At 40.4% G+C, this 144,179-nt stretch overlaps 1 long non-coding RNA gene across 1 annotated transcript; it reads right to left on the bottom strand.

Moving 5' to 3' along the window:
• Window positions 1-43,721: 43,721 nt before the first annotated feature.
• On the bottom strand, window positions 43,722-129,873 carry LOC112624925. The gene is made up of 9 exons (XR_003119488.1): window positions 129,591-129,873; window positions 96,967-97,128; window positions 93,505-93,671; window positions 93,172-93,369; window positions 82,236-82,313; window positions 80,501-80,656; window positions 51,752-51,986; window positions 47,209-47,350; window positions 43,722-44,430 (listed from the first exon to the last, which is right to left on the bottom strand). It is a non-coding gene; the product is annotated as an uncharacterized LOC112624925 (long non-coding RNA).
• Window positions 129,874-144,179: the final 14,306 nt, after the last annotated feature.

Below are 144,179 nucleotides of genomic sequence, written 5' to 3'. Positions count from 1 at the left end.
TTAAAAAAAAAACAGGAGGGTTCTTTGTCTTAGTCAAAGCTATCTTGGTTTTAAATAAGAGACATCAACTTGAGCTATCTTTACATAAAAGGGAAATTCATTAGAAAGATGCCAAGAGCTATGTAGTGCTCTGGAGACTGGAAAACCCTCAGGGGACAAGAAAGCATCTGTCTTTTCTTCTCTCTCTTTTTTTTTTTTTTTGTTTCCTCCATGCAAAGTTCCTGAGTTTGTATCAAGTTTCAACCACAAGCGCAAACTATTCCCAGTGCCAATTCAAAATTCTTGAAATAAAGATCGGGCCTAGAAGTCAAGTTGTCCACCCCAAGCTAATCACTTATGGCTAGAGAACTGCATTGCACAAAAATACAGCTGTGGAGTAGAAGTGAGTACTCAGAAAATTAGGATAAGATGACAGACACTCCAAACTGTTACCCCTTAGATATCTGTGTTTAGAAATCTTATCAGAACTCAAACATTTCTAGAGCTTAATAATGCTTGAGTGGTAATCAGGTAGTTACAATATAGCTCAATGTACTTTGAAGCTGCTGAAGCCTCCCCAAGGTTTCCCTAACACTTTTGGGAAACCTCTGGACGGGGAATTTTGTGAAACCACTAGAGACCAGTGGCTTTGCCCTTAATGGCTATGGTGGTCATTATCCTGACTTCCCGGGAGCTTGTCTCATTCACACCACCTTCCTTAATAGTTTACTACTAAGTCCATGTGACACACAGCTTGCCTGGGAGGAAGTCCAAGCCCAAGGTGAAGACACTGTAAGATGTATTGCTCTGATTTTCCTTTTCCAAAATTTTAATGAAGATCCCAAACATGCCATGGTGGTGTATTCTAAATCCTTAGATCTTGTAAAGAGGGCACCAGAAATCTCAAGTCAAACATATAACCAGTTTTACCCAACTATAGTTCTCACCAGACACTCTATAATGGTAGAATTCAGGTCCTCAGTAGGACTGGGATTGACTGGCTTAAGTGATGTTTAGAGTTCCTCAAAGAGGCTAAGAACTATGATCTAAAAACACAAGGTCTCAACCATGCACAGAACAAGATGGGATGTTCCCTACTATCTCAGAATTTTGACTAAAAGCCCCAAAGCTGGGGACAATAAGTACTAAGTACTCACACAAAATCTAAAAGACTTAATAACACATGGCAATAGCAGTCCGACCATTATCATTCTGTCTCGACTATGTAAGACTAGAAATTTCAAAATAAGATTATTTGAAGAAACTATGTAGGTACAGAGAAGTCTTTGATACTTTATCTCAAGAGACACATTCATAGGGACAGGCAAACATGCAATAAAAAATGTTGGTTATCTTACTCCTTATCTCGGTTTTTGCAAAGCTTCCCACACTCATAGGTCTAACCTCTACTTGCCAGTAGAACAGACTTGGTACTCCAGGGGACCCTACTACTATAAAATAATTAGATCCTGAATAAAATAAAATTTAAATTACATGGCTAGACTCAAATGAAATAGGAGAAAGCACCTAGGGTGAAAAACAAAGCCTAACTAAAACAAATCTCTTGATTTGAAACCACAGCAAGTGAATGTGCACAGGTGAAAGATAGAATGTCTCTGAAGCTAAAGATGGTCCAGGCATTGATTTGGGGCTGGTGAGTAGATTAGATTCCAAGATAGAGCAGGGTAAAAGGAGCCCAGGCTGTAGGTATACTACCAAGGGTCACAGTAAATAGCCACAGCCTAGAGCCCTGGGAGAACTCCAAGGATACAGAGATGGAGATTAGAACAACACTGACAGATAAGAGGCATTTCCTAATCCCTCCTCCCTGGTGCCACATAGAGAATGAAGAGAGAACCAGGGGCAACAAATGAGGAACAAGGAAAGAAAAAACAAAAACAAGAAAGGAAAGACTATGCTGCCCTTCCCTAATGAGATTACTGAAGCTCCCATATCAGGGTGAGGCCTGATATGGGAGCAGGGAGATTTAACTCCAGCAGACCTTAATACCGCACTTCAAAGCAACTGCAAAGCCATGAACGAGGAAGAGAGATCCAAGAGCATGATTGCAGGCATTGACAGGAGAATAAACTTCATTGAGTTCTGGCCAATCAGTAAATAAGTTACTTCAGATATAATTGTTTCACATGATTGTGTGTAAAGTTTGATGAGATTCCATGAAGATGCCCTAAAAATTAGCCTGGGACAAGGAACTCAGGAAATCTCTTCTCCAAACAAAGTGAAAGCAAATCTCATGGTCTGTGTTTACGTATGCTTGTAGATATCACAATCCAAATCAGACGCACAGGAAACATGCTTTAAAAGTTGTCTAATGTAACCCATTTAAAGCAAAAGATGATTCCTTTTTTTTTTTTTTTTTCCTTTGGTCCTAAAGAAAATGGCTCTGCTATATTTCCTCCATTTCTGGTAGATTTTTGTTTTTATTGATAAGATAATGCATATTTGAACCTCAATAATTTGGAAGCACTGAAAGAAGGGGTAAGGGGCAAGTGAGGGGTTTAATGGAACACTACAATTGTGTGAGAGCTAGTCATAGAATTAGGGGAGCAAATCCTTTATGTTGTTACTTCTGTGTGATCACAATATCAAACAATCCAGCCCATATTTAAAGGAAGGATAAAAACTAAGATTAATGTGAATGAAATGAATAAAAGCAATCACAAGTCAGTGGGCCTCAGGATGTTACATAGTAATATGTCATAAGCACAGTATTTTCTTTTCTTTATAGAATTAGATGCTAAACCTAGAAGATGAAGCTATTTTCATGAAATCATTTCTGAACTACTGATTTTAGACATAACTCCTCTTATAAGTACTTACTATTCTGAAAATAAATGCTTAGTTTGAAGTTATTCTGTAAGAATATGTTCTCATATCTAAATTACCACAAACTTTACATTTTTTTAAAAAAAAGATGGGGTTTCACTCTGTTGCCGAGGCTGGAGTGCAGTGGCATAATCATGGCTCACTGCAGCCTAGAGCTCTTGGGCTCAAGCAATCCTCCTGCCTCAGCCTCCCGAGTGGCTGGAACTACAGGTATGTGCTGCCAGGTCTGGCTAATTTATTTTTTAATTTTTTAGAGATAGGGTCTTGCTATGTTGCTCAGGCTGGTCTTGAATAGGGCTCAAGCGATCCTCCTTCCTTGGCCTCTGGAGTAGCTCAGACTGGATTACAGGCATGAGCCACTGTGTCCAGCTCACAAACTTTATATTCTTAAGGCTTCACATAATGAGGCTAAAAGGTTCTTGTATTTTCTCAGTCATTTTAGAAGAGACAGAGGGAGTTGGCTGAAGGCAAGAGCTCTTCTTAACCTGAAACCTTCATTACAACAGACAAACTTCTGGCAGCTTCAGCCTTCCACAGATACCTTACATTTACATAGTATCTGGCAGTGTTCAAAGGGCTTCAGTAATGGTGCAGGAGATACAGCCTTGAATCAACTGAGGAGGCAGAATCGGCCGGCTCCGAGACTATTACAGACAAGCTTGTGGCCTCCAGCAAGCTATGCAGTCTCTCTGAGCTTTAAGCTCCTCATTTATAAAACAAGGACATTACATATACCATCTCAACATCTTTTCTAGGCCTAGGATTCAGCTGTCTTGCCCTCCTAGCAACGGAGTGATACAATGCCGCCACTCTGGCAACTGAGCAGAGGCTGGGGAGTTTGGCAAGCTGAAGAACATGTTTATGAGCTCAGAGCATGGTTAAGGCTGACGTGTGAGTCGTTCAGACAAAGCAGAAAGAAAACCACTTTCAGAATACTCTTTGTGATGTGTATGCAATTTACTTCCTAAAAAAAGACAGAGTATTTTCACGGCTGGTGTGAGTCCAAACTTGCCATAGTCTCAGGCAACGCGTCTGGCTATTTTAAACTGCTAAGAAGTTTAGTGACAAGTGCCCTTCCATTTCATCTTTTTAAGAATTATTAGGCTTTGGGGATGAGGAGAAGATGCGGGGGAGGGAAGCTTGAGTAATCCTTTCAGGAGCTTCTTACTTTGGCACACGGATAGTTCTCAAGAGGAAAGAAGATTTTTTTTTTCAACCATATAGTTTTCCAGAACAGGAAATTCATAGCAAAACATTTCCCTTTGTTTTGAGGTAGTCACCACACCACAACACCCAAGGGCCCACCCTGAGAGAGTCATCTGTAGATCTTTGTATTTCAGCCAGCATTCCTTGCCATATTGTTTATATAAAACACACACACACCCCTAAACCCATCTATCTAAATTCACACACGGAGGAAATTTAAATGCAAATATTTTTTCATATACCCATATATGTACACTAAAAGCAAGTTTATATAACAAGATTAGTCACAATTATGTAATATAAAAATTCTGACCTTGTTCAAGTTACCCTAAGAATGTAGTACTATGATTGTCAAATAAGGTCCTGGGCACTTTGGTGTGTCTGAGAAAGCTCTGTAAGTGTGCTAACAAATTTTGAACGACATGCAAAATTTATTTTGGTGACATCTAGGTAGGAAGCTGTTCTTATGATGTCCATCAGATGGACCACAAAGCTCAATGAGCAGAGGCAACATGATGTAGAACAAAGGGGCACCTTCTGGGAATGGGACATAGGCGGTGACCACATCAAACCTAACAAAAAGGTATTTACTGGAACAAGGAGGAATGTTGCCTTTAGAGGTCTGGAGAAAATAAGTCAGATCAACACATTGTTTTATTCAAAAGTAGCAAAGTGATAAGCAAAGTGATAAGCTTTGCTACTGTTGAATAGAACAATGTATTGATAAAATTGATAAAATTTATTGATAAAAGTGGCAAAGCTTTTATATTATAGAAATGATTGTTTTATCTAAATTTTTTTTTTTTTTTAGACAGAGTTTCACTCTATCACCCAGCCTAGAGTGCAGTGGTGCAATCTTGGCTCACTGCAACCTCCGCCTCTCAGGGTCAATCAATTCTCGTGCCTCAGCCTCCCAAGTAGCTGGGACTACAGGTGTGTATCACCACATCTGGCTAATTTTTGTATTTTTAGTAGAGACGGGGTTGTGCCATGTTGCCCAGGCTGGTCTTAAACTCCTGGCCTCAAGTGATCCTCCCGCCTCAGACTCCCAAAGTGCTGGGATTACAGGCCTGAGCCCTGGTACCCAGCCAAAATGATTGTTTTATAATTGTTGTTGGCTTATTCATTTTTAATTTCTTCAAATGTACTGATAAGAGTCCTAATATTTGCAAATGTGTTATAAACACAAAGAAGGGTAAGAAGCATCATTATAAGAAAGCACTTTTGGTTTGGTCCTGACTTTCCTACAGTGTCCCAAACATCAACATCCCTTATCCTCTGGTGTGTCTCCGGGGGCTGCTGAGCAATCCAGGTGCCTCCTGAGCTTGTAGAGGTCATAGAATAAGGCTCTGCCAAGGAGGGCTTGAATGTCTGCTGAAGGGGTAGACATTCCCCATATCTCTTATCCAGGGAAAAGGGGTCCCTGGATGGAAAAAGAGAACCTTAGATAGAAAGGGAAGACTCATCACTCTCTGGGACCTGGCCTATGGCCACTTCCAAGTGGTAGAGGTTGACGATTTCCTCCAGTGGAGGCAGAAACACGGTTAAGAGCTGAGTCTTGCAAACCAGATAGTCTGTTTTTATGTTCCCCTTAGTATATAGTTTTCTTTTGTTATCCCAAACTTTTTGGTGCCTAAAAATTTTGCTTAAAAGTTCCAGTTTGCAAGGCACAGTGGCTCATGGCTGGAATCCCAGGCTTTGGGAGGCCAAGTTGGGGGGATTGCTTGAGGCCAGAGGTTCAAGGCCAGCCTGGCCAACTGAGTGAGAACCCTTCTCCACAAAAAATTAGCTGAATGCGGCGGCACATGCCTGTAGTCCCAGCCACTCGGGAGGCTGAGGTGGGAGGATTACTTGCGCCTAGGAGTTCAAAGCTGTAGTGAGTTATAATTGTGCCACTGTACTCCAGCCTGGGCAACAGAGCAAGACCCTGCCTCAAAAAAAAAAAAAAAAAAAAGTTCCAGTTTGGTCACAGCCATGCTGTGTGTTTTGGAAAATTAAGGAGACAGTTGAGTTTACCTTTGGGCTAAACATTATTGGAGGAGTGTTCTGCAGAGATTAGTGTGGAGACAACAGCACCATAAGCAAGAAACCCTCAAGGGAAAAAGGAACTCCGAGAACAAGTGTTGGCCGTGATACTTGCTGTCCCTCCCAAGGTGCAGATTCTTTCCTCATTGCTAAGCCTTAATGGATTAGTCTTCAATTTTACCAGCAGGTCTTGCAAGCTCCTTTACACATGTAAGGAACAATAGGGCGTGAGTCGGTAACTTTGGCATCATAAGAAAGTTTGGACCAAACCTAAAATGTTATCACAACAACAATTAACAAACTCTCATGAGACCCTGATAGAGGTTAAATTGCTAAAGGAATAGTAATTTATTCATGTTGCTCTTTGGTAATTATTTGTAGATCTTGAATGTAGTACATCATCTGGAAATACCATTTATCATTTTGTTGGTGCTTAAATAGGATGTTTAATAGGGACAAATCCTCAATTTCCAAAATCAAGAGTATTAAATTCCACAGCTTAAATTATTTGATTAAAGTGTCTGCAGTGTTGCTTGTGAAAAAAAAAATGGCCACAATTCCTAAAACTGAGCTGGGAGCTTGAGTCCAGTAGGATTTTTGTTTATGGGACAAGAAGGGAAGCCAAAATGAAAGAGGGGAATGAGAAGAGAATCCACATTCAGAATTCACTTTCTTAAAAACCAGCAAGAGTGACCCCCAAAGCCATCACAACTGTTTTGTCTATCAAGACTGTGTCATTGAATCATGTAGACATACAGGCCAGGCGAGAACTCAAACTTCTCTGAAAATCACTGATTCTTTTGTTCTTAACAAGTCTAGAACAACAATCCTCCCAATAGCAAACAACAGTATCACTGTATTTTAATCCCAGTCATCTTCACTGATGCCTATAGTGTAACATCAAGAAGTATAACTTCCATGTAGTGAAGAGCTTGATAACAAAAATCTACAAAATGCATTTATGTATACTAGCTCCCAAGTTATAAGAAATTTGAGAAATAATGATATTTATTCTAAAATAAGAGGTGGAACCTTTCCTTCCCCTCCTCTACCCTGAAGATATAAAAAAACTTACAATTTGAGAAACCAAAGAAAATCTTAAAGAAATGTTATAATGTATAAATTATAGCTACCAATACTCAAAATGAGTCAAGAAACGAAAAACATTCCAAATACGTACCATTAATAATGTAATGTCACCTTAATTTTGAAGTTTATGTAATTGATGTTTACATGTTGAGATTATTTCCCCTAATAATAATAATGGATTTGCACTGACCTGTTATTATTAATAGGGAAAATAACCTACTTTTCAGGGGCCCTTTATAAGCCACAACATGCTTTTTAAAGATGGCTAAAATTATCTTTAAGTGAGTAGGAATTGAATCAATGGTCATGGCCCCATTAGTGTGATGCTCCATCAGCCAAGTGCAGCCGGAGAGCTCACATGTGTTTACTGATGTGGTAACAGGAGGGGTCAAGCCAGCTTCATCCTGTGCATGTCAGTGCCCTTGTTCAGACTGCATTGGACAGTTGGCACCATTCTTACCTTAACTTTTGTTCAAAACATTATTTGCTAGCAGATGATATCTTTCTTTTTGAAGCATTACTGGCATATCCATTGACAGGGTGGGTGAATAGGCTATTAAACATAAATTTAAGGACTCAAAATTATTTGTTGTTACAGCTGGAAGGAATTGAGTCAAACATCAATACTCTACAGATGAGAAAACTGCAGCTTGAGGAGGTTAAGTCCCTTGCCCAAGGACATGGAGGTATTAAGTGCTGGAGCTGGGACTAGAATTACATCTTCTGTTTCTGCACTGGTCTCCACAGTGAAGGCTGCTGGATTCCGCACTGGTTTGTGGAGGAGATGACTTGCAAGTGTAGAAAGAAAGAAGCGTTGATCTCCCAATGGCTCAGAACTTCTTTTAAAAAGTGATTTAAAAAAAAAAAAAGTGATTTTTGTTGGCATGACTGGGAACACTGCCCAGGCAAGTCTCTGTTGTCTGACCTCCTCTATATAAACCCAAGCCATGGCCAAGGGAGCTAGGAGCTCTGGCTGCCCAGAGGGTCCACATCTGGGCAGGCACCAGAAGAACTGCACTGAGGCTCAGGCTCCCGACAATTGCTCATATACCCAGGGCCTACATTCAGAATTCTTGTCCGCCTGTGAGGTTTGATGGCCAGCTGTAGTACTAAATCAGGCCTGGAGGTCCCCAAAGTGCTGGCCATTAAGTCTTTAGTTCCTGGATTTCGAGGAGGCCAGGGAGGAGGTCCTAGAAGTGCAGGCCAGGGTACACTTGGGGTGGTGTGTTCAGCAGGTCTCATGCAGTGATTTACCAACTAATAGATATTTCAATAATTAACAACTAGTACATTTTTACTAGCTTATATAGCAGTCCTGAAATCAAACCTGTATATGCCCATTTCAGATGAAATACTCTTAATGAGATACTCAGTTTAGAAGTATCCCAAGGAGTAAACTCAGTTCTATATGCTGGTGCAAGAAATGTTACCCAAAGTATGGAATGTGCCCCAGGAACCTGGGGCCCATAGTCAGTCAGTGTGTAGGCCCCCAATCCACCTGCCCCATTCTCTCATTTATAGGCCCAATACCCCCTACCCCTGCCAACTCATCCATCCCTTCAACCCACACACACACACACACACACACACATGCATGCATACACAAGGCAAACATCACAAGCAATTCTGAAAAGGAAATTACAGAAGAACATGAGCCTAAGGGTATATGTGTATAAGGGTCCTTGGCTTACATATGAGTGTCTTTCTCTCAGCTACCTCCCTCACCTAAACATGTGTTAGGAGCTTTGAGATTTTTTAAACCTGCATGAGTGACACCAGGAAAATTACCCCATCCTCAAACGGGTTTGGGCTCTAGGAATGGTTCTGCCCAGCAGCCCATCTTCCATCTAGTTGAGACCGAGCAATGAAGTCAAAGAACATTCTTTGGTCAAATATGTTTTGGCCTGGATTTGCTAGAAGAGCTCTTTGGACTTGCTGAGAACTCACTCAATTACTGAATCTTCTTTCATTTAACTTTTGTGTTTCTTGGACAGAACTCAAGAGGAAGATATGATTGTAGTGGGGTTCAACAAGGTCACTCTGGTCTGAGTGACAGACAATAATAACGAGCCCCAGAAAGGTACCTGTTTTTCAGGGTGGTGTGATCAGTATTACACAAGAATCTTGCAAGCCATCTTTTACGAGGCCAGCAAGATCACAGAAGGCAATACCCAGTTTGCCCAGAGACAAGCTGTTTCCTAATCAAGTTTTCTTATACTCGGAACTATGGAAACATTTTCAAAGGTATTATTCTCGGCAGGTTTCCAATAATTCAACATTTCCAGACTTATCCAAATGGCTTCTGAAATATTTGCTGTTTCTTGAGAGCAGCTTTCAGGATGAGGTAATTAAAAGAAACCTATCAATTTGAGATTTCTTTTTCCATGAGTAAATAATGTTGACATACTGTTCAAATAAACCCACAATTTACTGCAATCTGTTTTTAGACAAACCCTCCACTTTAACCTCCAAATGGGAAAAAACGAAGAGACTTTCCTCTTCTCATTTAATCAAGAACATATGTTCAAAGATAATACCGGAGGCTTATTCTGGGAAGCGTTCTGCTCTTCCTCCGACAGCCACGCAGCGAGCTCACGAGGCAGCCTCCACACATAATGAAAGCAAACGCCACCATAAATCTCCCGCTCGGCGGAGGTCACTTCAGAAAAATCGCCCGCTGCTCAAATAAGCACCGGCTCTGCTGAGGCACATGGATGGGGGTAACGCCGACTGTGATAAACACCAGCAGGTAGGCTCCAAACGGAGGCCAACCCAGGCAACTCAGAGAGAAGGGAGCCGCGATGAAGCAGGTGTGTGTGCGTGTGTGTGTTTACACACAACAGCCCTGGCCCACTGTGTTCTGGCTGCGAGAACGAGCAACCGCACCGCGAGAGGAGCTGCTCTCCCCACTGGGAGCAGAGCTCCGGAGGCACCAATTTTCATTAAACCTAAGAGTACACACAGGGGCAGGAGGCCAAAACAGTCCTCAAAAGTGAGGCTTTTAAAAACATCTGTTGGGAGCTTTGAGATCGTAGGACAGAGAGAGAGAGAGAGAGCGAGCGAGAGAGAAAGAGAGAGAGAGAGAGAGCACTCAGAGTCCAGCAGTTTCATTTCCAGACTGTGAGTCATAAAAGGAGTACGTAAATCCCTATCGCCAGAATACACTGACCCAAGTCTGGGTTTACGAACACCTGAAGTACATTTCACGGGAATTAGCTTTAAATATCAACCTGATCACAAAGTTTGAAAGGCTTTTCTCCCACATCAGGATGCTTGGAGTCCTCTGGAACCTGGAATGGAGTTTTCTGACAGCAAAGGTTTACAGGAGCATAACATAAATTATGGAGATTTCCCCGCCAGGCATAAGGATGTGATCACTATAGGCACCTGTGGGCCCAAGCAGGTTACCCACCAATATCCCTTTAAACACCAAATTATGGACTATTAGGCCACTGCTTCAAGGCTTCTACAAATGTGAAACCTTGACAAATTCCCAAATAGAAGCCATAAAACCAATCATTTTTTAAACCTGTATGAGTGACACCAGGAAAATTACAGCAGTGTGGCAGGTCACTGTGAAATAAAGCTGCCAGAGAGAAGCTTATGATGCTGTCATGGAAAAGGCAATTAGAAGGTTACTTTCTCTCAGGTCTAAGATTGGTTCTTGTTCTTCCTACAGCTCCCTGCCTTCCACCTCCCTGCTGCAAAATGGATCAATCTATAATAAGTAGTAGTTATATATCATAAGGCAGCAATTCCTTTTAGTTGTTCCACTATAAAAAAGCATCCAGATTTAGAACTTGACAGGAACCAGTATCGCCTGCCCCCCAGAGCCGGCAGAAAGTCTGTGTGTGTCATTCAGCCAGCATGGAGTCTGGGTGTTTTAAAAGCTTTAATTTGAAGGGGATAAAAACCTGGGCGTTAAGCAATTTGGCTGTGGATATTTAATGCATCAGCCACGCTATAGAATTGGAGCCCTCTATTTAAAATGAGAAATTGAAAACTTACATGCTCTGTAGGCAAGGTGTAAGTAAATGTAGGATGGTAAGCAGAAATCAGCTGAGAACCTGCAGAAACACCATTAGAAGGACTAATGGCATGGTTCAGAAGTGGCCTTAAATAAATGCTAGGGTGTTGTTTGTAAGTGTGTAAAACAGGTCTGGCTTTTAATTAGCAGGAGCCATATCTCCCTCTGTTTAGGTAAAGGCATTACTTCTCAAAGAGAATATCCTAACAGGGTCTACATAGGGACTAGGAGGAAACAATGGCCTGGGAGTTGAGATTTACCTCAAGGCACGTTCCTCCTCAATGGCAGCATGGAAATTGGAACTCAGTCTCCTTATCTCTAATTTCCACTCTAACACACTTATTGTAGGTAGAAAAATGCATCCCAAAGATGTCTACATCTTAATCCCCAGAACCTGTACATACAGCACCTCACATGGCAAAAGCGACTTTGCACATATGATTGAGTTAAGGGTTTTGAGATAGGGAGATTACCAGGTGGCCCAGTGGAATCACAAGGGGCCTGATAAGTATGAGAGGGAGCAGGAGAGTGAGGGTCAGAGTCAGAGAGAGACTGGAAGATGCTATACCACTGGCTTTGAACATGAAGGAAGGGGCCACAAGCCAAGGAATGCAGGCAGCTTCTAAATGCAGGAAAAGGTAAGGAAATTGGTCTTAGAGCCTCCATAAATATGTAATCCTGCCAATGCCTTGATTTCAGCCTTATGAGACCCTTTCAGACTTCTGATCTCTAGAACTGTAAGAGAATACATTGCATTGTTTTAAGCCACTAAGTTTGTGATGGTTTATTACAGTACCAAGAGGAAATCACTACAGTATACTAGCTGGGGATCACATTTCCCCACCTCATTTTGATCTACTCAAAGTAGTCCATTACCTCAGTGCTGGTTAGTCTTCATAAAAGCAAAAACAACAGAATTCAGACGCTTCTGCAGTTCTCTCTGGTATGGAGAGCAGGTACAATCCTGAGAACCATACCCTGGAGTTGGAACAGCGTGTACCAAGGTGGGGCTTGGCAGGAGTGGTCCACCCTTTTGGGAAGGAGTGTTTTATCACTGATGTTGTTAAGGGTCACCACAGCAGATTTTTAGTGACTTTTGTTGTTTTTAAATTCTCATAGGCAGTGCACCTCTGATTATCCGTTCCAGCATGATCTGCTCCCACTGTCCACACCCACCACTAACCTCCACCATTGGTCTTTAGTGTCTTCTACTTTTCTTTTTTGATTTTGTTTTTGTTTTATTTTAAAAAAATTTTTAACTTTTCTTTACGCCACTCTCTCGTGGCACCTTGTTGGCTCTCTGCTCTGTGTCTCTTTCCCATATGAATGATTCCTAAAGGAAAGATTTTTTTCTAATTGTCACCTCTGTGTTAAGAAATTAGTTGGAAAGAACTTAAAGTATGAGGGTTCACCAACTATTTCTGGTGTATTAGAATACTCTATTTCATTTGGGTGTGTTTCATTAATGACTTCTACCCTCTTATCCCTGCTTCTTCTTCAAGCCTTCAAGACCCCTCAAAGTTAATCTTTTCAGGTGAAATTTCAGGTTCCTTGTTTGGGTGGGCCTTTTCCAGAGTGTCTCATGTACATTGTGTAGATACAGCTTTGGAGTCAGACAGACCAGGGTTTGACTCCCTGACACACCATTTACTAGTGATGTCACCTTGAAAAAATTATTTATTGTCTCACTTTGTTTCTCTGTAAAATGGAGAACATAACAATGATCTTGCTCCATGGTGAGAAATTAATGAGATTTTGTATTTCAAGTGTTTAGCAGAGTGTGACCCACACAAGCCACAGAAATCGTGGTGGTGGAGAAGTCACAAAGCGCTTAGTGCCCGTATTTCTCGGATTCTGAAACTTCTGGTCGCGTAGGATTTGAACACCCATTTACATCCTATGGGACCAGAAGTTTCAGAATCTGAGTGTTGAAAAAGAAATATCCACCAAATGTGTAACAGCAGCAAGAATTTACACATGGCTAGCTGTGAACCTTCTTCTTGGATAGCGGACTCCAATAGGAACAAGCAATGGTAAGAGATGATCTACAGCCCTGTCCAAAAGAATACAAAAGGTTTAGTAGGGAGAAGATATAAAGACATAATTACTGAATTACTGGCATTTATCACTCTATACTGAAGTGTTATTACAACTGAGGATGATGAGAAGACCCAGGAGACAAAATCTTCCAAGGGATTCAGGAACAAGGGCACAGAGGTAATGAATTTTGAGTTGGGTCCTGGCACGTGAGTAGGAGTTTGCAAAGCAGAAAATAGGAGAAAAATTATACCAGGCAGAGAAAAGTGTATAAGAAAACCAAAGTAAAAGAATAGCAAGATCTCCTGAGCATAACAATAATATTGAAACCATGGGTACAAATTAAATCCAGTTCAATGAGTTAAAGCCATGGCCCCTTGCTCTGAATCATCAACAACCTAACTTTCTCTGGATCTGCTGCAAAGCGATTTCAGGGTCACACCAAACATTATTCCTTAACTAAAAACGATGCCTTGAGAATTCACTGATGGCCACAGTGCAATCAATACTAATCAGTTAATATTCACTGGCCCTGAGATAACAGAGCACCTAGAATCCCAATGTATGAATTCATACCTAATCAATATACTGCCTTATATGAGTTGAGGATTTGTTCACATTCCAAAGCATTTTAGTAAGATGCTAAGAAAAATCAGTAACTTATTAAATACCAGTTACTGCATTAAAACAAACAATTAATCATCTTTGTTGCTATTATATTGGGACCACAGATCTGACTTTATATGTTTTTCATTGGTGTGCATGCTCACAGGTTTACTCCCTTCATTAGAGGAAATGACAGAACTCATGACAGCAATGCTATCAAGAAGGAAGCTTCAGTTTAAGAACCCCTCTGGGCTTGCAGAATAACACGCTACAGCCGAGATGGTGCTACTATAAGAAATGGACTCCCCAGCACATTATTGAAGACAAAAAAACCCCTGCAGCAATAAAAAAAAAAAAAAAAAAAGCAGGGGGATGGGGGGCAAAGCGATAACTTCAGCTGGAAGTGATGAAAATCAATTGTTAGAAGTAGAAGAGACCTTATGCTACTAAAACAATAATCATCACTTCAAATATTTCCTGTTCTTGAAATATTTTGTCAGTGCCCTGTGATACCAGGAAATAAAGTTACGTTCATTTCCCGTTTTAAGATGGAAATGGGAGTTCACATTAGCGTACATATATATTTTGTGAAATGGACAAATGAGACCCACTGTCAGCCACAATAATAAGTACCTTTCTCAAAAAATAAAGACTTCTGGTCCTGTTTCATTGACCTGTTAGGAACAGTTAACTTTTTAATTTTTTTTTTTTTGAATACAGATTTCAAGTTGCCTCTTCCACGGCCATGATGTCATCAATTTCTTAGGAATATAGAGAAAAGGTTGAACTATATGCCTATGAACCTGTGAATAAGTCACTCTTCTTATCTATGGAAATGTCCCCTACACTTAAAAAGTATGATCAGTATTATGTAAGCTAAACTGAGAAGTGCTGAGTTAAACAAAATTATCTCACTAAATTATGTCTGATAGGGTTTTTTTTCCCCCTATGAATCTTTGAATAGCATTTCTTAAGAAATTGTGATTATTAGGTCCAAATAATTTAAAGTTGCCATTTCATTTGGAGTTGGTTGATTTTTGTGTGAATGTTTTTGCAAAGAGCATTCATATGTGAGTCTTCCCTGCAGGCTGCATGGTGCAGTGGAAAGAAAACAGATACTGCATTTATTAGTCTGGATTTGAATCCTAACCACCCTCAGACTGTCTTTAGTCAGTAACTTTACTTTTCTAAGTCAGTATTTTCAGATATTAAAGAGAGGCAAATAACATTTCCCCTACGTACCTCGCTGGAGTATCATTATGACGAGCTAAAGTCGTGTGTATAAAAGAGTATTATAAAATCTGGGACCCTAACTGGTTAGTCATCCTGTTTTGTTGCACTAAAAGAAACACAACAAAAAGAAACCCAGCAACTGAAATTTATTTGCATCTTTAAAGAGTACTAAAAGAGATCGAATTTATAATTCACAGCACTTTTTTTTCTTTTTTCTTTCTTTTTTTTTTTTTTTTTTTTTGAGACTGAGTTTCGCTCTTGTCACCCAGGCTGGAGTGCAATGGCGTGACCTTCAGCTCACTGCAACCTCTACGTCCTGGGTTCAAGCAATTCTCCAGCCTCAGCCTCCCAAGTAGCTGGGATTATAGGTGCCCACCACCATGCCCAGCTAATTTTTGTATTTTTAGTAGAGACAGGGTCTCACCATGTTGGCCAGGCTGCTATTGAACTACTGACCTCAGGTGATCTGCCTGCCTCAGCCTCCCAAAGTGCTGGGATTACAGGTGTGAGCCACCGCGCTTGGCCAATTCACAGCACATTTCTGATAGTCCCCCTTACTGTACCTCTCAAGTTCTCTCACACTCGCACATTCTCACATATGGTTGTTTTGGAGTCTCTTTCTTTATCAACTCCTCCCTCTCAACTCTCCACCCAACCCCTCTCCAACACTCAGGACTCAAAACTTGTCTATACTGTCTTCTCCCCCATCCCCTGTGTACCACCTCTTCTCCTCAAGCTCTTTATTGCATATATCATTTTGGCTTTCTGCCTTCCTTCCATACAGCTATGCTCCAGATTCTCCACCAGAAAAGCCTAGGGGGGAATCCAGCAGGCAAGAATCTTCCATGCAACACTCCTATCCCCAAGCAAGTGGTGTGGAATGAAGAGACGGAGAATACGCGTACATTCATATTTTTCACTTTGGGAGGCTGAGCAGGCAGATCACCTGAGGTCAAGGGTTTGAGACCAGCCTGGCCAACATAGTGAAACCCCATCTCTACCCAAAATAGAAAAATTAGCCAGGCATGGTAGCACATGCTTGTAATCCCAGCTACTTGGGAGGCTGAGGCACAAGAATCGATTAAGCCCAGGAGGCAGAGGTTGCAGTGAGCTGAGATCATCCCATTGCACTTTAGCCTGGGCAACAGAGTGAGACCTGTCTGAAAAAAAAAACAAAACACACACACATACACACACACATAATTTTAATCCTTTTTGCACATTAATATTTTCACCCTAGCTGTTGTTCTCTATGCATGTTAATAATTATATTGTCTTTTAGTTTTTAGTTTAGGTAATAAGGTCTTTATTTTCAAAATAAGTAAAACAAATAGCAAGGAATTGACCCAGCAATTGATTCAGGATCCCAGAATTAGTCAAGAATGTAGGTAGAAAGTGAGTTTTAATTTTTTTCTACTCTACAGAACAGTAGTTCCTAGAGTATGTTCTAAGATATCCCTAGAAATGCCTCTGAGAAAGAAATCCAAGGCCAAATACAACAGAAAAGTGCTGTACTCTGTCTTCCTTCAAGGGGCCGGGGTCCACAATGCATACTGGCAACTGAGGGAAGTCCTGAGTTTGTAAAGAAATCTATTCACAAAAACAGAGATTAGAGACTTAGTGGGAAAAGCAAGATTATAAAACATTTAGGACAATATCTTTAATCTCTTGTAGCGAAACTTTCTTAAATTGGACCCCAAAAGCACAACCATAACATAAAAGATTGATACATTCATCTATATTAAAATGTAAAACTTCTCTTCATGAGAGAACATCATTAAGTAATGAAAACATGAATCACAAATTGAGAGAAGAAATTTTGCAAATACGTAACTTAAGAATTACAATGAAGAAAGCATAAAGAACTCCTAAAAGCCAATAAGGAAAAGATAACCCAGTTAGAAATTGGGCAAGAACATGGATAGTAGCATTTACGGAAGAGGAAGCTTAAACAACCAACAAATATATGAAAAGATGCTCAAATTCACTAGTAATAAAGGAGATGAGAACCAAAATCACAATGAGATGGCAAAAAAATCAAGTCTGACAATACCAGGTGTTGGTGGGGATACAGGGCAATGACATTTAAAGCCTGTTAGACTGAATGAAAATTAGAATTGTCACTTTGGATCACAATTTGGTTAATCCTATAAAGGTGAAGATGTACCTACCCTCACACCCACTGATATATACCTAGAGAAATTCTTGCACATGTGCTCTAAAAAACATGTACCAGGAAGTTTCTAACACCATTGTTTGTGATGGTAAAACACCAAAGCCAAACTAATATTAATGAGACAAGAAAATGGCAAATGAATTGTTCATAAACAAAATAAATGACAGCAAAGAAAATGAACCACAGCTATGTGTATCGACACATATGAAGTCCAGAAACACAGAATGGAATAAAGGACAAGTCTCAGAAGAATATCCACTGCATGATTTCATATAAAGCTAATTCAAAAGCTTTTTAAAAAAAATTTTTTTTGAGACAAGGTTTGCTCTGTCACCCAGGCTAGAGTACAGTGGTATCATCTTGGCTCACTGCAGCCTTGACCTCCTGGGCTCAACTGATCTTCCTTCCTCAGCCTCCTGAGTAGCTGGGACTACAGGCATGTGCCACCATGCCTGGCTAATATTTTTTCAAAAATTTTTTATAGACATATGGTCTCACTAAGTTGCTCAGGCTGGTCTTGAACTCCTGGCCTCAAGCAATCCTCCCACCTTGCTGCGATTACAGGTGTGAGGCACCAGGCCCAGCCCAAAAGCATATATAAATTTAAAAGATATCATTTCAGGATATGTATATTTATATACCTATAGTAGAACCATTATGAAAAACAAAACTCAAATACAAAATTCAGAATACTGATTACTCTGGGGAAAGGAGGAGGCTACAATCAGAAAGGGGCAACCAGGGGACTCTCCGGGATTGGCAGTGTATTTGTTAAGCTGGGTTTTTATTGTTCTTTATAGTGTGTGTGTGTGTGTGTGTGTGTGTGTGTGTAAATTTCTTGTATGCATTAATATTACATGCATTCATTTTAATTTTTAATTTAACTTATTTAGCTCAGTATCTCACAGACATTGCCCATGTAATCCTTTTATCTCCTTACACATACTAACACCCAGTCAAGTTCAGTTTGGGAAACACTGCTCTAGGCCTTAAAACCTCTCTTTTGGCAAAGAGACTCGCCCCAGCCAAAACTTGGGGCTATTATTCCAGCAGGGCCAGGATGCCAGGACAGATGCCTAGCTCTTCCTGGGGCCACGCTTCTCCAGGCTATGCTGGTGCATGTCTTCATAAGCACACATAAACTGTACATACCAGCCTCACTTCATGTTGTAAAAGTCCTTGTTGTGGAAGTAGAAGGTGGTCTGTTGATGTATACAAAACTAACTGATATTCAACTCCCCCACGTCCTTGAAGTCCACTTTCTCTCCCCAGCATGTCCAGGTACACATGGCAGGAGAGACAACACTCCAAGCAGAGGTGCACGTTCCTGTAAGAATGAAAATTATTCTGGAGAGCTCAGTGTTTTCTGGGTTTTACCATGGAAGTATCTAGTCAGGCGCAGCATTTTCTGAGGCAATTCCCCTGTGCAGCTAATGCCTAATAATCTTCAAATATAAATAGCTCCTGCTGGGCTTTTGATGTTCACACCTTGGTGGACTCGTTGAGAGATACTTTACAGCTGGTTGCATTGCTGAGAAGCCAACATATTTTTCGCCATACCTTTGCTGATAAAGGACTTTTGAATCGCTGTGATTGTAGCAATATTAAACTCCCATGCATGGCCATTGGCTTTAGTCGTTCATTAGTATCAGGTTTAATGAGGTCAGGCTAAAAGAAGATTGTATGGTCTTCAACTGAGTTGATATTGATTGTCACTACCGTGGAGTGGCCTACTATACTTTAGACCCCTGGTTCAGAGGGAATATTTCATTTTCGTGAACACTGTCTTCCATTGTGAAGATTGATTTCAGCATAATGATCCATCACCTGAGGAGATTCACTCTGCTGCTTCGAAACTCATATCTTGTAACCAGACATTTTATATTCTCTGAGTCTCCCATTCCCAGCTCCCCAGCTTACTGCACCTGCTTTTTCATAGCTCACAGTCCTCTCTCCTTACAGGGGATGCCACAAAGATGTTCGCCCCTCACTTTTTTCCCCATTTTCTTTTTCTAGAAACCTTGTCACTTACACACAGTTTCTAGCTCAGGAGCAAGCCATCTATCATCGCATGAGGTGAAGGTGGCACGGAGCAGTGTGTGCTGAAGCAGAACCAACATGGAAATGGTGAATTTGTTTTCACAAAGTGTCAAATGGACTGAGGTGTCCTTAACACACTGGCTTTACCCCGGAATGGCATTTGGAGGGCAAGGAGCTGACATTTTCCTCAACCCAAGGCTGGGAGGTCAGATGAGCAGCAAGAAGATACTGGAAATCCATCCCCACTGTCTCCCTGGGTCTCACGTCACACTTTCTCTTTGCACATCTGCTCGGTCTCCTCTCTTTCTCTGCTCACTAGCCTTCTCTGGTCCCAGCCCATAGAGCAGAGTTCATGACTGCCCCAGGTCTCCTGAGGACACATAGTCCAACCATACTTCTCTCCAGTCCCAAATCCAAATTACCGGAGTTGCAATTTCAGTTGACTCCGTCTGGATCAGCTGCCAATCCACTGGAGCCAGAGGTCAGGGGCACAAGCACCCAAATGTTCCTAGGGGCCATTTCCTCTGACTCTGGGAGCCCAATTAAGAGTGTTATTACAAGCTGGACAGACATACCAAAGTGCATCCAATATATGCACCTGTCCTTAAGAACATAATAATACTTTAAAAAATCATGATGATGCATTCTATCATTTATTTTACAAATAATCAATGAACACCTAATTTGTCATGCACTGTGCTAGGTGCTGAGGATTCAGACAGATGAAGTCCAGCCCTCTAGTGCGAGAGGTAAACAAAAGAATAAACCAACTTACAAACAAAATAATAACAGATTGCAATAACTGCCACATAAAAAATGGAAGGGGTTATGTGACAGAGTATTACAGGGATGCACGTGGAGGCATGCTTATCTGAGCCCTCTTGAAGAGCTAATGTTAAATACCTAAGGAAGAAGGTGATTTCAGCAGAGGGGATGGGGGCCCTGAGGTGGAAAAGAACCTAGAGGATATAATATGAGTTTAGAGACATGGACAGGATCCAGTTCACTCGGGGCCTGTGCACCATGCTAGGAGGCTGGGATTTTATTCTAAGGGCACAAGGAAGATGTCGATGAAGATCAAGCAGAGGAGAGCTTGATCTGACTTATGTTTTTAAAAGATGACTTTGGGGTGGGATAGTGTGGAAGCAGGGAGGCTGTTTAGGAAACTGTTGTGGTAGTTCAGGAGAGAGAGCAGATGAACCTTTGGGAGGGTGGCAGTCATTAGGATGGACAGATGCTACAGTCCAAATGTTTGTGGCCCCCAAAATTCATACATTGAAATCCAATCCCCAATGTGATCATATTAAGAGGTGAGGCCTTTAGGAGGTGATTAGGTCATGAGTGGGGAGCTCTCATAAATGGGATTAGTGCTGTTATAAAAGAGCCTGAGGGGGCTCATTTGCCCATTCCACCAGGTGAGGAAGCAGCGAGAACGTGCCATCCATGAATCAGAAAATGGGCCCTAACCAAATCTACTGGCACCTTGATGCAGGACTTCCAGCCTCCAGAACCATGAGAAATAAACGTCTGTTGTTTGTAAGTTGCTCAAACTGTAGTCTTTTGTTGTAGTCACACAAACTAAGACAACTGAAGAACCAGATTCTAGATGTATTTTGTAGTAAGACAGCCCAGAACTTGCTGATGCATAGGATTTGAGGAGGAAAAAAAAGAAGAATTTCAGATGACTCTTAGCTTAGGTTTCAGTGGCTGCATGGATGGTGAGCCATTTTCTGGAATAGGGCAGATTAGAATGACTGACCAGGTCTTTATCACAGAAGACGTCAAAGCAAGAACTCTGCAGCCCCAGACATCAAGGTTCTTGGAACCTGATCTGCTGAGGAACTCTTGGTTCTCTCTGTAGTCCATGGGCTCTAATTCTTATAGACCATCACTGTAATTCCATTTCAGTCACCCCAACCGTACCTCCTCCCTCAAAACCTACCTATCTATCCCTAGGATGCTTAGAGGAAGAAAGGCTTGGGGTTGATGCAGTGAATTAACCCAAATACCAATTCTCTCCTTTCTAACTCTGTACATTGTTAGGACGACATTGCTCCAAGTGCCATATCAGCCTCCACCTCTACAATAAGGGCAGGGAGAACATATTTACTTCACAGAGCTTTCATTTTTAAAACTGAAACAAAGCTATATATCTAAAGTACTTACCATAGTGCCTACATTATGTTGAGTGTTTGGTATATATTGGATGTCATTATCCTTAGCATTTCTTTTTTTTTTTTCAAAGTAAATTTATTACCAGGTTCAAATCTGCTGCTTATACAGAGAGACTGGAAATAAGTTTTGTTTGTCTTTAGCTCTACAGATGAGGGATGTTTTGTAGCAGTATAATTATCCAGGCAAAAAATTTCACCACCAGGAAAATAGATGTTCAATTGCATTTGCCCAAAATAAAAATTAAGATGGATTAAGACATAAAATCTTTTCCTGATTTGTGAAAGTATTTGTACGAAATGTCTTACCAAGATATAAAATTAAATTACATTTAGTTATACATTTAATTAATTCCTTATTGAAAAGAATAAAATACATGAAATGAGAACTATTCCAGAAATTCAGTATATATGGTCATTGTCCAATGGAGATCAATATAATGGGATTTCACTTGCATTTCCTGCCAAAGAATTGCTTTTCTGGCATGTAGACATCACTTAGAGGTTGAAGACAACAAAAGAATGTCTCACTAAAGAGCATTCTGGTATCTCTTTTCCTATAAATTCTCAAGTGTGGAGCAGACAGAGTATGTCTACTAATTAAATGTAATAATCTCTTTCAAGAGGTTAGCACTTATGTTATCTAATGTGATTCCCTCTATTCCCTCTATTCAGCCACACATTTTGTCTTGGAGGCCATCTCTTCAGACAGGAAGATAATATATTCTCAAGACTCGGGGGGACCTTAAAGGCCAACTCATCCAACTCTCCATCAGGATAGAAAATAAATGAGATAAAGAAATATTCTCTGCTGTTTGAGTTCTACCCAAAGCATAGAATAGCCAATAGCCTTGGAGAGAATATACAAGGGAATAGCTACTGCTATTCCCACCATCCCGCATTCAGCTGCCCTTGCAGGAAAAGCAAGCAATCCTGCCTCATTGATGGACAGAGCTTTACCATGTTCACAAAGTTAAAGCAATCTCCTACTGAGATTCCATGATAGGCCTCCTCTTAGTCTTAGTAGTGACCTTTCCTTTTGAAGGAAGTCCCCATGAGCCACAAATATCTGATAAAACCCAATACATCAAAGAAGCAGGGTGTGCTAGGTAGAATAATGAACCCCTATAGATGCCCACATCCCAATCCTCAGAACCTGTGAATACATTCTATTTGCACATGAGCTATGATATTTATATGGTAATATAACATAGAAATGTGTATGTATGTACATTTCTGTTCATATGTATGAAGTATATTGTTACTAATCAGTGGTTAACCTTGAGACAGGGAGATTTTCCTGTCCTGGAGTATCCAGATGCCCCAATGTGATCACAAGTGTCCTTATAAGTGAAGGTGGGAAGCAAGAGAGTGCGGGTCAAAGTCAGAGAGAGATTGGAAGAGGCTGCCCTGCTGGCTGTAAAGATGCGGGAAGGGGCCACGGCTAAGAAATGCAGGCAGCCTCTAGAGCTGGGAAAGGTAAGGAACCAGATCCTCCCACAGAGCCTACTGAAAGAAGCACAGCCCTGAGGACATTGTTTCTAAGCCTAATAAGGCCCATTTCAGACATGTGTCCCCAGAACCGTAAGGGAATAAATCCATGCTGTTTTAAGCCACGAAGTTTGTAGTCATTTGTTACAGGAGTAATTGAAAACCAGTATGTAGGGTGGGTAAACATGAGAGGGTAACAAGAGATTTCATTTCCTCCCAAAGCCTCTTGGAAACTTCACAGGAGCCCCAGTTGAAGAGCCGTGTATGTGTGTTCCTAACCCCCCAAGGGCCAACCTACAGCTTCCAGCTACTGATGGCTTTTTATCGTGGCATAGTGAAGGCAAACCAGGTACTCATATGCAAAATAATTTCAAGGAGAGAGTTAAGGTGGGGAGAAATTAACGGACATTTTAACAGGCCAGGCGTGAAGTGGTGAGCATGGAAACAGAGTAGCAGCGATTAAAGAAAAGCCATGACTTTAGGGTCACTTCCCCACCACCAAGCCTTGGCCATCCTGGCTTTCCCTCTGTTCCTACAACTCTCTGTGCTCATGGAGAGCTTGGGCCCTTCTGCTTGAAAAGATCTCTCCCCTGATAGTACATGGACTCAGAGCTCACATTGAATGGCACCACCTCCAAAAGCTTTTCTGTGCCCACCCCGTCTATGGCAGCCACCCAGGCAGCATTATATGTCTTTGCTTCAATTCTTTACTGAGCACTTAACAAACTCCCATGAGTTTCTTGTTTATATGTTTACATATTTATTTATCATCTATTTTCTCCACCTGGAATATAAGCTCCATAACAACCAGCACTCTGTCTTCTGCCCACTTACATCCTCAGGGCCTAGATGAGTACCTGGCACACAGGAGGTGCTCAATAAATATATGTAGAAGGAACAAATAAAAGTGGAAAGTCCTCAGTTATTCACTGGCTAGAGAAGGAAACAGAAGGATGAATCAGGAGTGCTGGGAAGGGAAGAGTGTGGTCCCTTTAAACAATATGGAAGAGGGACAGGGAAGTGCTAGGTAGAGGAGGGCGGGTCCCTGGCTAGGACTTCACCCCCACAGACCTAGGTGAGGACAGGCACTTCTGCCTATGTGTCCAAATGTTACATTTCCCAAGATCACCCTGGCCCACCACACCCCCATCCTGGGCCTATAGAAACCTGACACCCTAGCAAGGCAGAGAGAAGTGGCTGGACATGGAGAGGAGCAGGTCAGTGGAAGCAGACACAAGCGGCTGGATGGCGAGAGGATGTTGAGGGGAGCATGCTGGCAGAAGAGTACACCGACAGACTCCACAGGCCATCGACTTGCGGGTCCAGGCGGAGTTTGGCCGGGGCACTCTGAGGAGAGCAAGGGCACTCAGCAGCCCAACTCCAGGGGAAACTATCTCCCTTCTGGCTCATCCATCGGCGAAGAGCTACTTCCACACAATAAAACTTTGCACTCATTCTCCAAACCCATGTGTGATCTGATTCTTCCGGTACATCAAGGCAAGAAACCCTGGGATACAGAAATCCCTCTGTTCTTGCAACAAGGTTCATTGAGCTGGTTAATACAAGCCATCTATAGATGACAAACTAAGAGAGCACCCTTTAACACATGCCCACTGGGGCTTGAGGAGCTGTAAACATTTACCCCTAGACACTGCCATGGGGTTGGAGCCCTACAGCCTGCCCGTCTGTATGCTCCCCTAGAGGTCTGAGCAGCAGGGCACTGAAGAAGCGAGCCACACCCAAATTGCACGCCCTGCAAGGGGGACAAGGGAACCTTTCACGTTTTAATATATGGCTCCAACGTGTTTACCCTTAAGCACCTAGAGAGGGTGGTGCCATGGACAGAGATAGGAGAACAGAGACAAAACGTAAATTCAGGATATAAAGCCAAGGATGAGTTTGATTTTCAGTATGTCAGGCATGGAGTAACAGCAGGAAGTCCTGTGGGCACTCAAACTCATCAACTACCAATTCAGCTTGTTTTTTCATCGTCTTCCTAAACTGGCTCCTGTCTTCTTCCTCTCTCTACTCCATTTGGTGATACCACCATTCAAGCAGTTGTCCAAGCTAGAAAGCTAGGAATTTATCCTGGACTCCCTTTTCTCACTTGTTCCAAAATCCGATCAGGCCAATTTTCAAATTGCCAAATTTAAGTAAGAGGCATATTTTTTCTTCCACATATGCTGCCCTTTTCTTTGATGAATCCTATCAGTATGCTATCTTGCAGTTGTTTTTTTAAAAATAAATACACTTACTCAGTTTCTTCAAGGTAAAGATAACATTTTAACAATGAATGAAAAAATAGCTACTTCTCAAAAGAAACCCCTATCGAAGAGAACTTTAAAAATAGACATTTAAAAATGTTTCCATATCATGTGATTTTATTGCCAAAAATAACATAAGGGGGTCATGCGTACACACATGGGTATCAGAACACTTTAGAAGCTTGGCATACAGACTTTACTAAACTATTTTACGTTTTTTAGAAAAGAGGTTCAGCAGATAACGGAAACTATTTGTTAACACGACGAAAAGTACATATCTCTTCCAGTTAGCCTGCAAGAACAACTGATTGATATCAGGGATAAAACATATTTACTAACTTGAATTTCATCAAAGACATGTGCGTCATTACTAATAGAATTGAGCACAGAGTCTCATGATTAGTAAGTGCGCTTCCATTTGGAGCTCCATATCTTTATGAAGCCTTTTCCAGCTACATCAGCCACTACAAGCAAGAACTGAAATACACTGAGAACAAGACCTGCAAATCACAGTATCACAAGAATTAAACCAAAACTTAAACAAAATAATTAGGTGTATTCAATCATTAGGTTTGTCTATTATAAATAAATAAAAATTATTTTAAATGCTTTAATCCCTTTTCTATTTTATCCTTTTACTGTTTATATTTTGGACTATGTTTTTAAATGGATATAATATATTAGTGGAGCAATAAACATATAATTGATTTGAAATGTAAGCACACTGTGAGTGTGTAGCGGAGATTTCCATACCCACAGGATGTTCGATCGCTGGAGCCAGAGGAGCCACCACAAAATGCACACGGCCCACAGCATGGAAACACTTCCATGGCTCCCCATTTTATGCAGCTGCCATCCTCTGTGACCATCAAGACGGGCGATGTACATGCACAGAGGTGTACTGTCCTCTGGGTATACTTATATTTCGTGAAACCTGAAAGCCCTAGTAAGGAAGTAAAGCACAGCAGCAGTTTGTTAATACTGTAGCCACCAGCTTGCTGCTTGGATAAGGTGAACAGAGAATTATGCTCAAGCCCTGGCTTCCAGCCCTCGCTCCATCCCTTTCTCTCTCTCAAGAAAGCATATGGAATGCCAGTGGGGGAGAGTCACCATATTCTAGGGATAACCTTGAATCTGCTCAAATTTAGGTTTCTAAAGGAATAAAGCCATTACAAACCTAACACTTTATTATTAGTAACACATTGTTTGGCTGCACCCCAGTGAGTTAGGACTCCCAGGCTGAAAGCCTCTTCCTTACAAAATCACATCTTATCTTCCCCATCCCTGCTTTCCTCTCACGCCTCACTTTCTACCACCTTTGGTCTCACACTTTACCCTCTGGTGCCTGCACATATCATGCTGTTTCTTACTGCGTTCATAGTCTCCTTTGCCCAACATTTCTTCTACTTGCCATCCCCACCTGACTAACTTCTATTTTTCCAGTAGACTAAGCTCATCCCAAAGCTCACCCCAAAGGTAGATGCCATCCTTGGCATCTACCCAAAGGAAAAGAGGTCATCATATTAAAAAGATACCTGCACTCGCATGTTTATCACAGCACTATTCACAATAGCAAAGTCATGGAACCTACCTAAGAGTCCATCAACAAATGAGTGGATAAAGAAAATGTGGGGTGGGGGTGGGGGGTGTGTGTATAAAATATATATGAGTGCGTGTGTATATATACACACCATGAAATACTATGCAGCCATAAAAAAGAATGAGATCATTGCTGGCAAGATGGCCAAATAGGAACAGCTCTGGTCTGTAGCTCCCAGCGAGATCCACGCAGAAGGCGGGTGATTTCTGCATTTCCAACTGAGGTACCCAGTTCATCTCATTGGGACCGGTTGGACAGTGGGTGCAGCCCATGGAGGGCGAACCAAAGCAGGGTGGGGCGTTGTCTGACCCAGGAAGCGCAAAGGTCGGGGAATTTTCTCCCCTACCCAAGGGAAGCTGTGAGGGACTGAGCCTGAGGACCATGCACACTCCAGCCCAGATACTGTGCTTGTCCCATGGTCTTCGCAACCCACAGACCAGGAGATTCCCTCTGGTGCCTACCCCACCAGGGCACTGGGTTTCAAGCACAAAACTTGGTGGCCGTTTGGGCAGACACTAAACTAGCTGCAAGAGCTTTTTTTTTTTTTTTCCATACCCCAGTGGCACCTGAAATGCTAGCGAGACAGAACCGTTCACTCCCCTGGAAAGGGGTGCTAAAGCCAGGGAGCCAAGTGGTCTGGCTCGGTAGGTCCCACCCCCACAGAGCCCAGCAAACTAAGATCCACTGGCTTGAAATCCTCGCTGCCAGCACAGCAGCAATCTGAGATCCACCTGGAATGCTTGAGCTTGGTTGGGAGAGGGACGTCTGCCATTGCTGATGCTTGAGTAGGCAGTTTTCTGCTCACAGTGTAAACAAAGCAGCCAGGAAGTTTGAACTGGGCAGAGCCCACTGTAGCTCAGCAAGGCTGCTGCGGCCAGACTGCCAGATTTCTCCGTTCTGGGCAGGGCATCTCTGAAAAAAAGGCAGCAGCTCCAGTCAGGGACTTACAGATAAAACCCCCATCTCCTGGGACTGAGCTCCTGAGGGAAGGGGCAGCTATGGGTGCAGCTTCAGCAGACTTAAACATCCCTGCCTGATGGCTCTGAAGAGAGCAGCAGATCTCCCAGCACAGCGTTCAAGCTCTGCGAAGAGTCAGACTGCCTCCTCAAGTGAGTCCCTGACCCCTATGTATCCTGACTGGAAGACACCTCCCAGTAGGGGCCAACAGACACCTCATATAGAGCTCTGGCTGGCATCTGGCAGGTGCCCCTCTGGGATAAAGCTTCCAAAGGAAAGAACAGGCAGCAATCTTTGCCGTTCTGCCGCCTCCACTGGTGATACCCAGGCAAACAGGGTCAGGAGTGGACCTCCAGCAAACTCCAGCAGACCCGCAGTAGACGAGCCTGTTAAAAGGAAAACTAACAAACAGAAAGGAATAGTACATCCACTCAAAGACCCCATTCGAAGGTCACCAATATCAGAGACCAAAGGAGGATAAATTCACAAAGGTAGGGAGAAACCAGTGCAAAAAGGCTGAAAATTCCAAAAACCAGAATGTCTCTTCTCCTCCAAAGGATCACCGCTCCTTGCTAGCAAGCGAAAAAATCTGGACAAAGAATGAATTTGACGAATTCACAGAAGTAGGCCTCAGAAGGCGGGTAATAACAAACTCCCCTGAGCTAAAGGAGCATGTTCTAACCCAATGCAAGGAAGCTAAGAACCTTGAAAAAAGGTTAGATGAATTGCTAACTAGAATAACCAGTTTAGAGAAGAACATAAATGACCTGATGGAGCTGAAACTCCCAACACAAGAACTTCGTGAAGCATACAGAAGTATCAATAGCTGAATCCATCAAGCAGAAGAAAGGATATCAGTGATTGAAGATCAACTTAATGAAATAAAACAAGAGGACAAGATTAGAGAAAGAAGAGTAAAAAGGAACAAACAAAGCCTCCAAGAAATATGGGACTACGTGAAAAGACAAAACCTACGTTTGATTGGTGTACCTGAAAGTGACAGGGAGAATGAAACCAAGTTGGAAAACACTCGTCAGGATCTTATCCAGGAGAACTTCCCCAACCTAGTAAGACAGGCCAACATTCAAATTCAGGAAATACAGAGAAAACCACATAGATACTACTCGAGAAGAGCAACCCCAAGACACATAATCGTCAGATTCACCAAGGTTGAATTGATGAAAAAATGTTAAGGGCAGCCAGAGTGAAAGGTCGGGTTACAGACCAAGGGAAGCCCATCAGACTAACAGCAGATCTCTCGGCAGAAACCCTACAAGTCAGAAGAGAGTGGGGGCCAATATTCAACATTCTTAAAGAAAAGCATTTTCAACCTAGAATTTCATATCCAACCAAACCAAGCTTCATAAGTGAAGGAGAAATAAAATCCTTTACAGACAAGCAAATGCCAAGAGATTCTGTCACCACCAGGCCTGCCTTACAAGAGCTCCTGAAGGAAGCACTAAACATGGAAAGGAACAACCAGTACCAGCCACTGCAAAAACATGCCAAATTATAAAGACCATTGACACTATGAAGAAACTGCATCAACTAATGGGCAAAATAACTAGCTAGCATCATAATGACAGGATCAAATTCACACATAACAATATTAATCTTAAATGTAAATGGGTTAAATGCCCCAATTAAAAGACACAGACTGTGAAATTGGATAAAGAGTCAAGACTCATCAGTCTGCTGTATTCAGGAGACCCATCTCATGTGCAAAGACACACATAGGCTCAAACTAAAGGGATGGAGGAATATTTACCAAGCAAATGGAAAGGAAAACAAAGCAGGAGTTGCAATCCTACTCTCTGATAAAACAGACTTTAAACCAACAAAGATCAAAAGAGACAAAGAAGGGCATTACATAATGGTAAAGGGATCAATGCAACAAGAAGAGCTAACTATCCTAAATACATATGCACCCAATACAGGAGCACCCAGATTCATAAAGCAAGTCCTTAGAGACCTACAAAGAGACTTAGACTCCCACACAATAATAGTGTGAGACTTTAACACCCCACTGTCAATATTAGACAGATCAGCAAGACAGAAAATTAACAAGGATATTCAGGACTTGAACTCAGCTCTGGACCAAGTGGACCTAATAGACATCTACAGAACTCTCCACCCCAAATCAACAGAATATACATTCTTCTCAGCATCTCATTGCACTTATTCTAAAATTGACCACATAATTGGAAGTACAATACTCTTCAGCAAATGCAAAGGAATGGAAATCATAACAAACAGTCTCTCAGACCACAGTGCAATCAAACTAGAACTCAGGATTAAGAAACTCACTCAAAACCGCACAACTACATGGAAACTGAACAACCTACTCCTGAATCACTACTGGGTAAATAACGAAATGAAGGCAGAAATAAAGATGTTCTTTGAAACCAATGAGAACGAAGACACAATGTACCAGAATCTCTGGGACACATTTAAAGCAGTGTGTAGAGGGAAACTTATAGCACTAAATGCCCACAAGAGAAAGCAGGAAAGATCTAAAATTGACACCCTAACATCAAAATTAAAAGAACTAGAGAAGCAACAGCAAACAAATTCAAAAGCTAACAGAATACAAGAAATAACTAAGAACAGAGCAGAACTGACGGAGATAGAGACAGGAAAATCCCTTCAAAAAATCACTGCATCCAGGAGCTGTTTTTTTTAAAAGATCAACAAAATAGATAGACTACTAGCCAGACTAATAAGAAAAGAGAGAAGAATCAAATAGACATAATAAAAAATGATACAGGGTATATCACCATTGATCCCACAGAAATACAAACTACCATCAGAGAATACTATAAACATCTCTATGCAAATAAACTAGAAAACCTTGAGGAAATGGATAAATTCCTGGACACATACAGCATCCCAAGTCCAAACCAGGAAGAAGTTGAATCCCTGAATAGGCCAATAACAGGTTCTGAAATTCAGGCAGTAATTAATAGCCTACCAAAAAAGTCCAGGACCAGATGGATTCACAGCCGAATTCTACCAGAGGTACAAAGAGGAGCTGGTACCATTCCTTCTGAAACTATTCCAAACAGTAGAAAAAGAGGGAATCCTCCCTAACTCATTCTATGAGGCTAGTGTCATCCTGATACCAAAACCTGGCAGAGACACAACAAAAAAAGAATATTTCAGGCCAATATCCCAGATGAACATCAATGTGAAAATCCTCAATAAAACACTGGCAAACTGAATCCAGCAGAACATCGAAAAGCTTATCCACCATGATCAAGTTGGCTTCATACCTGGGATGCAAGGCTGGTTCAACATACACAAATTAATAAACGTAATCCATCACATAAACAGAACCAATGACAAAAACCACATGATTATCTCAAAGATGCAAAAAAGGCCTTCAACACCCCTTCATGCTAAAAACTCTCAATAAACTAGGTATCTATGGAACATATATCAAAATAATAAGAGCTGTTTATGACAAACCCACAACCAATATCATACTGACTGGGCCAAAACTGGAAACACTCCCTTTGAAAGCCAGCACAAGAAAAGGATGCCCTCTCTCACCACTCCTATTCAACACAGTATTGGAAGTTCTGGTCAGGGCAATCAGGCAAGAGAAAGAAATAAAGGATATTCAAAATTCAAATAGGAACAGAAGAAGTCAAATTGTCTCTGTTTGCAGATGACATGATTGTATATTTAGAAAACTCCATCATCTCAACCCAAAATCTCCTTAAGCTGATAAGCAACTTCAGCAAAGTCTCAGGATACAAAATCAATGTACAAAAATCACAAGAATCCCAATATACCAATAACAGACAAACAGCCAAATCACGAGTGAACTCCCATTCACAATTGCTACAAAGAGAATAAAATAGGAATCAAACTTACAAGGGATGTGAAGGACCTCCTCAAGGAGAACTACAAACCACTGCTCAAGGAAATAAGAGAGGATGCAAACAAATGGAAAAACATTCCATGCTCATGGATAGGAAGAATTAATTTTGTGAAAATGGCCATAATGCCCAAAGTAATTTATAGATTTGATGCTATCCCCATCAAGCTACCACTAACTTTCTTCACAGAACTAGAAAAAACTACTTTAAATTTCATATGGAACCAAAAAAGAGCCTGCATAGTCAAGACAATCCTAAGCAAAAAGAACAAAGCTGGAGGCATCACGCTACCTGACTTCAAACTATACTACAAGGCTACAGTAACCAAAACAGCATGGTACTGGTACCAAAACAGATATATAGACCAATGGAACAGAACAGAGGCCTCAGAAATAACACCACACATCTAAAACCATCTGATTTTTGACAAACCTGAAACAAACAAGCAATGGGGGAAAGATTCCCTATTTAATAAATTGTGTGGGGATAACTGGCTAGCCATATGCAGAAAACTGAAACTGGATCCCTTCCTTACACCTTATACAAAAACCAACTCAAGATGGATTAAAGACTTAAATGTAAGACCTAAAACCATAAAAATGCTAGAAGAAAACCTGAGCAATACCATTCAGGACACAGGCATGGGCAAAGACTTCATATCTAAAACACCAAAAGCAATGGCAACAAAAACCAAAACTGATAAATGAGATCTAATTAAACTAAAGAGCTTCTGCACAGCAAAATAAACTATCATCAGAGTGAACAGGCAACCTACAGAATGGGAGAAAATTTTTGCAATCTACCCAACTGACAAACGGCTAATATCCAGAATCTACAAAGAACTCAAACAAATTTACAAGAAAGAAACAAACAACCCCATGAAAAAGTGGACAAAAGATATGAACAGACATTTTTCAAAAGAAGACATTTATGCAGCCAAGAAACATATGAAAAAATGCTCATCATCACTGGTCATTAGAGAAATGCAAATCAAAACCACAATAAGACACTATCTCACACCTGTTAGAATGGTGATCATTAAAAAGTCAGGAAACAGGTACTGGAGAGGATGTGGAGAAATAGGAACGCTTGTACACTGCTGGTGGGAATGTAAATTAGTTCAACAATTGTGGAAGACAGTGTGGTGATTCATCAAGGATCTAAAACTAGAAATATCATTTGACCCAGCAATCCCATTACTGGGTATATACCCAAAGGATTATAAATCATTCTACTATATAGACACATGCACACATATGTTTATTGTGGCACTATTCACAATAGCAAAGACTTGGAACCAACCCAAATGCCCATCAATGATAGACTGGATAAAGAAAATGTGGAATATTTTGCAGCCATAAAAAAGGATGAGTTCATGTCCTTTGCAGGAACACGGATGAAGCTCGAAACTATCATTCTCAGCAAACTATCACAAGAACAGAAAACCAAACATGACATGTTCTCACTCATAAGTGGGAGTTGAACAAGGAGAACACATGGACACAGGGAGGGGAACATCACACACCAGGGCCTGTCGGGGGTGGGGGGCTAGGGGAGGGATCACATTAGGAGAAATACCTAATGTAGGTGACGGGTGATGGGTGCAGCAAACCACTATGGCACGTGTATACCTATGTAACAAAACTGCACGTTCTGCACATGTACCCCAGAACTTAAAGTATAATTTAAAAAAAATTTTTTTAAAGAAAAGAAAAACAAACAAAAAAGAATGAGATCATGTCTTTTGCAGCAACATGGATAGAGCTAGAGGCCATTATTCTAAGTGTAATAACTCAGAAAATCAAATACCACATGTTCTCACTTATAATTGAGAGCTAAACAATGGATACACATGAACACAGAGAGGGAAATAACAGACAATGGGTGCTCCAAAAAAGGAGAGATAAAAAGCGGGGGTGGTGAAAGCTGAAAATTTACCTGTTGGGTACATTGTTCACTCTTTGGGTGATGGGGACACTAAAAGCCCAGACTTCACCACTACACAATATATCCCTGTAACAAAACTGCACTTGTACTCTCTAAATCTATAAAAGGAAAAAAGAAAGAAAAAAGGCTAGGCTCAAACCACTTCCTCCAGGAAGTCTTCCCTGACTCACCATGATCTACCTTTGCCAGCCTTTATGTTCCCATTATACTCTTCAGTAGCTCCATGATTGCACCAGAATTGTCTATTTACAGGTTGGTCATTCCCACCAGACTGTGATCTCTCATTTACGCTGAGGGGGATGGAGTCTTACCAGTAAGCACAGTGATGGCATGTAGCGGGCATTCCAGAGATGTTTGCTGAATGACAGAGTGAAGGAGCCGATGAATCAGAGAGCCTCTGGAAGCCCTTGGATGTTTAGGAGTGACAGACTAGAAGGTTAATCTAATGACAAAACATCTACATTTAATTAGTGATCTTTCATTGCTTTGAATGAGAAATTACCAAAGAATGAGAAATTACAAGAGAAGTAGAATTGGGGCACTCTTGGGGGAGGGTAGTGAAAAGCTGTCGAGTAAGAGAAGAACATGAATAGGGTTCCGCAGCTGACCCAAAAAAGCCACTTCTCCCCTTCACAGGTATCACCACAGAGCAACGACCTCTAAGACAGCTTGTGGCTGGACAGGGTTGGAGGTCTCTCAATTGCTGGACATTAACCCTTTAGTTGCTGTACTGTCGGGAGTTCCAAGGAATCCCAGAGGAGGGTCAAGCAATGTGGACAATGAATGGGGGACTCTCAAAGAGCCCTGGACTGGGACTATTTTCCAACAAATACAAAATTATTTTAGATTTTTTAATCATTGGTGTAGACATACCAGGGAAATCAAGACTAGCCTGCCTATAGGTAAATCACGTACATACCTATTGTGTCTTCAAGGAGAATAACTGATCCTTTAAAAGCCAACAGTTTTTTATCGAGTAAGAACTCTTTCCCTCTTGACTTTTGAGAACACTTTCTTTCTCAGCACTTGGGCAGATAGAGCAAGCTCTAAACAAGCATTGAGTGATTTTTTTTTCACTGTTTTTGTTCCCTTAAAAACTTGCCTGTATAACTGTGCCAGGTAGCTCTGTCCTTTCCCATAGCAATAAAATGAAAGCTGATTTAGGCCTTACTATGTGGAGGACTTTTAGTCACAACAAGCAATAGTTTTACAGTTATTTGCATTCTTAGCTTCCTCCTTCATGTAATTGGAAGAGATTTTGATTCATTCCTTAACCTAGTTTTTACAGAGCCTCCACCAAATGCCTCAGACCCAGACACACTCTGTCACTCATAGCTAAGTAAATGAAATGAGCTTTCATCAGAAAAGATCAGTTCTCCTCCCAGAAAGGGTTTCTATGATTCCCACACATTTGGGGTTTTTCCCCACCTAATGGATTTGTTTCTCACTTGATTGTCCTTTCCTCACTGAGTATAAGCCGTGGATTTTTCCAACGTGGGGCTCACTTGGGGTTTTCATTTCCCAGGATTGATTCACTCTCGGAAGGTGAAAGTGGGATGGGGGTGGGATGAATGAAACCAGCTCTGAAATGACCGAAAATAGCTGCAGTATACAAAGCAGCTGATTAAATTATTTTGAAGAGCTGATGAATGCTTTTAAAATCTCTGCACTGAATGTAATTACCAATGTTTCTCAAAGTGCACTTTAAGGCCACCTACATCCCAATCACCTGAGTGCTTGTCAAACATGTAAAGTCCCAGGTCCCATCAAAGGACCACATCTCACAGTAAAGGCCTAGAAATCTGTACTCTAAAAAAATTCTTTAAATAAAGAATAATATACATACTGAAAAGTGCACGTAGCATAAAGTGGACAGCTTGCTGGAGTTTCACAACTAAACTCATCTGCAAAGCCAGCGCTCAGATCAAGAACAAGAATATCACTGATATCCCAGAAGCCCCTCTGCTCTCTCCAGGCACAGTCTACTCACTCTCCCCAAGGCAAACCCGTACCTTAATTGCTAATGCCATAGATTACTTTCACCTGGATTTTTTGGTACTGTCTATAAATGGACTCGTGCAGTCTACATTATTTTGTGTCTGACTTTTTTCACAGATTGTGAGACTCATCCACATTGTTGTATGTCACTCTCTTTGGCTTAATGGTATTCCATTGTATGATTATACCAAAATGTATCCATTCAATTTAAATCTAAATTATAATGAAATACAGTCATGCATCACTTAACGATAGGGATATATTCTGAGAAATGCATCGTTAGGCAATATTGTCATTGTGTGAACATCACAGAGTGTATTTACACAAATCTAGATGGTATAATCTCCTACACACCTAGATATATGGTATGGCCTATTGCTCCTAGGCTACAAACCTGTACAGCACGTTATTGTCTTAAATATTGTAGGTAGTTGTAACACAATGGAAAGTATTTGTGTATATAAATATACTTAAATATAGAAAAGATACAGTAAAAATACATCATAATCTTATGGGACCACTATTGTCTGCATGGTTCATTGTTGACCAAAACATCATTTGATGACACATGACTGTACCTCTGTATAACCAATAGAATGGCTAAAATAAAAACAGAAAACACCAAGTGTTGGTGAGAATGTGGATCCACAGAAACTCTTAAACACTAACAGTGCAGTGGGACTATAAGTTGATAAAATAATCTTGGAACACTTTTGGCAGTATTTACCAGTGCTGAATATATGGCTACCTTAAATGCAGAAATTCTACTCCTAGATGCCCAACAGAAACACATATGTTCACCAAAAAGACACAAAATAGCCCAAAACCTGGTACTACCTAAAAGTCTATCAACAATTGATCCAAATCTGCCTTTTTAACAAATTTACTGGTTGTCTCTTATGCACATGAAATTTTCAGAATCTTTGCATTTATATTCTGAAGGTCTACCTTGAGAACAACCCTAGGAGTTTTAGCAGCTATCAAAATACATATAGGATCAATATATTTGAATTAGTCAAAGAAAAGATATTTTTCATCATTAAACCACCAACAGGACTCCAAGTAGGAGTTTACACATAAGCACCGTATACATTCCCTCATGACTTTGAAAGCTGAGCTGTATAGAAAAGTCTTTCACAAAGTGTGTTGAAATTTTAATTGTTGTCTCACCGCCATGTGCTCAGGGCAGCTGCTGCTATTACTCAATTGCACTATCACTGCTGTGAATGAATATTTTCTGCACTGCTGTTTTCCCACACAGTTCCTTTGATTAAATAAAACTGGAATGTGTAAACTCAAGAAATAACTGAAAAAACTCAGTTCTTAGAAACTTTGATAAGAAGCAGTTGAGCAAACCCCTACTCTGAAGTCAGTGTGAGAATTTACTTTTGTTCTAGTACAGATGACGGATGTGGAATAATGACCTATTTAAGGGAGTACCCTCAAGGTGAGCAGCCTTAAATAACATAGAGATAACCCAATTTTCCCTCCTCAGGAGGCGAACAGGCACCCAGGAGGCAAATCACCTTAAAGGTAAACAAAGAAACAGCCATTCTTGTTCCTCAGGATTTCCACAGATTGAAGATAGTCCAAACAAACCCCAAATGCAAACTATTTGGAAACTCCAAATGTTTAGAACTGAAAGAGGCCTTAAAAGACATCTACAAAGGGAAAAGGAGACTTTTACATGGATATGATGTAACCAAAATTATACATTGCTATGATTTAAAAATAAGGCATAAAGCCAAATTTTTAGGCACTCAGTAATATAGTGACTGAATTTAGCCTCCATGTGAGACATTTCAGCAATTACTAAAAAGCACAACCAACTTAAGGAAATCTAGCATCTCCAAGTGTAAGCCATGAATCTGCCCTCCTTCTAAAACTAGAGCCACCACAGGTAGTGTTCCTTTTGTTATATTTATAATGGACTATTCAGAGGTAACCTACCAAAGTAAAGGTGAAAAAGCCTACAGTAGACACCAGTATCTCAAACCTAAGGTTGAGAAGGGCACAGTGGTATTCAAGACAACTGGGGCTTCTATGTGCAAGTGGCTGTGACATGGCAAATACAGAGGAAGGGCTCTGACCGTAGCTGCAGGAAGTAGAGAGAAAAAAATCCCTTTTCCATTATTAATCTGCTCTGTCTCAAGGGAGATGACAAATACTTAATTTTTTTTTTTTTTTTTTTTTTTTTGAGACAAAGTCTCACTGTGTCACCCAGGCTGGAGTACAGTGTGGCAAGCTCGGCTGACCTTTGCCTCCAGTTCAAGTGATTCTCCTGCCTCAATCTCCTGAGTAGCTGGAATTATAGGCATGTGCCACCACACCCAGCTAATTTTTTGTATTTTCAGTAGAGATGGGGTTTTACTATGTTGGCCAGGCTGGTCTCGAACTCCTGACCTCAAGTGATCCTCCCATCTTGGCTTCCCAAAATGTTGGGATTACAGGCTTGAGCCACCGTGCCTGGCAAATACTTAAAATATTAGGAAGCTTGATCACTTACAAGGAGCAGCTCATCTGGGAATACACTTCTCATTCACCCTAAATTCCAGAACTTCCCTCAGCCCTTAGGATCACACTTAACTTGCCAGACAGTGAAGTTACAAGGAGGGGGTGGTCATGGGGTAGGGCCCATGGAACAGTCAGCCTGTGCAGGTGAAAAGGGGGTGACTTCCGAGGACTCTGCCACTCTATCACTCAGGTTCCCTAGACTGGTGGTCTCAAAGGATATTGTCAAGTGAATGTCTTGTTTTGTAGGAAAAAGTTGACTCTTTCAGACAATGAAGTTATACTAAATATAGTGAATGTACTTTTTTTTTCTTTTTTTTTTTTAAGTTGGAAGCCAACCTAACAATTAGTTGTTCTTTGAGATGGAAACTTTATCCTCATAATTTAATTTAGTTGGACTGCCCAGGAGTTTTTGAATTAAAAATTGTCTCTAACAGTGTTACTAGTGAATTTACCATTATTTCCAGTTTAAAATGTAGCTTTGCCCACAGACAGCCAAGACAAACCCAGGACAGCCAGCTTTAACCAGCCTGGGCCAGCCAAGGCCCTCCTTCTCCAGTCAGGAAGTAGATGCTGGAATGCCTATGCCTGGGTCACTGCATTAGGTCCACCCATAACTCTTAAACAGGACTGACTCAGCTGCTAGCAGGGCGAGGCCCTGAGTGGGTGCCAAGCAGACCTTGTTGTTCTCCTGCTTGTGCCCCATTCTTTCTTTTTTAAAAAAATTTTCAACTTTTATTATAGATTAAGGGGTATATTACATGGGTATATTGCATGATGCTGAGGTTTAGGGTACAAATGAGCCATCATCCATGTAGTCAGCATAGTACCCAACACAATACTTTTCAGCCCATGTCCTCTTCCCTCCCGCCTCATCTAGCAGTCTCCAGTGTCTACTGTTCCCATCTTTATGTCTATATGTATTCAATGTCTAGCTTCCTCGTATAAATGAGAACACATTATTTGGTTTTCTATTCTTGCACTAATTGGCTTAGAATAATGGCTTCCAGTTCCATCCATGTTGCTGCAAAGAACATGATTTCATTCTTTTTTATGGCTGTGCAGTATTCTATGACACGTATATATACCACATTTTCTTTATCTAATTCACTGTTGATGGGCACCTAGGTTGATTCCATTTCTTTGCTATTTGTACTCCATTCTTAAGGCCATCCTGGCATTATCTTAGGCCAGTCTCTGATTCACTTTTCTTTTATGGGACAACCTAGCAATCCAGTTGAGGAATTCCTTACATTTTTGACAAATAGGAGAAACTGGTAAACTGTCTGAACCAATTCCCATCAAGGCCACCCTGATGAGGAGCTGATTCTATCATGTTTGTGTGGCACAAAGGTAGCATTGGGCCGAAACATAGAATATAAGCTCTGTGAAAGCAGATGCTTGTGTGCATTTTATTCAGTTCTGTCTCCTGAGGCTCAGAACAATGCCTGTCATATAATAGGGGCTGGACAAGTATTTGGTGGAGGTAGTGCTGACCCAGAGGAGATGATGAGAGTACAGACCAGAAGGAACCAGGGCTCGGCAACATGCGCCTGGGCCTCATGAGCTAGAAATGGAAGAAGGGTAGCTGAACCTGGTGGAATTCAACACTTATTGCAGGCTTTTAAAAAACCAGATCATCAAGGTAAATCCTACCTTATCAGTGTTTTTTCATTAATTCAGCAAACATTTATTGAGTACCTGTGTTGTACTAAGCACTGTCTAGCTGCGAGGCACACCACAATGAACAGGACAAAAATCCATGTCTGCAAGAAGTTTACATTCTAGTAGGGAAGACAGACAATAAACACGCAGGTATTTTGAAGAATTTTTAGCGTGAAGAAGAAAATAATCATTAAAACAGACAGACGCCAGGTGCGGTGGCTCACACCCATAATCCCAGCACATTGGGAGGCCGAGGTGGGCAGATCACCTGAGGTCAGGAGTTTGAGACCAGCCTGGCCAACATGGTGAAACCCTGTCTCTACTAAAAATACAAAAATTAGCCAGGAGCAGTGGTGTGCACCTGTAATCCCAGCTACTCAGGAGGCTGAGGCAGGAGAATCACTTGAATCCTGGAGGCAGAGGTTGCGGTGAGCCAAGATCACCCCACTGCAGTCCAGTCTGGGTGACAGAGAGAGACTCCATCTCAAAAACAAAACCAAAACCAAAAAACAAAACAAAACAAACAAGAAACAGAGAGTGGAGGAGGGACAATATTATTGCTCCTGCTAGGATAATCTGAGAAGGACTCTCTGAGGATCTGATATTTGAGCTGGCACCTGAATACTGAGAAAAAAGGCAGGGACCTTCTCAAAGAACATTTCAAGCAGCAAGAGCAAAATCCCTGAGACAGGGTACATTTGGAAGGTCAAGGAACAGAGAGTGTTAGTAGAGATAGAGGCTGAGCGGGGAACGGGAGGAAGATTGAGTTGTGTGTCCTTGTAGCCTTGGGTAAGAAGCTTACATTCTAAGTGAGAAAAAGAAAACATAAAAGGAGCTGAAGCAGGGGAGTAGGTTGATCTTCACTCATTGAAAAAAATGTGTCCAGCTGTGGTCCAAAGATTGGCTATGGGGGAAGCAGAGAGGCCAGTGAGAATGATGCTACATGCCTCGGCTGGGCTGCAGCCAGAAGGTGCTGAGAAGTCATCAGCTTGGGATACCGTGTGCAGCTGCAGGACCTGCTGATGGATTGCAGGTGAGGTATGAAATGAAGGGATGAAGGGATGCAGGTGAATCCAAGGATTTCCAGCAAGTAGCTGAGTGGATGGTGGTGCTATTTACTAATCTGCGGAGGGTAGAGATGGGGTCAGGTGAGTACAGAACCTCTTTTAGCCACAGAGTTTGAGGTTGACTGTTAGACATGCAGTCTCATGATGTCAGGCAATGGTTGGAATATACAGATCTAAGGCATAAAAAGAAATAGCAACTGAGGAGTCAGCAGCATATTTGTGGCATGGAAAGCTCTGGATGAGACCACCTAGGCAGACGCACTCAGCATCAATAGCATCTTCCACAGAATTGACCGCCTCTAGAGTTAATGTATCACTCCCCAGTATCCTGTTAGCTCATAACCTGACTTCTTTCACACCTATTCTCGACTCTCTCATTGATGTAATGTGAAGAAAGAGGAAATAATAGGGACAAAATGTCTGATCAACATAGAAGTTCAAGGATGATGAAAGTTCCTTTTTAAACTAGATAATCTAGAGGGGAAGACAGCAAACTATAAAAACAAAATGCAGATCATTATTCTTCTTGAACCTGGTTTCAAGTCTGTTTTCCTAGTGATGCTAATGACATCTGAAATGCTGGGGGTGAGCTAGGACAGTGCCTCCAAACATTCCCTTTGAATGACATCATTGATTCTAGGCAAAGAATCAAGGGATCTTGGACAGCAGGACTTAGGAGATAAGGAAAAGGGAAACCCATTAACAGTTAGGTAATACACACATTGAACTTCTTGTTTTTTGCGTTTTTAAAATATTCTATTCTTAAACCTATGATGCTTCATTCTAAAAATATTTTATTTTCATTTTAAACTGTAAGGTCTCATTGAATTTGCTGCAGTGAGCTTCAAAGGCACACCTGTAATTATGAGGGAAAACCGAAGCGTAAAGTTCTGTAACAAATAGATCTAGTTTTCTGCTTTGCCACTGGGAAACTAAGCAGATTGCACATTTTGTTTCATAAGCAAAATCCCCCAGAGTCCTAATGCAAAACCTATGTCATATACATGACTCCACTTTGAAACAATGGAATCTCAGGGTGCAGCCAACCTTTGTAAAACAAGTTGAGGAATTTTCCATGATGCCAAGGACTCTAGTTGGAGTTTGTAGTATATCAGGCCCCATTTTCGCCTCTTACTCAGCTCAAAACGTAAACAAAAAAGAGGAGGTGGAGAGGAAGAGAGGAAGGAGGAAAAGAGGGAGGGAGAAAGAAAAACTTTACCCTAGAGGTCAAAGGTTAAAGCTTAGCTCTTCCCTGGAATTGTCTGATCTTGATTCAAGGGCATAGGAAGTATATGGCTGCTCTCATTTTATACCAGAAAATAGCAGAGTCCCTGATTCTTTGCTCTAAAACCACTATAACAGGAAACTGGATCTAAAATCCTGTTTCACCCTGAATTGAGAATCCATCTGTGCACTCTGAGTGCTCTTCCTCACCCCTTCCTTCACCGTACAGACAAAGGAGGCGGACAGCCCAGTGCCTTGCACATCTCCACCACAGGGCCACTACTGCTAAGGTGTTTAAACCAGGATCATTTTTGCTCACTCTCAAATGGCTGCTTCTTTGGACACTACCTAGCCCACTGCATCCAAAATATTACTGAGTTTTATCAGATCCACTCTGAGGTCTGCCCGCTTTTCCCTACTCTCCTCTCCAATCATTATACTCACTCCACCTAGCACTGTCTCACCAAAGAGCTCTTTCTTGCCTCTGTGCCTTTGCACACACACCTCCCTCTCTCTGATCACACTTATTTGTTTCACCATGTCTGTGTTCCCCACTTACATGTTTCACAATCATACCGCAGCCAGTCTAGCATCACACCATGAGAAAGAATCACAAGTAGAATATTTTTTAAATTTTCGGCTGGGCAAGGTGGCTAACATCTGTAATCCTAGCACTGTGGGAGGTTGAGGTGGGAGGATCACTGGAGCCCAGGAATTTGAGATCAGCCTGGGCAAACAGTGAGACCCCCAACTCTACAAAACACTTAAAAACTGAGCTGGTGTGGTAGCACATACCTGTAGTCCCAGCTACTGAGGAGGGTGAGGCAGGAGGATCACTTCAGTGCTGAATTTTGAGGCTGCAGTGAGCTAATATGGTGCTGCTACACTCCTGTCCAAGTGACAGAGTAAAGACCTTATCTCTAAGAAAACAAAAAGTAAAATATAAAATAACTGGCTGGGTGTGGTGGCTCATGCTGATAATCCCAGCACTTTGGGAGGCTGAAGCAGGAGGATCACTTGAACCTGGGAGGTTGAGGCTGCAGTGAGTCATGTTTATACCACTGCACTCCATCCTGGGTGACAGAGTAAAACCCTATCTCAAACAAACAAACAAACAAAAATTATCCCCAATTTAGGTCGTTTGGTGGGTTGAGTGTCTTAATGGCTCCAGAACATCCATCACTTTTGCCATGTACCTTGGCAGTGCCCTCTCACTCTGGGAGGGGCATTCTGCCCCAAATCACCCAACTGTGACTTTAGTCTGGTGACCGATTTTGTCTCGTGGGATGTTGGCAAACATAATTCAGGCAATTCTGAAAGTGCTTGCACATTTCCACTTAGACTCACGTGTCTCCACCACTAAGAGAGCATCCTCAAGCTGACCTGCTGGCTACTCACACGGCAGAGCCGACGTGCCACAGCCATCCCAGCCAAGGCTACTGTGGATCAGCCAATGGCAAACAATCTCCATACATGTGAATGAGCCCTGGCACCACCAGCAGAGCTGCCTAGCCAACTCACAGCTGACTGCAGATGAGTGCAGCGTAGAGCAGCCGAGCCCAACCCAGAACAGATTCATGAGCTAAATCAAGGTTCAGCCAACTATGACCATGGGCCAAGTCTGGCCCACCATCTGTTTTTGTATGACTTGTGAAAAAAACTCACAGACCATTCAACTTCGTGGTTGAAAAAAATCAAAGAGTAATATTTCTTAACATATAAAAATTCCATGAAATTCCAATTTTAGTGTCCATAAATAAAGTTTTATTGGAACACAGTCATGCTCCTCCATTTGCATAGCATCTAAGGCTACTATTGTGCTACAAGGCCAGAGTTCAGAGACTGTATGGCCTGAAACATCTAAAATATTCACTATTTGGCCCTTTTCAAAAAAAAAGATTGTCAATCACTGAGCTAAATAAATGTTTATTGCTATGTGCCACTGAAAGTCACTGATGGTTTGTTTTGCAGCATCACTGTAGCAAAAGTTTACTGATACATCTTCTCCTCTGAACAGCCATTTCCTTACCTATTTCCCCCACAGAAAGTACTGGTGGAGCAGCAGAAGCCCAAGGTCAGAACAAAGCCAGCTTCCTCCTCCTCCTTCCCACCATGGACATGGACCCCATGGCCTGGATTGATGGCTGGGATGGTGACGGGTTGTAACAATGAATGCCAGCATATCAAAAAATGTCAGATTCTTCAGTGGGTTCCTGTCTAGGGAGCAGACAACACCAGCCACTCTGCCACAGTGACCAGTGAGGATCCAGAAGTCCCCTCATTCCTGCCAACAGTGCCACAAAGTTTATGAACAAGGGTTTCCATCTATCACCAGCTGCATACTCAGAGGTCAAATTGCATAGGAGTAGAGGCATGGAGAGGAAACCTGAAAGATGAAAAGAAACTTTTAGCTCAACCTGAATAATTACATTGGAACTAAGTTTACGAGATTGGGCTAAAATTTAATTCCCACTCTGGGGTCCAGTGGTGGAAATTTGAGAGAAATATTCCACCAGTTAATAAAAAGAATTAAGTTACATTTTTTATCATCTCTGAGTGTATTGTGAGTGAATTTTGCAAATCTGATATGAATTTTTATAAAATGAATACACAGATGAATAAATGAATGACTTAATGTGAAACTCCTTATCATCCTGCCATGTACTCTTTCCACCACCCACTGGCATTTCTAGCCAGTGAAGGCATCAATCCAGAAACAACTCATTCCTTATCTTGAAATGCCTTCCAACTTCTAGGAGCAAGCAGCAACTTCTAGGTCTAGCTCCCTGCTTCAGAAATGCGTAAACATTCACCTACATCCTCTGGTCCCTTGGCTCAGGAATTTTGTAGGTGGTCTCAAAGTCTTGGATAAATTTACATGAAACAGGCTGGCATCCTCTATGTTAGAGGAGTTTGGATCTTTCAGTAGACTCTAGCCTTAAACCTGTACAAAAATCTTTTCAGATTATAACGAGGCAATGTTTTCCCCAAGAGGAGGAAAGGTCAGATTCCCACATCTGGAGTTTGACCTTTGTGCATGTTGTCATTTCACCCACCACAGGAAACCTTTCTAGGCTGGGCTAAAATGTGTAACTTCTCAACAGTGTGGCTGGTAGCAATCCCACCCAGCTGTGTGGAACGGGAAGTGAAAAGGCAATTAATATTCTGTTAAAACTTCAGGGGGTTGCACTGAAGCTGGCCAGATAGCAAGGCTGACTCATCATGTTAAAACTCAATGCAGTATTGTCTGCTCACTTCTGCTGACTCACTGGTCAGCCCTAAGCTATATGTACACAGGCAGAGCTGCCAGGTCTCACATCCGCCTTTGCAGAGTGTTACCCTTCCGCACCAGCCATGACCGTTCACTCTCTGGAGAAGCATTTATGATCAGCCATGGATGATTTTAAATGTGTGAAGAACTGTTTCATGGAGGGAGATTATCAGCCTCTTTCTTACGTTGTTTTACATGAAAACAGCATGAACAGCTACACAACTGACATTGCAGAAGAACCATAGTTCTTCCAAGCTGGAATGGAGACTTAGAGATCAAGCTAGATCTCATAAGAAACATATAGATTTTTCCTATGAGAGAGTGAGAAGGAGGCTAGCATGTTGACTAAGAGCTTTGAGTCGGGCGACCTGAATTTATGTAGCCTTGGACACAGGTAGTCGAATTATAAGTAGTAGGCTAATATAGCTGTTAAGTAACTTTAAGCAAATTGCTCAGACTTTCTGAGCTTTGGTTTCCTTATCTGTAAAATAAGAAATAATTATACCACCCACCTCATGGGGCTATTGTGAAGAAAGGATGAAAAGACATCAAGTATGAAAGGAATCGAGTGCTGGGCACAAAGTCCTCCATATATTGTAGCTATTAGTAAGGCTGATGAGGCAATTCATGGAAACCTCTTTCCTGGAAACAGGATAGAACCTACATGTGTTTGGCATTAGATTAGTAAAGGGTAAAAGAATATCACTGCAAGCTGGGCATTGACGGCGGTGGGGAGGACAGAGATGGAGGAAGAATTGCCCGGGGAATGCTGGACCTTCAGTATTTTGAAGGGCCCTGCTTTGGGGCCCAGGTGAGGAAGTACCCACCTTTCCATCCTGATTTTAGGTCTGCTGAAGATAGTTATTCATTTTAAAAAAAAAAAAAAAGACCCCTCTGATTATAAGTCTTTGTTTGAAGACATTGCTCAGATTTCCCTTTAAGGGCCTCATTTAAATGTACACACAAGGCAGCACAGTCCAGTTTTTTAAAAAAAACCCTGGCTAGTAATGACATACAGAATCTGATACTTACATGATACTGTTAAGTACACTCTTTTTAAACCACTAATTCTTATTTCACAGAAAGTGGTCCTTATGTCAAAGTCCTTAAGAGGTCCAACAGCTTGTATAACCAGCGGACCTCATGGTTAGTTAGCAGCTTTCAGGACTTGAATTCCCAGTGATAAACAAAAGAATTCCAAAGGCCACAATCCATAAACTCTCCATAAAAGCATATGGAACTACTTAAGAAGGTTGGCTCAGGGCTGTTGTTTTGAAAACAAGTATCCTCAGCCAGAATTTCTACTGAGTGCTATTTACTGAATGGTTGAAGAAGGGCAAGACCCCATGGATGCTGTAGGGCTGCATTTCAGCAATTGCCAACATTTTGCAGATATTGCTCTAAGCCTCCTGATATCCTGTGAAGGATGCAAAAAGTCCGTACCTTTGTATCCATTCTACCCAAGGCATTGGGGCTACTCATGGAGGAGCCTGCACACCTTAAATATCCTTCTACAAATCTGATGGCAAGATCTTAGGCCTCCAGAATTCTCATTTACTACTCTTGGAACTTTCTGATTATAGTACCCCCTGCAAGATTCAACTGACCGCTCCATCCTTTGTACCTCAACAAAAATCCATCAAAATTTCACTTGTAGGATAGATGATTTCAAGCCAGTCTCCTATTACTGAACTGTGTTCTTTGAGAGCAGCAACTTTTATCTGCTTCTCCATATCACTAGGATTTGGCTTAGTAGGTGCTGAACAATTCTTTTATTCTCATATTAATAAAATCTAATTAATTATGATTATAAGTTAACGAGTAAATTGATTAGGCCCTGACCTTTTGAATCAGTCTAGAGCCACGACTAGAACTCAAAGTTCTGACACTCACTCTGACTCCACAAGGACTTCACTTGTACTTCACAAAGATTTCCAGTGAACCCAATCATTACTCTTGCTGTCAGATGTCAGATTAATGTGGCTACCAAGATGTAGATATAGGGTAGGTTTTGGATCCATTGGCCATCATACGCCTAAACATGAACATAGTCAACTTACCTGGTTTTTCTATGCTGTTTAAGGATCAAGAGAGAATCTTCTGGAACTTTGTCTTGGTGCCAGAACAACACAGATTGTCTCGCTTTTTCTAAAACTAATAATGAGACTTTTTTTCTCAGTTTTAAAATGTTACTCAAGACTTTCTGTTTTAATAAAATGAGAGAGTAAGATAAATCTCACTATTAAAAAACTAGAAATACTGGATAAAATATAAAATTTGAAATGTTTTATATTCATGCTTAAGCTCTCAAGAAAGAAAAAGAAATGCCCAGGCATCAGAAACCAAGAGATAATTGAAAACAGAACAAAGTTTCAAGGTGTCAGTTCATGACGTAGCTGTGCTGTGGAGGTGGAGGGGTAATTATTATTATTTATTGTTATTTTTTTGAGATGGAGTCTCGCTTTGTCACCCAGGTTGGAGTGCAGTGGGGCGATCTCAGCTCACTGCAACCTCCACCTGCTGGGTTCAAGCGATTCTCTTGCCTCAGCCTCGCAAGTAGTTGGGATTACAGGCGCATGCCACCACTCTGGGCTAATTTTATTTATTTACTTTTTTTTTTTTTTTTTGATTTTTAGTAGAGACAAGATTTCACCATGTTGGCCAGGCTGGTCTCAGCCTCCCAAAGTGCTGAGATTACAGGCGTGAGTCACCGTGCCGGACCGGTGATTATTGATTCTGTTCACCCAAGGGCTTGGGATTTCATGCTCATGTAGAAACATAAAGTAAGCATTTGGCCCAAGTGGGCAGGAAATTGGAATTGAGAACCTTGCATAGAAGCTATGTTCTACATGAAAAGGTAGTCAACATATTCTACATGAAAAGGTAGTCTAAGTAAAAACCCACCCATTCACATAGGTATATGTCAAGGAAATTAAAAACTTAAATGAGTAGATACAGCAAGAGAATTTATAAACTGGAAAACAGATTTTAGGACATTACTCAATAGACACAGAGATATAAAGATCTGGAAAACATGGAAGCTTAAGGGACATGGAAGACGCAATGAGGAGGACCAACAGATTTAATTCCAAGAATGCGAAATAGAGGAAAATAAGACGGGGGCAATACTTGAAGAGATAATGGTTGAAATGTTTTCATCCATGATTAAAACACTTGAATCGTGAAGTTCAAAAATTGTAATGAATTCCAGGAAGGATAAATAAAGCTTAAACGAAACAAATCCAAAGCAAGCCACAATATAATGCAACTGCAGAACTTCGAAGACACACATCTCAAAATACTATAAAAATACTATAAAAGGAAAATCATCAACCTAGAATTCTATACCCAGCTGTATTTAGTTTTCTAGGGCTGCCATAACAAAATACCTCAAACTAGGTGGCTTAAACAACAGAAGCTTATTTTTCACAGTTATGGAGCCCAGAAGTCAAAGATCAAAGTGTTAGGTTTGGTTTCTCCTTGACTTGCAGAGCACCCTCTTCTTGCAGTATCTTCCTGTGGCCTTTTCTCTGTGCAAACGCATCCCGGGGTTCTCTTTTTTTTTTTTTTTAAGACGGAGTCTCTCTCTGTCGCCCAGACTGGAGTGCAGTGGAGCGATCTTGGCTCACTGCAAGCTCCGCCTCCCGTGCCCACGCCATTCTCCCGCCTCAGCCTCCCCAGCAGCTGGGACTACAGGTGCCCACCAGCACGCCCGTCCAATTTTTTGTATTTTTAGTAGAGACGGGGTTTCACTGTGCTAGCCAGTACGTTCTCGATCTCCTGACCTCGTGATCCGCCCGCCTCGGCCTCCCAAAGCGCTGGGATTACAGGCGTGAGCCACGGTGCCAGCCAGGTTTCTCTTCTTATAAGGACAGTGACATTGGGTTAGTCTCTATCCTTATGACCTTAGTTAACCTTAATTACCTCTTTAAAGGCCCTGTCTCCAAATACTGTAACATTTGCCATTAGAGCTTCAACATACAAATTCTGGAGGAACACAATTCAGTCCATTGCATCAGCTAAATCTCATTCAAAAGTGAAAGTAAAATAAATACACTTCCCAAATAAAAAACCAAGGAAGCTTACTGCTCATTGACAATGACGAAATCTGCCCCTCCATAATTGGCCAAACTCTATGCTATCATTTTTAAAAATTAAGATTGAACAGACAAAAATGTTTTAATGTTCTACTCCCTTAAACTACTATCATAACCTCTTCAGAGACTTTCAACGTCACATTCCCCTGCTTCTTCAAAGTATCTCCTCTTCCTTTTAAGATGTACATTTGAATCTCTTTTTGTGTGTTTATTTCAACTCTTCAATACTCTTGTTTTGAAAATGGACATTTGACTCTCCTTTGAAGTTTGTTGGCTTATGAGTACTGGACCACTTCAACTTCTTTGTGGATACCAAGGCAACTTCTAGAAGAGGTAGATGTGTGAGTACACGGAGGGAGGAACCTTGTATTCATATAGAAAAGAGAATTTATGGAATTAATTAAATCATAAAATTAATATCGACCTGAGTTGTGGTAGGTAGTCCTTGCCTCTACCTGTTCATCTTTTTCATTCCTTCTTGCATACAGATCTTAAGTAAATGACAAAAACTCATATTTTAAAATTTTGAATCTGTAAGTTATCTAAAACACACACCCTTACAGAAGTAAATACTAAGGATATGTTGCAAAAAGAAGAAAACTTTAACCAAAAGCAAAGAAGTGGAATGCAAAATGCAAGGTGATCAAAGTAATTTGAAAACACATGGGTAAATTTAAACAGACATTGACAGTATAAAATAATAGAAACAATAACAACGATAATAGTTACAATAATAATAACATTATCAGTCAGCATCCAGTCATGAAACAGGAACCTAAGTCTTTCTGACAGAGGGAATTTAATGACTTACATGGGTCATGGAAGCACAGATAAGTCAAACAGGAATAGAGTGACAACCCAGACACTGAAACAGCAGGCTGCTGCTACTCTCCCTGGGCTGCAGAAGCAGGGCTCAGAAGCCAGGCCATTGGGCAAGCACTAAAACCACGAAGTGAGTGACACCCAGTGGGAGCTGAAATCATGGAGGAGACACAGACACCACCAGAGATGCTAGAAGAAGCATCCAACCTTCCACCAATGTCTTCCACTGACAAAACTCACCTAGATAGCAGAGGACAAGGGAGCCTGGAAATGTGGTTGGCTGTAATACAGAGTAGAGTAAGACAAGGGCAGGAAATGGATCTGAAAGCAAAGGCAGCTGATTAGTACAACAATAATGACTAAGTTAGGATTTCAAAAAAAGGATAGGATTAAATAGATAATAAAAGACAAGACAGAAAGGGGGTGATCTAGCAAATAAAAAATTAGTAAGAATTTTAAAAATTTGAGCTGGCCGGGCGCAGTGGCTCATGCCTGTAATCCCAGCACTTTGGGAGGCCGAGGCAGGCGGATCACGAGGTCAGGCAATTGAGACCACAGTGAAACCCCATCTCTACTAAAAATACAAAAAATGAGCCAGTCGTGGTGGCGGGCGCCTGTAGTTCCAGCTACTCGGGAGACTGAGGCAGGAGAATGGGGTGAACCCAGGAGGCGGAGCTTGCAGTGAGCCAAGATCATGCCACTGCCCTCCAGCCTGGGCGACAGACCGAGACTCCGTCTCAAAAATACAAAAAAAAAAAAAAAATTGAGCTGCACAAATTAAGAAGCTTGATTTAATTCAGAGCTGCTCACAGTTGTGCCAGACTCCCTGGAATGCCAAGAATCACTTACAGATGTGCTGTGAGATATTAATCCCTTTGGCCCTCAGGGCAGTCTGGCAGGGCCTGGCTGCCTGGAGCCTCCGGGATGTTAGAAGCCTTATCCAAGGCTCCTTGTAGAGAGGATGGAGCAGAGCAAGGTCTGACAGGGGACCCCACAGTCCCTGGAGATCTTGAGTGCAATGAGCAAAATGGAGCCCTCACTGCTCTGCCAGATGCACTGTGCATGGCCAAGGTGCTCTACTTCCTGGAGATGTACTTCAGCAGGCACTGCAGGGCAAATCCCTGCTCTCTGAGTCCAAAGGGTTCGTGGAGCTCCAGGGGAATGGATGCTCCAGGTGACTGAGCAAGGAATACAACCCAAACTGCAGCATGGGGTGGAGAGATGCGGAAAGGGGACTCCTGGTAAGTGCTAATCCAGGCATTGGTCCCAAATACCTGTCTTTACGTATGTATATATTAAATAATGTTCTGTTATCCATTGCTGTGTAATAAACTACCTCAAAACACAGTGGCTTAAAACAACAATGATTTCATTATCTCTCATTATCTTCTGAGTCAGGACATTGGGCAGGACTTAGCTGAGCAGTTCTTTTGCTCCATTTGAGGTACATATACTTGGTATTATTCAGTTGGTGGCTGGGCTGGGCTGGAGGAATCAAGACAGCTGTTCCCACATACCTGCTATTTTGACAGCATGGCTAGATGGCTGGACTAACCAAGGCTCCTCTACCTCTGCATATAAGGTCAAGTCTTCTCCACAAGGTCTCTCCAGCAAGGTAGTCAGATTCTTATACAGCAACTCAGGTACCAAGAGGCCAAGGCAGAAGCTTCCAAGTCCTTTTAAAGAACAGGCCTGGAAACAGCACAGCATCACTCTTCCCTATTCAATTGGCCAAAGCAGTCACAGGCCAGCCTAGATTCAAGAAAAGGGAAAGTAGATCCCACCTCTAAATGGGAGAAATATCAAAGAATTTGCAGTTGTCTTTAATCCACCATTGATGCTTTTGTCTGTTTGTGACTAATATGCACTTGAATGGCCTGCAAGCTAGAGGTAACTGTTCTAATAGTAGAATTTCAGTAGAATTTTAAAATACCTGGTATGTGAAATTTTATTTTGATTTGAAATTTATTTGTCCTACGTATAAGTCAGGGTTCAGACAGAGAAGAAGAACTTTTTGGGGATAAAATGGCCAGACATCCAAATAGACAGCTAGATAGAGAAAAAGATAGATGATTAATAGATGATAGATAGATAGATAGATAGACAGACAAGGATTTTACCTTATGCAACTATGGAAGCTGATTAAATAGTCTCTCTCTTTTTTTTTTTTCTTTTTTTTTTTTGAGACGGAGTTTTGCCCTTCTTCCCCAGGCTAAATAGAGTGCAATGGTGCAATCTCTGCTCACTGCAACCTCTGCCTCCGAGGTTTAAGCGATTATCTTGCCTCAGCCTCCTGAGTAGCTGGGACTATAGGCGCCCACCACCAGGCCCAGCTAATTTTTTGTATTTTTAGTAAAGAGACAGGGTTTCGCCATGTTAGCCAGGCTGGTCTCGAACTCTTGACCACCTCGGTCAATATCCACCTACCTCGGCCTCCAAAAGCGCTGAGATTACAGGTGTGAGCCACCGCACTTTGCCGTGGTTGAACAGTTTCTATTAAGCTATTATTATTATTTTTTTTTTTTGTAGGAAAAAATGGTTTTGTACATGGGATGAAACAATATAAATTCAAAACTTACAGATAAGGGTTAGCTCTATCACTCAACTCTTTAAAAAGTTTATATGAATATCCAGTCAAAACCAATAAGGTATTGCCCTTGAAATGTTAACTAGACGGATTTCCAAGGAGACCACAGGACTGTACACTGTCTTGGAATGTCCTCAGAAGGCTCTGTCATTGATCAGGTAACAGTAAAAACCCCAGAGTCCTTTCTTTCAAATGGAAAAGGGAAAGCAGAGGGACAGAAGCTATTCAAACTTCGTCTTCTTTCCTTGTGGCTTGTGGTCACCTCCTCCTCCTCTGCCTCCTCGGAAGCCGCCTCGCCCTCCAAAGCCTCCCCGGCCTCTGCCACCAATAAGCTATTATTTTTGTGTCTAGTGCTGGATTTGAAACCCAAGAGCAAGCAAGGTGCATATAAATAGGAGAGATTAAGGTCAAGATGTAACCTACAAGGATGGCCTGCAACCAGTGTCAGTTCTTGCTGTCTCCAGCCTTGATGAAGTGAGTGTCCTGCAGGAGATGCTAATGCCCTTTGTCCCAGAGCTAAACACATAAACACACACTTGGCTCAGGAATTGGAGAAGGCAAAGGAAGATTCAGGGGAAGGTGCAGCAGTTCCAGGTCCAGATGCTACCCTAAGCAAATGAGATGAGCCGAAAGATAAAGCAACACATGTGAGCCTTAAAACACCCCTGCTCCAACCTTCCCAGCATACAAAACAGAATGGCTTCTGCTTCACTTCTACCCTCCAAATCTCATGCAAAAATGCCTGCTGAAGCCCATCCTGACTGAAAATACACAGGGAAAGGGCTTCTGGGAGACACAGTCCAACTAGCCAAGTGGGCACGTTACAGAGCTACCATGCTCTATCACAAGAAATTTCAAATTACATTTTCTTAGTGAAATTAAGGAAGAGCTTTAGATGCTTCCTATATAATATCAACAGTTTGAATTGTTTTTAAAACATTGTAAAATTATTTTGGTAATTTATCTGGACAAATATTTTCATTGGGTTTTCAACACCATGAATTTGAAGAGATTAGAAAAGGTCATTATTAAAACATCTTAATCAGGAATGATCTATAGCTACTTCAAACATAAAATCTGATTAAAATAGTTATGTTCTCAAGTAAAATTCTGAAAATGTTTTATTTAGGCTTATAAAAATTTAACAATATCTTATCTAATACTTATTTTTCCTTATAAGTTTCTCAAGTAAAATTCTGAAAATGTTTTATTTAGGCTTATAAAAATTTAACAATATCTTATCTAATACTTATTTTTCCTTATAATTATATAACATTTTTAAAAGTACAATAAATATTTTAGTAAGCCCTGCAAGACATTTTCAAATAAACTCCAACTTATGCTACTGTGCTGTACAAATATTAGAATTTTCTATATATGTTATGGCATTAAAGGATTGGAACCACTTATATAAATTGACATATATGGATTTCCGTACCTAACAAAAAAAGAATGTATGTTCTGTTTAAGTGCACATTGTACATTTGCAGAAACTGACCACATTTTAGGCCACAAAGCACATCTCAACATATAGCAAAGAACTGATATCATATATACCAAGTCATCAACCATAATGCTATTAAGTTATAAATCAATAATCTTTTAAAAAGCAAAAAGAACTCCATAAATTTGGGGATTTAAAAACATGCTTTTTCTCTAGGCAAGATCTTATTCAACTTTGTTTCAAGCTATTAGCCAAATAAAAAGACTGAATACATTTACGGCAATAAGTTTTTGAAAATGCTTTTAGGTAAATCATTAATCAAACAGGAAATAAATGATAACAGACATTAAAAAATATTTAGTACTGAGTTATAACTAAAACTATTTGTAAAAATGTGTGAGGTGCAGCTATCATTACAGTTAAAGGAAAATTCATCATCTTAAATACATGCATTTGACATAAATGAGTTGAAAATTAATGAACCAAACATACAACCCAAGAAATTAGAAGGAAAAAAAACCTATCTACGATAGGCAAGTTGAATAGAGGGAAGAAAATGATAAAGATATGACTGAAAATTAATAAACTAAAGACAATGAAACAATAGAAAGTATCACAATCCTAAATTTGTTTTGTGGAAAATTGACAAACTTTTAGCAAGATTTTTAATGAAGAGTAAGAATAAAAGGCTCTGTGAACAGCTACTCAGGAGGCTGAGGCAAGAGAATCACTTGAACCCAGGAGGTGGAGTTTGCAGTGAGCCAAGATCACACCACTGCTCTCCAGCATGGGCGACAGAGTGGGACTCAGACAAAAAAAAAAAAAAAAAAAAAGGTGCTGTGAACAAAAGAAGACATAGTTACAAATATGGTGGATATTTAACATTCATGAAATAACGCTTTGAACAACTATATTATAAATTAATTAGAAAATACGTAAAACAGGCAATTTCTTCAAAACAAATGTAGAAGCAAAACTAACTCAAAAAAGAAACAGAAAATCTGAATAAACTATTGAACAACCGAAGAAACTGAATCAGTAATTAAAATCTACCCATTAAAAACACCAGCCCAAAAGTTTTTTAGGATTGTTCTACCATATGCTAAAGGAATAGATAATCCAAAAATCTTTCAGAGAATAGAAAGGAAAAACAAACACATACCTTTCATGAGGCAGATATACCTTGATTCTAATAAACAGACAAAATTAAAAGGTCAATCACATTCCCAAGCAAAGACAAAAAACTTTAAATAAAATATTAGTAAATGGATTCTAGCATTGTATTTAATTACATTAATATTTATTAATATATTTAAAATTATTAATAACACACAATTATATTGTTAATTATTTAAAAACACAACTTTATATAAAGAGAGAAATATATACACACTTCAATACATGCAGAACAAATATTTTGTAGACTTCAATAACCTTTTCATGATTAAACTGATAGCTAACAAAAAAAGAAGGGAACTTTCTTAAACTAATAAAGGTTATCAACCAAAACTGTACAGCAAATATTATACTCCATGATGAAATTCAGAAATACTCTTGTTTAAGTTCTGAGCAAAGGATGAATACCCATTATAATCACCTCTGGTTAATTTTGTTGTAGAGGATATTAAACAGTACAATAAGACAAGGCATAAAACGAGTAAAGGATTGGGAAGAAAGAAACAGGACTGTAATTATTCGTAGATGATGTGAGTTCAGCAATGCTGATGGATTAAAATATCAACATGCATATATAAATAACATTCTTACACATCAGCCACAAACAATTAGGAAAATGCAATTTTAAAATAGATTCCATTTACAACAGCAACAACAAAAAACAAATGCAAATAAGGACCTAGGAATAATCTAACAATAGATATACACGACTCTATGAAGGAAAATTATAAAAATATATTGTAAGACTAAAAGAAAAGTGAAATAAATGAAGATATATATTTATTCATTAATTAGAAAGTTTAAAATCATAAAGATCTTAGTTATCATCAAGTTAATCTATACATTTAATGCAATTTCAATCAACAAGTTTTTAACAGAACTTGCCAAGTTAATTCTAATGCATATGGAAAAGTAAAGAGTCAAGAATAGACAAGAAGCATTTTTGAAAGACATGAAGTATCAAGAATAGACAGGTAGACTTGAACAAATGGAAAGACATCTTCTGTTCTTGGACAATGCAACTCAACATTATAAATATGTCAGCTCTCCCTAAATTAATTTATATATTTAGGACAATCTCAATGAAAATACCAACAAGCTTCTTCATGAAGTTAGATAAGCTAATATTATAGTTTATATAGAAAAACAAACATGTAACAATAGCCAAGACACACTCAAAAGAAAAATCAATTTGAGGGATGAGTCATATATCAGTCATTAAAACATACTATAAGTTCTCTATAATTAAAAGCTTGGTGCTAGTACAAGAATAGACAAATAGACCAGTGGAATAGAATAGAAAGCTTAGAAATAGACACAAATTCATCTGGAAATGTAATATGTGATAAAGGTGGGATCTCAAATGACTGGTACAAAAATGGACTTTATCTTATTCTATTTTATTTATTTATTTATTTATTTATTTATTTATTTATTTATTTTTATTTTTTGAGACGGAGTCTCACTCTGTCGCCCAGGCTGGAGTGCAGTGGCCGGATCTCAGCTCACTGCAAACTCTGCCTCCCGGGTTTACGCCATTCTCCTGCCTCAGCCTCCCGAGTAGCTGGGACTACAGGCGCCCGCCACCTCGCCCGGCTAGTTTTTTGTATTTTTTAGTAGAGACGGGGTTTCACCGTGTTAGCCAGGCTGGTCTCGATCTCCTGACCTCGTGATCCTCCCGTCTCGGCCTCCCAAAGTGCTGGGATTACAGGCTTGAGCCACCGCGCCCGGCCTATTTTATTTATTTTTAATTTTTTTATTTTGAGACAGAGTATCACTCTGTTGCCCAGGCTGGAGTGCAGTGGCACCATCTCAGCTCACTGCAACCTCTGCCTCCCAAGTTCAAGCGATTCTTGTAGCTCCACCTCCTGAGTAGCTAGGATTACAGGCCTGCACCATGACACCCACCTAATTTTTTTATTTTTAGTAGAGACGGGGTTTCACCATGTTGCCCAGGCTGGTCTTGAACTCCTGGACTCAGGCAATCCTTAAACCTTGGCCTCCCAAAATGCTGAGATTACACGTGTGAGCCACTGCGCCTGACCTCAAAGATGGACTTTATGATAAATGGTGCTCAATTGGGCATCCACTGGGGAAAAAAGATAAAATTAGATCTGTAACTTACACCATAAACAAAAATGTGCTCCAAGAGGATTAGGAATCTAAATAGAGAAAAAGGAAAGGAGCCATAAAAATCCTAGAAAAAAGCATGGGGGTATTCCTTTTCAACCTAGGTATGAGAAAGGCTTTCTAACTATAATTCAAAATCCAGAAGCAATAAAATTTTAAAAAATAAAAATTTGACTACAAAAAATGTTCTTAAGATTACATATCAAGAATAAACAGAGTCAAACGACAACAGACAAACTGGGAGAAAAGATATCAGTGTTATGGGACAAAGGACAAAAACCTCTTAGCAAGACGGCAAAATACATGAACAGAAATTTTTTTCAAAGGTTAAAACGTCCAAATTCACTCATAGTTACAGAAATAAAATCAAAACAATACTGTGATACCATGTTGTACTTCTTATATCAGAAAAAATAAAAAAGCATGAGGACGTATTCTGTCGGGAGACTATAAGGAAACAGATAATTTCACACAATGCAAACTGGTAGAAGCTTTCCGGAGGGAATTTTGGCAAAACCTAACAGAACTACATACACACTTATCTTTTGGGCCTGCAATCTCACTTCTAGGAACCTATCCCGCAGATACACCCCCAATCATATACACACACACACACACACACACACACATATATCCAAGGTTAGTCATTGCAGCATTGTTTGTAATTGCAAAAAAACTGGAAGCAACCAAAATTATTATAGAAAGGACAGTTGTTGGATAAATGAAGTTACCTTCATACAATGGAGCACTATGCAGCAGTAAAAAGGAATGTGGAAAATGTCTGTGATTTCCAGCATATACTGTTATTATTATTATTTTTTTTTACAAAAAAGCAAAGTAAAAAAGAGTATCTATAGTGCTAACCTTTGTGCATAAAAGGAGTGTAAGAAATTGTACACATATCTGCTCATTTGTACAAATACAAAAGAAATACAGGAAAGATAAACCAGAAGTTAATGAGATTGGTTACCTAGAGAGGGTGAGTGAGAATAGGGTGGAAAGAATAATAGGACAAGGCTGAATGAGGAAGCAATGCTTCTCTGAGAATACTTTTTTTTTTTTTCCCACAGTTCTGATTCTTAGAACCATGGTAATGGTTCACACACACACACACACACAATAAATAATTAAAAATAAACCAGGATGTGATGGGAACCTCAAATGGAAGATAAATAGTGACAAATGAACCTAACTATATCACAAATAACTAACATAATCAAAGTGAAGAGACTGGTGAAGAAAGAGCTAATCTAAATATCTTTGGAAAACAGTATTTTGCATGAATACTGTAAGACTTATGACAAAAAAAAAAAAAAAATTGTACCCAAATTCTGTATTCTAGGCTAATGTAGGCTGATTATTCCAAAACTAGTTTGTGTATATACTAGGATCAAAACTTAAGTAAATATAATGAGCTAGTTTCTCACTATCAGCAAAAGAAGCAACAAAGAAGAGAAAGGCTAGAATGAAACCAGCAGTGTAGGGTTGGAATCAGAGGTATAAATGCATACTTTTTAATATGCATACTTACGGATAGATGTACAAATAAATATGGACGTATATATATCCTACTTCTGTTGACTGAGCAGGACTAGAGACAATAATGGTATGGACAGGAGGCAGGGGAAATACTGCATAGAAGAGGGTGGGGTCCCTGGCAAAGCCCCACCCTCAAGCCTGGACCCTCAGCCCAAAGTGAGAACATGCATTCCTGTTTTCCCTCTTAAATGTTGCCTTTTCCAAAATCACCCTGGCCTGCCCCACCCCCTATCATGTAACCATAAAAACCCCAGGCTCCACTGGCAGCGGGGCAGCAGCAAAGGAAAGAAGAGAAAAAGCAGCTTGATGTCAAGGAGAAGCAGCTTGATTTCAGAGGGATGGCTTGATGGTGGGACCTCGGAGAAGAGTTTGGCCCAGGATGACTGAACTCCAAGGAAAACCACCTTCCCAGTTCATCCCCTTTCCAGCTCTCCATTATACTGACAGCCACTTTCATTGGCAACGAAATCCCCTGCATTTACCATCCTCAGTTCGTTCATGCCACCTGATTCTTCCTGGATGCCGAACAAGAGCTGAGGATACAGAGGGTTGTCACACTGAGCTGTTAAACACTTAAGCCATCAGCAGAGGGCAAAGCTAAAAGAGCACAACTGTAACACACACCTTCTGAGGCTCCATGGGTCTCAAAACAGGTGCCCCCCGCAGACGCTGCTGTGGGGCCACAGGAAGTTCTGTTCCTGCCAGTGCCCAGAAGCACTCATGCCAGCCCCTGTACCCACTCACCTGCGTGCTCCCCGTCCCATGAGGGATTGAGAGCTGCGGGCTCAGTAAATGAGCTACCCCCCTTCACAAGTCCTGTGAAGGGGTCAGGGAAGATTTCCTGTTTCAATAACACCCTATAGCAATAGTATATCTGCCCAGATCTTGGCTGTAAATACCATTCCTGAATAAAAGAAATCAAGGCTACAGAATTAACTCCAGGGAAATGGTGATTCCAGAGCTAGGGTAAGGGAAATAAAAGACAATTCAGGAAAAACTTGTGTTGCCAAGTGAGAATGTGCTCAGAAAAATCTGGGGACATGTTGAAAAGACAGAGAAGCAATATGAAGGATCTCCCAAAGACCAGAGCTAGACAAATTTGAGCAACAAAGTAAGTTATGATAGTATCAAATGATGACCCATGAGTTCATGCTAATATAAATAAATAATTGAATAAAAAAGTAAATGAGGAAGAAGGAGCAACTTCTGACAATGGATTGCCATTGAATAAATTTAGAATAAATTAGGAAAAATAAAAAATAGCCATTAGGCAGCAGCACAGTAATAAATGTTGCAGGCAAGAACAATCAATGGCTGCTCAAATTAGTGTGCAAAAGTATGGCAAGAAATGAAATATTTGCATAGTCTTCAAGTATCTCCCCAGAAGATATTCAGTGATTGTCAAGGGAAAAATAGTGACTTCATAATTGAGAAACCTGGCAGACATCACCTTAACTGAGTGATCCAGGCTAACATCACCAGTAATCAGGCATATCGACATCATGTGCCCACTCATATGATGTGCTAAGATGGGCACATCACTTCAGTGACATTCTTGCCAAAATGGCCAACCTCAATGTACTAATGTACTACTAATAAAAAAAGACCATTCCAAATTAAGGAATATTCTATAAATAATTGACCAGTTCTCTTTAAGTGTGTTGGCCATGAAATTTAAAAAAAAAGAAAGAAAGAAAGGAAAGACTCAAGGTAGGTCACATATTGGACAAAACTAAGGAGACAATACAACCAAATGCAAAGTAGGAGCCTAATTGGATCCTGGACAAGAAAAACACTTTAATAGGAAATCTGGCGAAACTGGATAAAGATTCATAAATAAGGTGACAGTTTTATATCACTGTTAATTTCCTGGTTTTCATACTCTTACTATGGTAATGTAAAATATTAACACTGGGGGAAGCTGTTAAAGGGTATGCAGGAACTCTGATTTCTGCAACTTTCCTTTGAGTCTAAAATTATTTCTAAATAGAAAAGTTTTAAAAAATAGATTTGGAAAAAAGTAAAAAAAAGAAAAGAAATTTCTCTTTTCACGAAGGCTGCCTTTCAAGACTATTATCTCACTAGAGAGGTCAAGAAAGTGAACTCTGATTCAGAGTCTATCATTTTGTTTGTGGTAATTCTCATTTTCTCCTTCCCAGTACATAGTCGTGTGGCACAGATTTGAAAATGGACAACTGCAAGGAAACATGAGTTATATTAAGTGAAGTGAAAACTACTGGTTTAATATATGCAAAAAATACCCTATTTACAAAATAAGTGATCATCTGAATATTAATGTGTCTTTATGACACTTTTTTAGGGTGAAAATGCCATCAGTTTTAAAAGTCAAAAATCATCATGCAGTGTGATATTAGAAATGGAAAAATGTAGTGACAAAAGTGGAAATTGGAGGGTCAGAAAAGGCATAAAAAATGTAGCCAGTGGCTGCATGACAAGCAGTCAAATGGCATTTTTGGTCAGAAGGACCACTCTCCCACTTCCTTTATGCTAGCAATTTTAACATTTAACATGTTAAAAGTATTTTTGTAATTATTTTTCATGTTTCTAAAAATACATCAATTTACCTTGGCTTTTTGAAAATCACATTTGTCAATATGAGCAGAAGACTATTCTTACTATTCTTTATGCATAGCTTTGTAACCTGCAGATAAAAATGAAAACACCACTCCTATGTTCTTTCCTATCTGTAACATCCCACAACTCATTGTCAGTTTAACCTCCCTCTGCCCAGTGTCTAAGTCTTATTTCCCTATAGCTATACAAGCTCTTCGGAGGCAAACATTATATCTGGTCCATGATGTTATCATGCACCAACACCATATACACATTAAATGTTAAATAAGTAGAATGATGATGGCTTACTGGCACTCAAACCTCTTACAGGAGGGGGAGTGTGCATATGGGCAGGTGCAGAAGCTGGTGCGAGCGCTTTTGGGCTCTGGCCCCACAATAGCGTCTGGGGTGGATGTCTGTGACTCCTGAAGTTCCAGTGAGCATGTGTTATAGTGCACTCTTTTAGCTTTACTGTCCATGGACAACTTAAGTGTTAAACAGCTCAGTGAACCCTCTGCTTTTTTGCAAGTGCTTTCTGTATCCTGAGCTCTTGTCCAGCATCCAGGAAAAATCAGGTCACACACGGACTTGAAGGATGGTGAATGCCAGGGTTTTACTGACTGGTGGAGGTGGCTCTCAACAGGATGGGTGGGGAGCTGGAAAGGGGATGGAGTGGGAAGATGATCTTCCCCTGGAGTTTGGCCATCCAGTGGCTGATCTCATCTCCAACCATCCCCAGCTGAACTCCTCTCAATGTTCAGGTGCTCCTTCTCTCCTTCTCTGCTGCTCTTCTGCTCTTCCATTCATGTGCTCATGGAGCCTGGGATTTGGGGTTTATATGGGTTCAGTATGCAGAGTGTGGTGGGCCAAAAGGGAACTTTTGGGTGCAAAAACAGGAATGCCTGTTCCCATTTATGGCCATAGGTTTCCAGGCTTGAGGGTGGGGCCTTTGCCAGGGAACCACACTCTTCTACCCAGTATTTTGCTGCCTCCTGTCCATATTGTTAGGGCCATTGGGCAGACCAGGGGTGTGTCTGCTGGGAGCAGCGGCATTGCTACATTGTTTCTCAGGTTCTGAGTATGGCCCATGGTCATTCCACTGACCCAGGGATATATCAGCTACATGGAAGCTTGAAAGCTTCCTGTTTGAAGGATGGCATGTAGTGTTTTGGCCAGCTTAAGGGGGGGTTCACCATGGATGAGACAATCAGACTGTTCCTTCAGCTGGAGGTAAGACAGCAGGAGTTGGTTTCCCCGTAGTGCAGGAGTCGTAATCTGATCTTGGGCCCAGGCTCTGCACAGATGAGTTTGTGGGGTTCAATGACCTATGGGCTTGGTGGGATGAAGATGGAGTCCCAGTGCTTGTGAGGCACAGTGGCTAGTGGCTCCCAGAGCAGGGTGCACACCAGAGGTGACTCTGGTCTCAAGATGGCACCATGCTGCAGCAGCCTGGCTCATAGAGAGTGGGCAGGGGGTGGAGAGTGTACACCTTGTACTGCTAATTTAGTATAATCCCCACAGTTCTCCCAGTTGGACTCATGGCTTGACAGGACTGTGGAACTCTCTTGTTATAAGGACTGTAGGTATTGGCACTGGCAATGGAAGCTGGCAGGGGTCTTCTACTTAGATTTTTGCCAGAACAGGAAGCGTCTCCTGACTTCAGACATATCCAATCTGGGTGGGGCAGACGTGCTTCAGAGGCTGGGTGCCTGTATGCTGCCCCCCTGGACTTCCATTTACCACAAGTGCATCTCCACTCCTTTGCTGCCTTCCAATGTGCTCCTTCCCACACTCCAGTCAAATCTTAGCTGTGTATTCATTGCCTTGGTCTTTTCTTATAAGGAGAATGAACACTAGGCACCTCTAACATTATGCTGATGTTACTCCCCAAACTTTTAAACAAGAACTAACACCAATTCATCTCAAACTATTCCAAAAAATGGAGGTGGGGAGTGGAATTCTTCCAAACCTAATCTATGAGGCCAGAATTATTCTCACACCAAAACCAGAAAAGAACACAACAAAGAAAGAAAACTACAGACCAGTATATTTGATGAACATAGATGCAAAAGTCTACAACAAAATACTAGCAAAAGAAATTCAATAGCACATCAAAAGAATTATGCCCCATGATCAAGTGGGGTTTATCTCAAGGATGCAAGGATGGTTCAAATAAGCAAATCAATATACATCATACATCACATCAACAGAATGAAGAATAAAAACTAATATAATCCTCTCAGTATTCACAGAATAAGCATGTGCTACAATTCAAAATCTTTTCATGACAAGAACTCTCAATAAATTAGGTACAGAAATAATATAACTCAACACAATAGAGGCCATATATGGCAAACCCACAGCTAACATCATACTGAATGGTGGTTGGGGGGAGTTCTTCTAAGAACTGGAATAAGACACGATGCCCACTTTCACCACTCTTATTCAACATAATACTAAAAGCCTTAGCCAGAGCAAAATTAGGCAAGAGAATGAAATAAAGGGCATCCAAATTGGAAAGATGGAAGTAAAATTGTCCCTGTTTGCTGAGGACATATTCTTATATACGGAAAAACCTCCATCGAAAGATTCCATCAAAAAACTCTTAGAAAAGAAACAAATTCTGTGAAATTGTATTATAAGATCAACATACCAAAATCCATAGTGTTTCTATACTCCAATTAACTAGCTGAAAAAGAAATCAAAAAGTGGTATGGTTTGGCTCTGTGTCCTCTCCCAAATTTCATCTTGAATTGTAATCCCCAACTGTTGAAGGAGGGACCTAGTGGGGGGTGATTGGATCATGGGGGAGGTTTCCCACGTGCTATTTTCATGATAGTGAGGGAGTTCTCACGAGATCCATTGGTTTAAAAGTGGTAGTTTCCCCTACACACTCTCTCCTGCCACCATGTAAGACGCGCCTTGCTCTTCCTTCACCTTCTGCCATGATTATATTCCTGAGGCCTCCCTAGCCATGCGGAACTGTGAGTCAGTTAAACTTCTTTTCTTTATAAATTACCCAGTCTCAGGCAGTTATTTATAGCCGAGTGAAAACAAACTAATACAAGAAGGCAATCCCATTTATAATAACTATAAAAAATTGAACAAATTTAACCAAGAAGGTGAAATATCTCTGCAATGAAAACTATAAAACTATAAAACACTTCAGAAAGAAATTGAAGAAGACACAAAGAAATGGGAAGACATCCCACGATTATGGATTGGAAAAACTAATGCTGTTAAAATGATCATACTACTTAAAGCAATCTATTTATTCAATGCAATTCCTATCAAAATACCTTTAACATTCTTCACTGAAGTAGGAAAAAAAAGTCCTAAAATGTGTATGAAACTACAAAATACCTCAACTAGTGAAAGTAATCCTGAGGAAAAAGAATGAAGGTGGAAGTATCACACTACCTGACTTCAAAATACACTACAAAGCTATAGTAACCAAAACAACAGGATACTGGCATAAAAACAGACACACAGACCAACTGCACCGGAAATAAATTCATGTATTTACAGCCAATTGATTTTTGACACAGGCACTGAAAACATACACTGAAGAAAAAACACCCTTTTCAGTAAATGGTGATGGGAAAATTGGATATTCATACTCAGAAGAATAAAACTAGACCCCTATCTCTCATCATATATAAAATCAACCCAAAATTTATTAAAGATGTAAAAGTAAGGGCAAAACCCTCAAAGAAAACATAGGGGAACCACTTTAGGACATTGTTCTGGGCAAAGATTTTATGGATAAGGCCTCAAAAGCACAGGCAACAAAAGCAAAAATAGACAAATGGGATTATATCAAACTATAAAGCCTCTGCACAGCAAAGAAAACAATCAACAGAGTGAAGAGACAACCTGCAGAACAGGAGAAAATCATTCCAAACCATTCATCTGACAAGGAATTAAGATCCAGAATACACAAAGAACTCAAACAGCAAACAGCAAAAAAACCATATAACCCAATTTTAAAATGGGCAAATGATCTGAATAGACGTTTCGTAAAGGAAGACATACAAACAACCAACAAATGTGTGAAAAATGCTCAATATTGCTAACCATTAGGGAAATTCAGATCAAAACTACAGTGAGATACCATCTCACCTCAGTTAGAATGGTTATTATAAAAAGACAAAAAATAACAAATGCTGGTGAAGATGTGGAGAAAAGGGAATTCTTATATCCTGTTGGTGGAAATGTAAATTAGTACAGCCATTATGGGAAGCAGTATGGAGATTCTTAAAAAAAAACTAAAAATAGAACTACCATATGATCCAGTAATCCCACTAGTGGTTATATATCGAAAGGAAAGGAAATCAGTATGTTGGAGAGATATCTACACTCCCATGTTTATTGCAGCACTATTCACACTAGACAAAATATGGAATCAGCCTTAGTGTCCATCAACAGATGAATGGATAAAGAAAATGTGGTATATGTACACAATGAAATACTAATCGGCCATAAAAAAGAACAAAATCTTGTCATTCGCAGCAACATGGATGAGCTGGGAGACATTATGTTAAGTGAAATAAGCCAGGCACAGAAAGAAAAATACCACATGTTCTTACTCATTTGTGAGAGCTGAAAAAGTTGATCTTATATAAATAGAGAGTAGAATAGTAGTTACTAGAGCCTGGGAAGTGTAGGGGGAAGTAGGGAAGAGGGAGAGGTTAGTTAACAGATACAAAATTACAGCTAAATGGGAGGAAAAAGTTTTAGTGTTCTATTAGTACTGTAGGATGACTATAGTTAATGTTAATTTATCATATATTTTCAAGTAGCTAGAATAGAGGTTTTGAATGTTCCCAATACAAAGAAATTGTAAATGTTGGAAGTGATGGATATGCTAATTACCCTGATTTGATTATTACACATGTATATATAAATTGGAATATCACATTGCACCCCATAAAGATGTACAATTATTAGGTATTAATTAAAATTTTTTAAAAAATCACTAGTGGCCATGATTTAATCAATCATGCTTATATAATGAAGCCTCCATAACTGGGATGCCAAACAGGAGGAGGTACCTGGAGAGTGGTGGTCCCAGAGAGGGCACAGAAGTTCACACCCCATCCTACATACCTTCACCTGTGCATCTCTTCTTTCTGACAGTTCCTGGCTTATATCATCTTATAATCAATGGCTAAGAATAAGTAAAGCACTTTCCTCATTCTGTGAGCTGTTCTAACAAGTGATCAAACCAGAGAAGGGGGCTTTGGGACCCCAAGTCTGACACAAGTCATGGGTAACATGGGAAACTACCACTGGTGACTGACATCTGAAGCCAGGGACAGTCTTGTGGGGCTGAACCCTTAACATGTGGAGTCTGTGCCAACTCCAGTTAGCACAGAATTGAACTGAATTGTAGGATATCCAGCTGGTGTCAGAGAATTGCTTTGTGTGGGAGAAACCCACACATTTTGGTGACCAGAAGTGTTTTGTGCTGAGTGTGAGGAAAACAGTTAATCTTTTTCCATATAAGAGGGTAGGCAGCATGTAGAGTAGGAAGAGGACCTACCACCAGAGCCTGACACCAGCTCACAAAGGAAGAGGTTCTATAACTCAGTTAAAGTACTTATATACAAGGAAATCTACAAGGACTGGAGAGTTAAGGACTAAAGACACATGAACCCAGGCTTTCCAATACAGTCAAATTTATATCTAAAGAATCTGGTGTCTCACTAAGAAAGTGAAGCCTTCAAGTTTATGCATAAAATTAAGTAAAGAAATATTTGGAAACATAATGGAGACCATAACAAAAATAGAAAGTTAAACTTTCAGCAGTGATGAGTACTTTCTCTACAAGAGGCATATAAATCTCAGAAGTTAAGCCATGAATAGTATAGCAGTTTTAGCTATCCAACCCAGTGTGGTGAGGTTTTAGATGTATGGTAGTTTATTTTACAACAGTCAACAAGGTCAGCATAAATATTAATTAGGTCCTTGTTCCACTTCCAGTTCATGATTGATACAGAGACTTCCTACCACACAGCAGTTCATGCTGAGCCAAGTGATACATGTTTTCACTTCATATCAGCTATGATAAAAGAAAAAAGTTTGTGAGTAAAATAGATATTCAGATAAACAGAAATAAAATACCTTCCCATCAAAACCCACCAGCAGGGAGAAAAGCAAAACCCAGGAAGTGCCAGGAAAGGAAAGCAAGTCTAAGGCTTGTTCTCAGTTTTAAGTTCTGCAGGCCTTCCTAGAAGATTATCCATTTTTTTCACTTTTCATGTATTCACACTACTCAGAAACCCTCAATTCTCCTATTTTAAGGATTAAAAAAATTAATTAGAGGTATTTCAACAACAACCTTGAGACATGACATCTTCTGTTAATAGAAAAAAGACTTCTACTATGACATGACTTATGCTTAGTATAAAACTTAAAACTATGACATGTTTTCCTACTACCTCCTTCAAAAACATATAAAATTGTGATATATGTGACTATAGAACTGATATTAGTAAGTTAGGAGGTTATAAACAAGGTTCTGTGTCGTAAAATTTGAGTCAACAGGAACCCAATTACTGAGAAACATTTTAGAAAGATGAGGGACTAGTCTTTCGAATGAAAAGAAGATAATAAGAACTAAAAGATAACAATAAAATATTAAGGACTTTTACAAAAACAAATATATCATGATATATATGCCTTCTTTAACAGCGATAATAGACGTAGCTGTCACATTGCTTTTTTTCCTAGACTTCCCTGTAGCTTTGCTAAGTGGGCAGCACCAAAGCAGGACACCTGATGCAAAGGCAGGCAATCCATGAGCTTGTAGCAGTCAGTGACCTGGGATCTGACTAGAATAGATGAGCTGGGTCAATAAGAGTCCTCCTTCAGGAATCTGAACCACAAGACCTAGAGAATTTCCAATAAGCAACAAGGCAAAAGCTAAATGGACAGATCAAGAGATACTATGCTATAGGGAGGTGTAGAGTCCCTACTATAGTCTGTATTAGTCTGTTCTCACATTGCTATAGAGAAATACCTGAGACTGGGTAATTTATAAGGAAAAGAGGTTTAATTGGCTCATGGTTCTGCAGGCTATACAGGAGTCATGGAGCCATCAGCTTCTGGGGAGGTCTCAAGGAACTTCCAGTCATGGCAGAAGGCAAAAGGGAAGCAAGGCACTTCCCATGGCTGGAGCAGGAGGAAGAGAGAGACAGGGGAGGTGCCACATACTTTAAAACAACCAGATCTCATGATAACTCCCTCACTATCACAAGAACAGAACTAAGGGAATGGTACTAAACCATTCATGAAGGACCATCCCCATGATCCAATCACCTCCCACCAGCCTCATCCTCCAACACTGGGGATTACAATTGAACATGATATTTGGGTGGGGACACAGACCCAAACCATATGGTGAACCATATGCAAGCTATAGTTATGAGGAAGCCAGTTAATAGACAAAAGAGAGTGAAGGCCACATATGTAAGGAAGATTTTGCCTGTGTGGACAAAGAGAGAGCGATAAGAAAGAAGGAGAAGAGAAGAAAGAGGAGAGGCAAGAGTAGGCTTGTTTCATGACAGCTTCCTTAAGACTCAACTATAATTCAATTTCTGTCATTGGGTTTGTCTGAAATCCCTCTGAAACCTAACATCGCTGTTCCTTATAACTAAAAGAACCCTAAGCAAAACAATGCATCCTAAGGTCAGTATGCTTCTAGGCAATCTTCTACACTCTCTTTATCCACAAGAAATGGTACTTAGAATAAAGACTTTTGATTAATCAAGGTATCAATTTGCTATAAAGAAATTTAGTTCCACTGTTATTTACATAATCTTGGGCAAGTCCCTTATCTCCCGAGCCTTACTTTTCTTACCTATATACATCTATATATATAGTAGGTTTATTGTGGAAATAACAATCATGTATATGGAGCACCTGGCCCCTGGACACTCAGAACTTGGTAGCTGTCATCATTCATTAAAATAAAACTTAAGACTTGTACAAAGCAAGTCCACTGTCTTTATATAATTTGATACACTAAACAGCCCAGGTGATATAGGTAGGAAAAGTGTTGCCATCTCCATTTTTCAAATGGCTCAGTGTCATAACTTCCCCAAACCATAGAGCTGGCAAGTGGAAGAATGTGGACTTAAACATAGGGCTTATGATTGCTAGTCAATGAGATAACCTTCCATTTCAATAAAGCCCAGAAAGTGCACTCATGTATTAGGGAAAAAAATTGCAACCAATAAATTTGAAAAAGGGTGGGGAAAAGAGTCCTGATTAACCTTCAGTTCAATAGAAAAATCCATTCCATTAAAATCCCCTTTCCCTGGGCATTCCTGATAATTGAGATTTTACAGTTCTTTGAAATACCACAAGGTCAACAAATTGCACACACTTACAGTTCCATGAAAGAATGGAAATAATGGTACTCTCTAGGGTAGAGAAAGAGAAATTCATTACATTAGAAAATCCTGAAAGAATGACATGAGAGACCAAGAGCAATGCACGTAAATGCAGAAAAGAAAGAAGGAAGAGGGGGAGGAGGGTAAAAAATTATTTTTGGCATACCTAATTACTACAGAAACTCACCTCCTAATCCCCAGAGTAATTCACACTTTTATAGATCAGTATGTCAAATTACCTTTTCAGATCTGAGTAAAATAATCCTGAATGTTTCAGATTCAGATTGTAAGAAAACTTTATATTAGATCATATGTCAGTTCTAAATAAAAGTTAGTTGCTAAATCTAAGTTTTTAAAGTTTCCCTTTCATATAAAATAAGAAAAGTTTCAATGATTGTACATATTTATCTTCTAATAACTTTAATAAATAAAGCTATTAAAACCATGGTCATGCCCTAGTATAGAAAACCCCAGCTGGGCAAAAGTACCATGTCATAAGACTTCTGTTTGGCACCCAAAATTATGAATACATCATACAAACTAAGCTCTGCTCCATGTTCGTTTTTGTTGGCAGCTTTGACATTGAGATACAGGTCAGGAGGAGATGACACACAGAGGACCCTTATCTAACCTCTTGAGGGTCTCATATTCCTTGGTGACATGACCTTTAAGATCTCACCTAGAACTAAATTTCTAAGCTCTATCAACTCTCTCTGTCATTTTTTCAAATCAGATTTAATGAAGATGTCAGATGACTGAACTGCCTCGTAAGTTCACTCAGTTTTCATTAAGCCTTGTACATCTCCTGTAACTCCAAAGCCTGGAGTGAGCAGAGACTCAAGGTCAACAGCTTGGGCTTTAGAATTTACTAGCCATGTCGCCCTGGGAAAGTAACATAACCTGTCAGTGCTTTATTTTCTTCATCCATAAAATGGGATAATAAGTACCTCATAGTATTGTTGCAAGGATTAAATGCACATAAAAATGCTTTAAAAAGCACCTACAACATCATGTGTTCTCAATAATTTTTAGCTGCTCTTATTATTACCTCTCGACGATGAAATATTCCTTAATATATGCAAGCACAAAGTCTATGGGAACGTCTGCCACTAGGAAGAAAAGATGAAATTCAAATGTGCACACAGAACAAAGACAGGAATGAATGAAACAACACATACTGCAGGCTGCATCCGGTCAGTTAAACTGAGATGAGCTTCACATTCTTCCATGGTTGGCCTGCACCATTAGCCCCTGCTGGCAAACGGGAAGTGCTCATGATAAAGCTGACCAAATGGCAGCATGTGGGTGGACCAGCACAATCCATCCCCACTACTGGACCAGGAGCCTGGACTGCATTCTCTGCTGTCCCTGCATTAGAGCACATAGGATGTGCACTGTTAATAGGTTCTGAGAGTTCCAGGGGTTTGAGAGAAAGAATGAAGGGCATAATGAAAGAGCTGGCATTGAGGGAATCTCTGTAAAGCAGTCTTTAGCTGCATTTCAAAGGCAGGTGGGAAGCGGGCTTGGGGAGAAGTGAGCAGAGCTTTCCAGATGGGAGAAATAGGATATGTGTGCCCCTGGGTGTGAAGTTTGGAGAAGCCCACGTTGGAGAAGGCCAATAGTGCTGCCAGGAAGAAAGAGCATGAAATAAGGTGTAGCAGCAGGTATAGCCAGTAATGGCCAGGGAAGATTTTTGTCTCTTTTTGCCAATTTCCAGAGAAATAATCTCTGCAACCGGGTGTTCTTTGTTGTTAGGTTAGCTCCCTTTTAGGATTATATTTAGACTTTTTTTTTTCTTTTCTTAGAAAACCTCAAATGATTACAACTTGCACAGAATGTTTAAGTAGGTCACAAAAAAACAAGGAATGCTTTTCCCCACTCAGATAGATCCCTGAAACTCTAGGTTCTAGAGAACTGGATGCTAATTTCCTCATTCTCCCAGGGGGACAGAATGACAAATTCTACCTGCCTCACTTCCATCTCCCTCCACTCCATTTAAAGGCTCCCAGTTCACTGTTCAGTAAAAGGAAGGAGCATTTTCTCAGAAACCAATTCTCTAGGTGAAAGAAACCTAGGTGAGGATTCCCAAAAGCTAAAGACTTCTCACAGAAGTCAGGGCATTTTATATCGTTCTAGGAAGATAACCAAGGGGATTGAAGGGATATTACTGTACAGAAAAACAATAACATTTAAAACCCTCAAACCCCACTAAATTCCTTATATGACAACCAATAGTGATGCTTAATATTTTTTGCATGACTCAATAGTCAGATACAAACCTCAACTCAGTCACAGAACTCTTTCATCCATGCTACTCATACAGAAAAGAGAAAAATGGTGGAAAACTTTCTAGCAAGGATTTTTTTTTTCCTTTTTAAAGTTTATCCTGGAGTTGAGGGAGAACTTGGAAATAAGATTCTGATTAAGAAGAAGTTATCCTCATTGAGACAGGCACCTCCTAAGACACCCTTCCACAAGCTATCAGCACATGCTTTACACATTGTGAAGTCATGGCTTTCTCACGTCTTCATCTGATTCCTAATTCTTTTTCTCATCTAGCAAAATGTTGCCAGGGATTTTCACTGAATGTCATTTTCACTGAAGAGGTCCCAATTAAGAATTTTTGGATCTCGGACTGAAAACCTTTCCAAGATAATTATTATAATCCAGGGCTTCAAAGGAGCAGAAATTCAAAGGAAGGGAAAGAATTTCAGTAGATAATCTACAGGATGGCTGCCATTGATCCTCCCCTTGTCCTGCACTCCTGGTTTTGCCCTTTCCCTGTGAGCTTACTGCTGAAAATCTGTTAGGCATTTCAGCAAAGGTCATGACATTTATTACCGCTTAATATAGAGCATAAAGTGGAAAAAAGGTTGACTCCAAGGCTGCAAGTCCAAGAGAAAAAGAGAATGGAGTAGAGATATAGGCAAGGGAAGGGAAGATGATGAGTGACAGTTGGGAATTTGAGACTAAAGAGAAGGTGTGAAATGTAGCTTCAACGATAGAGTAACAGTTAAAGCCTTGAGATAAAAAAAGTTGGCATATGCATCTATGTACACACACAGATATACCCCTATGTTCAAGGCCTGGGTTTTGGGGGTAATCAGGAGTAGGAGGAAAAAAAGAAGAAACAGAAGGACACAGTGAAGATAGGTTAGAAAGGCAGGGGGAAAAATTCCAAGATGTTCCAAAAGCCAAGAGAATATTTTACTACAGGGCAAACATTAACCCAAAGAAAGCTGGTGATAAAGCATTAATATCATACAAAGTAGACCTAAAGGTAAAATGCATTGTCCCAGGTAAGAAAGTCATTATATGATGACAAAAGTCAATTCATGAGGAAGATACAACAATCCTCAACTTGTATGCAATGAATAACACAGTCTCAAAAATATATAAAGTAATAATTGAAATAACTTAAAGGAAAATAAACATTCTACTATCAATCATAGTGGGAGATTGTTACACACTTTTCTCAGTAAATGACAATCCTAATATCAGTAATGTCATAAAAATATCTCTAATAGTGGTGTTTATTGAGTTCCAAATTTTTAATAGTAGTCTTTAATATTTTTACCTTAGTTATCTTCCTCCTATTTGAACATTTGCAACTTGAAACATGAGTTCTGGTCAAACCAGTTCACCAAACATATCTTATTGGTCTCACTTTTATTTCTCACCTTAAGTTATATCCCCTAGCTGAAATGTTCTCTCCCTTCAATAGATTTTTTGCCCCTGCAATTGTGAGAAGAGTTGAAACAAGACTGGCATAAGTAAACTTCTGGATCACAGGATGGAAGGAGTACAAAGATAAATGGGCCTCAAACACAATGCCTCAGCTTCCCCAAGAAAATTGTGTTTGTTTCTAGATCTCCCTTCTGGTCAAGGGCCACTCATTTCAAGCACTGTCCAAGAACTCAGCCTGGACCAAGCTTTGGAATAACAATCTATGTAGTATGAAGAGCAAGGAAGACCAGAAGTCAATTGTGTCTTCTCTTTTCAGGAAAAGCCAGTGGTCTGGGAAGGCAAATCACCTGGGGTTGGCTCAATGAAGCAGAGGAGAAAAAATGTGTCTGAGATATCATGCCAAAACCTGACAAACAAAGGAGAAAACAGAGAATAAGCTGAAGGTACCAATGAGTGAATAAGAAATAGAGGATTAGTGAGAAGCTGAGATACAAGTTGAGTCTGGTGGAGATTAAGTGTAATAACTTATACTGTGAAGTTTTAGGTCTGGTGTTTTGATCCTACCTCTTTGGCATTTAAGGCTACAGGGAATGACTCAGTATCTTGGGATAGACCCCTGGCATTCTGTCTTTTCTGTCAGGCAAGACTTTCTCAGAATCTAGGCATGCTTTAAACACAAGGCATGCAGAAGGAAGTATACCACTTCCCTTTGTGCCTCCTGCAGTTGTGATGCACCTGCAAATAGCCAATACATATAAAGGAAAAAGTCATGATAAAGATAATGCTCTGCGCTGGGCATGGTGGCTCATACCTGTAATCCCAGCACTTTGGGAGGCCAAGTCAGGTGGATTACCTGAGGTCAGGAGTTTAAGACCAGGCTGGCCAATATGGTGAAACCCCATCTCAACTGAAAATACAAAAATTAGCCAGGCATGGTCCCAGGAGGTAGAGGTTGCAGTGAGTAGAGATTGTGCCACTGCACTCCAGCCTGGGCAACAGAGCAAGACTTTGTCTCAAAAATAATAATAATAATAATAATAATAATAATACTCTGTCTGCAACTCCTCCTAAGGGCAAGAAAGGCAGGTGAGTAAATCACCTTCCTGTATGAACCTATGGTTCTGGTTATGATTGTCGACAGTTTATACAAAAAATATAAATAATTCAAAGCTAAGTGCCAATTGATAGTTTTAATAAATGCATAATTTCACAGCATGAAACCTTTGTTGTTTGCTCATATCACTTGCTGTCTAAAACTAAAACAGCAATAATAATATATATGATATGTAAGATATACCCTTAAATAGAAATAGCAAAAACCCACATGATGTCAAAGGAGGCTCTTTTTCAAATAGCCAAAAAGCCATGAAAATCAATGAGCCCTGGAGGAGCTCCACCCTTGGGATCCTGTCTAAGAATCAGAAGATATTTACTAAATTGTGCTGTTTTATCTCACATAAAAGAAACACACATAGACGGTCTAACCCTTAACAGTCTCAGCAAAGCTCACGTCAGAAAAACAAATTCACTCAGGTTCAGGTTGAGGCTGCCACCAGCATAGGCAACTAGGAAAGGGCTATTGAAAAGGGTATTCTGTTTTCTGAGGAAACTTTTAATGTTAAGAGCCTCTACTTTTTAGAGTACTGTGAAAGCTCTGCTGAAAAGAAACACACATAGCAAGAGCAAGTAGTAGTGATATCAATAATATTAGGGATAACAGCAGCTGCTGAGGAGTTTTCCCATATTGTGACTGACCAAGAGGAGTCTCACTGCTATTAAACAAACAGGGGATGAGATTCAACAGTGAGTACAATAATCTTCATTTGGGTTCACCTGAAAGTAAGACTTAGCACCAGACTCTACATTGTAAAGAATTTCCTGGTCCATCAGGGTTTCCATGTAAATAAACAAAATAATTCCGTTGTAATACTTGGATGTCTCCTGAGGTCAAAGACTGAAGTTCAGGTTCTTTCTTGGTGTAATGCCAGTTTTCCATCCTCTTTATGCCAGACTCTGCTTTGTTTTTCTAATTTATACAATAAAATGCTGTTTGTTGAAAGAAGATCACTAGAGGGTTTGTGGGAGCCCCTCAAATACTTCATTCATTTTTAATGGGGTACTTGACATCCCACAAAGTTCACACACATGAGGAAGAGATTGCACAGTGCAAACTGGTGAAAAAAATCCATTTTCTATCCCTCCAGGAGCATGCTGATAACATGAGGTGACTAGTACATAGGATATTTCATAGGACAGCTTTGTAAATGGTCATGCCTTTTAGCACAAAACAAATTAAAACATAATCATAACCCCAGTACCACTGTTATCACTGGGTGGCATTCTTCATGATTAAATGCATATCACATTCTTTCTAGGCATGCCAGGGTAAAAGCTGCCAAATTCACAATGGCAATTTATTTCAAGTTTTCAAAATAAAAGTGATGTACCAAAAATTTTTTTTTAATGTATCAACTTTTTATTTTTTCCCATGCACTTATTTGATGCACTGTTTATTAGCAACATTGACATTGCCCTTGGATGTCCATAACACTGGCTATAAAATGGGGTAATTATATCTAGTTGACAACATATCTAAAAGGTTTAATATTTTAGCTACACTTTGAAAATTTGTATGGTTTGAATGTTTTTTTATAATATTGTCTCAGAGGTTAAAAATGTATTAAAAATGTAATTTTTATAATATTGTCTCAGAGGTTCATTTTGGTTTTTTTGGAATTTTTGTTTTTCTTTCCAACTTTTATTTTAGGTTCAGGGGGTACATGTGCAGGTTTGTTACATGGGTAAATTGTGTGTCATGGGGGTTTGGTGTACAGATTATTTCATCACCCAGGTAATGAGCATAGTACCCAATAGGTAGTTTTTCAGTCCTCACCCACTCCTGCACTCCACCCTCAAACAGGCTCCAGTGTTTATTGTTTCCTTCTTGTGTCCATGTATATTCATCATTTAGCTCCCACTTATAAGTTAGAATATTTAGTATTTATTTTTCTATTCCTGCATTAATTCATTTATGATAATGGCCTCCAACTCCACCCATGTTGCTACAAAGAACAGGATTTCATTCTTTTTTATGGCTGCACAGTATTCCTTAATGTATATGTAACGCATTTTCTTTATCCAGTCTACCATTGATGGGCATTTAGATCGATTCCATGTCTTTGTTATTGTGAATAGTGTTGCGATGTGCATGTGTCTTTATGGTAAAACAATTTATATTCCTTTGGGTATATACCCAGTAATGGGATTGCTGGGTCAAATGGTAGTTCTGTTGTAAGTTCTTTGAGACATCTCCAAACTGCTTTCCACAGTAGCTGAACTAATTTACATTCCCAACAGCAGGGTATAAGCACTCCCTTTCCTCTACTACCTCACTAGCATCTGTTATTTCTTTGCTTTTTAATAATAGCCATTCTGGCTGGTGTGAAATGGTGTCTCACTGTGGTTTTGATTGGCATTTCTCTAATGATTAGTGATGTTGAGCATTTTTTCATAGGCTTATTGGCCACGTGTATGTCTTCCTTTGAGAAGTGTCTATTCATGTCCTTTGCCCATTTTTTTTTATTGGGGTTGTTTGTTTTTTGCTTGTTAATTTCTTTAAGTTCCCTATAGATTCTGGATAGTAGACCTTTGTTGGGTGAATAATTTGCAAATATTTTCTCCCATTCTGTAGGTTGTCTGTTTACTCAGTTGATAATTTCTTTTGATGTGCAGAAGCTCTTTAGTTTAATTAGGCCCCATTTATCTATTTTTTGTTGTTGTTGTTGCAACAGCTTTTGGAGTCTTTGTCATGAAATCTTTGCCAGGGTCTATGTCCAGAATGGTATTTCCTAGGTTTTCTTCTAGGGTTTTTATAGTTTTAGGTTTTACATTTAAGTCTTTAATCCATCTTGGTTTAATTTTTGCATATGGTAAAAGGGAGGGATCCAGTTTTAATCTTCTGTATATGGCTAGCCAGTTATCCCAGCATCATATATTGAATAGAAAGCCCTTTCCCTATTGGTTGTTTTCATTGACCTTGTTGAAGATCAGTTAGTTAGGTGTACGGTTTTATTTCTAGATTCTTTAACCTGTTGGTCTATGTGTCTATGTACCAGTACCATGCTGCTTTGGGTACTGTAGCCTTGTAGTACAGTCTGAAGTTGGGTAGTGTACTTCTGGTTTTTGTTGTTGTTTGGGTTTTTTGTTTTTGTCCATTTGTTTTGCTTAGAATTGCTTTGGTGTTCAGGCTCCTTTTGGTTCCACATGAATTTTAGAATAGTTTTTTTTTAATTCTATAAAAAATATCACTGGTAGTTTGATAGAAATAGCACTGAATCTATAAATTGCTTTGGGCAGTGTGGCCATTTAACAATATTGATTCTTCCTATCCATGAGCATGAAATGTTTTTCCATTTGTTTGTCTTCTCTCGATTTCCTACACCAGTGTTTTGCAATTCTCGTAGAGAACTTTTACCTCTCTGGTTAGCTGTATTCCTAGGCATTTTATTTTTTTGTGGCAACGGTGAATGAGATTGTATTCTTGACTTGGCTCTCACCTTGGACATTGTTGGTGTATAGAGATGCAACTGATTTTTGTGCATTGATTTTGTATCCTGAAACTTTGCTAAAGTTGTTTATAGGTCTAGGAGCCTTTGGGCAGAGACTATGGGGTTTTCTAGGTATCAAATCATGTCATCTTTACAGACGGAGTTTAATTTCCTCTCTTCCTATTTAGATGCCTTTTCTTTCTCTTACCTGATTGCTCTGGCTAGGACTTCCAGTACTATGTTGAATAGGACACATTCTTACCTTGTTCTGGTTCTCAAGGGGAATACTTCCAGCTTTTGCCCATTCAGTGTGATGTTGGCTGTGGATTTGTCATAGATGGCTCTCATTATTTTGAGGTATATTTCTGTGATGTCTTTTTTGTTAAGGGTTTTTAACATGAAGGGAAAATGAATTGTATCAAAAGCCTTTCTGCATCTATTGAGATGATCATGTGGTTTTTGTTTTTAGTTCTGTTATATTCAGTTACAAGTCAAATCATTATGGAATGTCCAAATATTCTCCCAACACTCTAGTTTAATGGTGTTGAATATCATTCAAAATAAATAGGCCATTTCCTAAATATTTTGAAATCTATTCTTAAGGTTTCAATTTACTGTAAAGAAACCTAATATATGAAAAGCCAGATTTACAGAAAGGATAAATTGGAGAGGGGATGTTATTTACATTTTCTTATGGAGTTTACCACAGGATTCCTTCACAGCAAATCCCTGTGATGAAATGGAGAACCCACGACTCTCAAGTGGGGTTCCTACCCCTATGTGCTTTGAGGAGTTTTCTTCTGTCAGCTTTTGAGGGATCAAAGAAAAGGATTTATTACTTTGGCAAAGAGTGAACTTTTCTCAGTCTTTCCTGACTGCCAGGATCTGCATTTAAGAGCATGTCCAAGAGTCTGAACCAGGTAAGCCACCAATCTTTGCACTCTGTGTGAGGAAGGGCACCACTGTCAGTTTTTCACAACCTCGGGTCTTCCGTTCTCAGCCTTAGGTAAGAGGTATTCTTTTCTCAGTCAGTGGCCTCACCAGCATTACCAGGGCCAAGACTTTCTCATGGTGTTAGGTACACACCTTCTTTTCAATGGAGTCTACACCTCATGGAAAGAATATGAGTGTTGGATTCTGAATCCCAATCCTGGCTCCACCACTTAATAGCCAAGTGACTTCAATATGCTAGAGCTCCCATTTTTCCATTAATAATGGGGGTGACAATATCCAACTCATTGCAAAGTGGGAGGTTAGGTTAAATGTTGGTAAACCATCCAGTGTTGGGCCTCATATGTAACAGATTAACAAATGGGAGCTTTAATGATGACAGCAATTATCCTGGATGTTTCCTAATGGTCTCTTCTTTCTCTTGTCCAGTTTTGTTTGCTTGCTTCCTTGTTTTCTTATCTGCTTTTAATGTTCTTCCAGTAGGCTTTCAGTTGATCTAGAGGTCCTTTCTCTTAGCCTGCATTTACCCACATGTCTTACACTCCTTCTTCCCCAGCTAGCTCAGTAGGTCGGAATTCCCATCCTCCTCAACAGAAATCATCACTACGTTTTCCTAAACCCCATCTGGAGCCAGACACTATTTTCACAGAACAATAGTACATCTGCTTGTCATTACAGTTCAGCTCCCCTGGCCGCAGCCAGGCTGAACAGGATGCCAAACCCACAATGACTTCTTAGGAAAAGGGACTCTGTCAAAGCTTCTCTGTACATTGAAAATAAAATTTGATTTATAAAACCCTCACTACACAGGTAACTTTCAGGAATAAATCTGTGGTTCTTGAAAGGTAATGCTCATAGGTTTAAAAAGAAGTTCTAAACAATATTTGTCCTTATACTGAGCCTTTGCCTGGATAGGAAAGGGGACAGGAATAAAGGTAACTAACATTTATTGTCTATTTTGTGTCTTAGTGCTGTGCTAAGTGTTTTGCAACCATTATGTTACTTAATTTTCATAACTATCCTCATAAAATAAGGATAATTATCCTCACTTTACAGTGAGGAAACTGAGATTCCACCAGGTTAGCCCAAGGAATAAAGCTAGTCAGTGGCAGAGCCAAGACAGAAATTCAAACCTGTCTCACCAATACAGAATGATATCTCATGACAGAGAATGCTTTATGACATATAAAACACAATAAAACACGTTCTTTCTGCTGGCTTAAATATTTTACCTGGTACTTTGGATCACTGGAGGCTGAAGACCCTCCTAGAGGCAGCAGTGAGAACACTGACACCTTCGGCATGCAGGTGGCTGCAATACTCTGGGGTTGCATAAAGTCTTAAGGATCAGTCTGATCCCTTTCTCATTGCAGAAAGCTCCTAATCACCTGGTTGGGAGATTTTTGATTTATCCCTTATAGTCATACAGAAAGCACTAAACCTGCTGACTACAAGTTAATCCTCTTTTCCTAGAACTGTGCATGGACAAAGGCATGGAAAGACGATGACCTCCACCATTCAGAGGTGGACAGGCAACAGACCACCTGGGCAGTGGCCCAGGACTCCAGCCTTTTCTGAGTACTATAGCATGATTGGAAGCTCAAATTCAACTGGAAATATAACCTGAGAGTGTAGAAAATTATATTTATCAGGCCTCCTCTCAGGGAGTGTATGTGGTGGAAAGGGATGCTTTAATAATCTTCTTGGGATAAGAGAAAGAGACTGCCAAAGGGTGTGATAATGTTATGGCTGATGAGCCCACAACTGTGTTCTAATGAGGTAAGGTCGGGATGACAACAGGGCTCTTCTTTGGTAGGGTGAGGTCTGTATATTTGGATCCAGAGCTGGACTACACAGGACAGGCTGAGCACTGTCACCCAGCATTTGTTCATACATTCATTCATTCAGTCAGTCAACACATATGTTTTGAGTGATCACTATTAATATATGTTCTATTTGAGGTACTGGGGATAAAGCAGTGCACAAAACGACAAAAAAGGACCTCAGTCTGGTTTTTTTTTTTTTTTTTTTTTTTGAGGTTTTCACATTTTTTTCCAGCTTTATTGAGATCTTTATGCTAAATAAATATTGAAAAAGACTTAAACTTACCTCATGCCCCCAAAGTAGCTAACTAAGCAAAATGCACAATGCCCTTCATGTTATAGACTAAAAATGACCAACATAATATAACCAGCAATGTTTTCAAAATGGTTAAAATTGAAAGACAGGCTATCCCAGGTATCAGAAATGCAAAGGAAACATAAAACTGAAGTGGTAACAGTGGCCCAGGGAGGAGACTGGAATAACTACAGGGCCTCATCTGTTAAGTGGTAGGTTTTTAGTATGATGAGTGTCAAGAGACATGGCCTTGGGCTTATGTGAAATAGAGAGCCAGAACTGAAACTCCTAAATAAAGCCGATATGTCAAAGTTACATACCCACAATGAAAGGGACTAAAACATCTGTGCATCAGACCAGGGATGTGACACATAAGTAAGGAGTGTGTCTCTTGCTAGAGATTTTGGGTGAAAAATCAAAAACCCAGGCCCGTGCTTTGCCCAGGTTGGGAGTCCAAATTTATGCCAAAAGATGCTAGAAATTAATACAAAAACTGGTTCCAGACTGGCATATAGCAGAAGCAAATCCAAACCATTCTCTAGGGCACACAGACTTTATAGAAAACAACCCTGCTGAAGATGAGCTCACAAAGCACATGCAGAAATAATCTACATTGAGAGAGAATGAGTCAACAGACTTAAAAATCGGGAGAATTAGCAGGCCCAAAGAGTTGAGATAGTAAAATAATGTGGAACAATCTATAAAATAAGAATGTTTTTAAACATTAAAGAGAGGAATGAGTTAAAACTATAAGAAAAATACTGAGTACTATGGGGAGAAAGTTAAGATTATCAGTTTGTTGGTGTATCAAATGACTAATCTGTCATGAATACCAGAATATTTACCTACCTTGAGTGCCCACATGTCTGAGTTTAACTCTGCTTCCATTTTACGGCTCTGTAATTCCATGTTACATTTAGAAAAGAACTATGCAGCAACACAAAGAGCAGAATTAGAAGTATTTTATTAATGTTTAAAAACTCAATTCAATGTATTCGTCTTTCCTTTGAATAACAGAGGACACTAAGAAACAAAGACATCGATGGCATTTATCCTATTGTGAGTCAGAATGAAGGTTGTTTTTAAAACAAAGAACTCCCAAAATACAGAGGTTTAAATAGGGTACATATTTCTTCCGCTCCTAAATAATAGTCAGGCAAGCCTATCTTGGCAAGGCAGCTCTGCTCCACCAGGTCATTCAAGGATTCAGGTTCCTTCTATCTCATTTATCTACTATGCCCCAAGGCATTTTACTTAATCTTCATGTCAAAGCTGGGTCTCAAAAGGGCTCTGTTTCACTTCAGACCAGATCAAATGGGAGCACAGTCCTGTTTTTTAGGCTAAGGTGTGGAAATGGCGCATACTGCTTCCACTGTCATTGCTTGGCCTGACCTCAGTGACATGGCCTTATCCAATTAAAAGCATACCTGGAAAATATAGTTTTTAGCTGAGTAATCATGTGTCCAAACAAAATTCTATTACTCTGGAAGAAGGGGGAAATGAATTTGTAAATCATCTAACAGTGTGTCAAATCTGTAATTCTAGCAAATATGGGGGAGGAAGTAGTTAACTAAGTTTTAAAAAATATATGTTTTAGCCTATCAGTCAATCACAACTCTTTTTCAAAGTCCTGCTATTAGCTCAGCATTGTGAGTAGAAGAAACAAAAAATGAGGTGGCAATCTAAATAGAAAAGACTATTCACATACATTCATTGAAATATAATTTTTTAAAGTATGCAATTAAGTGCTTAATTGTAAAGATCCATTTCTAATTCCAGGCCTATATTTTCTTCCACACTCTTCCAACATGATACTTTCACATGTGACTTTTCCTAAAATTTGTTCCGTATGACACCCCCAAGCCAGAAACCGGAAAGTCACACTGACTTCTCTCTCTCTCTTTCCCCCACTCCATAATCAGAATGTCATCCATTTCTATTGGTTCTACCAACAAAATTCCCACTCATCTCTCTTCTTGCTTCTTTTCTAGCTCAAGCTCTCATAATTATTTCTTGCAAGGATTATTGCACAGATCTTAAAAACTTCCATTCTCTATCCCCTTCTAACTATCCTGTATATTGTTTTTTGAGTGATCTTTCTAAAACAGGTTTATCCATCTGTCTATCTATTGTCTACTTTGTGCCAGGCACTGTTCTAGGTGTTTGAGATTCAGCAATAAACAAAACAGATAAAGATGCCCTCATGAAGCTTACGTTTTAGTAGAGGGAGACAAAGAATAAATGATATACAAAGTAAATGAGTACATTATGAAAATATATTAGAAGATGATAAACATCATGGAAAAAGGAAAAAGTAGAGCAGAGTAAGAGGGATTGAGAGTGTTGATGTGGGGAGGGGGATGGCTGGCCAGGACTCAGATTTATTGATCAGAAAGTTCATTAAATGAGAAGATAACACTTAAGCCAAGAAGAAGAAGGGAGTTGGCCATGAAGATCTGAGCATAGAGAATTTTAAGAGGTATGGCTGGATTGAAGATATGTGGTAGGAGCCCTACCATCATGTTCCAGAAACAGAAAGGAGGCCAGTGACTTTGGAACAAAATGAGCCACTGTAGACAGCAATGGGATCAGAGGGGACTGCAAGGACTTTGGTGTTCACTTTGTATCATGAGACAACAAGTTTTTGAACAGAGGAGTGACATAATCTGACTTAAGTGTTTAAAAAGACCACTCTGTTGTACTGAGAGTAGATTATTGGCCAGGTGTGGTGGCTCATTCCTGTAATTCCAGCACTTTGGGAGGCCAAGGCGGAAGATCACTTGAGGTCAGGAGTTCGGGAATAGATTATTGGAGGAGGGGATGGAGAGGGAGAAGGAAGGGTAGAAGTAGGTGGCCCAGTTAGGAAGTTATATTGCAGGCAAGAGGTGATGGAGGTTTCTACAAGGGTAACAATGGTGAATGACTCTGTTATAATATATTTTGAAAGCAGATCCAACAGGATTTGATGTACGATATGAGAGCAAGAGAGAAGTCAAAGATAACATCATGGCATTTGGGGCTAAGGAAAGGAAAGATGGAACACACTGCCATTAGCTGAAATGAGAGACTGAGAGAAGAGCTATGTGGAGTTTGCAGGGGGGTCAGGAGTTTGGTTTTAGAATAATAAGCTTGAGATGTGCATCTACGTGACAATGCCAAGTAAGCAGCTGGATATATACACCTGCAGTTCAGGCAGGTCTGGCCTGAAGATATGATAAAAAATGCAATAATTGCATACGTGCAGGCACTGTGCTAAGCATTCTACATATGTAACTTATTTAATCCTCACAACAACCCCAAGAGGTAGCAGGAAATATTATCATCTCTTATTTCACAGGTTGGGAAACTGAACCACATAGAGGTTAAGGAACTTACCTGAGGTCACGAGAATAGTTTGTGGAAGAGCCATGATTTGAATGCAGGAATATAAGTGCCAGAATGCATGCTTTGAGCTACAATGCTACAGCCCAGGTAATATTAATAAACTCAGGAGTCTTTAGCATGTGAATGATATTTAGTTATGAGTCCAGGTGAGACCACCAAGGGAATATAACAGAGAAAAGAGTCTGAGGAATTTGTTTAAAAGTAATATGGAGTGGATGGAGGGAAGTAGGTAGGAGAATAGATGAATAAGGTTGGCTCTAAGTAGATAAATACTGAAGCTGGGAAATGGGCACAAGGAGTTTCATTATACTTTGCTGTCTAATATGTGTATGGCTAAAATTTTGCATAATGACAGGAGAAAAACGAAGACAGAGGGATGAGGAGGAACTATTAAAGGAGGCCAAGAAAGAGCGCCACTGAAACAGGAACAAAACCAGGAGCATGCTATCCTGGAAATCAAGTGTCCCGATTGTCTATTGCTGCATAACACACCCCCAAAAATCTATGGCTTAAAAATATAACAATTATACACAGTATAGAGATTCCTCAAAAAACTAAAAGTAGAACTGCCATATGATCCAGCAATCCAACTTCTGGGTTTATATCCAAAGGGATTGAAATCAATATGTCAAAGAGATACCTGCACTCTCATGTTCATCACAGCACTATTCACACTAACCAAATTATGGAATCAACCTAAATGTCCATCAATAGATGAATGGATAAAGAAAATGTGGTACATAGACACAATGGAATACTATTCAGCCTTTAAAAAGAAGGAAATCCTGTCATTTGCAACAACATGGATGAAACCAGAGGACATTATGCTAGACGAAATAAGCCAGGCACAGAAAGACAAATGCTGCTTGATGTCATGTATATGTGGAATCTAAAAAAATCAAACTCATTGAAGTAGAAGAGCAGAATGGTGGTTACCAGAGGCAGGGGGTGGAGAGAGGGGAAATGGAGCTGCCAGTCAAAGGGTACCAAGTATCAGTTATACAGAAGGAATAAGTTCTGGAGGTCTATTGTGCAGCATGACCACTATAGTTAATAATAATGTATTGTATTCTTGAAAATTGCTAAGAGAATAGATTTTAAATGTTCATACCACCAAAAAAATAAATACATGAGATGATAGATATGTTAATTAGCTTGATTTAATCTATAATGTATACATATACCAAAACATCACAGTTGTGCTCCCTAAATATTATTTGTCGATTAAAATTTTTATCTAAAAATAACCACCATTTATTTTATTCAGAAATCTGCAATTTAAGCAGGGCTCAGCAGGGACCTGTCATCTCTGCTCCTATAGCATTGACCATCAACTGGGGTGACTCTCCTGGGCCTGAGGACGCCTCTCTAAAGTGGTTCATGTACGTGGCTGGCAGACATCAGCTGGGGGCTCAGCCAGGGCAGGCCTATCTCTAATCTTCGGTTAATCCCCAGATTGACTAAAGATAAGTAGTGCAAACAAGAATTACTTGAAACTTCTTCAAGCATGTGCCTTACTCTCAACTGACAAATGACCCTTCAGAGAACACTAAGAAAGGTTCCTCTCATGCTGGGACTGTTTCCTTTACAGCAATGACAGGAAGTGAGGAGAAAACATTTGTTATTTAGGTATTTGTCAATGCCAGGAGAGCCCCCTGAACTTTACAGCAAAAAAACAAACAAACAAAAAACTCTGAATGTGTTGTTGTTTCTTTTCTAATAAATTTCATTATGTATATTTGGGGCTTAGGATATATTTTGGGACACATATAGATAGTAAAATTGTTACTATAGTGAAACCAATACATATCTATCATCTCATGTAGTTACTCTGCATGTGTGTGACAGGAGCAGCTAAAATCTACTTATTTAACAAAAATCCCTAATACAATTTTATTAACTATAGTCCTCATGTATCACATGATCTCTAGACTTGTTCATCCTATGTATCTGCTATTTTGTATCCTTTGATCTGTATCTCTCCATTCTCCCCACCCCTCACCCATAGTAATTGCTGTTTCACTCTCTATCTCTGTATCTTTCAGCTTGAGCTTCTCTTTTTTTGTTGTTTCACATATAAAATGGAGCATACAATATTTTTCTTTCTGTGTGTAGCTTATTTTACTTAGCGTAATGTCCTCAAGCTTCAACCATATTGTGGCAAATGGCAGGACCTCTTTTTAAAGACTGAATAATATTCCAACAACAAATAATATTCCATTGTATGTACACACACATATATATACACACAATGCAATATTTATTTACACACATATACACTAAAGTTTGTATTATGGTGTGTGTGTGTGTGTATATATATATGCTTCTGTTATGGTATGTATACATTTATATTGTGGTGCATCTGTGGTGTGTGTGTTTATATATATGTATATACATTGTAATTCCTTTATCCTTTCGTCCATCTTTGGGTGTTTGGGTTGTTTCCACATCTTAGCTACTGTGAATCATGCTGCAATGAACATGAGAGTACAGATATATTTACGAGGTAGTGATTTCATCTCCTTTGGGTATATACCCAGAAGAGGAATTGCTGGATCATATGGTAGTTCTATTTTTAATTTCTTCAGAAACCTCCATACTGTTTTCTGTAATGGCTGTACCAAAAGACATCTGAATTTTATGGATACCTTTTAGTCACAGCTCCTTCTTGGAACGTCTCCTTTGTAAAATACTTTAAATAGCTGCAAGAAGATCAGAGAGAGGTTGAAAACATGCATACAAATTCTTGTGTCTCTGACAGAGAATAAGCAAATAGCAGAGATTAGTTTTTCTCTAATCTTGTTCTTCTTCTTTTTTTTTTTTTTTTTTTTTTTTTGAGACAGAGTCTCACTCTGTCGCCCAGGCTGGAGTGCAGTGGCTCGTTCTCCGCTCACTGCAAGCTCCGCCTCCCAGGGTTCACGCCATTCTCCTGCCTCAGCCTTCCGAGTAGCTGGAACTACAGGCACCTGCCACCACGCCCGGCTAATTTTTTGTATTTTTAGTAGAGACGGGGTTTCATCGTGTTAGCCAAGATGGTCTCGATCTCCTGACCTCGTGATCCGCCCGCCTCGGCTTCCCAAAGTGCTGGGATTACAGGCATGAGCCACCGCGCCCAGCTTTTCCCTAATCTTCTTACTCATGATTCGTAATAGTTCTGTTCATGGGCTTTTCGAAGGTCATCACCATAGGCAGGCTAGCAGTTGTTCCTCATCAGCATCCTAAGGTAGTGACTACCACTGAAGCCTATCAAAGTTCATGGAGAGTTTTTAACACCAAGACCGGAATTCCAAAATGCTTTGACACTTTAAATCAGGGAAGAGATTGGCGTGCCAGGGCTATGTCTCCCCCACTGTATGCCTGACAAGTACAGAAGGCTGGGGGCAGCTGTTCTCAACTCCCCTGAAGATGCTGAGACAAGTGTGGGTCACCCCACATGCCACTGAACATGCAGAGACCGCAGGGCTGTTGCAGAGGAACCAAGGAGGAAACAATTAAAAAACACATAAGGAGAACTGAAAGACAAGTTTCATCTTTATTTGCCCGTTTTTGCTAACTCAAAAGTTCAAGGGGTGCCTGAAGCCATTAGATGTGACAGAGTACATGTTTTGATCATGGTGCAGTAGTTCTGCATGTTTTACCTTTGCCTGTGTTTTACTATTTGGGAATGGATTTGAACAAGTCAGCTTGTCTCTGCGGTGAAAGCCCTCAGGGCATCATCCTCAACATGACCAAAGCCACTGACTAAGACTTGAAGTGTTTCTCAAACACTCAAAGAACTGAAGTCGGTCTCAGAGGCCGGCATCCTTTCATCCTCTGCCTCCCACTGATGTAACTTAGTCAGATCACAGGTGTGCTAACAAGGCACTTGAAAGCAAACTCTTTTTGCCACCAATATAAACATACTCCGAGTTTTTTTTTTTTTTTTTTCCTTCACTGCTCCCATCACTTATTAGTTTACCACCATCTTCTTGGCTTCTAGGAGATCTGTCTCCTAATTTTTCTTGATTTCTCTGGTTGCTCTTCCTCATTCTCCTCACAGACTCTTCGTCACTTCATACACCTCCACCTCCTCATCAAGACACTTCTCTCTTCATTCTTCCAGCTCATCCTCCCTCATGGTCTAAGATGATCCTGCTCCCCCTTGACCATCCCTGTGGTAATAGAAACAGTGATCATAGCAGCAGCAGCTACACAGAGTAACAGCACCCATGGAAGCCGTAAGTGACACCACACCAACACAGTCTTTCACCCCAGTTTCTGTAGTGGCCTTCTACAACATTCCCCAGTCCATGATCTTGCCCCTTCCTATTGCATCTTTCACACTGTTGCCTTCATAATTTTTCAAAAATAGAAATTCCATCATGCCACTCCCTACTTTCAATCTTTTAATGGCCCCAGTGGTTTTGGGGCCATTAAAATCTAAATTGGGGATAAAAATATAAATTCTTAATATGGTATTAAAGCCTGTTCCACCTGGACCTGTCTACCTCGGCCCTCACAGGTGCCCTTCACCATCCCCATCCCAAACAACTTGCATTTTAGCACATACACTATGCTATTTCTCATCTCTGTCTTGGAACCCCTTCTCCTTGCCTCATACAGGACACCCAACTCTCATGTGTCCACAAGCAACTGATGTTTCCTCTTCAGAAAGAAAACTCTCATTCTTCAGGCTAGAGCAGGTGCCTTTCGGGCGTGTTTCCTCTATCACAGCACATTACAACAATAATGCTCATTTTGCTGTTTGTTAATTCTTTCATATCCCTCTTCCTGTGTGCCTAGTACTCAACTGCAAGCATGTTTGAGATACTCAATAAGTACTGCATGAATCAATTATAGCTCAACCATGGATCAATATGTACACTGCTTTTCTTTTGTCAGTTCTGACTTGCTTCACTTCCACAAGTTGCTCCTGTTCTAGCGAGACAGACAGAAGAGTAAGCAGATACGCCTAGTATAATAATCTCAGAGGACTCATGGGCCCTCTAGGCTTATCCAGAAATCCCATACTAACAACTATAAACAATGAGGAAATGGACACACACAGGACAAATCAGAGAACATCATTCTTTAGTAACATATAATGTCAGAGCCTTGTCAGAGCATTTGCATTTATTTGTTTATTCTGAGATAGACAGAGTCTCACTCTCTCACCCAGGCTGGAGTGCAGTGGCACAATCACAGCTCGTTACAGCTTCGAACTCCTGGACTCAGAGATCCTCCCACTTCAGCCTCCCAAGTAGCTGGGACTACACGTGTACACCCCCACGTCTGACTAATTTTTTTAATTTTTTTTTGTAGAGATGGGGGTCTCCCCATGTTGTCCATGCTGACCTCAAATTCATGGGCTCAAGCCCACCTTGGCTTTCCAAAGCACTGGGATTACAGGTATGAGCCAACGTGCCAGCCCTACAGCATTTGCTTTATAAAACAAGGCTGAAGAGTGCAGAGCCATACTTGCCCTCCACGATGGTCTGTAGCCCAGTAGGCAGCACCTTTGGATAAAGTTCACTTAGCCAGTTTTGAATCCACCTAATCAAGGGCATGGTGAGATACTTGGTAAAATGCTCTGTGGTAATCCTTTGTTTTACTCTGATATACCAATCGCATAAACTTTAACAAAAAAAATTTCTGCCTAGCTTTTTATTTCTCTTGACTCAAGAGTCTCTTTCCTGGGGTCCTCTGTGGTCCACAATTTCCTTGGGAAGTTTCCATCCTGTCTTTCTCATCTTGCCACCTTCAATCGGTTCCTCTTCTGCTGCTCCCAGCCCTACTTTCAACAATTTAATTCACAGAGTATGGACCCTCATTTCAGCACCTGCCCTTGGCTCTGTTCACCACTTTCTTTAATTTCATGCCTTTCCTACCATGTTGAGCATTTTTGCCTCATCTCTCCTACCCCTCCCTAGACCAGGCTCTAGCATTGGTTGGCCTTTTTCATCTTCTACTGTGAAAGCACCTGATCTGGTCACCACCCTGTGGTACCCAGGCAGCAGCCTCTAGTTTACCCTGAAATGTCATCACCAAAATGCACACTGACTTCACAACTATGACATTGACTATAGTAAAAAGAGTGTAACAGCAACACACAGCACAGGGGTCAGGGTTTCTACATCTCATTTCTCTTTGCAACTGGTACCACCCCTGTATGAGTTAACTGGCTTGATTGTTTAGAGCCATAGTTCTTAAGCTTCTTGTGAGCTGCAGAACCCCTTACTCAGATAAACTCTTAGTGTTAGCAAATAACATTTAAAGCGCTGACTGGTTCTGGGTGATGTGGATGTAGAAGTCCAGAGCCTCCTTTGCCTCTCATTCCCATGACCCTTAGGGATTCTGCAGAGCCCCAAGGTTTGAAAAGCACTGGGGGAGGGTACATTCTTTTTTTTCTTTTTTTTTTTTTTGTGAGACGGAGTTTCACTCTTGTTGCCCAGGCTGGAGTGCAGTGGCGCGATCTCAGCTCACTGCAACTGGGGGAGGGTACATTCTAATGAAGCCCATATGGCAAGCTCCACACCATTCAGGTTTTGCCATAGGCTATGCAATATCCCAGAAAGCAATGTGACTTCCTAGTTATGTGGATAGATCCTAGGAAGGACTGACAGGTTCAAAACCCCATTCCCCCAGTCACTAGCTAAGGCTGACTGGACAATTTACCTAACCTCTCTGTGCCTGAGTTTTCTCATCTGTTGAACAGTGATTATAATGGTTCCTGTCCCTTTGTTTGTTAAGAATATTAAATGAGTTCACAGCAGAAAGGGCTTAGAAGAATACCTGGCCAGGCGTGGTGGCTCACGCCTGTAATCCCAGCACTTTGGGAGGCTGAGGTGGGCAGATTACCTGAGGTCAGGAGTTTGAGACCAGCCTGGCCAACATGGTGAAACCTCGTCTCTACTAAAACTACAAAAATTAGCTGGGCATGGTAGCACACGCCTGTAATCCCGGCTACTTGGGAGGCTGAGGCAGGAGAATTGCTTGAGCCCGGGAGACAGAGGCTGCAGTGAGCCGAGATCATCGCGCCACTATACTCCAGCCTAGCCGGAAAAGTGAGACTCTGTGTCAGAAAAAAAAGAATGCCTAGCTGATCTAGAGAGGTGGTAGATAAATGTTTGCTTATTATCTTCTAAAACCATATACTGTCCTTAAGGAAGACCCAGGGACACAGTGTAAGTGACTCAGCACCGTCTTCCATTACCACAGAACACACCCTGTGGTGGGAGTCAGCACAGTTCTCCTTCTACATGGGGTGTGGCAGACTGGTCCTTTGCAAACTGTGTCTTAGAGTACATAAAGTGGTAGCTCAAGGTCCTAAAAAGGGGCATTGACTTCATCCAATAGAATGGCTGACTCCACAAAGGAGTTTATTTCCCAAAGTCTACTACAGATTTAGGTAAAGTGAAAGATTATACACAGTGCACAGCTTTTCAATGGAAATGGACTGGGCCATTTGATTAGACTTGTAAATCTAAGGTTAATTGGGAGTTGAGCATTGTAATTCCAGGAAATAGGTTATAGGCATGTTTGTATGTTTCTGAATCTGTCCCCTGTTTATAGCTGCAAATATATGCCATTAATTTATGATTTTCTTTCTACAGGCTTCACCAGGGTAAACATAAATAAAGAGATTAGTCATTGAACCCAGAAGGAATTTGAGAGCAGGGCATAAAATTTAAAGAAGGTTATACCCTGAAAAAAAAATGATGTGAGAATTAAAGGCAACAGAAAATTAGCTGCTAAATCTTTGGGATAATGCAGTTTTACAGGTTGTTTTTAATAATACTTGCTATATTGTACTTTAATCTGTGATCCTGCAAGTTAAGCTAAGAAACTCCCAAGGGAAGAAGGGTAGAGGCCTAAGTAGGGTAAATAGATCTTTCCTAGAAAAACCTTTTCTTTTCTGAGTTTGTGTTTCCTTTATTACTTTTTGCTCATCAAACCTACAGGGAATGTATAAAGTGTAGATATGGACTCTACTTCCAGAATGCCTACTTTCCCGACTAAAATCTGGAATGAGAAGAAAGCTTGGAACTGTGATTCTTAAGGCTCAGCCCGAATCAGATCCCTTCCCAGCCAGCACAGGAAGTGTAGGAACAGCTTTGTCAGCATCTTCATGCACATGACCTTGATGAAAGAGGAAGGAACTGGTAATGATATGGTCCATGATACCTTATCCTCAGTTCCAAAATCCCAAAAGCCCTGCAACCAAAAGTTTTTCACATATTTGACATAAAAACTCCATAGGTGGCCAAAATCTGACCTTTCTGACATGAGGTTCTGCATAGCCACTACTGATCTGAGGATGATGATTCATATATGTTGCGATCAAAATATTAATGTATTTGCTTATGAGGTGCTGACCCAGACTCTACTAGAAATACTACATATGCAATATATACCATTTTACCTTTCTAACATCTGCAAAGTTCTGAAATCCCAAACCTGTCTGGTGGCCGTGTCCTAAGTGATTTGAGGTGAGAAGAGGTCTGAGAAGACAGGAGCCCACTGTGGCTCTGCAGAAGGAAAGTGACAGCAGATCTAGAAGGATGGTGTACTCCAGATGAACAGGAACTCAAAGGGAGCTGTCAGGGGCATCCATTTCAGCCTGAGGAGCAGGAAACCAGTGCGATGCATGACACACCAGTCACCAGCCACACTCCTTAACTGACTGCTCATGCCTGCCTGCTGGTACCAGCTGAGGCCCAGGTAAGCACAGAACGGGAGATATTGCCACACCTACCCTCCCAGAATCTTCATCTCAGGACCCACGGCAGTATTTTTGCAAGCATCTTTCTTCATTTTTTCTTCTCTTTCACCATCTCTCTACTTCAGTTTCTCTTCCATTCTTCCAAATTCCACACTACTGTCACTCGGAATTCACTGGTGGTGATGGAAAGTCTAGGAAACCTGAAAAGAGCAAAATAAGTTTCCACCCTGGTTATACCTTTTATTATTATTATTATTCCAGATTCAGACTGCCTGGGTTCAACGTGTGACTCTACCACTTCCTAGCTACATGACTATAAACAAATTATTTCATCTCCTTTTGACTTAATTTCCTTATCCATAAAATATGGATAATAGTACCTACCCTATACCGCTGTCGAGAGGATTAGATGAGTTAATAATATTAATATTACTATTTGAGCTAATATTAAATGAGCAAATATTATTATTAGCTAATAGAAAGTGCTTGGCATATAGTGAGTGCTTCGTAAACATAAGCTGCTATCATTTTTATATGTGTCTGTAACTGTCTTCTAAATAAATTTCATACACTAACAATGTGGTTTTTTTCCTGTAGAATTCTTTACATCCATTTCTTAAGACGGTATCATAATGGCATTTGATGGTCAATAATTACTTGGTAAAGATGAAGATAAAGGAGAAGGCAGCAAAGAGATAGATGCACAATCAAAACCTGAGTATAAAGTTCCAACATTGCTTTCATGATATTGCCTACTATAACATTCTGGTGGTGTGCATAGTTTCTCCCTCTCCTCTTTCCTCCTCTAGCTAATTTGTTTTGAAAGCTAAAAAATAAAATGAAAAAAGGGTAATGGAACATTTGATATATAAATTTGAAATAAAACTATCAAGCAGAGACAAATCTTTGAGATAGTTCATATTATATTCACATTTTTCTTTTCAGATTACCTATAAACACTAATGTAAATAAAGTAATAATTGCATTGTCCAGCTAATAACACACTGAGAAGAGTTAATTCTGCATTAAAACTGAAGCCCAATTATTTATGTACGGCAACTAGAAATCTTTCCAATGATATATCCTTCCCTGATACCCCACAAACTGTCCTAGAAGTTACACCTTGGAGTAGATGTCTCCTGACCTTCCCTAAGACATTTAGAGTAATGCCTGTCCAAATTGGCATTGTGGGCCATCTCTACCAGTTAAATCATAAACTTCATGTACATTTTTAATGTCCCCAACTCGAGAATCCATGGTTGTACTGGGAAGGCTGGGAACCCTATATACTCATCCACTCCTCTCTCACCTACTCTGACTACGGAATTAATGTCAAGACTGATATGACTTTTTTTTTTCAGGGTCAGCCCTAAATGGACCAATCCATATCTGTCTCAGTCAAATTCACCTTCACCCCACTTTATTTATCAAAAAAGTATTCACTAAAAAAAATGTCCAATTTAAGGAGAAAAAAAGAATCACAGCTAAATGTGGGTTTAAAGCTGGAGAGACTTAAGATTGAAAAACTGCCAGTTCTTACTGCTCACTTACTCACATGAGGGTTTACAGCTCCTGAAATCATGCCAGGGCTTTGAAAATGAAAGCTTGCAGTTAGAAAACGATGGCTCATGACAGCAAGGATCAGTCATGTGACAGGCCAAGCGTTTTCCGTCACTGCTTCCCTCAATCAGACAGAGCTCAGAAATGGAGGTTAATCGGTCAGATAGCATCCACAGAGGCTGAGGGCAGCAGAATCCAGCCGCAGCAATTAATCATTTAATTGCTTTCTGATTCACTTTAAATGTCTTTTAAAAAGATATTAAAGAAAAACACTATTGAAAGGACATTTTAGACTATTTAATAAAGATCCAATATGCCCTTTGTGAACCAGAAAATAAATGGATCTCTAGCCCAACTCTGTTCAATGTTTTCTTGGGCAACATTTACTTATACAGAGGAAAGCGTGACAGTCTCTGCTCCCGGCAGGAGAAATAGCACATATAAAAGCACTTAGGAAAGAAAGCACGGGTATAATAAAAATGTTTTTTTGTTTTGGGGTTTTTGTCTGTTTTTTTGGCTAAAGAGCAGGATGTGTGAGGGGTGGAGAGGAAAGCCTGGAAACCTAGCAGTCTACATTTTAGAGGACCCGGAAGCCAAGATAAGGAGCACAGACTTGATCTATTAGGCAATGGGAGCCACTGAAGGATTCTGAGCGGAGAAAGCAGCATGGTTAGGGAATAGCAGGAACTGAGGGACCCAGTGGCCCTGGGTTCTCATTCTAGTTTTGCCCCTCGTTAGCTGGCATGAATGTGGGCACATTATGTACCTTCTTTTGGTGCCTTCTAAACTGTACAATGGAGGTAATAATACCATTTCCAGGGTTATTGCAAACATTACAAATAACGTATGTGACATAGCAACCTCAGGGCCTGGCATAGAAAGGGTTCCTATTAAATGGTGTTAGCTGTCACTACTGCTGTGATCTGGGTAGGAAGATTGAAAGGGAAGAGATGGGAGGAGGGAGAGCTTGGAGGTCCAGGCAAGAGGTCCAGAGGGCCTGGACTGGACAGAGTACAGGCAAGGAGGGTGGCAAAGAGAAACGAGATCGAACAAAGGCAGGATCCAAAAAAATGGAGGTCGAGAAAGACTAACTTGCACAGAGCCATTTGACAATGACTGGATGTGAGCAAGGGAGGAAGAGAAGCTGCAGAGACTCCAAGGAAAGGCTGAAGTATCACACAAGTCAGAAAGACACAAATTTCTACACGGATCCAAAATAAACAGTTATGTCAATAAATGCCAAACTGAGCCTGGATTTCTGGAATGACTACGGAAATAACCCAAACCATATTTATTTTCCCATCTGAATTCTTAATAATAATAGCAACTTTCAAATCTGCAGTCAGATGATTTGGGTTATATCATTACTCAGCATCATACACCAGGCAGCTTCTTCTCCCCACACACCTTTGCCAGGGCTCACTTCTTCACCTCACCTCCACTATGGAAGTCTGGCCATTTCCTGGGGCACTTCAACCAGCTTCATTGTCCTCACTCACTTTCCAGGCCTGTCAGCACACACGACTGCTGATGCTTTCCTCAGCCTGTGACTGCCTTCCCCACAAAACTCACGTTCACAGATAGCAGGTAGAGAAATACCTGGGACTTCAGAACAGCAGTGCAGCAACTAATAACTCATCGCGCCTGACATTTTCATTAGGTACTGCGTTAGAAGTGTCTTCAAGAAGCAGCTTTAGTAATTTTGTACCACTCTGCTCAGAGGAGATTAATATGACTTACACAGAGGGGCCTAGCCCCTCGCCCAGCACAAGCTTCCATCCTCCTCCAAGTCAGCTGTGGGTTTCAGCCCTGTCAGCTCCATGTAATTCACAAAGGAATCAGTCCACGGATACTGCCCAGCCATGCATGTGCCTGCCAGGACACTCAGGGGAAACTTTACAGTGTGTATAAATAAGCTTTAATATTGTAGTATACCTTTTGGGATGCATGTCTAATTTGTTAGAACATGCAGAAGAGCTGACAAACCACTTTGCACCTTTTCGGCAGCCTCTGCTTTGCACGGCTGTCCTGGTGAAACACAGGACCTGGGCTCCTGTCTTCTTCTTCCACTAAAGTTGTTGTTTTTCTTGAACATCTCTGAGAAAACACTGAATATGGTTTGACTTTGTTCCATCATTTATTCCAGGCCAAATGTCCTGCTGACTTATCTTTAATGAATAAGATTGTACTGACAGTGCAACCTGCCCAACTCCAGAGTAACAACACAAAATATAGTGTTTTGTAGGTATTAAAATGTTTTATGCTTTACAAAGGGAAGTGGGATGTGGGGAGGTGATGACAGCATGAGGCCAAAGGTGGTTCACAAGTCAACTCTTCCTAGACGGGAAAGTCTTCCTTCTGAATTCTGCACAGGAAATATTATATTCCTTATCCAGCAGCCCTGGGCACAGGGAAGCGAAGACACAGCTCCTGCATGGCCAACTCGCCAATGGTGTGCCAGTCTTACTTTTTTTTTTTTTTGAGATGGAGTCTCACTCCGTTGCCAGGCTAGAGTGCAGTGGCACGATCCCAGCTCACTGTAACCTCCGCCTCCTGGGTTCAAGGGTTCGAGCAATTCTCCTGACTCAGCCTCCAGAGTAGCTGGAACTACAGGTACACACTACCATGCCCAGCCAATTTTTTTTTTTTTTTTTTTTTGTATTTTTAGTAGAGATGAGGTTTCACCATGCTGGCCAGGATGGTCTCCATCTCTTGACCTCGTGATCCACCCGCCTCGGCCTCCCAAAGTGCTGGGATTACAAGCATGAGCCACCATGCCCGGCCCGGTCTTACTCTTTACCCTTGTTTCAGATGAACGGAGACTGACAGCTATGGGTAAGTTTTCTACTTTTTGATCTCTGTGTGTCACAGTAATATTAATGATAAAAAATCTAATATTCATTGAGTGCTACTATTTCTATTTTACTCCTTTGCCACCACCTTATGAGATAAGGTGTTATTATTACTCACACTTAACAGATGAAGAAACTGGGCTTCAGAGAGTATATTAGTCAAAGTTCTCCAGAGAAACAGAACCAATAGAATGGATGGATGGATAGATAGGTAGATAGATAGATAGATAGATAGATAGATAGATAGATAGATAGATAGGCAGACAAGAGCAGGGTTATTATGGAAACTGGGTCATGTGATTATGGAGGCTGAGAAGCCCACGATAGGTAGTCTGCAAGCTGGAGAACCAGAGGAGTCAGTGGTATAGCTCAGTCCAAGTCCCAAGGCCTCAGAACCAGTGAAGACAATGCTGTAACTCTTGATCAGAGGCCAATGGCCTGAGAACCTCGGGGCTGCCTGTTCAAAACTCCCAGAGTCTGAAGGCCAGAGACCCTGAAGTCCTCATGTACAAGACAGGAGAAGCTCCGGAAGAGAGAGCAAATTCGCCTTTTCCCTGCCTTTTGGTTCTCTCCAGGCCCTCAGCTGATTTGACGGTGCCCATCCACACTGGGTGAGAGCAGATCTTTCTTTCTCAGTCCACTGACTCAAATGTCAGTCTCTCCCAGAAACAACTTCACAGACTTACCCAGAAATAATGCTTTACCAACTGTCTGGGAATCCCTTAACCTAGTTAAGTTGACACCTAAAATTAACCATCACAGAGAGGTAGTAATTTACCCAAGGTGAGACAGCTGGTAACCAAGAAAACTAGAACTCAACCCAGGTCTCTTTCACACCAGAGTTAGATTTAAAAATTACTGTAACTCACTGGAACAATGGCACCCCCAGATTACATTCCAGGAGCATTTACTAGAGAATTCCAGCTTGGTATCTACAATTAAAAAAGAAAAAGCCTCAGTGCTTACTGCTATAAGTTTGACTAGACACACACTTATTAACATAAAATGATCTTAACTATTTCAGGAAAAAGCAGATCAACTCTGTGACATTCACTGACATCCTACTCTATAAAAGGCACACAGCTAATTATCACTAAACGGGGGAGGAGTGTCAAAGAGTAAGATGAGGTCCCTTTCTCAGGGTACCTGCAGCTTAAAAAGATAGACAAGCCCTAAAACCATGCAATTCAAGGTGATATCATGAAAGGCATTGCAAAGGTGGATGAGATTAGTTGGCAAATTAACAATACATAGTAAAAGTGCTAGAGTGATTCGGGTGAGGAAGATTTCTTTCCAAGCAGGAGTAGTCAGGGAAGACAAGATCAGAGAGACAGACTTCAGGCAGGAACTGGAGGAGGGATAGCCCTTGATGAGGCTGGAGATTGCTAGAAAGTGGAAGGGGTATCCAACAGAAGTGAGAATGCCTGGAGTGGGTGAGAGGGAAAATCAATGCCAGGCAGTAAAGGGCATAGCATGTTGGCAAGATCTTATACAGTAAAAGCCTATGCATCTTTTTTTCTGATCACCAAAATTTGAATTATCCAAAAGAATATTGAACGAGGTATAATATACTTTATTTTTCATCTAAGAATCTTATTTTTGTGTGTTTAATTTAAAACTTTTCGTCTTCAAATTAATACACCAGGAGATTTTTTAAAACGTATTAGTTTCCTCATGTATAAAACTGCCCATTTTGTCTTTAAAGTCTAACAATTTGACTACATGATTTTTCTTGATAATACTGTTTAAACAAACTTCTCCTAGTGGGTAAAAGTCAAATAAATTCACCTAGGTGGATCTTTCAGAAGCAGAGGTTATAAATATGTACAGATATTTATTTACATAATTTATTCACACACTGGGAAAATTAGCCCCTTCGAGGGAGCTGGTTCTCTTTCCAGTGCATTGACTCTCAGTTCCTGTGTGTTTTCTGATGCCTCTTACCCCACTGCAGGCCAGGCCACTGGGGCATTGGTTTACAAGTGATGCCTTTGGATTCTTTGGCATTACTGATCTTCAAGAAATCGTGGCTCTCCACTCAGAGTCGGCCTTAGCAAGTTCAGAGGGAATGTGTAAAACAGGGGGTGTCAGAAAAACCTTGGCCTTTTCTTACCCGTGACACTGAAGATGAGGACCATAGATTGGGGATCTAAAAATGAGACAGAAGACTCTCTGCATCAGCTCTCCACACCTAGACCTCCTCTGTGACCTAAAAATATACTGCATATGAAATGCACAGCAATAGAGCAAAACCATAAATTAAAAGTATACATTTATTAAGCACCTATCATGGGCCAGACACTGTGCTAAAAGCTTACGTCCGTGACTTCACTTGATCTTCATAACTACACTGTGAGGGAAGCCCTTGTATTATATTCATCTTACAGATGAATAATGCAGGATAAGAAAGATTAAGGTGCCGGAAGACACACAGCCAACGGGAAGGCAGACCTGGGAGTCAGGTCAAACCTCCTTGTCTTCAGTCTTGTGACCCACTACACTGTGCTTGATTGGAATGCAGAGTGAGCCCCGACAGGTAAAGCACAGGGACACACTGACACAGACGGGGTTGTGTCCTCCCAAATTTTGTATAAAGTCCCAACCCCCAAGGTGACTGTATTTCAAGATAGAGCCTTTAAGGGATCATTGTAGTTAAATGAGGTAATAAGGGTGAGGATTGGTATCCTTGTAAGAAGAGGAGGAGACACCAGGGTTTCTATATTTGCATGCAAATGAGAAAAGACCATGTGAGGACACAGCAAGAAGGCGGCCATCTGCAGGGCAAGGAGAGTGGCCTCAAGAGAAACTAAGTCTGCCATCACCTTGATCTTGGACTTACAGCCTCCAGAGCTGTGGGAAAAAAAAAAAAGTTCTGTTGTTTATACCACCAATTCTTTGGTATTTTTCATGGCAGCCCTAACAGACTAATACACATACCTTCTGCTATTTCACATTTGGCTTTTCTGCCCCAGCTGGGTCTGCCACAGCTACCCTTGATCCTAACTGTCTTATAGGACTCAAAATCTGGAGTAGGCGGTTTCTAAACCAGTGGGCTATTCCATTTGGTTATCATGAAGACCTCTGTTGAAATACTCTGTTGGATCTCAGAACAAGCTGAAGGTGATCTAGGGCAGGGCATTTCAAACTCCCTATGGTGAAGGGCCAATTTCCTCTATTCCTTTGTTGACAGATAGGTGATCCTACCATGCATGTCTGGGTAGGCAGCTCCAGTCACAAGTAACTCACCAAGAAAGTGGAACAACATGCCGTTCCATAGTATTTCCTCATCAGATGCTTGGACTTCTCAGCCAAGCAGTGGCGTGCTGCAAATGTTTAGCACCCGGTTCTTAAGGGTGGGAGGAGTCCTGATTTGTAGCATTTGTCAATTTGCATGATAAAAATACCTCCCATTATGGCTGATTTCAAGCTACCACAGTGAAGTTACTGAGCTGCAAAAATGGGAAGAAATGCCCACGATCTCTCTGGCTCTGGCTCTCTCGACTGGTACCACCCACCTCCTGCACATCATTGTAGCAATGTGCAATGCTATAAAGTTTCTAAATACAGACTGTGGATTTCTGTACTTACCTCCTTGCAGAAGGCAGATCACACTTTGCATAACACTGACCTAAATTGCTTAAGCTCAAGAGTCCCCAGAGAGGCCCCCTAAAGTCCATTAGCTCACTGTTTTATTAGGTAAAATTCTGGACCGATAAAGTTCATGCAATGCCCATGCAATGCACAGCAATAGAGCAAACCTTAAGGTAACAGTGCACATTTATTGAGCATTTTCAGAAACGGCCCATTTAATCATAATTAGCTATGAAAAATGGCAGGAGCTCAGCTCTGGTCTTCTCTCCTTTTTTTCTTCCTTCCATCTAGAATTATTATCTTAATGGCCTTCTCCTATCTCCTCTTTTACATTTTCCCTTCTCTTGTTCTCCCTTCTCTAAAGGATTGTTCTTCCATTTCCTTTGCCTCTTTTCAACAACATAGTCAAGCACAAGCTTCCCATTGGTCTGCTTTCTTTCCCTACAATTTAACTTTATTGTGAGAATGGATCCTACTCTTTGTTATAAGGAGCAATGAGGGGATAAGCCCACTCAAGCAACTCAAGGGTAAAACCCAAAGCAGGCAACAGCTTTAAGGGCCTGTGGGATTAAAGGCAGATAATGGAGTGTTACTTTAGCCCTCTTTATCCTTGCTTTCCCAGAACCAATTCTGCTTTGTTCTGTTTTCTTTTTTTCAAACAGAGCCAGTCATCAGTGGCATAGCCAAGCCCGTGGCTTACAGAAAAGGGATCAACAGCGACCAGAGTGGGGAGTGACCTATGCTGACATCCAGACAAGAGGTAATTAGAGCTGACCTTGGGAGGTGGCCATGAGAACAGAAACAAAAACACAAATGCGAGCCATAAAGCCACACGTGGAAGTAAAATCAACAAGATTGGGCCACTGATTAGAGATGGAACAGCAAGGGCAAGGGAGGAAGATGGCACAAGGTTTCAATGCTGACGGCACCCAGATGAGTCATCCTGAAGCTCAGCTTCAATTAAGTTACTCAAATGAGAAAAAGCCTTGCATGGCTGCAAGCCCACTGCACATACAGTAAAGCATAAATTCCTATATAAGGACTGCCGCAATTTTGCATCAATTTATCATCAACCTTGGACTCATTCATTCATTCAGCAAACATTTATTGAACAGCTACTATGTACTATGTTGGATCAGGAAATTAAAAAAGAGGAAAAGGCACAGTTCCTGAGTTTGAGGAGTTCAAGAGCCTGAAAGGGGTATCCTCCAAATAAATCAATACATACATGCACAGCCTCTGTTCACAATGTTCTCTTCACCTGAAATCCCTACTGTTTATTGAGTACCCACTACATGCCAGAGACTGCTCTTGGTCCTGGGGACCCAGTTGGATTACTTCTGCTCATTTCCTAACTAGAGCTGTAGATATATTCATATATTTGTCTGCATAAAGTGCTGAGGTCATGGGGACCACAAGAAGGAGAAGACAGTCAACACCAGACTCTTGGAGTAATGCTTCTATTTCATGGGTTGGGAAAGGGAGAAGAGCCAGAAGTGATCAGAAGAATAACCAGAGAGGGAAGAGAAAAACCAATCACAGAAGCTGGAAAGTAGAGAGTTTCAAGAATAAAGGAGAATGTGTTCTGTGTTCAGTACAACAGAAAGGCTAAGAGAGAAGGCTAAGAAAGTCCCCACACAGTCACTCATTTCTGTTAATAGATGGCAAAGATTAATGAATAAACTGACAGAAGAAAAGCTAAAGATGCACAATAGAGCAACTGGGTGCTTTACAAAGACCCTGGAGCAAGAATTAGGAAGGTACAGAATTCAGGCAGGTACAGGCAGGAGTGGAAAGGTTGACCTTGGAAAGAAGAGAGACACTTCTTCCCCAAAAAGTAGAAGAAAAAGATAAATGAATATGCAGACATGAATTCAGGGTGGTCACAGAGGCTCCATGAAGGGTTTGCAGTCAGCCCCATGTGTGAATCCCAGATCTGCCACTTACTTTCTGTAATACTGGGCAAGTTATTCGGACCCTCCAAGCCTCAGTTTCTTCACCTACAAAGAGGATATGATAATGCTTTTCTCATAAGGGTATTGTGAGGATAAGTTGAGAAAATATATGTGCAACCAGCTACCCCTTTGCCTTACCAGTACATATGGGGTCATCAAAATAAATTCTACTGTCCTTTTCCCCCTCTTTGTTCACACTGTGGTCCTCCACAAAGTGCTCTTGCAAAAGAGCTCGCAAGGGAGCCCACCCCACTGCACTCTGTGGGTCAGCCAAGCCTCTGCTGTCCCAAAACTACTGCAGCTGAGGTCCTGGTACAAACAAGATGCCAAATCCAAACAATGCCATCTTGTCCTACAGAGTTATCCCAAAGCAACCTTTTCTGTTTTTCACTTAAAGCTTTCCCCAACCCACCCTCTACAAATCTCAGCTAGGGCCTAGCTCAAAACCTGAGTGATAAGTACCATGTTATAACTAGCATTATTCCCTCCTTCCCATGACCAACTTGCAGTCAAGCTCCTAGGAGGCTCTCTATCCTTCATATGAATACATTTTTGTTAGGCCCCACATCGTTAATTTGCTAGGTACCTCCTGATATATGTCAGCCTCAATCTAGGCTAGCATAGAACCTGGCACACAGCAGGGACTCAAGAAAAGTGAGTCCTGCATCATGGTTTTATTTATACTTCTGATTTGGAATGCCCCTTCTCCCATTCTCAGTCACATCTGCATTTTACCCAGGTGCACAAAGATTTGGTTATACTGTAGAGTGCTGAGCTGGTAAATGTTTAGCAACCAGCCCTCTGGGAGAAAATGCCTGACTTCGTAGTGTTTGCTAATTTCCATGGTGTCAACACTCTCACCATGGCCAATTTCACTCTACCAACATGATTTCAACCACCTTGCAAAATTCCTGAAAATGTAACTATCAGTTCTTCCAAGCTTGTATGAGCTGTCTCTAGCACACCACTCAACAGGTTACCTGGAAATCCCGACTAGTAGCTTACTGAAGCAGCTCTGAAGTTTGTGTCCATTTAATAAAGCCCTGTGCACATGCAGCTACTGCTTTGTAAAGACAACATCCCATCCCAACTGCACTGCAATGGGGATGAACTACAAGGGCATCAAGTCTCATTTAGAGACCTTCACTATTTTCATGTGGTTTGAGAAAGGATTATATTTAAATGGCATTTTGGCATTTTGAGAGAAACAGACACACCCTGACGAGTAAAATCTCAGGGATGATCACTGAACAAAAACACTGTCACCAAGTAAGTAAATAGTGACAAGTTTATAAGATGCTGTTGGCAGTAGCTGGATTTCTCAGTGCTGAACACTTGAGTTGGGCATAGTGGGAGCGGCTGGTTAGCCATTTGTCAGGCTAAGTCAAAACAGCCCTCCAGCTACAGCACAGACGGCAGACTGCAGCTCATCAGCATTTTATTTATGACTCTTAATTAGCAAGCAAAAAGGAGGGAAGAAGTTCCCAGCTTGGGATATACATACTTATACATATATATTTTTCCCATAAATTATCTTTGTCAAAATAATTTAAATCTCCATGACCCCAAGAGGTAGGCATTATAATTTACATTTTATCAATAGGAAACTCCATCCTAGAAGGTAAGTGTAATTATCCTAATTTTACCAATGAAGATTTAGAGAGGCCAAGTGATTTTTCCAAGGTAACACAGCTAGAACATGGCAGAGCTGGGAGTTGAAGCAGTCTTTATATTCTAATGCAAAAGCTCTTTCAATCATATCATGGTTGGCTCTTGGCATGTCAAAGTAATAGTCCATTGAGTTGGGTTAAAAGAGCGTTGGCTACCAAACTCATTACACTTGTGAATATACTCCTGGTTCTTATGGTTAGAATTGTATCTTTGTTTTTGGTTTTTTGTTTGTTTGTTTTTGAGAGAGTCTCACTCTGTCGCCCAGTGACGCGATCTTGGCTCACTGCAACCACCACCTCCTGGGTTCAAGCAATTCTCGCGCCTCAGCCTCCCAAGTAGCTGGGACTACAGACGTGCACCACCACGCCTGGCTAATTTTTGTATTTTTAGTAGAGACAGGTATCACCATGTGGGCCACGCTGGTCTCAAACTCCTGACCTCAAATGACTCCCCTGCCCTGGCTGGGATTATAGGCATGAACCACTGAGCCTGGCCTAGAATTGTATCTTTGGAAGGAGGGAAGTTACGGAGTGCGTGTAGAACACAGGACAACTGAGTGAGTCTGGATGACTCCCTGCTTGCTTTTGAAGAACCTGGAGCCTTGCTTTGTGACTGACAGAGTCAATCACAGGGCAGGGAATAAAGATCAGATCCCCAGAGCCCAGGAGTCTGAAGTGGCTCTGATGATGGAGAAGGTCTGAGCTACTGGGCCTTTGAGTGACTGTGAGGTGTAAGACGCATCAGAAGCATGAGAAGGGCTGGCAACTCTAAACATGTCCAATCACTTCCATCAGCCATCTGTTTAGATGGCATTTGGAGAGCGCCACAACTGATTACCACTGATCACTGATTTTGGGGGAAATAGCCTGATATTTACATAATATTTAAAAATCTAATTTTTAATTATTAATACATAAATCATCTTTAATACGGGTTTGTTTCATAACTCCTGTGAACCTCAAAGGATAAAGTATTTATATTATTCCCAAAGGTCGTCCCATGCCATATTAAAGAATGAATTGAAAGACAGCAACTTCTGGGTTCTCTGAGGAGGTGTGGTCAGTTCTACAGAGGTCACCAGTAGTTTTGGTTTTTGGTTTTTTCCAGAGCCAGGGAAGGACTGCACTTCTCCATCCTCTTGAAGTTAAGCATGGCCATGTGGCTTACTTTGGCTAATGAACTATCTGTTGCAATGTGTGTCACTTCAGGGTGGAAGAGTTAGCGAAGAGTTGGTGAACGATTATCCATGCCAGCTTCCCCTGCCACAGTGATCCCGGCAGCACACACTGAGATGACAGACTGTCTGTCAGTCGGGTCCCCGAGCGACTCTGTCAAACAGAATCTCAACTAAGTTTTGGAAGCTGTTGTTACCACTGCATAACTTCACCTATCCTTCTGGGAAAGGAGATTAGTTTGGCAAAGGAGGTTATCACACATTACATCTGATATTTCATTAGCCAAAGTAAGTCACATGACCATGCTTAACTTCAAGGGGACAGAGATGAAAAGTAAAAAATAGGAAGTCAAACTCCCAGATGCCTTGAATCCCATGGGAAATGTGGAATTCCAAGTCCCTGAAAAAGTCATGTCTTGGGTGCTGTTCTTCCTGAAGTGTGGAGGAGAAAGTTAAAGTTGGAAAATTCGTCAAAATGAATTTATACCTTCAGGTATAGAAAGGATCTAGACTCCTTGGAGCTTAATAAGAAATCTCCTGAGCTGAACATGAAATTGAGATTGGGTCAAATCAATTTAACAAATACCCACTGAGTACCAATTCCTCATACAATGACAACGCTGTGCTACACATTGCAGGAAATGCTTAGGAATATAGAAGCCCTGTCTTTCTTTCAAGGAACTTAATGATCTAATTAGTGAGCTCAAACTCAACACCAGAGAGGACCACATAATAAAATTGTTAAATAAAAGCTTCAAATACTGGTAAATAGGATGCCATAAAACACAGCACTCAGTGACAAAATTCACCATATATAGAAATCCCTATCTTTGTGTTGAAGGGGCTCAGTCGCCTCTGAAAACTAACCGTAGTTTCCCCCTTGCTTCATCCTCACACCTGCAGTTAATACACTCTTGTCAGTGGCTTACGGCTGAGACTGACTACAAGTGCTACAAGTGGAAGAGATGGAGGGGATGTTCAGGCTCTCGAGAAAAATAGCTGAAGAAGAAAAAGCTCCTCAAGTTCTTGGTGGCTCAACTGGAGGTAGCCAAAAGCAAATAAGCTGCCTCGTGGGGCCTGCCTTGTTTTGCCACATGCCCTCAGCATAATAGTGAAAGGACTAGAGGAAGGCCAAGAAACTGCAGCATCTGGCAGCTATCTGGCTGTCATACCTTGTGTGCCCCCCCTTGCCCTGCTCCAGATGGCTTGGCTGCATCAACCAGGGATGCTGCCAATGCACTGGGCAACAGGTGAGGAGCTCATTGCTGCATATGTCATGGCGCCTAGAAGTAGCACCAAGAGGTAGCACTCGCGAATCTGTCTTTGGATTAAAATGCAAGCTTGAGACCTTATTAAGGAAGACTTGACTATAACAAGGAGACTGGTATCTAATTCAGCCATTCCCCTGCCTCAGCCTAGTCCAAACCAAGCTGTGCTATACAAAATACATGCATCATCGTTCAAATGAAGCATCTGTACCTCTTTCTCCAAGTTTCTGGAATCATTGAAGATTGAGTGTAAATTATCACTCTTAAGTGTATTCTCCAAGCTTCACGACTGCTTCCTTATAAAGAAGAAAAGAGGTTTCTTTGTCTCTTCCTAGAGTCTGAGCAACTCACCAGGGTAGTACCCTGACACCAGGATATCCAGCATCGTTGAGCCTTCCTTTGTACGGAGAAAGGGGCAATACGTCAAAACTGGTATCCACCACATCCACAGTCCTCCTGAAGGGAACAACCATGCCCACAGCCCAGGCTGGGGAACAGCCCTGCACAGGTCTCAAAGTGACTCAAAGGTGGTCAAGCCGAGCCTAACTCATCCCCGGGAGGTGACCTGGCCTCCAAAGCTCTTTTCAGACAGGGAGAATGCAATTAACTCAGCCAAAGTCTCTCTTCCCTTCCTCCTTCCCTTCCCCCTCCACGCTTCCCTCAAAATTAACCAGGAAATACAGGGAAAATAGTCACTGAATTGTTAGTGGGACCAGAAGCTAAGAAGATGTACCCAGAGAGCAGGTGCCATGCAGGAAAGCTACGGGACGGAGGGTACGAGGGTGTCAAGGTCAAGACTAAGCTGAAGAAATGAGTTAAGGAAAAGGTACACAGAGTTGAAGGCGAGGCCAAGCAGTAGTAGTGGTGTACACAGACTCAAAGTCCCTATGCTGGATAGGATGGGGGTACGCCCACGGCTGAGCTGTGCTGGACCCCAGACTGTTGCTGAGCCCAGCTCCAGCCTCCTGTGGCATTTTGCACACTACTTTCCCGCGACAGTCCTGTCTCTAACCCCCAACAGCTGCCAATAACCCCCAACAGCAAGGTTGCCTCAGTGTATTCCAGCTCTTGCCCTCATACTTCCTAGCATGATGAGGGCCAGTTTCCACAGATAGTTGGACATTGGCCAGGCTAGACCAGCTCTGATGCTCCTTCACCCATGTCACCAGATGCTTTCCTATCAGGCACAGGACACCCAGCACGTAAGGTTATACTGCTCCTTATTGTTCAGGGCTTGATGTCATCTCAACAGCTATTTGTTGTGTAAAATATTTTAGCATGGGATTTCTATGTGTATGGGGGGACCTGGAGGAACGGTTAGGGAAGAAGAGAATTATCCTAGCAGGCAACTGTATCACATTCTTGATGATGTGTTCAGTGCCCTGCACACATACATGCTCAAAAAATAATTGTCAATAATGCCATCCTCATCCCACCTTCCTGTGTTTATAAAAGACAAGTGCAGGGAATTGAAAATGAGTCTCAGGGGATCCCAGGCAATTGAAACTCTTCCTTCCTCCCTCAGGGAGTGAACCAGAGAACACGTAAGTGCACTCATGTGGCCTTCATAGAAAGATATTGCACAGGGCAGTAGATTTCAGGGAGGAAAAGAAAAGAAAAACCTTTTCAAGTCCATTTAAAACAATCCATGCAGCTGTTTCCTGAACTCTTCCAGAAGAACTGAAATACAAAATGCTACATCTTCCCTCCATCACCTCCCCCCACCTCCGTCCTCCAAACTGGCTTTCAGGTGACGCAATGATGAGACCTCTGCGGTGAGCTCTCATCTGGAGGGATGCAGAAAGCCGACGGAGCATGGGGTGCTGCCACCTCTTGGATGTTCATAGCCAAAGCAAGTCTCTGTCCCAGAAAGGATGTATTTCGGTGATATTATGAAATGTTAACGGGCAATCTGTTCTGAAATAATTGCTCAGTGTGTTGGCCTCCTTTTCCGTTTTAGAATTTCAAAGGCATTGCAGGCCGAAAGCAGTGCCAGCCTGTTAGTGGTACCTACGCTGATTAAATCCAGCCCACCATAACCACAGCTACACAAAAGCTCTTTTTCCCAATTAATGAAATGCAATTAATGGTATCATTGAAAAACTCCTGCCACTTCAATTTGGAGCTATTTAGAGCTTCAATTTAGAACTGTGTGCATATTTTAGAACATGCTTTTTTTTTTTTTTTTTTTTTTTAGCTGACACGATTAACAGCACCTAATTTCTGAGATACGCCCAAGTTTCAGTAGGGAAAAAAAGCATGTTTACCAGAAACATACATAATAATAATGGCCTCCTTTCCCTTCCTTTCCTAAACACACAAACACACACACACAGACACACACACAGAGGCTCACACACGTGCAACCCAGTTCAGTTCCAGTTATTCAACTGTTACAGTGTCTCCCTCCCTCGTGGAAAACCTGATAGGTCTATGTTGGAAATATCTAGGGTGCTCTGATGTAGGATACAAATTCCAAGGCCTTTATTGCATGATGGTCCTTTTGAAATATTTCTATTGATCGGCCCAGTTCCTGAGAGGAAATAGGTTGTTTCTCTTATTCTCCCAGGTATAGGTCATTTGAGCAGTTGGGCTGTCATTTTTTTAATCTCCACATTTCCCTAAGGATAGTGAGAGGATGATTTAAACGGCAACATTAGCTGCTTTAGGCTAGATTTTCGAAGCTACACCAGGGGAGTTAAAAGCCCAAATCCTGTTATTGTTACAGGATTAATGCACAGAAATCCCAGAATACCACTTTGGAAATGTAGCCAAGGAATATTATTTTAATGTACTATGTGTTATTTTTAGACTCAGATATAGCCCAATTATCAGCTGGTGTATCAAAAATGAGACAAGGGAAATAGCTGTCTTTAATCCAAAATTCTAATGATGTTTTTGGTGTTTGTGTTTTCTCACCCCTTAGAAATCTGGATATTTGGAGGAAAAAGGTAAAAGACAGAAACTACAGCAGCTACCTCCTACCTGCTTGGTTGCTATAGAGGCTGCTTCTCAGAGTACTGGTTCTATAGAATATTTTAGCATGGTTTTCCCCTCCCCCACCCAGGGGAGGCAGGTGGTAGGAAAAGGAGATATTGAATCAGGGGTCATCTTGACCATACTGCAAAAAGCTACAAATCAACCACAGCACACTCATGATTTCAAGGCAGCAAGTCAGGGCTCCTTTCTTCAGTTATTTTTATTTCTGCTTTTACACATCTTAGATTGTTGTTCAAAAATAACCAGCTGCAAAAGGTCTTCCAGTTGCTTCCAAGCTGCCCTGTGGACATCAACCAACATTTATTGATTCTCTACATCCCTGCTGTTGGGTTTTATTAAACTGGGCTTGTCTTTCCTTTTGGCCCCTGAGTAATTGCATAGGTCGGAGATGGCCAAGTCACTGTCTCTAGGCTACGCCTTGTCTGTGAGAACTTCTGCCTTTCTGTTAGTCAAGAACTACTGTGCCAGTAGTTCCTCTCACTGACTTCCAAGATTCCAGAGTATCTTCCATTATTTCAAAAGTTATTGTATCATCCTAAAAAGGACAAGCATGTTTGCACAGATCTGTTTCTGTGTGGGGTAAGTTAGGAGGGGGCGTATTCCCACTTCAATAAACTCGCAGTTTCACTATGTCATCAAGGAGGGTTTCACTTGGAAGTCTCCCTGTGTTTGGCCACCACGGACTCACAGATCACAGAGCCCTCTCAGCAGACAGAAATGAACCCTTTTTGAACTACCAGCAACCAGGAGCTCTGACCTTACTTTTCAGAGCAGTTGTGAGAAGGATTAAGTAACATTTTAAGAAGCACTTACCACAGCACTTGGCACCTTGTAGGCTTCCCTGAGTTAAGGAAGCAGCACAAACAATTTTAAAAATTCTTTTATATTTATGTGTACTTTTCAATTTGCAAAATTATTTTTGTACATGATCTCATGATGAGCCTTGCTAATAATGCCTATGGCAGGTACTCAATGTGTGTTTAATGTGGAGCTGACTCAAGTTACATGTGAGCTTTTCTCATGTAGTACATGTACATAGAGTTTGGGCTATAAATAGGACTAGAATGAAATTCTCCATTTCAGTTTCTGGGGTGTCATCTATATCGTAACCACTATTCAACTGTATTTATTCATCTCTGAAATAGAAGTTATTGAATCCTAGACCCTCAAAAACCAGAAGAGGACTCCCAGTTATATATGTCAAAACTATAAAAATAGATTAAGAACTCATGAGAATTATTATATTCTTGTAATAATTTTTATATCTAATAATATAAATACCAATTACTACTACCACGTACTATTGGTATAACACAATAAATTAAGCACTACTATATACATATATATATATTACAAACAGTTCTTACTCTCAAGAAATATTCATTGAAGAACTACTAGGATGCTGTACACACCTATATTTTACCAAGAATAAAAACTTACTGGCACCTAACACGGTAGCATACCTAATATTTTGTACTTTCACATCATAGTCATGGAATAAATGCATACATGAATGAACACTATGAGTCACTAAAGATAAATGTCAGTGTCAGTAGGTGCAAGTACTAAAGTCTGAGAACTTGCCCTACCTGTGAAATGAGAGGACTAACAATGTATTGGAGGATCATTATAAGGACAAGTGTGACAACGTACGTCGGACGGTGGTAGGCAGCTTCTAAAGTGGCTCCCAGTGATCCTTGCCTTCTGGTTTTCATGCCCTGGGTAAGCCCCTGCCCTTAAATGTGAACTGGTGACATGCTTCCACAAATAGAATATGGCAAAGGTGATGAGATGTCACTTCTGTGATTAGGTTACAAAAGACTGTCACTTCATTCGTGCTGGTGCTTTCTCTTGGGAATGAAGGAGATCTCTAACCAACAGCCTGTGAGAAACTGGGGCCTTAGTCTCATAGCCCTCAAAGAATTGAATCATGCCAAATACCTCATTATTGGAAGCAAATCCTCCCCTAGTCTAGCCTGGAGATGACTACAGCCCTGGCTAAGATCTTGAGAGAGGCCTTGAAGCAGAAGACTCAGTCAAGCCACGCCAGGATTCCTGACCCACAGACACTGGGACATAATAAACGTTTTAAGGCACTAAGTTCTGAATAATTTGTTATGCAGCGATAAGTAACTAATGCAAGGACCGACTGCAGCATGTACATTTTAAAGTGTGTGATATAGAGAAGCCATCCTATTTTATAGTGGGGTCATAAATTATAGTGGGCTTATCTACAAGACTAGAGTTTTTTCATGCTAGCACAGTGAATCATAAAGGCTCTCCCTTACTAAGGAGAAGAGCCAACCAGTTAGTCAGTGGAAAGGAATGACAGAATCCATTCTGCTGGTGATCTCCTCAGCTAATACCAGGGGCTAGTCCTGTGCAGCAACCAGCACTAAACCGCAGGGATGAAAGAATATCTTCATATACAACTGGTGGGCAAAGATGCAGTTGAATTCATCCCTGTTGAGCAGGGGTTGAAATGGCAGTGGTCTCCTGGAACCATTTCTGTGAAACATTGGGACACATGGTTGTCTAGTGCAAACCCTGGCCTTGCAGAAATTAAATGATTCTCTCAGCAGTCCTTTTTTGAACTGTTCCCATTGCCTGCTGTAGACAGTTGGCTCTTAATCCATTTTATAGAAGCACTTTCTGTTCCTTGGATAAAAGGAAGTACATAAATTTCAAGTGCTGTATTACCATACATGCATGGTTCTGTTTGGGCACAAGCACGTTGTTCTTGTCATAAATTCTGACTCAGAATGAGAGCTCAGGATTTACCATCTCACTCTTTATAGTTACAAGATCGACTAAACTGATTGCAAGAAGAAATATGTAAGCTTTGAAACTGTTCACACCAGTGATGTGGCTCAGTAGCTTGTAAAAGTGGCAAATAACAGCAAGCCAAAAGAAGGATATTTCAGGAAAGATAGAGCTCTTAAAAACACAGGGTTGGTTGTGTTCATAACCCAGACGCTGATGTTGCTCTTTGGAGCCTGGGGTACTCTCTCCATTGCCTATTGTTGGACCATGGTCCTTGGAAACATGGGTTTCCTCCACTGTAAGTCCTTCCTCCATCACACCAAAGTTTCTAGGACCTCTCTCAGGGAGCTGACACGGCAGTAAGTAAGGGGCAGTCAGCCTGAAAGATGGAATGTTCTTATATCTTCTAAGGCTGCAGCTCTTGATTGTGTGTGCATGTGTGTGTGCGTGTGTCTGTGTGTATGGTGTGGTGTGTGTAAAAATGTTGCTTTGATGTGGTTGTTTTGGGCAGTCAAGAGGGATCTAGAGCCCCATAACTGGCTTCTTTCTGTCCTCGTCCGGTACTTGAGGCAGGATAGTGCAGCCATTAGAATGGAAGGCAGTGTAGGCAGATCACAAGGATATGAATCCCAGGCTCACTATTTACTAGCTGTGAGACCTTTACCAAATTATTTAAATCCTTTAAGCCTCAGTTTCTTCACATGAAAAATAGAAATGATATTACCCCTCACAAGATTGAGATGAAGATTAAATGTGATAATCTATATAAAGCAACATTGTGCCTGACACATAGTAAACACAACATAAACTTTAATGTTTATAATAATCTTGTTTTTTATGTTGTTAATCCTCTTTGCATGTGTCAAACTGTTACCTCTTTGAAGACTTTAGCCATAGATTTTTACAAAGTTGGACATTTTTCAGTAATTTTTCAGTGAGTTTACCTAGGCTGAAAATACCCCTGCCAAGCAGTCCTGAGAATGCCCTCTTCTCTATATTTCCTCTTCTGGTGATCTCATCCCCTCATGACTTTAAATACCATCTGCTTTCTGACAACTCCCAAATTTCTATCTCCAGCATAAATCCCTTCCTGAACTTCCAATTCTGGTCTCTAACTGCCTCGACATGCTCATCAGGAGGATGTCTAATGAGTGTCTCAGACTCAACTCATCCAATATGGTACTCTTGATACTCCCTCCAAAAACCTGTCTCACCCACAGTTTACATATCATTCCAGATGCTCAGGCCAAAACCTTGGAATCATTCTTGCCTCCTATTTTTCTTTCATAATCTATATCCAATTCACCAGGAAGTTCTATTGGTTCTATCTTCAAAATATATCCCGAGTCTGACCATTTCCCACCACTGCCACATCACCTCCCTGATCTAAATCATCATCATCTCTCACTTCCAATAGCCTTCTTTTAAAAACATAAGTATTTTAAAACAATTTTAACTACACAATCAGAAGCTTTTGAGGGTACATTCTGTCACCCCAAAAGTACTCTTCAGTGTGAATTTTCCAAAAGCAACAACACTCTCCTATATAATCAGCATACAACCCTTTGAATCAGGAAATTAACATCGATACACTACCATCAAATCCCATTCAAATGTTGCTAATCATCCCTAAAATGTCTCTTTTCCCTCTGTGGTTCAGGTGTTTTTCAAGAACACATCACAGTTAGCTGTTATATCTCTTCAGAATCCTTTGATCTGGAAGTGTCTCAGTCTTTCACCATCTTCCATGCACTTGGCACAGTAGGAAGTGTTAAATTCTGTAGGATCACCCCCTGTAGGATGATGGTTCCTTATGATCAGACTCAGGCACTTCATCCAGGGCAAGAATTCCACAGAAACAATGCCATTCTCTTTTCAGTGCATCACAGCAGAAGTGATACAATGTCAACCTATCTTACCTTGGTCTCCTGGTCATGTTGATGTCTGCCAGCTTTCTCCACTTAAATTCACCATTTTTTCTTTGTAATTGATTTATATGTTAGGGGAAGGTATTCTCAGAATATGTCAAAATATCCTGTTCCTCATGAAACCTTCACCTTTCAGCCTTAGCATCCATCCTCTGTCAGACTGCATTGATGACTTTAGCCCAAAGCAACCACATCTGTGAAAATTGCCAAACACTGACTCACTATTTCCATTATTCTTTATACGTTAATTAGTTGGCACTTTATAGTAAAGTCAAGCTTTCCCTTTTCATTCATTTATTCATCTGTATCAGAATGGATTCACAGATTTCTATTTTATTCAATGAGTTGTAATCCATTATTATTCTTTAATGCAAAAATTCTCCCTGATTTGACCAATAGGAGCCCATGTGTCCTTTTGAAATGTTCCCACCATTCACTGAGCCTTTCCTTATTGTCCAGTACAAGATGTTGCAGGCTCATCTTACACTTTCCAAGTCTCCCCACCCCAACCAACCTAGAATCAGCCATTGGTCATTACTCAAAGGAGCCTTGGTATCTTCCAGTGAAAGATGGTTTTTAGAAACCAATGTCTGGGTGCTCATTGTACTAATTGTTGCTAAGGTGTTATTGCTACTAAGCCCTCTTGATAAACAGAGCTTGGACATGTTGTGTATATACATGGCACACATTTAAACATCTATAATTAGTTTGCTAGACAGACAATCATATGTTCATACTGATACCTCCAATTCCAGTCCAACTTCAGAGTTCCTTCTAGCCTTCCTCATTTCTGTTTATAAATTCCTTCTCCAGCAGTGAAAAACTTGGCTCCCATTATTCTTACATTCACCATCAATTTACTAATTTGCTCAATGTAACCAACTCCCTCTCCCCGCTCTACCACCCACCATGCTGGTTGTGTCTTCCACCTACCACCTCCACACCACTCCCTCAGCTGCTGACCCACAGCCTGCAGCTCCCCAACCCCAGCCTATGCCCCTGCATGGCTGCCCAAACTCCATCACTGCCTCACATTTTCAGCTGCCAGGCTGTATCCTCCATGGGAAGGGGAACGGGAAGGAGGAGTGACAATATCAGCTGTACCCTCAGAGTTTATCCTCACTCAGAAGTCAGAATGATTCTGATAAAATATAAGTTCAATTGTTCCTCTGTTCAGAACCCTCCATGACTTTCCATTTCACTCAGAGCAAAATCTGAAGCTCTGACAATGCCTAGAAGGTCCAACATGATCTGGGACTTGTTACCTCACTAACTTTGTCTCCAACCATCTTCCCCCTCACTCACTCTGCTTCAGCCACACTGTCCTTACTATTCCTAAAATATGCCCGTCATGCTCCCACATAAGGGCCTTCTACTTGCTTCTCTCTACCTGGAATACTTCTCCCTCACATAGCTGCATGGCTGACTGCCTTACCTCTTTCAAATCTTTATTCAAATATTACCCCAGTGAGACCTACCATAACAGGACTTTTAAAAATGGTGATCCTTCCATGCACTCCTGATCCTTCTTATCCAACTCTATGTTTTCCATTTCCATTGCATTTACCATTTGCTAACATGCTATATAATTTATTTAAGCATTATGTTTATCATTTATCATCTGTTCTCGCTACCACTATAATGTAAAGTCCTTTGGAATAGGGAGTTTTTTTTCACTGATGCATCCCAAGCACCTAGAAAAGTACTTGTCATGTAATAGAAACTCAATATACAATTATTGCATAAATAATTAACATAAGCATTATTATTTTTATTATACTTATGAGGAAACTGAGTCTCAGAGAGGCCAAAATAATTGCTTAACTCAAAGAGGTTAAAATAACTTGCCCAAGGTCATATAACTATTAAGTCATTTCTGAAGTCCCATCCCAAAATTGTTTAATTTCTAAACCATTTGACATTTGAATAAGTATTGATTAACTTAATTAACTAATTAACTCAGAATGGGCATTTTCAAGGTGCCTAACTTAGAGCCAAAGAACATTCTAAAAACTATAATAAGATTACTTACTGTGTATTGAATATTATTATTTCCTCAAAAGAAAAACTTTGCTTTGTCACATGTTAAGAAGCAGTTAGAAAGCGGTTCTTGAGAAGTCGGCAAAATCTGAGTCACTGAGATCCTCAACAAGATTTATTCTATACTTTATGGTAATTCTACTTGCTGTATTGGGTGAGGCCAAAAACCTATGTTGGTTAATGAAGCACCTCCTTAAAGACAAATGACTTTCCATTCCCCCCTATAAATAAAGTTCCCAAGTACCTGGGTTTTGCACACAAAGATGTTAATCATAGCATTGTTTATTACAGTAAAACATCAAAAGCAACAAAATGCCATGCAGGAATGGCAAAGTAAACTGTAGCATATGCTCCTGTCAGGCACTACGTTTGTATTTGTGGCCCTCCAACCAAACTCAATGTCAGATCCACTCAGATTAACTTATTAATAACATGATATTTATTGAATACTTATGATGTGCCAGGCACGGTTTCAGTTTATACGTATTATCTCTTTTTAACCCTCACAATAACCCTGTGAGACAGACCCTGCCCATGCATGTGCATGCACGCTCCACTGCCCTGCTGCTGCTGGCACAAGCATGTGTGCACAGACTCTGCTGCCCTGCCCCCACCAGTGCACACATACATGCAAGGACCTTGCTGCCATGCTCCAACGAAGCACTTTTGCCAGCATCCCTCATCAGATTGTTGTTGCCAGCAGGCCGGGAACACTTCAGCCCCTCTAGTGCAGTAGGTACTTAACCTTGAAGTACCAGAGAATAAAGCTGTGGGCCTGCTACCAGCTGCCTAGGATTACAGCACACAGCCCAGTTGTGCTGAACTGAGTTGTGGCCCCCTGAAATCTTCCAGCAATGAAACCGGTTAACTGAATCCAATTTATACCACAGTCAACCCTCAAGAGCATCAAAGAAAGCAAAAAGCCCCATCCAAAGGACAGTAACTTCAAAGATTAAAGGGACATCAGCCCATATAGATGAGAAAGAACCAGTGCAAGAACTCTGGCAACTCAAAAAACCAAAGTGTCTTCTTACTTCCATATGACTTCACTTGCTTCCCAGCAATGGTTTTTAACCATACTGAAATGACTGAAATGACAGACAAAGAATTCAGAATCTGGATAGCAGACAAGATCATCAAGATTCAGGAGAAAGCCAAAATCCAATCCAAAGAATCCAATAAAATGACACAAGATCTAAAAGACAAAATAGACATTTTAAGAAAGAACCAAACTGATCTGATAGATCTGAAAAACTCACTTCAAGAATTTCATAATAAAATCAAAAGTATTAACAGCAGAATAGACCAAGCTGAGGTAAGAATCTCAGAGATCAAAGACTGGTTCTTAAAAAAAATTTAGTCAGACAAAATAAAGAAAAAAAAACACCTCTGAGAAATATGATATTATATAAAGAGACTAAACTTATGACTCACTGGCATCCCTGAAAAAGAGGGAGTGGGAACAAGCAACTTGGAAAACATATTTGAGGATATTGTCCATGAAAACTCCCCCAACATTACTAGAGAGGTAAACATTCAAATTCAGGAAATTCAGAGAACTTCTGTGAGATACTATATAAGATCACCATCCCCAAGACTCATAGTCATCAGATTCCCAAGGCCAAAGTAAAAGAAAAAATATTAAAGGCAGTTAGAAAGAATGGATAGGTCACCGACATAGGGGACCCTATCAGGCTAACAGTGGGCCTTTCAGCAGAAATGCTACAAGCCAGAAGAGACTGGGGGCTTATATTTAGCATTCTCAAAGGAAAAAAATTCCAACCAAGAATTTCATACCCAGTGAAACTAAGCTTCATAAATGAAAAAAGAAATCCTTTTCAGACAAGCAAATGCTACGGGAATGCATTACCACCAGACCTGCCTTATAAGAGGTCCTTAAGGGAGTGCTAAATACGAAACAAAAAACTGTTACTAGCCATCACAAAAACACACTTCAGTACATAGACAATTGACACCATAAAGCAACTATACAATCAAGTCTGCATAACAACCAACTAATAACACAATGATAGAATCAAATCTGTACATATCAATATTAAACTTGAACATAAATGGGCCAAACACCCCACTTAAAAGGTGAAGAATGGCAAGTTAAATAAAGAAGTAAGACCCAACTGTATGCTGCCTTCAAGAGATCCATCTCACATACAATGATATCCTTAGGCTCAAAGTAAAGGGCTGGAAAAAAAAAATCAACCAAGCAAATGGAAAACAAAAAAGAGCAGGGGTTGCCAGTGTAATTTCAGACAAAATAGTCTTTAAACTGACAAAAGACAAAAAGTACAAAGAAAGGCATTACATAATGATTAAGGGTTCAATTCAAAAAGACTTAACTATCCTAAGTATATTTGCACCCAACACTGGATAACCCAGATCCATAAAACAAATTTTAAAAGACCTAGGAAGAGACTCAGATAACCACAAAATAATAGTGGAAGACATCAGTAACTGTATTAGTCAGGGTTCTCCAGAGGGACAGAACTAACAGGATATATGTATATATGAAAGGAAGTTTATTAGGGAGAATTGGCTCACACTATCACAAGGCAAAGTCCCACAATAGGCCATCTGCAAGCTGAGGAAGAGAGAGGCTAGTAGTGGCTCAGTCTGAGTCCAAAAGCCTCAAAAGCAAGAAAGTCAACAGTGCAGCCTTCAGTCGGTGGTTGAAGGCCCAAGAGCGCCTCGCAAACCACTGGCAGAAGTCCAAGAGTCAAAAGGTTTAAGAACCTGGAGTATGATGGCCAAGGGCAGGAGAAACAAAAGGAAGTATGCACCACAGGAAAGAAATGAAAGCCAGAAGACACAGCAAGCCAACTTATCCCACCTTCTTCCTCCTGCTTTTATTCTAGCTGCACTGGCAGCCAACTGGATGGTGCCCACTGAACATTGAGGGTGAGTCTTCCTCTTCTAGTCCATTGACTCAAATGTCAGTCTCCTCTGGCAACATCCTCACATACACACCCAGAAATAATACTTTACCAGATATCTAGGCATTCTTCAATCCAATCAAGTTGTCACCTCATATTGACCATCACAAGTCAACCCCTTGTCAACTTGGCACTCATACACATCTCCTGAAATCATACTTAATCTCCAAGTAAAGACAGTAACAGGTTATAATTATGCCTAACATAATACAAAGTATCCTTCATACAACAAGAAGCACACTAATCAACCTAAATGCTATTACATATAGTTAACAACACTTAAATGCTGATATGACGTCAATAAGTCTTACATTACGTGATAAAGGAAAAAGAAGAGAAATAAAATGAAGACATTTTCTCAGTGCAGGTGTATGCATGCACAAACGTATTTATAACAAAATAAGGAGGAAATAGTCATGACAATTACAATCCTCATTTCTGTAACTGGTCATGTGATCATAGCTGGTATTCATAACTACCTTCTTCAGCAAGCACCTTGGCTGGTCATGCTTTTTTACCTGGTAGAGTGACCAAAACCTTCATTCCTGAGGGGTGTTGGCCAGTTGCAGTCCTGCCTGAATTGGGTTGTGGTAGTTTCCATTGACCTTAATCACAGGGCATGGTAATACTAACACACGCCCTAAGGGGTCTCCTGTATTCCAAAAATACTTTTCCTTACTTCCATTGTGGAGTAGTAGTCTTATTTCATCTTGATAGTCTGGGTCAATCACTTCAGCCAACACCGTAACTCCCTTCTTAGCCTGTTGACTTAGAGGCAAGAGGAGGCCAGAGTGGCCGGGTGGCAATCTTAACTTCCAGTTTAATGGAATCACTGTTGTGTCTCCCGGTGGTGGCATTCCTTCCTCTGGAAATAAGACTTCTAGAAGTAGAAGATAATGTCATGGAAAAAGGAAGTAAAAATTTTGCTAGTGGGTCACTAGGGGTGATGGTGAATGGTGCCACTTCCACTTCCACCCCTTGATTCCTGAACCCGTGAATCCTGGGAAAAACAGTACCATATATTGGATGCTGATTCAGAGCACACACAGCCTTGTGGAGAAATTTGCCCCAGCCTTGTAAAGTATTGTCACGCCTAGTTGGTGTTGTGATTGTGACTTCAAAAAGCCACTCCACCACTGGTACCAGAGAAGTGGGGCGTTGCTATAAAGATACCCGAAAATGTGGAAGTGACTTTGGAACTGGGTAATGGGCAGAGGTTGGAACAGTTTGGAGGGCTCAGAAGAAGACAGGAAGATGAGGGAAAGTTTGGAACTTCCTAGAGATTGTTGAGTAGTTGTGACCTGAATGCGGATAGTGATATGGACAGTGAAGTCCAGGCTGAGTTGGCCTCTGATGGAGATGAGGAATTTACTAGAAACTGGAGTAATTATTTTTCACTCTTGCTGTGCTTTAGCAAAAAGACTAGTGGCATTGTGCCCCTGCCCTAGAGATCTGTGGAACTTTGGACTTGAGAGAGATGAAATTTCTTCTGATGGAAGAAATTTCTAAGCAGGAAAGTGTTCTAGGTATGACCTGGCTGCTTCTAAAAGCCTAGGCTTATTTGCATAAAGACAGAAACGACCTAAAACTAGAGCTTATATTTAAAATGGAAGCAAACATAAAAGTTTCGAAAATTTGGGCTGGGTGTGGTGACTTATGCCTATAATCCCAACACTTTGGGAGGCTAAGTCCAGCAGATCATTTGAGGCCAGGAGTTTGAGTCCAGCCTGGCCAACGTGGCAAAACTCCATCTCTACTAAAAATATAAAAATAGCCAGGTGTGTTGGTGCATGCCTGTAATCCCAGCTACTCAGGAGGCTGAAGCACGAGAATCACTTGAATGTAGGAGGTGGAAATTGCAGTGAGCCAAGATCACACCACTGCACTCCATCCTGGGCAACAGAGTGAGACTCCGTCTCAAAAAAAAAAAAAAAAAAGTTTGGAAAATTTGCAGCCTAACCATGCAGTATAAAAAGAAAAACCCATTTTCAGAAAAGAAATTCAAGGCTGCAGAAATTTGCATAAGTAAAGAGGAGCTGAATGTTAACTGCCAAGACAATGGGGAAAATGTCTCCAGGGCATTTCAGAGACCTTCATGGCAGCCCCTCTTATCATAGGCCTGAAGGTCTAGGAGGAAAAAATTGTTTCATAGGTCAGGCCCAGGGTCTTGCTGCTCTGTGCAGTCTCAGAACATGGTGCCCTGCATCTGAGTCCCTCCAGCTTCAGCCATGGCTCAAAGGGACCAATATACAGCTCAGGCCACTACTTCAGAGGGTGAAAGCTCGAAGCCTTGATGGCTTCCATATGGTGCTGAGCCTGCAGGTGTGCAGAAGCTAAGAGTTGAGGTTTTGGAGTCTCTGACTAGGTTTTAGAGGATGTATGGAAATGCCTGGATGTCCAGGCAGAACTCTGCTGTGGTGCAGAGCCCTCATGGAGAACCTCAACTAGGGCAGCACAGAGGGAAAATGTGGGGTTGAAGCTCCCACACAGAGTCACCACTGGGACTCTGCTTAATGGAGCTGTGAGAAGATGGCCACCATCCTCCAGACCCCAGAATGGTAGGCCCACCAACAACTTGCACCATGTGCCTGGAAAAGCGGCAGGCACTCAACGCCAGCCCATGAAAGCAGCTGTGGGAGCTGCAGAGCCACAGGGGCAGAACTGTCCATGGCCTTGGGAGTCTACCCCTTGCATCAGTGTGGCCTGGATGTGAGACATAGAGTCAAAGGAGATTATTTTAGAACTTTAAGATTTAATGACTGCCCTGCTGGGTTTTAGACTTGCAGCCCCCTTGTTTTGGCTGATTTCTCCCTCTTAGAACACATCTATTGACCAAATTCCTATACCCCCATTATATATTGAAAGTAACTAACTTGCTTTTGATTTTAAAGGCTCAGAGGCGGAAGGGACTTGCCTTGTCTCAGATGAGACTTTGGACTTGGACTTTTGAGTTAATGCTGGAATTAGTTATGACTTTGCGGGACTGTTGGGAAAGCATAATTGTACTTTGAAATGGGAGAAGGAAATGGGATTTGTGAGGGGCTAGGGGTGGAAAGATATGGTTTGACACTGTGTCCCCACCCAAATCTCATATCAAATTGTAATTAACAGTGTTGAAAGAGTGGCCTGGTGGGAGGTGATTGTATCATGAGGGGCGAACTTCCCCCTTGCTATTCTCATGATCATGAGTGAATTATCAAGAGACCTGGTTGTTTGAAAGTGTGTAGCACTTTCCCCTTCTCTCTCTCTCTCCTGCTCTGCCATGGTAAGATGTGCTTGCTTCCCCTTTGCCTTTGCTATGATTATAAGATTCGTGAGCCCTCCCAGTCATGCTTCCTGTACAACCTGCAAACTCTGAGTCAATTTAACCTCCTTTTTTCATAAATTACCCACTCTCAGGTAGTTTTTTACACAGTGTGAGAACAGACTAATACAGTACCCCACTGACAGTAACAGAACATCGAGGTAGAAAACTAACAAAAATATGTGGGACCTAAACACAACATGACCAAATAGACCTAACAGACATCTACAAAACACTCCATCCAACAACAACAAAATATACATTCTTCTCATCTGCACATGCCACATACTCTAATCAACAATATGCTTAGCCATAAAACAATTCTTAACACATTCAGAAAAATCAAAATCATACCAACCAAGCCTTTGGAAGACAGCAAAATAAAAATAGAAATCAATACTAATAATATCTCTCAAAACAATACAATTATGTGAAAACTAAACAACTGTCTCATAGATGACTTTTGGGCAAACAGTGAAATTAAGGCAGAAATAAAAAAATTATTTGAAACTTATGAAAACAAAGATACAACATACTAGAATCTCTGGGACACAACTGAAGAAGTGTTAAGAGGATAGTTTATAGTGCTAAATGACCACATCAGAAAGTTAGAAAGATCTCAGATTAACAACATAACATCACACTTAGAGGAACCAGAAAAACAAGAAGAAGAAAAAAAAGCTAGCAAAAGAAAAAAACAAAACAAAACAAAACAAAATAAGAGCTGAACTGAATAAAACTGAGATGTGAAAAAACATGCAAAAGGTCAAAAAACCTAAAGTTGGTTTTTGAAATAATAAGTAAGATCGATAGACCACTAGTTAGAATTAATAGAAAAAAAGAGAGAAGATTCAAAACAGCACAATCAGAAAGGACAAAGGGGGAATTAGCACTGACTGCAAAGAAATAGAAAAACTTCTCAGAGACTATTGTGAACACCTCCATGTACACATACCAGAAAACCTAGAAGAAATGAATAAATACTGAAAACATACAACCTCCCAAGATTGAACCAGGAAGAAATTAAAATCCTGAACAGACCAATAATGAGTTCGAAAATTGAATTAGTCATAAGAAACCTACCAATCAGAAAAAGCCCTGAACCATATGGCTACACAGCTGAATTCTATCAGACGTATAATGAAGAGCCAGTACCAATTCTACTGAAACTATTCCCCAAAATTGAAGAGAAAGGACTCCTCCCTGACTCACTCTTTGAGGTCAGCACCATTCTGATATCAAAACCTAGCAGACACACACAGACACAAAATATCAGGCCAATATCCCTGATGAACACAGATGCAAAAATCCTCAACTAAATACTATCAAACTGAATCCAGCAGCACATCAAAAAGCTAATCCACCATAATAAAGTGGGCTTTATTCCTGGGATGCAAGGTTGATTCAACATACACAAATCAATAAATGTGATTCATCACATAAAGAGAAGTAAAAATAAAAACCACATCATCATTTCAATAGACAAAGAAAAGGCTTTCAATAAAATCCAACATCTCTTCATGTTATAAATCCTCAACAAATTATGCATAAAATATAAGAGCCATCTATGACAAACCCACAGTCAACATTATACTGAACAGGCAAAAACTGAATGTGTTCCCCTTAAGAACCAGAACAAGACAAGGATGCCAACTCTCACCACTCATATTAAATGCATACTGGAAGTCCTAGCCAGAGTAGTTAGTCAAGAGAAAGAATTAAAAGGCATCCAAGTAGAAACAGAGGAAGTCAAACTATCTCTCTTCACAGATGATATTATTTTATACCTAGAAAACCCCAGAGTCTCTGCCCAAAAGCTTCTAGATCTGGTAGACAATTCCAGTAAAACTTCAAGATACAAAAACAATGTACAAAAATCAGTAGCATTTCTGTACACCAATAACATTCAAGCTGAACGCCAAATCACAAATGCAAATGCAATTCCAAATATCTAGGAATTAACCAAATAAATGAAAGACCTCTACAATGAAAATTGTAAATCGATGAAAAGTATAAAACACTGATGGAAAAAATGGACACAGAAAGATGAAAAGATATTCCATGTTCGTGGATTGGAAAAAACAATATTCCTAAAATGTCCATACCACCATGAGCAATCTACAGATTCAATGCAATCCCTATCAAAATACCAATGAAATTTTCATAGAAATAGAAAAAAAAAATCATAAAACTTATATGGAATCACAAAAGACCCAGAATAGCCAAAGCTATTCTGAACAGCAACAACAACAACAAACATAGCTGGAAGAATCACATTACCTGACTTTAAATTATACTACAGAGCTATAGTAACCAAAACAGCATGGTACTGGCATAAAGACAGACACATAGACCAATACAGAACCCAGAAACAAATCCACACACCTACAATGAACTCAGTTTCAACAAAGGTGCCAAGAACACACACTGGGGGAAAAGATAGTCTCTTCAGTAAATGATGCTGGGAAAACTGGATATCCATATGCAGAAGAGTGAAACTTGATCCCTATCTCTCGCCTTATACAAAAATCAAATAAAAATGGATTAAAGACTTAAATCTAAGACCTCAAATTATGAAACTGCTACAAGAAAACATTGAGGAAACTCTCCAGGACATTGGTCTGGGCAAAAATTTCTTGAGTAGTACCCCACAAGCCCAGGCAACCAAAGAAAAAATGGACAAATGGGATCACATCAAGTTAAAAAGCTTCTGCACAGCAAAGGAAACAATCAACAAAGTGAAGACACAACCCACAGAATGGGAGAAAATATTTGCAACACCCATCTGACAAGGGATTAATAAGCAGAATATATAAAGAGCTCAAGCAACCCTATAGGAAAAAATCTAATAATCCAATTTAAAAATGGGCAAAACATTTGAATAGACATTTCTCAAAAGAAGACATGCAAATGGCAAACAGGCATATGAAAAAGTGCTCAACATCATTGATCATCAGAGAAATGCAAATCAAAATTATAACGAGATTTCATCTCACTCCAGTTAAAATGGCTTTTATCCAAAAGTCAGACAAAAACAAAGGCTGGTAATGATGTGGAGAAAAGGGAACCTTCATATACTGTTGGTGGGAATGTAAATTAGTACAACCACTATGGAAAACAGTTTGGAGGCTCCTTGAAAGACTAAAAATAGAGCTATTATATGATCCAGCAATCCCACTTCTGGATATGTACCAAAAGAAAAAAAATCAGTATATTGAAGAGATATCTGCACTATCATGTTTGTTGTATCACTGTTAACAATAGCCAAGATTAGAAGCAACCTAAGTGTCCATCAACAGAAGAATGGATAAAGAAAATGTCACACTTATACACAATGGAGTACTATTCAGCCATAAAAAAAGAATGAGATTCTGTTACTTGCAACAACATGGATGGAACTGGCTGTCATTATGTTAAATGAAATAAGCTAGGCAGATAAAGACAAACATCATATGTTCTCACTTATTTGTGGAATCTAAAAATCAAAACAATTGAACTCATGGAGATAGAGAAGAGGATAGTTATCAGAGGCTGGGAAGGGTAGTGGGAGGGCAGGGAAGAAGTAGGGTTGGTTAATGGATACAAAATAAAATAGAAAGAAAGAATAAGACCTAGTATTTGACAGCATAATAGGGGGACTATAGTCAATAATAATTTAATTGTACATTTAAAAATAACTAAAAGAGGCCGGGCGCGGTGGCTCAAGCCTGTAATCCCAGCACTTTGGGAGGCCGAGACGGTCGGATCACGAGGTCAGGAGATCGAGACCATCCTGGCTGACACGGTGAAACCCCGTCTCTACTAAAAAATACAAAAAACTAGCCGGGCGAGGTGGCGGGCGCCTGTAGTCCCAGCTACTCGGGAGGCTGAGGCAGGAGAATGGCGTGAACCCGGGAGGCGGAGCTTGCAGTGAGCCGAGATCTGGCCACTGCACTCCAGCCTGGGCGGCAGAGCGAGACTCCGTCTCAAAAAAAAAAAAAAAAAAAAAATAACTAAAAGAATATAATTTTAGTTATCTTAAAATAACTAAAATAGTAATACAAAGGATAAATACTTGAGGGGACAAATAGCCAATTTTGTATGACATGATTATTATGTATTACATGCCTATACCAAAACATCTCATGTACCTCATAAATATGTACACCTAATATGTACCCCCCAAAATTTTTAAAGTTATTTTTTTAAATGCAATCCCATTCACAATAGCAACACAAAGAAATACGTAGCAATAGAGCTAACCAGAGAGGTAAAAGATCCCTACAACAAGAATTACAAAACACTGCTGAAAGAAATCAGAGATGACACAAAGAAATGGAAAAATATTCCATGCTCGTGGATAAGAAGAATCAATATTGTTAAAACGGCCATACTGCCCAAAGAAATTTATATATTCAATGCTATTCCTATCAAGCTACCAATGACAATTTTTACAGAATTAGAAAAACTATTCTAAAACTCATATGGAACCAGAAAAGTGCCCAATAGCCAAAGAAATCCTAAGCAAAAAGTATAAAGCTGGAGGCATCACACTACCTAACTTCAAACTATACTACAAGGCCACAGTAATCAAAACAGTATGATACTGATAAAAAAAAACAGACACATAGACCAATGGAACAAGTTAGAGAACTCAGAAATAAAGCCAGAAACCTACAACTGATCATCAACAAAGTCAATGAAAACAAGCAATGGGGAAAGGACTCTCTATTTTATAAATGGTGCTGGAATAACTGGCTAGCCATATGTAGAAAATGGAAACTAGACCCCTTCTTTATACCATACACAAAAATTAAGATGGATTACATACTTAAATGTAAAACCTAAAACTATGAAAACCCTAGAAGAAAACGTAGCAAGTATCCTCTGGACATAGACCCATGACAAAGACTTCAAAAGCAATTGCAACAAAAACAAATATTGACAAGTGGGATCTAATTAAACTAAAGAGCTTCTGCACAGCAAAGGAAATTATCAACAGAGTAAACAAACAACCTACGGAATGGGAGAAAATATTTGCAAACCATACACCAAAAGTCTACTATGCAGAATCTATAATGAACTTAAATAAATTAACAAGCAAAAAACAAACAACCCCATTAAAAAATGGGTAAAGGACATGAACAGACACTTCTCAAAAGAAGACATACACGCAGCCAACAAGCCTATGAAAAAAAGCTCAATATCACTAATTACTACAGAAATGCAAATCAAAACCACAATGAGATACCATCTCACACCAGTCAGAATGGCTATTATTAGAAAGTCAAAAAATAACAGATGCCGGTGAGGTTGTGGAGCAAAGGGAATGCATATACACTGCTGTTAGGAACATAAATTAGTTCAGCCACTGTGGAAAGCAGTCTGGAGATTTCTCAAAGAATTTAAGACAGAACTGCCATTTGACCCAGCAATCACATTACTGGGTATATACACAAATGAACATAAATAATTCTACCATAAAGACATGCATGCATATGTTCATCACAGCACTATTCACAATAGCAAAGACATGGAATCCACTTAGATGCCTATCAGTGTTGGACTGGATAATGAGCATGTGGTATATATACACCACAGAATACTATGAAACCATAAAAAAACAGTGAAATCCTGTCCTTTTCAGCAACATGAATAGAGCTAGAGGTCAGTATCCTAAATAAATTAACATAAGAACAGAAAATAAATACTTCAAGTTCTCACTTATAAGTATGAGCTAAACACTGAATACACATGGACAGAAAGAAGGAAACAATAAATACCTGGGCCTACTTGAGGGTGGAGGGTGAGAGGAGGGTGAGGACTGAAAAACTACCTGTCAAGTACTATGGTTATTACCTGGGTGATGAAATAATCTGTACACCAAACCCCCATCACACACAGTCTAACCACGTAACACACCTGCACATGTACCCCTGAACCTAAAACAAAAGTTGAAAGAAAAAAAAAAAGAAGAGAACACTAATGGATATGGGAATATGAAGCAGTCACTGCCCCCAGGGCTGGGATACAGTGCCCATGGAAGGCTCCCCAGTCACTTCCCAATCCAGGGTTGAAATCCACACCTCACTGAAGAGGGAAGAATCCAGGTTCAATGAATGACAGAGAAATTGCTGTGGTGTCATACTGACCAAACTTGCTGGAAACCTGCTCTCTGGAACTTGCTGGAAATTCCTGACACTTTTTAGGGTGTCAGGAAAGGCATTCACAGGGAGATGTCACATTGGAGCATTCCACAAAGTCAACCAAGAAGAGGTGAAAGAGTATGCTGCTGGCCACTGGGTGCTGCTGGTTGCCGGCAGGACCCAGGTGCTGAAGAAACCACAGGCATTCCAGGAGCTTGCATATAAAAAAGGTCAGACCAGGAAGCAAAGCCCTTTCCTCCCATCATGTCTCTCATGCACCCTCTACTGACAAAGATTAACACGGTGCCATCTGGCAAAGAAAAATATTTAAAGGGCCCATATCCATTTTCTCAGAGCAGCAATGAAGAGTGAATTTGTAGCTGTGAGGCAATAAATTGATACCCTATACATCCTTCAAGATGAGAACATCACCTATTCTTTGCTGAATTTGGTTCCAGAAAAGTTCAATGCGTAATAATTATCTTCAACAAAAATGCATAGTTTTTTGGTGTAAATTCTTCCAAGGATATAAAAGGGTGGTGAAAGGATTGTGGAGCTTTCCAGATCCAGAAACCTGTATGAAGGATATCAGCTACAGCCACGTGCCTCATGAGGATCAGCACAGAGTAAGAGAAGCCATGCTGATTTGTTCTGCATCTGCTCCCACCCTCTGAGGACACCTTGCTGCCTATCAGATTTTACATTCTTTCCTAACTAATTTGAGAACGTAACCTAATCTTACTCTGTGTATACTGTTGTCTCCTCCACCAAGCAATGTTCTACCTGAAATGCTATAGCATGCCATGGAATGTTGTGCAACCATTACACACGTTATTTAAAAAGAGTTCATGGTGAAATGGAAAAAATGCTTATAAGTGAAAAAGGTAGGATGCAATATTATAATATGTGAAACAAACAACACTACATAGAAATAAAGAGCAAAAAGAAATACCCCCAAATCAGTCACTATCTTTAGGTGGAATCGGAGTAATTTTCTTCTTCTTCCTATTCTTTTTCTGTAATTTATATATTTACTATAGTGACCATATACTGGTTATACCTTTGGGACAAAACTAACAATAACAACGACAACAATAAATATACATACTTTTAATTAATTATTTACATTTATGTGTGTATCTTGAAGTCTTAAACTGAGCCAAGGTTTGGGAACCAGAATTTGACAGACAGAGTTCCATACAGAGTATCTGAACCAGTTCTTTATAGCTTACCCAAGCTAAGGTAACTGCGACTCAATAGCAGTTTGGCTAATTGAGATAGACAAATTGTCTACCCTATTGAGATAGAAAAGGGCAATATATTTACAAAAAAAAATGAATTCCATTCCCTGAACTTTTAGAATTATTGAGATCTATACACATATTTGAGAAGGATGTAAGAGAATATCAAATATAAAGAATTAACAAAACAACTAGGAAATAAAATATCAGCAACTTTCTTCTTTATCAGTGAGACAAGCCAATCTCTGTATAGTTTTAACAGCAGTTTGGGGGAACCCTCTAAACACTGAACTCTAAATTTAGAAAACTTATATTTACATTTGCCAATACAAAGCAGTAATTTCCCCCCAAACCACGGCTATTGCTAGAACCATGAACTTCTAAACTCAACCTCCATAATCCCTCTGCAAAAACGGGCAGCCACACCTCTCAATTCTATAATAACGTGTAAGAAAAAAGAAAGAAACCACATAAGATGAAAGAAATTCAAACAGTAAATAGTAAGGATTATAAAATGATGGACTGAGTATCAGACTCTACACTATCTGTGGACTCTCTTTCCCACACATCGTTTTTTAGGAGCAGATGATCTAAACAGCCCAGCTGAATGAAACCTGCTAGAAGGCAGTGGATGACCTCATGACACCTAAGCATCCCTTCCAGTTCTAGGACTCCATTATTTAGCAGAGATCTGATGCACAGAGAACATGTCAGAAAGAAGCACTCAGTCTGTAACAGAATTTTAAATGGAAGAAAACTTGAGTCTGTGAGGAAGAGGAATGCTAAGTTGATCTCAGTTTGCTTAGGAATGTCCTGGTTTTAGCACTGCAAGTTCTCCATCTCAGGAAACATCATCATCATGGGAAAACCAGAATGGCTAGTCTTACTGTTTGGATCTGACAAAGGTTAGCTTCTTTGGGTTCCCATGCAAATTAAAAGCTTTAATTAAGCCTCATGAATCTTTAAACTAGTGACACTGATTTTTGCCTCTTTCACCCAGCTCCATGTAAACACATTCTCATCATCGCCCATACAAGGGCTGGACTCTACGGGTCCTTCCGAATGGAGATCAGGAGAAGCTGTGAATGGTTAAATCCTGAAAATGTTTGAAAAAGAAGCTTCTTCTTCCCTTTATTAACTATAAAGTGGCAAGCTCTCCAGGAGAAACAGGCCTTCTTTGATGAGTGTTCTGACTATATAACAAATGTATTCCCCAAAACCTGTAAACTCACATTCAATTATTGATTAGCATTCTCTTCAGGACACACTATTCAACAACCCAAATTACTCAATAATCAATCCTATTATTTGCTTGCTACTTTTTAAAGGCAATAAAAGGGATACAAATACATGATCTGCACAATGCTCTGTGTTCCTGTTTCCTCTCAGCCACTTCTCTCTGGTGTTTCCATGTCTCTACCAGTCTTTGTGATCCCCAGAAAATCTCCTTCTCAATTCCCAGCCCGTGTGGTTTTCTTTCCTTCTTCTCCTTCCTCTATTCTCAGCATATTAGCCTATCTCCCAGAAAGAAACAGCTCCTTTTCATGAAGAGGTGGGAGGAGGGGAGAAATTGAATTTGGAATTACGGGATTTTCTTTGGCAGTCTAGGAAAGATCAGAATCTGAGGACATTCCTGCGTTAAGTATTTCTGTTCCACAGCACTCCTAAAGTTGGTAAGTGTCTGACACAGATACCCATAGCACGTTAGTGCTAAAAACGATCATAGAATGCACGAGCCCAGTCCCCTAATTTTAACAAGTGGGAAAATCAACAGAGACATTAAATAACTTATTCAAGGTCACAAAATGTCCTTTCCATGCTATATGACTTTAAATCCTGTGACTTGTGGTTATCAAAAGGAGTAGTTGTCAATGCCCTGCAGACAGAGACTACCAGAAATACACATGTAGTTGAATTATGTGCTGTGGCAAGAGAGAACACACACGGTGAGGAACCATGGGGTGTCTCAATAAGAAAGTATTATAAAGGATTTAGTGTAGAATGTTGGTCCTGCTAGGTGACTTTTGGGGAGGGTTTAAGGAAGTGAACTTTGCTGTTGATTGGATACTGTGAGGAAGCAAGAGTACTTCTATGACTAAGTATCATAATAAATCTTATGTGTAAAGAGGGATGAATAGAGCCAGGCTAAAGCCATAATTGGTTTTAAAAAATCAGCAGTCACTCATATTAGCCAGAATAAAGGGATGTTTGGTCAGTTTTATGTCTTGGACAATGTCCACAATTTATCTGTGTCAAAACATAATTACACAACGGTCTTGGTTTTTTTCTTTATCCTTCATGATCACAGAGTGGCCTTGTCTAATGTTGATATTTTGTGAAAATGTTTATTTCGGCAGGAGAACCCCAAGAACTCTTGCTGTCCATCCAGCTTCTGGATGTTGGGAACTGCTTTTCTCATTCTCACAATAATAAAACTACCATCTATGGAGCACTGTCAGTATTCCAGGAAAGTTTTACTCTTCATCACCAACTGAGGAGGTAGGTAGTATTATGATTCTAATTTTCATAAGAAGAAACGAAGGCTTGGTGAGGCTGGTAATCTCACAGCGAGTAGATGGGCAGAGCTGGGGCTCAAAACTGGGCATCTTTCGGCAGGGTGTGTACTCTGATCTTCTCCATGACACTGCAAAGCATGAACTGGAATATTGGGGTCAGGGGAGTTAACTCATGGAGATGTGGAACATTTTTGCAGTAAATACAATGAGGAGAATATTTATTCAGGGATTGCAGGCTTCCATGAATGACTGGATCATGAGACACTCAGGATGGAAGAAGAAAAAATGTGGGAAAAAACCCAACTGTGACATTTTCACCATAAAACCTTTCTTGGGAATAGTCTAATAAAAGGAAAGCTGACTTATTGTTCCTTAACTGAAGAATGACTTTTATGATTTAGAATATTATTTTAAACTTTATTCTCTGTTTCCAGTGTGAATTTAAATCAACTGACAGGAGAAGGAAAAATTCAGCAGCAACTCCTCCAACATAGAGTAACTCAGTGTAGTCAAATGGTAAAGCAAAATTGTTCAGGGCTTTCTGATGGGAGTAGCAGGCACCTGGCAGTACCAATGACTTAATCATAATGATCAAGAGGAAAATATGGTTATTAATAGCCTTATAAATGCATTTATTTTTCAGAATCACCTTTGGAGTGAAATGAAAGAATGAAACTCAAATTAATAGAGAAAGGCCCCCACTCTACTGTTCCCACACACTTCCAGGTCCTCCTGACTTCAGTGGGTGTTCTGGGCACAGAGAAAAAGCAGGAGCTCAATATTGATCTATTTCTAGTATTAGAAAGAATTATTCTCTTAAATTTCAAGGCAGCCAAAATCCTAGCATCACAGCAGCACTATAACCTGTGCTTCCCTTAATAGATCCAAGTAACAGCACTGAGATACAATATACACTCCTTTCTCAAATGAAAGAAAAAGAGTTATTTCAGATGTGGGGTGGGAGGTACTGGGGAGGTGGTTTGATTAAAAAAAGGGGAAATGGGGTATAAGATATAGCTCTTCAGCTATTGTAGCTTTTATCGATCTGTTCTTATCACACACATTCACTTTTTCAAGTATCATCATTCAACAACTTATTGTGCCAGTACTATGAAACAGGCACTGGGCTAAGCTCTAGAAATAAAAAGTCATTTAAGATTTGGTCTATAGAAAAATTAACTCAAGATGGATTAAAAACTTCAGCGTAAAACCCAAAATTATAAAAACTCTGAAAGACAACCTAGGTAATACCATTCAGGACATAGGCACAGGCAGATTTCATGATGAAGATGCCAAAAGCAATTGCAACAAAAGCAAAAATTGACAAATGGAATCTAATTATACTGAAGAGCTTCTGCACAGCAAAAGAAACTATCAACAGAGTAAATAGACAACCTACAGAATGGATGAAAAATTTTGCAAAGTATCCATCTGACAAAGTTCTATTATCCAGCATCTATAAGGAACCTAAACAAATTTACAAGCAAAAAGCAAACAACCCCATTAAAAAGGGGGCAAAGAACATGAACAGGCACTTCTCAAAAGAAGACATACATTTGACAAATAAGCATATGAAATAAAGCTCAACATCATTGATCATTAGAAAAATGCAAATCAAGGGCCCAGCATGGTGGCTCACATCTGTAAGTATAATCCCAGCACTTTGGGAGGTCAAGGTGGGTGGATCACGAGGTCAGGAGTTCGAGACCAGCCTGGTTAACATGGCGAAACCCCATCTCTACTAAAACTATAAAAATTAGCCAGGCGTGGTGGCACACGCCTGTAATCCCAGCTACTCAGGAGGCTGAGGCAGATAATCACTTGAACCTGGGAGGCAGAGATTTCAGTGAGCCGAGATCGCGCCACTGTACTCCAGCCTGGGCGACAGAACGAGACTCTGTCTCAAAAAAAAGAAAAGAAAAATGCAAATCAAACCTACAGTGAGATACCATCTCACACCAGTCAGAATGGCTATTAGTAAAAAGTCAAAAAGTAACAGATGCTGGAGAGACTGTGGAGAAAAAGGGACGCATATACACTGTTGGTGGGAGTGTAACTTAGTTCAACCATTGTGTAAGACAGTGTGGTGATTCCTCAAACACCTAAAGAGAGAAATACCATTCGACCCAGCAATCCCATTACTAGGTATATACACAGAGGAACATAAACTGTTCTATTATAAAGATACATGCATGCGTATGTTCATTGTAGCACTATTCATAATAGCAAAGACATGGAATCAATCCAAATGCCCATCAGTGATAGATCTGGACAAAGAAAATGTGGTACATATACACCATGGAACACTACGCAGCCACAGAAAAGAACAAGATCATGTCTTTTGCAGGGACATGGATGGAGGTGGAGGCTATTATCTTTAGCAAACTAACACAAGAACAGAAAACCAAATACCACATGTTCTCAGTTGTAAGTGGGAGCTAAATGATGAGAACACATGGACATATAGATGGGAACAACACACACTGGGGCCTATTGGAGAGTGGAGGGTAAGAGTCAGGAAAAAACCTAACCAATACTAAGCTTAATACCTGAGTGATGAAATAATGAAGCCCAATAACACACATTTACCTGTGTAACAAACCTGCACATCTTGCACATGTACCCCTGAACTTAAAATAAAAGTTAACAAAAAAACACTTGGTCATTGCCCTCGAAAGTTCTATTTAGATTGTGTCTCTCATTCTTTTTTGCATAACACCTTGGATATTGCCTTGCAGATGTTTCCTGTTAATGAAAATTACAACGATATTGATGATGATGACAATGGAAAGCATAGCTGTCCACAAGTATAAGTGGCAAATATAAAAAGGGCTTCTCTCGGAAAACTTTTATTCATCCAATAAGTTCATCCATAGTGAGCAACTATTTTGTGGTACAGATGACACTCTGGGCTCTGTGAGAAGTACAGAAAAGACTTCCATTCTCAGGAATGCCTGGTGATTCTCTAAGCTCATCCTGGAATGAGCAGAAATGCCCAGGTCAGTCTTTGGCAGTCTTTGGTTGCTCCAAATCTCAGAAACAACTGATGGACAGTAAAGATTTGGCCTTGCTGCCTCTGTTTCCACTATACCTCTGAGGTAGAACAGAAATGTGCCCAGCGAAGTAGCATGGGACAAATAACAACCACATTAAGTACTTTCTTCTCATTCTCCGGGCAGCAGTACCAGGAAATGCATTGTACATCACACATTTTCAAGGTCATACATTCAAGGCGAGGTTATTCCTGTGCCCCACCAGAGGACAGCATCACGTGAAAGCCACAAGATCATGCCAACCCATCTTCTCCAGCAAGAGGCCTTAAGAAAGATGTGCCTGTATGGGAAGTTATCGGATTGCATCATTAACTGAAGCAACCAGTTTCATTTCAATGTGTCAGTGAGCATTGTGTGGTTTCAGAGTTGCAGGGTTAAGTGATAAGAACGTGGATAATTTTCTAGATATTTTCTAGGAGTAAACAGTAATCACTGGCTGTGGAATGGATTCTTTGTAGATGCACGTAGCTGCCTCTGCCCCAGTAAACGGGGGGCAGAGGCCCTGTGCCCTGTGGCCTCCTGGACCACTCCATGCTGCTACCACCATCACCACCCCAGGACATATCCTTGCAAAAACACCTGCTTTTCTGGATTCCCAGCTAGGCCACCTAATGCAAATTTCCCAGCAGCCTTAGCCAAGCCCCAAATTCCACATCTGTTCCACTTTCCTGTATTCCAGATCAGCACGATATCTTCATGTTTGCTATTGTGATCACTGTTGAACCACAAAGACAGGATGGAAATGACTAAGACATGCTTTTTTTTTTTTTTTTTTTTGGCACAGCACATAGAAGGGATGGTCCTGGATTAAATCTAGAGTTCTTAACTTCAGTAATAAAGAAAAGAAGATGGATCTCTACTGACAACTGGGATCAGAACCTCAAGAATCTCTTTAGCAAGTCTCCTCTATTAATCAAAAGGAGGTAACAAGGAAAGAAATGAACATTTATTGAGTACTTACTATTTGCCTGGCCCTCTCTTAGGTACTTTATGATCTATTTATCCTCATACCAGTCTGGCAAGTTCATATTATTATACTCAATAAAATCTACAGAACATTCTGGAAGCTCAAAGAAGCTAAAGAACTCACCTAAGATCACACTAACTAGTAAGTTGAAGCCCAGGTGTATCTGATGCCACAGATGTTTACTACAAAGGGGATCATAAGGGTGAAAGACTCTCACTCAGGATCATAGTCAATAAAGTCAATAAGTCATTCTTACCTCTTCTACAAATCTGACATAGCAGCAATGTATTCTAATGTCTTAGATTATCTAAATACATTTGTGATTTCATTAAAGCAAAATAGCAATTATGTACTTGAAATATTTATAAAATAAGTCAACTACATTTGAAAGAAAATGTAAAAGCATTGCAATTAAACAGATCTGCACACACTGCAGGGTGTTTTTCTAACAAAAGGAGTAAGGAATAACGCTGCTAATAAAAACAAAGATGATCTTGTTTAAATGTCCTAATAACTCATTTGGCGCTGTTCTGAGTGGAACTGTGTATTAGTAATTTCGAATAAAGCGTTTGATGAAAGATTAAATATATCTTTTGCCCATTCTCCTCTGCAAAGCTAGTGATTCAAATGGGCTAATTTGTTCCCTTTCTTCTCATAAAATGTTTTAAGTAATCTATAAATGTTTTTATCCTTCTATTCATATTGTAAGAGGAATCAAGTGAATAATAATGAATAAGAATAAGAAGTTATACTGATGTATTGGAAAGTAATGGGTGCTTTGAATTCTCATTTGGGCTTGCAATAAGAAACAGGAACCTCTCACATCTCAGAGTAAATATTCCCTCTGGAAACTATATTAAATAGGAGCTATCCTAACACAATTGTCTGATCACTTTTGAAAAAATTATCATGCCAATTAATAAAAAGTAAGGTTTTATTTTTCCCAGAGAAGAAATCTAAAACTGTACAATAGCTTATATATTTCGCTCTTCCAGAAAGAAATTAAGTTTGGCCGATTAAATTCTATACTGAAAATTTTCTCTTTAGCATTTCAAACTTAACAATATACAGTATTTGTGGTGCTTCTAAGCCTGTGTGGGGAAAACAGGCCAAGCCATTTTAATGTCTTTTGGGATGTAGGGCACGTAGGTTGTTTTTGACATAGATCAAAACAACTACACTCTGTGAAATGGGTAACCTAAAGGAACAAACATAACCTTGGCTAACATATCAGATTGTTCATGAAAAATACTCCTGTTTAGAGGACAATATTGGTTAGAGAGACCTTTGGCTGCACATTGTACTGAAATTCCTAACGCAAAGCAAAACGTCCATAGTACCTATCATGCTTTCTGCAAGTAATTGGCTGCCTCCTCAGCTCCTGTGGGCCTCTTAAGAAAACAGCAAACACCTTATTTTTTCTTATTATTCAGTTCCCAGTATCAGGCACTCAATAAATATCTGTTTAATGCAATGAATGACTCTATCAACCAACATTCACTCTGAAGTAATTTCTACATTTTAGTGTCCATATTTCTGATATTTTCTTCACCAGGTATGACCTGACAAACATTCTAATATCAAAAAAGCTGGTCACTTCCTGTTTCTGAAACCCTCAAAGCCAATTTATAAAATACGTTGATTCAGGCTCAGAGAAATGAGCATCAAGGCATGTCATATTTTCTCCATAGAGAAGCCTGGCAAAACCAATCCCTTCCCAGTCCAGGAACTGCAAAATTCCCAAAGACAAAAACCACAATGAAGAGAATCACAAGCCCCAAATAATCTACCTGCTCCAAGTTAAGGTGAAATAAAAACCTGAGCTCCTCGAAAAGATGTAAACCCACTCGGAAGGTGCAGCATTATCCACAGACAATGTACCAAGGATGTATGCCCAGAAAAGACATCTCCCTCACTGGATAACCAAGCCAACTAAAGACCTCAGCCTTTTAGAACAAATGGGTTATTCTTTGGTGGTGACATTAGAAGTGTAAATTTAGGCTGTATACTAATAAAAGAGACTGATTTATTTTTAGTCTGTTTTTCGAACATTTAAATCAAGATTTTTCTCTCCTACCTCTGGGTTAAGGGCCTCCCTGCTTCCCAAGCCTGCCTGTTTCAGGATTTGCCGTTGCCTCCTTTCATTAGTCAACTATTTACTCTCCAATCAGACTGAGTCCAAACCACAACACTGACACTCACTCCTGCACTTTCTTCTAGGCCAGGCCAGAGTCCCAGTACAATTTCAATCCACACACCTCATTCTCAGAGCTCAGCCCAAGAAAGCACATATCATGAAGGACAGAGTGGAGAAAAGGTAACATGCGGGTGATCCATGAGCAGAACAGAAATAGAAAATATATGATATTTCTTCCAGGAGCTTATGATACTTGTGAGCACCCAGGTTTACACTTTTACATCCCTCACTATAGTTTTATACTTTAGGTTGAAACTGTTCTACATGTTGGAGAGAAGTGGAAGAAGGGACAATCACAGGGCTACCATGTCAGCCTCAAACACTCACATGTGCACATACTTGGCTTGGAAATGAGAAATGTGATCACATGAGTAAAGCCTCTTTTAAAACTTGTTGGTCTCTTTCAATGTTTTCTATTTAGGGCCTTATTATCCTAATACTATATGAGGTAAACCTACCACTTTGGAATAAACCTCTAATTTGGGGTGATTGAGTATTCTTTTCTAAATTCACTGAAGATAGAACAAAAATAAATAGGTTCATATTACAGCAAGTGGGATTTGGGTTTCTTACAAAAAGTTCCTGGTGATGAGAACTTATACAAATAGCAGGTTCAAGTAGAAGGGAGTAGGGTCAGGTCCCAAGTCTGAGGAGCTGGGTTGGCTTTATCACATATTAGCTGCAATCTTATTCAAGCTACTTGACCTCTCTGTACTCAAGTGTTGTATGATTTAAATAAGATAGTATAGGAAAAGTACTTTGTATCAACAAGTATTTTTTTAACGGTGTTATTTTCATCATATGAATCCAGCAAGATAAAAATCCCAAACCCAAATTTCTCATTATTGACACACAATTGCCCTGAGCCTTCACTTTCACCAGAAAAGAACCGAGGCCTGAGATGAGGGATGTTTAGTTGTGTTTGAAGTGTTCATGGGAGGGTACACAGGTAGCATATGTCTGCTCCATGGATAAAAGCCAAAATAGTAAGTAGATACTCACCTTTCAAACATATCTAGTAGAGAATGCTTGAATTCATCAGAGAAGAGACAGGAAGTGCCAGAAGTAAGTTAGGAAAAAGTCTGAGGCAGCTTGCCAAGCCAGGAACTGACTGACAGCGGGAGAGGCTCCTGGACATGGGGAAACAGTAAAAGAGAAATTCCAGAGCTCTGTAACAGGCTTTTATGATCTTGGCTCTGAGAGAAACCCTCTGCCCACTAGGCCCTTGTGCCTAACATACATACACAGCTGCCTAAAGACTGCACAGAGATGTTGCTCCAGAAAGAGAACCCACACAGAATCCTACAGGCATCCAAGCCTGGAGCAGCCTCAGCTGGGAGGCATTTTGATTTGAGCCTAGATACCAGGGATTTACAGATGTAGCTACAGCCACTGCACTGCTCCAAGGAGGGAGACCAGAGGACAGGTACCTCCTTGCGCCCTGGGGAGGGTACTTGCCACCCTGCTGTGAGCTGCTGTTGAGACTGAGATGCAAGCAGACCACACTCCCCTCAGCTTCTTGCTCATGCTGCCTGTCTGGATGGTGCCCCACCCTCTCCAGTCCCAGGTCCTGGGTGCCATTTTCAGAGTTTAATCCTGGGCTGCACCCTACACTCAACCTGAGCTCAGGCTGACGAGGATGCAGCCACCACCCAGCCAAGGAGGGGCAGGCAAGCCAGGCTCCCCTATACATATCGAGGAAAATACCCAATGCCTTGCTATAGGCTGCTGTGAGACTGAGAATTTAGTGGACTGCACAGCTTCCTGCCCATGCTGCTCACCTGAGAAGGGTCCCACCGTCTTCAGTCACAAGTCCACACCTGGAACCATCTGGGGAGTTTAGAGATGTTGTTTGGCAACCTGGCAGTGGTGGCCACAACATTCATTGTAGTCTTGGGCCAGAGTTTCCAGCGCTTGCTCTGGAACTGGGGAAGGACCCACAGAGCCAGAATTAAGTGGCAAGTGTGGAGAGTGCCCCAGCAGTAGGCACTGAATTATGTTTTCTCCTGTTGCAGGACAGGAATGGGAGGAGAGTTGCTGAAGTCTAGGTTTCTCCCAGGCTGCAAGACTTGCATCAGAGACAGCTTTGTGATCTGGAAGCAGTCTGAGTCACTGCTGGGTCCCCCCGCCTGCTCCCTTGGTCAGTTGGGTGACAGGGCCCTACCAGCTACAAGGAGCAGGAGGGAGACAGACCCCACACCCGAGGAAATCTAATCCTTAGCACAGACTACCCCTAAGGTATGAGAGAGCACAGCCCACCAAACACCCCCTTGGGTCAAAAGAAACATAAGCACAGCACCAGACACTGGAAGCAGCACCACCATAGCCCAAAAACAGATGTGGAGAGGAATCTTCTCTCACCCTACCTTCCTCAATGCACTGTCACAGACTCAGCAGCAACTATTCCCATCAGGGCCTAGGGAGCATGAGCTGAAAGAGTCTGCTTCCCAGGCTTTTCTAGTAGCCCCAACTCCACTGAAGGCTAATATGCACTCGTAGTGAGTACTTTTTGTGCTTCTCTGTTTCCTCTGCTCCCACCTTTACCTGCTGGCTCTTACTCTTAAGCTCCATCTACTAGACTGCAGCCTGAATTACATCACCAAAGAAAATTGCATTGCTACAACAAGCCACATCTGAGTAAGCCACAGCATGAACCTCTCTGCAACCAAGAAACCTGTACAGAGCTAGGACCCTTAAAGCACCCAGAAATGCAGCCAATCAATTATATACATATATATATATAAAATATATAAAATATAACTTTATATTATATATATATATATAAAATACCACAGCTATAAACCCAAAGGAAAAAAAAGATTAAAAAATCAAGGAGCCCCATCCAAACAATAGCAAATTCAAAAGGAGGAGGAGGAGCAGGAGGAGGAGGAGGAGGAGGAGAAGGAGAAGGAGAAGGAGAAGGAGAAGGAGATGGAGAAGGAGAAGGAGAAGGAGAAGGAGAAGGAGAAAGAGACAGAGACGGAGACAGAGAAGGAGAAGGAGGAGGAGCAGCAGCAGGAGCAGCAGCAGCAGCAGCATCTGCTGTCTCAGATGAGAAGGAATCAGTGCAAGTACTCGGACAATAAAAACAGCCAGAGTATTTTAACATCTCCAAAGGATCCCACTAGCTCCCAAGCAATGGGTCCCAACCAGAATGAAATGTCTGAAATGACAGATATAGAATTCAGAATGTGGACGGCAAAGAAACTCAATGAGATCTGAGATAAAGTTGAAATATAACACAAAGAAGACAGAAAAATAATCCAAGATTTAGAAGACAACATAGCTATATTATGAAAGAACCAAGCAGAATCTTATGGAATTGAAATGTTGCTTCAGGAATTTTAAAACACAGAAGCATTAACAACAGACTAGACCAAGGTGAAGAAAGAATTTCAGAGCTTGAAGACTGGTCCTTTAAATTGACCCAGTCAGGCAAAAATTTGTTTAAAAGTAATAAAAATATAAACAAAGCCTTCAATAACCATGGAATTATATAAAGTGATCAAATCTATGATGTATTGGCATTCCTGAGAGAGAAGAAGAGAAAGTGAGCAACTTAGAAAACGTATTTGAGGATATAATTCAGGAAAATTTCCCCAATCTTGCTAGAGAGGTTAGCATGCAGATACAAGAAATCCAGAGAACTTCTGTGAGATATTATAGAAGATGACCATCCCCAAGGCAGATAGCCATCAGACTGTCCAAGGTCAATATGAAAGAAAAAAAAATTAAGGGCAGCTAGAGAAAAGGATAATATAGGCTTATATTATCTGTAAAGGGAAACCCATCAGACTAAGAACAGACTTCTCATCAGAAACATTACAAGCCAGAAGAGATAGGGAGCTCATTTTTAGTATTCTTAAAGAAAAGACATGCCAGCATAGAATTTTATATCCTGCCAAACTAAGCTTCATAAACAACAACAAAGAAATAAAGTATTTCCCAGACAAGCAATTGCTAAGGAAATTCATCATCACCAGACCAGCCCTACAAGAGGTGCTTAGGGAGTTCTAAATATGGAAATTAAAGAATGATACTTGCCACCCCAAAAGCACACACAAGCATATAGCCCATTAACTCCACAAAACAATTATACAATCAAGACTACAAACCACTAGCTAACAATACTATGACAGGGAAAATAAAAACTCACATATCTATATTAACCTTGAACATCAATGGGCTACATGCTCCACTTAAAAGACACAGAGTAGAAAATTGGATTTAAAAAATAAGACCCATCTTTCTATCTTTCTACTGTCTTCAAGAGAGCTATCTCACGTGTAATGACACCCATAAGGTCAAAGATGGAGAAATTTCTATCTTGCAAAAGGAAAACAAAAAAGAGCAGAAATCACTATTCTTGTATCAGATAAAATAGACCCTAAACCAACAACAGTAAAAAAGGATAAAGAAGGCATTGCATAATAATAAAGGGTTCAATTCAACAAGAAGACTTAACTGTCCTAGATATGTATGCACCCAACATTAAAGCACCCAGATTTAAAAAACAATTACTTCTCGACCTAAGAAAATACTTTCACAGCCACAC

Source organism: Theropithecus gelada, chromosome 5, assembly GCF_003255815.1.
Source record: "Theropithecus gelada isolate Dixy chromosome 5, Tgel_1.0, whole genome shotgun sequence".
In the NCBI taxonomy this organism is placed as follows: domain Eukaryota; kingdom Metazoa; phylum Chordata; class Mammalia; order Primates; family Cercopithecidae; genus Theropithecus; species Theropithecus gelada.
Note: the sequence above shows the minus strand (reverse complement) of the source record. Positions and strands in the feature narration are given on the sequence as shown.